At 37.0% G+C, this 133,615-nt stretch overlaps 9 protein-coding genes across 24 annotated transcripts; 5 read left to right on the top strand and 4 right to left on the bottom strand.

The window, feature by feature from the left end:
- Nucleotides 1–9,339: 9,339 nt before the first annotated feature.
- LOC121798751 (transcription initiation factor IIB-2-like) lies at nt 9,340–12,661 on the bottom strand. Its single transcript, XM_042197915.1, has 7 exons — nt 12,151–12,661; nt 11,407–11,431; nt 10,831–10,960; nt 10,609–10,739; nt 10,419–10,507; nt 9,799–9,875; nt 9,340–9,663 (listed from the first exon to the last, which is right to left on the bottom strand). The coding sequence occupies exons 1-7, from the start codon at nt 12,498–12,500 to the stop codon at nt 9,524–9,526; spliced, it is 942 nt and encodes a 313-aa protein (XP_042053849.1). The 5' UTR covers nt 12,501–12,661; the 3' UTR covers nt 9,340–9,523.
- Nucleotides 12,662–27,699: 15,038 nt separating this feature from the next.
- LOC121798936 (xylan glycosyltransferase MUCI21-like) lies at nt 27,700–29,847 on the top strand. The gene is made up of 3 exons (XM_042198209.1): nt 27,700–28,087; nt 28,169–28,219; nt 28,489–29,847. The coding sequence occupies exons 1-3, from the start codon at nt 27,862–27,864 to the stop codon at nt 29,715–29,717; spliced, it is 1,506 nt and encodes a 501-aa protein (XP_042054143.1). The 5' UTR covers nt 27,700–27,861; the 3' UTR covers nt 29,718–29,847.
- Nucleotides 29,848–37,484: 7,637 nt separating this feature from the next.
- LOC121799071 (MADS-box transcription factor 23-like) lies at nt 37,485–41,336 on the top strand. Of its 2 annotated transcripts, XM_042198396.1 has the most exons (8): nt 37,487–37,730; nt 38,815–38,905; nt 39,139–39,206; nt 39,337–39,436; nt 40,425–40,466; nt 40,620–40,661; nt 40,862–41,004; nt 41,080–41,336. In XM_042198396.1, exons 1-8 carry the CDS (start codon nt 37,549–37,551, stop codon nt 41,162–41,164), a joined length of 753 nt encoding a protein of 250 aa, XP_042054330.1. In that variant the 5' UTR covers nt 37,487–37,548; the 3' UTR covers nt 41,165–41,336. The 2 variants fall into 2 exon arrangements, with proteins under 2 accessions (XP_042054331.1, XP_042054330.1); XM_042198397.1 differs by lacking the exon at nt 40,620–40,661 and having other exon boundaries at nt 37,485–37,730.
- A 4,068-nt stretch (nt 41,337–45,404) lies between these two features.
- On the top strand, nt 45,405–46,644 carry LOC121799927 (protein MIZU-KUSSEI 1-like). The gene has a single exon (XM_042199449.1). The coding sequence runs from the start codon at nt 45,723–45,725 to the stop codon at nt 46,485–46,487; it is 765 nt and encodes a 254-aa protein (XP_042055383.1). The 5' UTR covers nt 45,405–45,722; the 3' UTR covers nt 46,488–46,644.
- Nucleotides 46,645–53,080: 6,436 nt separating this feature from the next.
- LOC121801273 (thioredoxin reductase NTRC-like) lies at nt 53,081–58,514 on the bottom strand. Its single transcript, XM_042200727.1, has 10 exons — nt 58,152–58,514; nt 57,493–57,700; nt 57,277–57,382; nt 56,516–56,781; nt 55,391–55,670; nt 54,594–54,701; nt 54,310–54,396; nt 54,115–54,219; nt 53,731–53,861; nt 53,081–53,376 (listed from the first exon to the last, which is right to left on the bottom strand). The coding sequence occupies exons 1-10, from the start codon at nt 58,459–58,461 to the stop codon at nt 53,316–53,318; spliced, it is 1,662 nt and encodes a 553-aa protein (XP_042056661.1). The 5' UTR covers nt 58,462–58,514; the 3' UTR covers nt 53,081–53,315.
- Nucleotides 58,515–79,802: 21,288 nt separating this feature from the next.
- On the top strand, nt 79,803–81,784 carry LOC121798610 (heat stress transcription factor B-3-like). The gene is made up of 2 exons (XM_042197687.1): nt 79,803–80,386; nt 81,076–81,784. The coding sequence occupies exons 1-2, from the start codon at nt 80,144–80,146 to the stop codon at nt 81,514–81,516; spliced, it is 684 nt and encodes a 227-aa protein (XP_042053621.1). The 5' UTR covers nt 79,803–80,143; the 3' UTR covers nt 81,517–81,784.
- Nucleotides 81,785–90,660: 8,876 nt separating this feature from the next.
- LOC121798750 (ABC transporter A family member 1-like) lies at nt 90,661–105,817 on the bottom strand. 4 transcript variants are annotated; one of them, XM_042197911.1, is made up of 40 exons: nt 105,547–105,817; nt 105,062–105,141; nt 104,338–104,509; nt 103,965–104,047; nt 102,854–103,070; nt 102,496–102,725; nt 102,299–102,359; nt 102,118–102,204; nt 101,709–101,941; nt 101,511–101,625; nt 101,356–101,445; nt 100,949–101,169; nt 100,742–100,854; nt 99,957–100,084; nt 99,801–99,863; nt 99,382–99,468; nt 98,967–99,065; nt 98,708–98,892; nt 98,445–98,499; nt 98,294–98,365; nt 97,384–98,091; nt 97,106–97,284; nt 96,495–96,705; nt 96,062–96,145; nt 95,796–95,837; nt 95,616–95,712; nt 95,203–95,330; nt 95,027–95,131; nt 94,486–94,632; nt 93,901–94,158; nt 93,688–93,823; nt 93,448–93,527; nt 93,225–93,332; nt 92,755–92,905; nt 92,357–92,493; nt 92,189–92,263; nt 91,819–92,116; nt 91,561–91,694; nt 91,072–91,130; nt 90,661–90,989 (listed from the first exon to the last, which is right to left on the bottom strand). In XM_042197911.1, exons 1-40 carry the CDS (start codon nt 105,664–105,666, stop codon nt 90,908–90,910), a joined length of 5,730 nt encoding a protein of 1,909 aa, XP_042053845.1. In that variant the 5' UTR covers nt 105,667–105,817; the 3' UTR covers nt 90,661–90,907. The 4 variants fall into 4 exon arrangements, with proteins under 4 accessions (XP_042053845.1, XP_042053846.1, XP_042053847.1 ...); XM_042197912.1 differs by having other exon boundaries at nt 99,978–100,084; XM_042197913.1 differs by lacking the exons at nt 104,338–104,509; nt 105,547–105,817 and having other exon boundaries at nt 105,062–105,140.
- Nucleotides 105,818–108,224: 2,407 nt separating this feature from the next.
- LOC121798748 (pentatricopeptide repeat-containing protein At1g79540-like) lies at nt 108,225–114,370 on the top strand. 11 transcript variants are annotated; one of them, XM_042197905.1, is made up of 8 exons: nt 108,227–111,345; nt 111,748–111,956; nt 112,416–112,506; nt 112,748–112,862; nt 112,984–113,015; nt 113,508–113,643; nt 113,743–113,817; nt 113,887–114,370. In XM_042197905.1, exon 1 carries the CDS (start codon nt 108,330–108,332, stop codon nt 110,745–110,747), a length of 2,418 nt encoding a protein of 805 aa, XP_042053839.1. In that variant the 5' UTR covers nt 108,227–108,329; the 3' UTR covers nt 110,748–111,345; nt 111,748–111,956; nt 112,416–112,506; nt 112,748–112,862; nt 112,984–113,015; nt 113,508–113,643; nt 113,743–113,817; nt 113,887–114,370. The 11 variants fall into 11 exon arrangements, with proteins under 11 accessions (XP_042053844.1, XP_042053839.1, XP_042053837.1 ...); XM_042197903.1 differs by having other exon boundaries at nt 113,171–113,643; XM_042197906.1 differs by adding an exon at nt 113,171–113,270 and having other exon boundaries at nt 112,748–113,015.
- A 148-nt stretch (nt 114,371–114,518) lies between these two features.
- LOC121798747 (RRP12-like protein) lies at nt 114,519–123,191 on the bottom strand. 2 transcript variants are annotated; one of them, XM_042197897.1, is made up of 18 exons: nt 122,575–123,191; nt 121,913–122,459; nt 121,183–121,437; nt 120,573–120,664; nt 119,614–119,824; nt 118,859–119,040; nt 118,564–118,782; nt 118,229–118,401; nt 117,972–118,065; nt 117,840–117,896; nt 117,640–117,774; nt 117,454–117,522; nt 116,733–116,846; nt 115,952–116,110; nt 115,741–115,869; nt 115,502–115,603; nt 115,282–115,331; nt 114,519–115,181 (listed from the first exon to the last, which is right to left on the bottom strand). In XM_042197897.1, exons 1-18 carry the CDS (start codon nt 123,070–123,072, stop codon nt 114,866–114,868), a joined length of 3,402 nt encoding a protein of 1,133 aa, XP_042053831.1. In that variant the 5' UTR covers nt 123,073–123,191; the 3' UTR covers nt 114,519–114,865. The 2 variants fall into 2 exon arrangements, with proteins under 2 accessions (XP_042053831.1, XP_042053832.1); XM_042197898.1 differs by lacking the exon at nt 117,640–117,774.
- Nucleotides 123,192–133,615: the final 10,424 nt, after the last annotated feature.

Raw genomic sequence — 133,615 nt, 5'->3', positions numbered from 1 at the left:
CTCTATGTGCGTTTTGTCTCTTATAAATATTACTGAGGTATATTGATCTTTAAAGGCTGATCCCCTTTTTAGATCATGTATTAAAGACAATTGTGAGTCCAAGCTTCTAAGGAAGATACAAGACCACAATTCAGCTTAAGAAACAAGCAGTTCGTCTGAAACGGACTGCAATAAGCCGAAAACCACTTCGGTCAACCAGGGAAAGTCCAATCCAAGCGATAAAACTCGCCAAATTAGGACACAAAAGGAAAGTCCAATCCAAGCGATAAAACTCGCCAAATTAGGACACAAAGGGAAAGTCCAATCCAAGCGATAAAACTCGCCAAATAAGGACACAAACTAAGTCCGGTCAAAGAAGAGTTTACTTCATAAGACCAAGGACGAGTCCAGTCAAAGAAGAATTTACTTCATAAGACCGAAGACGAGTCCGGTCAAAGAAGAGTTTTCTTCATAAGACCGAAGACGAGTCCGGTCAAAGAAGAGTTTTCTTCATAAGACTGAGGACGAGTCCGGCCAAAGAAGAGTTTTCTTCATAAGACCGCGGACGAGTACAATAAATGAAATAAAAAATCGCTGAACTGTAAATACGCAGTGATAGAAGCGAAATGAAAAAATTTCATTTATTAAGTCTTGTTCGGCATACAATTTCGCTGCACTACGAGAAGGCGTTACACCATTACAAAGGACTATTCTACTGTCCACGGTTGCTAAAGTTGAGCCACCTATCCAAAAAATCCTCATGATGCTGAGTTCGGGTGTTCCGAACAGTTGAAGAATAAGTAGGTCGACGAGATGCTCTGATCGACCTACCGCCCCTTCCCTGAGTCCGGGAAGTTCTAGCACCTCGGCAGCGAAGAGTCTCTTCACGAAGCATCCGCTGATCTTGCTCACTCATAATCACAACTCCTCTACGAACTTCAGGGCGTTCTCGTCTTGACATTTCCGGTTGCTCCGGAGTCCGTTGCTGACTTGGAGTACGTTCTCGTCTTGACGTTTCCGGTTCATCCTGAGTCCGTTGTTGGTTTGGAGTAGAATCTTGAGCAAGTGGATTAGAGGTTTGAGTTGGAGTGTGAGCATCTGTTGGCGGGAAACGCCTAAGGAATCTCTCGATTGAGGGACGCCGGGAAAGAATGATGTCGTACCGAGAAGCCAAGCGCCGCAATGACTTCACAACTTGTTGGCAAGCCGAGCTCTCCAGCGCATTGTTCTTCCGGAGTACATGAAGCTCCTCCCACAGTTCATCAACTTGATTCTGAACTTCAGATATGGTCATTCCCCCGCGCCCGCAGATGAAATCCTCATATGCAGTCCTCTCAGCGATGACAGTGTTCAGCTCGGCCTCCAGATCTTTCTTTATGGACTTTAAGTCCTTATTGTTGGACTCCAGCTCCACTAACCGAGCCAAGAGTTCGTCATACTTCACCTGGTCATCTATGGCTTTTTTCTCAGCTTCGTTTAAAGCCGAAGAGTATAGCCGCTTCCAGTGAAGTACCTCCAGCTCCTTAGAGTTAAGAATACAAAGCAGCTATGTCAGTTCGGCATTTCAGTTTACCGAGCAGGCAGTAAACCACAACAGGAGTAAAAGAGATTACGAAAAGCTATAAAGAAGACACGAGTGTAGAAAGAAGAATTTTTTCATTCACAAGAAAATTTTTTACACAAGGAGGGCTTCAAGGCCATTTTACAAGGAGAGAAAGAAACTAAACTAAGAGAAGGGAGACGAAATCATACTCCGCCAGTTTCGTCTCCGGCTCCTCTGTGGGTTTCAGCCTCCTTCTCCTTGTCTACTTCGGCTTCAGCCTCGGCCTCCCTACTCCCTCCAGCCTGCTCGGTGCCCCCATCGCCGATCTGCTGCACCTCCTGCTCGGCATGCCCGTCGCCGGCCTGCTGATCCGTCTGCTCGGTCTCCTTGCCGGCCTCGTTTTCCTGCCCACCCTCTTCGTTAAAGATTGAAGCGGGTGAAACAGGTCCCAAGGAGGCAAAGATGGCCTCCATGTTCTCGTCCCGGTCAGCGCGGCAGTTACGGACTCTTTCAGCAGAGAGCAGGACCGAGGAAGAAGCAAGCTCCTCAAGGAGCGGCAGACTCTGGAGACGAGCTGAAATCTCTCGGCCATACAGCGGCAGGACGACTTCGGGTCCCTGCTCAGCGTTATCGGTCATCAATTTCAGCAGATCACCGATAAAGGCCGAAAATTGATTGCTCAAAAAGAGTTTCTCCGCGAAAACACGGAGAGCCTCCCCCTGAGCAACCACGGCGGCAGCCTCCCTCTGTTTAGATTGCTCTCTCTGGATGATGAGCTGGTTTTTGGCACGCTGAGCTTCATCCTGAGCCGAGATCCTAGCGGCCCTTGCCTTCTCAAAGTCTGCCCGAGCCTGTTCGGCCTGGTGACGAGCAGCATTCAACTTCCTCTGCATCTCAGCATAATCGTTGGACGCTTTGGAGAGTTCAACGGCGACGAGCTTGGAGAGCATATTGGTCCTCTGAAAATGGAAAAAGGAAAAAGTCAACAGAGGGGCCACAAAAAATATAGGAAAAAAGCAAGGCCAGAAAATCAAGAAGAGAATTCACCTCTACAAAGTCCGTTGGCCATGCAAAAGGCTCACAGACATGTTCCGAAGGGGCCGCCAAGACAATGTCTTTCTCCGGCGCTCTTGGGGGTTTCTGAATCTTCCCCTTCCCCTTTGCCGAAGTCGACTCCGGCTTTTTTGGATCCGAAGAAGAGGTCTTCTGCCTTTTCGGATTCTTCCCGGCATCAGACGCCGAGCCGGTGGCTTTCTGTCTCTCCGGCTCATTAGATTCGGAGGATTTGCGACCGAGCTTGTTTAGCATGTTCACTGCCAAAAAGCAAGAAAACAAGGTTAGTCTTCGTCGTTAAAGCAGTAAAGCATAAAAAAGAAATCCTCACCCTCAGTCTCTTCGTCCGAAGACGAGATATCGAACACGAAGTCACCCTTGACGAGCTCAGATTCCGAGTACTGTTTCCTAATCATAGGAATCTTATTGAGCTCGCCCTCGAGCTCGTTCAACGGTTCTAACCGAGGATGAGGAATTACGGACTTCGGCCCTCTCCAGGGAAAGCCCGGAGCCGCTGTCCTATTGTAAAAAAAGAAACGATTTTGCCATTTCGGCCATTTGGTTTTACAGAATGCTCTGAAGGGCTGTAAAGGGATCAAGTAAAACCAGGAACCCTTTCTCTTAAACTGAAAGAAATTAAGGATTGCCCTCAGAGACAGATCCTTTTCTAGTCTACGCAGCTCGGCAGCAAAGGCCGATAAGTGCCTCCAAGAATTTGGAGTCACCTGACCTAAAGGAAGTTGAAAAAAATCAAGAAGCTCTACAAAGGCAGGGGGAAGAGGGAAACGAAGCCCGCATTCTAAGCAGGCTTCGTAAACGGTGGCATAACCCTCCGGCGGCGAGTTAGCCCTATGAATGTCGTCGGGAATCACCACTAACCCCCCAGGAAGAAAATATTTTCCGTGTAAGGATATCACAGTATCCTTACTCAAAATGCTGTGAAAATATTCTACCGTCTTCTCCCCGGACCTTTTCCGGCCAGAAGACCCCTCACCCCCCTTCCTACCACTACCTGATTCAGAAACAGATTCAGAAGAAGAAGACATGATTCTTACTCTTTGATGGTCGAAAGTCTCTGAAGAAATTCTTGAAGAAGCGGAAGAAAATTTTACGAAAAAGAGAGAGAATACAGAAGAAATAATCGCAAAAGTATTCCAATGATGAAGAGAGGAAATATTTATCAGATTCGCAAAGGCATTTCAAATTCGTCGCACCGTTTCAAATCCCACTTTTTCTGGATTCTCTGGCCGGATTTGCTGTCGCATTTAATGCAGACACGTGCAGAGCACGTCCCCTGACGTCGGCTCCCCCTTACACTTATCCAAAACGCCGAAGTGATTCACTTCGCTTTTCGGGGGGGGTGGTGATGGGATACGGACTAAGCAACTAAACAATAATTGCGAGCCCAATAGCAGTGACGGCCCATCAGCCCAAAACCCAAGAAAGAGTATCAGTTCGGCACAACCAAAGAGTTCGGTCATAGCCTATAGCTCGGTAAAAGTCGACCAATCGAGCTCAACTCTCAGATCGGCAAAAGCTGATATCAGTTCGGCACAACCAAAGAGTCCGGTCACAGCCTATAGCTCGGTAAAAGCCGACCAATCGAGCTCAACTCTCAGATCGGCAAAAGCTGATCGGCAAAGTTCAGCAGTTCGGTCTCAGTATTCGACCGAACAAGGAGATAGTGGACCCATGCAGGATCTCCACGACCTCCATTACACCCACGATCTATTTAGTGGTATTAAGCAGTTATCAACCCCACTACCAGGGCTGCAAACCACGATCTTAGTTCGAATGTATAAATAGAACTTAGATCAGATAGACCAGGGTTAAGCTCTCTAGATCCTGAATCTTATAGCAAATCAGTATTGTAATCTGTAAGCGAGACCAAGCAATACAAATTTGCCCTCTCTTCTTCCCGTGGACGTAGATTTACCTCAGTAAATCGAACCATGTAATTTCCCGTGTTGTGATCATTTATTACTTGCATTTATTCCCATCAAAAATTCGCCACATCATCAGAAAACAACACAGGTTTTGAGTTGGTAAAGCCCCCTGCAGTCAAGACATCCCAATTTATACGCTCATTATTCTTGTTTCTCAGAAAAACAAAAAAAATACGCACAACTCAATCTCGGAACCGGTGCTTCCGAAGACCAAATTCTGGAAATAGCCATCAAAACTCATCAAGAAGTGTATTGGATGATCAAACCTTATCGCCGAGATGCGGCAATCCCGTCCGATATTGACATCGGCTTCAACTCCATCAATCCTCGCAACAGAAACCCTACTGCTGCTGCTGCTGCTTTGACGACAAAATCACAGCCGATCGATATGAATTTGTGAATCGCTGTGAAATTATGAATTGAATTCTTAGATTTTTGGGGTTCTTCATTATTTTTTGTTTCTTGTTGTTTTGATATTTTAATTAATTGCAGTATAATCAGTATTGCTGTACATTAATGAATTTTTACGAAATCAAAGTTTTTTTTATTTTCTATTTCATATCAGTGTATCAACTTCGAAAAAAATAAAAATAAAATAACCCTAAAATTCTTCTTTGCTGTTTCTCTCTCAAGAAACCAACTTCTCTCACTCTCCCTTGAACCGCCGTACTTTATCATCTTCTTGCTATAGTTTTTAAGAAAGGAATTTAGATCAAAATTTGCTATATATCCCCATTATTTGTGGGGTTTGTAATGCCGATTTAGCAGTGTTCGTCTAATATTAGACAGTGCATAATTATGGAACAATTTGTTACCTGCCAACAGGCAAATTAACTAAGCTGTTGTTGAGTAGATGCAATTTTGGACTAGTCATTGATGCATGACAAAAGGTAGCGTTAATAAGTTGTTGACTCTAAATAAACATCACATATAATTAGACACCCAATCAATTTGCAAGTCATTATTAGGATTGCATTCATCCATGGCTCTCAATCCTTCCTTCCATTTAATTAAACTACATATACAATGAAAGTGGGATTACACTAGCAGCTTTCAAAGTTTGTATATTTCAAAGTTTATGTATTTTTTTACAACATTATAACTTCGCCCTATAAACTACATCTCTTAAGGGAATCGCTGGTCAAATGACGTAGACACCCGGTACGCCACGTAGGATTATATTTGTGCGGAATCGAATTGTGGGAAATGTACAAGTTAAAAGTTGGTGTATTTTTTCACCGCTGATAAAATCTGAACTGACCAATAATTAGTGTAATTTTTAGCTAAACTGATTTTTTTACGATGATATTTTATCTTCAGCAAAGTTATAGATTGGATAAATTTATAACTAAACTACGCTAGCACAAACTATTATGGTCATTACCTTACCTAGTCTACCAAACTGTGACTCTGAGTATATGAAAGCCAAACAAAACCTCAAAATATTTAAAACAAATATTATTATAATGAGGATCTCATGCAAACAATATTTGAAGCTATCTATACTGTACTACACTATCAAAAATTTCATTCGTACTCAATAAAAACATCCATAATATTACCCACCAAAACAATACTAATAGTAGTAAAAAAATTAACCAGAATTCTGTACATGACCTGATTTTTTTATATAATTCCATACACGCGATGAGACTGGAGTTGTGATGAATCCTCCAAAAAGATTTAGGTCTGTAATTTTGTTTATAATAATGTACATTTTGTATTTTTTAGAATTTGAATAACTATATAATTTTTTGGGTTTGTTAGGATGTTAGTACGTAATTTCTAATTTTTAATAAATCTCATATTTAAATTAATTAAAATTAAAAATTAATTTAATCAGAAAACATAATAAAAATTTTAATACAAAAAGAATAAAAAGTCATGAATAGTTAAAAAATAAAATAGATGGATGATGAATGGAGTACTAATAATTAAGAAAAAGCAACTATTAAACTAAATTAGGAAAAGCTATCTATATAAATCTTAGGTCTTGCCCTAATGTTGGGCTGCTGCTCTTAGCCCACTGCACATGCTGCTCTGGGCTGCTGCTCTTAACACTAAGGCTACGCCCTTTTAACCATATTTTATTCTTTTTAATAGTAATATACAACCAAACAAACTAATCAAATCAGTCACATTATATGATATAGATCCACAATTATCGAATTTAATATGGCAATCCGTATCCACCAGGTATAAGGAAATCTGCAAATATGGAGTAGTCCTTCTTGTATTAAGATATTATCTGCGGATCTATAAATTAAACAGATGCAGAAGCATTAACAAGTTGCGATTCCAAATTTCCAAACACACTGATCAAATTAGAAAGCCATGGCTCCTAAGCTTTTGAATATTTTGTCCATCGTCTTTCTTCTTCTTCTTGTGTTCCTACTTTCTGTCTCTTCTTCCGCAGGCAAGGGAAACAACACGGGTTTTGAGTCGGAAAAATCCCCTATAGTCAATACAACCCAATTATTTGATTCGGAATTTCATCTTCGAAGATATGGTTATTACGAATACGCACAACTCAATCTTGAAACCGGTGCTTCTGAAGACCAAATCCTAGAATTAGCCATCAAAATGTATCAAGGAAATTTTGGCATCAAACCCACCGGTGTATTGGATGATCAAACCTTATCGTCGATGATGGCGCCGAGATGCGGCAATCCCGATATTGACAGCGGCCTCAACTCCATGAATCCTCGCAACCGATCGATGTGAATTCAAATTGTAGATCACTTTCTCATTATTTTTCGTTTTCTTGTTCCTTTTGTTTTAGGTAATTAATTTCAGTATTGTTAGACATTAATGAATTTTTTTTAATGAAATTGGAGTTTCTTTTTCTAGTTTTGTAGAGAGATTCATTCTACTAGTAATATAATACTTCCGCAATAATAACAATAATAAGAAAAGAAAAAAAAAGATAGTACTAGTCAACAAATTCCTAAAAATTCTCTAACACTCTTTTCATATCTACTACTCCTAGCTAGTAAATCAACTATTAAACCACTTACTACTAGTAAATCAACTATTAAATCAAGTGATTCCTAAAATCTTGAACAAATAACAAACAAAATAAATCAATCACCAAGTATGTAAACGTGATTCCTATCTCGAACAAAATAATAACAATAACAAACTAAACAAATCAACCACTTTGTCTATCATCTTTCTTGTTAAACAGAAACAGAAAGATTTTTATTTATTTTTTCTAAATATTCAGTTTGTTGATCATTTTTATATAGATTGTTTGAGAAATTATACTTTGTTAATATTCAATTTTTTTATATATATTAAAAAAATTAAAGGTTTAAGAAGTACTAGTAGATGATGAGACGATATGATTTTTGTCGTACGAGAGAATTAAGATGGGGCGTTCATGAATGTTGTGATCAAGATTCAAGTCTTAAATGTTATTTATTAATTATTTGTAATAATTAACTACTGATTAATTATCTGTAAATTAATAAAGCTTGGTTGAATTGTTTGTTTCCCATCATTCGAAACTTGAACAACAAATCATTCTGCTTCCTTGGGGATAAATATATGTTGGGGTCTAATCTGCTTCTGCACAGATTTTGTCCCTCTCTACTACGTATCCTAACTAAATGGAAAACTACAAATATGATACTAATAATAAATAGACGCAGAAGTATGTATTATTCCAAACACACAAAACAAATCAGCCATGGCTCCTAAGCTCTTGAACCAAGGGAAACAAGACGGTGGGTTTTGAGTTGGTAAAACTCCCTGCAACCAAGACAACCCATCAAATTGTATCAACCAAAATTCGGCATCAAACCTACCGCTCAATTGCATGATCAAACCTTATCGTCGATGTGAATTCAATTAGTAGATTCTTGACTTTTTCATTATTTTTTTGTTTTCTCCTTCCTTTTATTTTATTTTGACTTTCTGTATTGTTAGACATTAATGTTTTAATGAAGTTAGAGTTTTTCACTATTCTATTTTATTTTACTGCATTCAACTTTCAGCAACAACAAAATAACTCAATGATCGAATAATTTTTTTATTAACTTAAAAAAATAACATTAGCGCATATTGATTATTCTATTCTTTTTCTAATACCTTAATTATACATGTCGCATCCCACGTGTATCAGCCTTGTTAGATTAAAACTATATTGGAGTTTGATTGTTTTATGTTACTGTCGTGTAGATGTAATGCCTAAGTTTCAAGCATTATCATGTTGTTATTATTTTGGGCTGACAAGAATAGGATTGTGCTATACTAATTTGGTAGGTTCGTGCCAGTTGCAAATTATGTTCTAGTTTGAATATACTCCCCCGTCCATAATTAAAATATTGTGAACCTACTTTCTTATATTGGTTTAATAATAAAATGTGAGTATGGTAAGTTAGTGGGATGTGAGGACCACTTGCCAAAAGTGATAAAAAGCGAAATAGAACATTCATTGGTGAACGGATCAAAAAGGAAAAATGAAATATTTAATAGCAGAAAGAAAGGAGGGGGTATAAAAAAATCAGGTTAATAAATATTCAGATCGAGAGTTATCAACCTTAGATAATGACTTGGTAATGACTCTACCGGCATGATTAGTGAGCTCATTAGATGACATTGACGCCAGTCTCATTCCAAATACCAAATCCAACTAGAATTCGGTGTTTTAGTTGTCACATAAACGTTTAACCAAAATCATAAATTCCAGCCACAACACAGTCGCGCCACCCAATAAAATAGGTTTGTGGTGTGGATCGCAGCTGCATCACCTTGCTGGTCTGCAACACAAACCCGGCCTCGCACCCCAAATGCGGTCCAAACCGCGTTGAAATCTTAATCAACTTTAATGGAAAACCTATAATAATCTTGCACATTACAGTATTTCACAATATAACATGACAATCAAATACTATCACATCTGGGATGCAATAGAGTAGAGTTGATCAACTAACTATCAAGTAAAACTGATGTGGGACTGCAGCACCGTAGCCCGTTTGGGGATGCAAAAGACGTTTACTTATGCTTTGGGACTGCTGAGATTCTTCAAGTCCCGTTCCTTAGCGTACCATTCCGGTATGATCCTAGCGGCATGCGGGTACAGATCTCTGTAAGCATTCTTGATCGTCCCTTCTGCCACCGTAGTTGCAATCGAGATGTCTGCAACCATACAATCTCCCTTTTCATTTCGATGCCCATATATCAAAAATCAACAGCGTTTACCAAGGCTCAAATCAAGAAATTTGTAAGCAAGATTTGTATAGTAAACACAAATAAGGTGGTTAGAATACGAACCTCGCAGGGGTTTCTTTGATTCCGACAGCTGTGTTACCATAAAAATTATTGCTGCTGCAATTGATATGGGGCTCCTCCTGCAATGGAAGCAAAATCATGTTCATAAATCAATTAAATCTTCAAATGTACATCACTAATGCATGATGAGCTCGACTCAACAAATATATTAGATCAGAGTGTCCAGTGATTTCATCTTCTGAAGAGGTACTTAAACAACCTTTTCATTCATCTCTCTCAGATTTATGCTCCTTCTGTCCCACAACTAGAGTTTTTTTTTTGCCATTTTGGTCTGTCACGCAATAAGAGTCCATTTTAACTTTTACTATAAATGATAAGTATGTCCCACATTCCACGAATTCATTTCACTCGCATATTATTATGATACTAATACTAATATATTATATAAAGTGGGACTAATATTCCACCCACTTTTCTTCATATTCTTAACACCCGTGTCAAGTCAAAAGGGGACCCCTATTTCTAGGACAGAGGGAGTATCTTACATTACACTCTGACAAGAAAATTTGAGCTCCACAACCCACAAGTAGTTTATGCCTCAAGAATACGCAAAAGACAATCAGTTCTTGAAACTGAGTCTGAGATAGGTAATGGAAGCATACCTAATGTCAAAGTCCCCTGCCTTTTGGACAGTTTCTTGGACAGCTTTGACCTCTTCGTTGCTCATACCAAGATTGGAGCAGAAACGTCTCTACAGGCCAGAGCAAAATAGAAACACAAGATGTTACTTAAGTGATAGTATAAAATTAAGAAAATACATATGTAGTCTGACATGGCCTAATGTGACCTCACCAAATAGTCTCCTGCATGAATGGTACCCATCTCCATTGATTCACCCATCTCGACCTTCAACTGTTTGACGATAAATTCTTTAGCTCGACCGATTTCCTTTTTTGTGGCTCCAGCAACAATGGAGCATATTTCTAGTTGATACCCACAGATTTTAGAGCACTTCTAAAAGAGGCGAATATGTACACAACAAATTCTAGTGTGCAAGTTATTTAATGGCGGCACCTTTCACAGTTCGTGGCTTGCCTTCCTGACGGCAAGCAATATAAATGCAGGCAGCCACAAGAGCCTCCAAGTTTCTTCCCCTCGTACACTTCTGATCTTCTAACCTCTTATATATTTCACTCGCTCGATCCTTTAAACAAAAGCGCCATCAGAAACCAAAGTTCGAATCCGATATTTGTAATGTTAATTAGAAATTATATTAATACACTTCTGATGACTGTGTATTAAGGACATTGCGTATTGCCTTTAAGTCACTGACACATAACAGTCAGTCTATTAAAGTCGGGAGAGCACGGAGACAAATATTACGAATATTCTTTTAATCAAAAGTCGAAACCACATTGCATACTGAAGCAATTTTAAGATATCTACAGAACCCCAAACAAACTTTCAGCCTCAAAAAGATCAAGATTCAGAGGAGAAAATAGGCGAGAGGGAGGGAAGAAGAATGAAACAAGCCAAACAAAATTGGCAGCATTCAGACAAGTATGTGTGTGAAGACTTGATGAGGTAATTTATAATGCAGTCGGTGTGAATTCCCGCAATTATGGAGAATCAATCAGTAGAAATGCTTACCTTGATGGTAGTTACAAGGCTCAACCTAGAAGAGGCAAGAAACGACACAAGTCAGTTCTATTATTATGCTTATTACCAAATATACCAAAAGCGGCAAATCGCTTCATAAGAAAGATTTGTGTCATCTCTAGATTATCACATCATCCATTCATTCAATTATGACAATAATAAAGCAAAACAACAATCAATAACATTCATCCTTTACAACTATGAGCAACAGCTCAGCATAGAACTTGTGTATATATAGTATACTACTGGATTGCAAACGGATGAATAACTCTGATGTGTCATTAGAAAAGACGAGACAAACTAGATAATACATGACACATACACGAGCAATAATCAAGAAGAAACATACAAGCAACTCTATATTTCAAAACAAATTGCTCCAAAATAACAATACATCCAAGAAGGAATACAAAATTAGAAATCCCACCTTAAAAGCTGCCTTTTTTAACAGCTTATAACTATTAGTGGTAAAATCAATGTAACATCTTTGCACCATCCACTCAAACTTTTCCATAAGAAGCTACTGAAACCCTTCATGCTTCGCGAATGAACTAAAACCATTCAGAACCCATAATCATTTTTAACCACAGAAACACCAGTTAACATCAATTTTCCAGAATCCCACTAAAAATCAAAACTTTTCCAACAGACCAGAAAGTAAATAAATAAAAACACGAATTCAACAGAAGCAGTCAACAAATGGGAAATTGAGGAACAAGATAAAGAGGCAGAGACCTATCGGCCATATTGGAAATAGCCTTGAAAGCCAAGACGATGGCCCGGTCCGGGTCGCCTCCACGGTTCTGCAAGCGGGCCAAGGAGGAATCGGCATTGGAGCCGTTGGCGGCCCGGGAGATGACGGTGGTGAGCGCCCCGTCTCCTAAAAGGGGGTTAACGGGGCCACCCACACGATTGGGGTCGTGATCGCCGGAATCGTCGGCGAAGGTTCTCCACTCGGAGGTCTCGTCGATGGAGCGGGCCTCCAGCACGAGCCCGCACTCCGAGCACACGGTGTCGCCCGCCGCGTGATCGAATACCACCTCCGTGTTGCGCTTGCAGTCTGGACAGTACGAGTCCGACATCATATCTTTTCAATTATTCGAATTGGGGACGCGGAGATTATCCAATTCGGGATGGGAAGATTGTATTTTGGGGTGTGAATTTTTTGGGTTTTGAGGGAAGAGATAAGAGAGAAATTTTGGGTTGTTTCAATTTTCTGTCCCCTTTCAATTAATTTGTCAAACGCAACAAGTCAGTTACATGTATGACCATTTTCGTCTTCCCAAGTTTTACTGTTTCGATGAATATGAAGAAGAAACAAACGAGTCATTTTTTTATAAATACTCTCTCCGTCCCAATAAATATGAAATATTTGGTTTCCGACTCGAAATTTTATACAGTATTGTTTTATGAGTTAATCAAGAGAGAGTAAAGAAAGAAAGAAGAAAAAGTAGAGAGAGTGTTGTTTCTATTTTAGGAAACGTTTCATTTTTAATGGGAACGAGAGAATAATTTATTTACTAGTATTATTTTATTTTATCCAGAAAAAACTAATCAGACATACAGATGTGTAAGATTGCTAATGGTGGCAAGACATATTTTTTCGCCATTGTGCTCATGTTATTAAGACATGGAGTAATCCACAAAACAAAGTTAAATGAAGAGAGATTTATTAACCGGTTATAATTACACATTCATTCCTCTTATTTTCTCTCAAGCCAAAGCATTCATAGCTAGTAAAAGATCTCCACCAATATCCCCTTCCCAAGTAAAAAGGCTTCTCCATTTAAAAATCCATTTCCAATTATCGTTTTCCCAAACTTCTATCTCATCCATGAGTTTGTTCTTTTGGGTTGACAGTAAGACAAGCCTTGGAAAAATAGTTTTGAGGCTTTCTATTCCCCCTCCATTTGTCATACCAGAATCTTGTTTGTGTGTGCTCTTTTCTCGATTATCATCTGAATTATTGTTCTGATCGCTTCTTGGATTTTCACCCTGAAGCTCTTGAAATTAGCAATTTGCCCCCAAATGCTTGTTTGGGAATTCTCAATCATTATTTTAGGATCTCCAATATCTTTGGCCTCGTAGAGTGGACTGATTATTTCTTACCATATCGGATTGTTATCAAATGAGTACGCGACGGAATTGCTTTAGGGACTATATTTTAAGTAATCTCATAAAATCTTCTGCCAAAAAATATGTAGTCCTTTGGTGCAAGACTGAGGTCTCCGATAATCGGAACGGTGACCGATATCGCACCCCTATACGTAGAGAGCTACTAGGAGAAGACGAGAGAAATGAGGGGGAAGTAAATTTCATGAATGATGGGGAAAATACAATGATTGAAGCAGCTATATACATGCTGCTGCAGTAGGAAATAATAATCACAATAACAATCTAACTAACTTCATGACCCAACGCATGATCCTCTACTTCTCACACGTTGCATGCACCCATGCAACTATTATTTAGCTCCCATCTGATCGCCCTTATTCAAAAGGCTTTTCTCATACCATCCTTGAATGCCAAATTCAAAAGCAAAGCCATAAAATATAAGACCAAAATTTCTGAAACACCACATACTTCTAAATCAAAGCAAAATAAGAACAAGAATTTGAGAATCAACTTCATAATGTTTTATAGCAAAGCCAATCTAGAATATTAATTTATGAATTTGATTTCAGAGGCTACAAGGGTAAAATACTCCGTATGTTATTCTAATCTATCAAGTCTTGATTTTATCACTTATATAGGCAAATCATATTAAACCTCACGTTTGCAATTCACGAATTCAAAATCACTTGAATTGGTTAGAATTCTACGGAATTGAATTTTAAAAAGTTGAAATTTAATTCAATTCCAAATTTTTTTTCAGTAAAATGATACATGGAATTGAATTTTAAAAAATTGATATGAAGTGTATATAGTGTTTGTATGTGTGTGAGGGTGCCTAATTTTATAACTATTTGGAATGTCAGTTATCTATTTTTTATATTGAATTCAAAGTATAGAATTAAGAGAATTTGATATATACTGTACAATTCAATACCAAATATTTTATGGTACCAAACATTAAATTTAAAATTAAAGGTTTTAATTTCGATTCCGTGGGCTCAATTCCATCATCACAAACAGAACCCAAAAAAATGGCATACAAACAATATGTAACTTGAGTCTGTTATCTAATGACCCTTGAGTTTTGGGTTTCAGGTTTGAACCTAAAACTTGAGGTTTTAACCACTTTAGTCGTCTAATTGGTTATACCCTTTAAGTCTCGTCAAATGAGGTAAGATTGACTATTGTAACGTACTAGCTAAATATAGATTCATTCATTATTGGTTATCGTTATATAAAAATATTTCAAAATAAGATTTACTGTATATGAAATAAATTTTAAATTATTTAACTCAATTAATAACAACCTTGCAACCCCTCCAAGAAGAGGAAAGACAAAAAAAAAAAGAAGAAAAAAGAAGATAGCTCTCACATGAATCACTTATTATTATTGTTATTAAATTACTTTTATTGAACTTTAATTATAAGACTCCCATTAGCATGGAGTTGTCAATTAACGAAACTTATTTGGGCCATCTAAATCTAGGTACAAGTAGATTTGTCAACTAAGGTGGACCGATCCAGTCCAGGATAGCCCAAGTTCATTGCAAAAATTTTGTGATACGTATACTTAAAAAATGATGTAAATTTTGAATTTGGTGTAAATGATTAAAGTAAAATTACTTTTTGATTTGATTTCGGCATTAAAATTGAGACTGATATATAATTATGGATAGTATAGGTAACTTAATTACTTATTTATTTAAAGTAAAAATATACGCCTACTGTAGAATACTAGTGAAAATAACATATTTGACTCTCGGGTGACTGGGTCTGATAATTTAGCTTTTGATATGGATTTGATGAATTTTGACATGAATAATACTCCTTCAATGTCACCATACTTAGTTGGTTTTTTTCATTTTAGAATGTTCTATTATAATTGAGTCATATGAATACATGACAATGACTTATATATTTTCTCTCTTATTTAATTCTTTAACACATTTTATTCTCTTTTTTATTTTATTATCTCTTTACTTAATACAATAAATATATTTTTCTAAATTGCATTAGATATACATCTATAAATCAATTTTAAAATTAACAACTGAGTTTTGAGTTTGACACTCTAGCCACTTGCATTTATTTAAACAGTCAAGATTCCAACCTATTTCCTAGAGCGCTCTTGCATTGAATTTATACATTTATTGCTTTAGTCCATGTTACTTCCATTAGTGAGGGGAGATCTAAATATGTGCAACACACATGGAAATATTTTACTAAAACTCTTTTTTCCATGTTGTGTTCTTAGGCATGACGCGGCGGATTTCTCTCGTGTTCACATAATTTATAAACTAATTTTCTTAAATTTGATTGGGATGAAATAATTTGGTAGCCAGATATTTCATCTCAATTTCAAGATATTTGTTTATGTAAACTAATATCTAATTATATTTGTTGAGATGTCTGCACCGGCATTAGTTAATAATATCTTAACTTTGTGTATAAAGAAATTAATTGTCACGTGTTACTTTTTAAGTAGTTTTAAAAAATTATAGATCTATTGCAAAAGTGACTTTTATGCATCATAAGTATTATTCGTATATAATTGTAGAGTCGATATTAGATTAATGCACTTAACATTATGTAGATTAAATATCACAGTACAATTTATTTAAAATAATTTCGTCACATGTGTAGTCGGTTTTCTGATTTTAAATCAGAAAAAAACACATTCTGGATAATTTATGTAAATATTATCTGATTATTCAATAACACCCTTTTTGTTTACAGTATTAACGAGAATTTTTCTTATCTGATTAATCAATAACATCCTTTTCTAATGTTTAATTTCCTAATGTATTACGTACTTATTTTTATTTAATTGATTAAACTACTGATTTCAGTAATATTATACTAATGTTTTGCTAAAGTCTAACGATTTAATTAGCCATTTTCTTTTTTCCAGTTAGGGAGTTACCGATAGGGGAGAAGAGTCTAATTTCAATTAAAAAAGTGTCATTGTTATTTATGCAAAAATTGTCATTTAACATTTGGCAACGGTATTTGAAATCATAAAACGTGCGTGACGCCGCCAACGTTGGCTTTTAACCTTGCTTCTTCCATCTCTTTTGCATTTCCCTTCAATCTTAAATTCGTATTGTATATTCTATAATATATAAAGAGTTGTACCAAAACAGAACAATAAATCAGAAGAGGCCATAATTTTTAATAAAAAGAATAACAAGTATACATACATATCTCATCTCAGTACCACAAATATGTCAAAGTTGCTAATTTGAGATTGTCAGATTGTATTAAAAATTTAGGTAGTAGTATGATATTAAAATAGAACTTTGATTTGTGGACTATGTTACAAATCTCGTATAAGTAATATCATACGTTTGCAAGGAGTAAAAGTTTTCATTTATCTAATTTGAAAAAGGGTAAAGCTATGTGGCTAATGTGGCTGCCCATAAATGGCATTTCAGTAAATATAGGTATATTTGGATATTAATAATTTAATTGTCTCATTTAATGCTTAATTCAGTTGACAATACTTTGTTTTTAGGACTTTGTTTTTATTTTTATTATAGTATAGCATATTTAGGAATAAAGAGGGAGAAATTAGTGAGTAGGCTGTGATGACTATGTGGAATTATATTTTCTTATTAGTGAGTAGTATGTGATATAGTAATACCAAGGTTAAATGTATATATATTATATTTAAAATTAATTATAAATTTTAAAATATAGTAAATAATTATATTTGAATTATTTTGACAAATTATTATTATTATTATTATTATTATAGTATCAATTTCACTATAAATTAACAGTAAATTAATCTATAGTATAACTATTTGAATTGCTTTTATATCAATACACTGTTGTATTTATACGTAGTACTAGTTTTACCACCCGTGCTATGCACGGGACAGAAAATTTTTAAATAATAAAGATATATTAATAGCTAAATATATTAAAATAATGTATATAAAGAAAATAATCACTAATAAAGTATATAGAGTAAATATTTCGACTGCCATATAGAGTAAATAATATATAGTATAATTAAATTGTTTTATTAAACAAGTGAATTTAAACATAAATACTCACTAATAATAGAATTAAAAATATCAGGAATATATTTATTATGATTCAAATTTAATTATTCAGTACATACTATTAAATAATCTGAATAATTTTTGTTATCTCATTTTGTATAATCAAAATATATACGTGTTTGATTACAAATAAGTGCATGTTGATTACTAAATACATTCTATAATAATTAAAGATTAGAATAGTTAAAATTGATAAAAAATAATTAAATTACGTAACTAAAGTGTATTGTTAAATACTCCATATTCTACTACATACGTAAATAAATACTCCATATTCTACTACATAAAGTATTTAATATTTGAGGATAGATTAGTCTTTAAAAAATTGTTACTCTCTAGATGCATCAATTTCAACTATTAAGCATTAATTGCATAAAAGTTTAATAATATTTTAAGATTATGGCTGGCCATAATATGACCATTTAACATCACCCTTTGAAAAAAACATTAAATTAAGAGTGATGCTAAATGGCCATAATGTGGCCGGCCATAAAGAGTTAATTTAGTCCATTTACATGTATAAAAAAATTAGAATTACCGATATAAACTTATATGTGTGTGAATGGACTTGTGAGTTGATACTTATCTTTGAATTCCATTACGTAAAACACATTAATATCACGAATTACTGTATACGTTGAGCAACAATCAAGAAATGACAGTAGTAATAAGTTGAGCAAAAACTACGAAAGAGCAACACTAACATTTTGAGCAATATATAATGAAGATGATATAAAAGTAAAATCAAGTAGTATTAAACCAAAAATTTGAAAAAAAATCAATTTTTTTTGTTATTTAATTAATTTATGGCTGGCCATAATGTGGCCGCATAGTATTATTCTTAAATTAATATGTCCCATAACTTTATGTCTGCAAATATGTTACGGACGTTCTCCGTAACGAGGTCGGATGGCTAACTTCTCGGAGAGATAAGGTGATCGAACCTTCGACGTGCTCGAAGGAAAGCTCACGAATTGCTGATTTTCGGACGTTCTCCGATGAACAACAATTTGGAAACGAAATATGATATTCTTGTTACTCAAGACAAGTTTGTGGAAAATAATATATTCATTGAATGAATAAAATGATAACAAGCTCTCCTATTTATAATACTAGAATACTACTACCCTAACTTAATGAACAAGAAACAAATATCTAAATAAATATGGGAAAGATATGGTGAATAAGGGAAAACTAAATAATTAGAAGATCCTAAGAGATATGATAGATATGATCGTAACAACTCCCCCACGGTTGAAATCCACCTTGTCCTCAAGGTGGGAACCACGAAGCAATAAAGAGAGTTGAAAGCCGACTTTGGCGAGACATCTCCTCCTGGATCAAACAAACACCGAACAGCTGAGCGTCCCTCTTCTTGACCTCCGTAAAAAATCAACAAAGGCGGACTGATGTGGTCATCCAAATTCAATGCTAAAATGGAAAGCTTTGCCACACATCCCTGAATGCGCAAACACGGCTTGTTATTTCACGGAGAAATCAACCTAGCATCGGTGTCGAGCAATGTTGGTCGATGAATCATACTTGTAGCATCACCTACATTCAAAACCCCATAGATACAGGCAATCTCCTTCCCATGTATTGGAAAGGACGATGCAACTTTATTTCCAACTAATGCACATAGATAAGCACCACCATTTTCACTAAAACAATTCTCAACAACATCGGGAGATGTCATTAGAGCAGCATCGAGAGATGCGATGACGTTCTTCACTTCCTCAATGGAATCAACCTCCTCGTTGCCATCTAACAATGTTTCTTCCTCTCCAGGGCGGCACGACGGAGAGATCATAGCTGGTGGAGGCAGTTCATCTATCAATCCGCTCTCCTCTTCGCTGTCGTCGTCGGGGCTGCAAGACGGGACTATTGGGGGCAGATTCAAAGATGGGACAGCAGCTATAGCAGACAGTGACGCTGCTGAACGGCAGTGGCTTGTCATGCTCAAGCAAGATGACGAGCGTTGTGGTGGTGGTGGCGGGACAACAATGACAGTTAGTTGTGAGTTGCTAGATGGGTCGCGGTGGACATCAGCGTCCTCATCATATCCATCAGAGTCACCATCATAATCAGGGTAATATATGGATGAGATCTCTTCATAATCCAGGTTACCCATCGACACCCAAGCGCCCGGCGGGTCCCAACAGGATGGTTGGAGAGAAGGCTCGTACTGCAGCTGCAGAAATTGATGAAGCGGGAACCCCCTGTACGTGGATGGCGGTCCATAGTCGAAGGGTTGATAGTGCTCGGGCAGTTGATAACGAGTTTGGTGGAGGTGGTACGGACGGAGTCTATCCGGCTGATATGGAGGAGGAGGTGGGTACCTATCCGACTGGTGGTGTTGTGGCCGCCGGTACGTAGGCTGGGTGTAACGTCGGTGCTGCTTGTCCCAATCAGCGCCGCCATGATCAGGAAGACCGTAAGGTGGTTCCGGATCAGGCCGTTGGGGCGGTCGAAGTTTCCCCAGTCGCCAGTCGTTCGCGTTCATACGCGACTCCAATTTGGCCACCCGTCGATCCATACTGTCGAGGCGTGCATTTAATTTATCAAACCCTAATGTGATTGGGTCGACCGAAGCCTTCCCCGATTGGTCGGGACGACGCAGCGGGCCTATATGCAGCGCCGGCGTCGCTTCCCTCGTCGGCCGTTCCGACGTAGATGGGCCATGGTATGTTGACGTCATGAGTACGGGATGAAAGCACCAGTTGTTACGGACGTTCTCCGTAACGAGGCCGGATGGCTAACTTCTCGGAGAGATAAAGTGATCGAACCTTCGACGTGCTCGAAGGAAAGCTCACGAATTGCTGATTTTCGGACGTTCTCCGATGAACAACAATTTGGAAACGAAATATGATATTCTTGTTACTCAAGACAAGTTTGTGGAAAATAATATATTCATTGAATGAATAAAATGATAACAAGCTCTCCTATTTATAATACTAGAATACTACTATCCTAACTTAATGAACAAGAAACAAATATCTAAATAAATATGGGAAAGATATGGTGAATAAGGGAAAACTAAATAATTAGAAGATTCTAAGAGATATGATAGATATGATCGTATCAAAATAGTGGCATTGGAGTGCTAAAACTCACTTTTTCAATATTATTATGCTTTATCCTTCGCATTTATAATTATCCTATGTTTGTATCGAGATCAGATTCCCATGTAGATTGGGGAGTAGTAATTAATTAAGACAATAGCTTGCTGAAATAATTTATCTACCATTTAAAAACCAATTGATTTTCAGAGCAGGAAAAAGAAAAAAGAAAAAAGAAAGGCCTTGGGAGTTTAAGTGGCATGTAAATAATTAAGATTTACAACTAATTAACTATCAATTTCCATTTCCATTTGTAGTGCATGATTAATTAGCGCAAAATCATTTAGCTCATAAGTGAGTGACAAATGTAACGAGTTTGGATAATGTCGTTCGAGATAGATCTAAATTCTTATAATACTGTATTAGGAGTATTAATAATGTGCAAAATAGAAGGTTAAAAAATGTGTGCCTTTGAAAGGTTGGAGTGTATACTTAAAAAAAATATTTTATAGTTGCACTTCAGTTTCTACTCTGGTTGACTAATGTGATCCCCTTTGATTTTCACAAGAATATTCATTTAGTATAATCGTTTAATTCAAGATACGTAATTCGAGTAAATATTTCACATGTAAAGTTATTCAAGATTGAATCTTTGGGGAGTTTTGGATTGGCTTAACTAATTACCTTCAAAATGAAGAAAGCTCTCTTTATATGCTATACTTTGAAGCATTTTAGAGGCCTCTTCTACATATTTATCTACCTAAATTGTAGTAGTAGTAATTAAATGATGACCATGTCATCCTTTACAAAAAAAGTCAAAAAGACAATTTCATTTTAGTAGAGCCGCCGCCATAAGACTGAGGAACAAGAATTATCACACAATCATCTATATTGCAATAATAAGCATAAAATGGCTGTATAATTTGAAAAGGATATATACGTGCAAAACCTAGAAACCATAATTTAAAATAAATTAATATGGGGGAGGAGAGGATGACAACCTATTAGTTAATAGATCGAACCACGCGGTTTTTCTTAATCACATTTCGATCCATTAAAGACTAATTATTTATTATCCTGTAATGAAATTAGCTGTCCCTTTGTCACTATTTATAACTTAAAAGCTAAAACAAATCTTTTCAGTTTTCCGGTGACAAGTTGAACAACACTAATCATCATTCTAATTACAGCTGAAATACAACTCGTATTAATATATAAAATTGTCACGCATTCCAAATAAATAAATACTATGTTTCAATTTATATTTTTTCATGCCTTCCAATTAGCACATCCCCCTCACCTAGGCATGCACACGGTTCAAAAACCGCCGGTTCCGAATTGCGGGCCGGTTCAGGTTCAAAGAACCGGCGGTTCATGGGGCGATTCAAAACCGCCGGTTCCGGGCTGGTGCGGCGGTTCAATTTATTTTTATTTTTTTTCGTTTTAGTCTTTATTTGACCGAGACTATAAGTCACAACTTATAACGTTGGACTTGAGCCTTTGAGTTGAAAGATAGTGTATTGGATTATTCTTTTTTATAGCTACATTTTCTTGGATGTGTTGCTCTTTCTTTCAATGTGAGATAAAAGTCATTATTTGTAACTACATGATAGATTTTCATCATCTTTGTTTATATCTTGACTATTTTCTATTATTATAATTATAATTTAACAACAAATATTATTACATAAAGTATTATTCTTTAATCCTTTATCTTTATCGATTCGTTTGTGTATAGGTTTATGTAGTATATGTTAACTAATAAATATCATTATACACATTAAGAGAATAATTATTATAAATTGTATTAATATAGCAATAACTATTATATGAATGATTATTTATCTATATACAAATCATATTACTCAATAATTGTTATTCTTATCATCAAGAATATATTCATAAATAATAATTTTATTTGTATAAATTATACTACATCTATTAGAATAATAGCTATTATACAAAATCATACTATTAGTCTACTATTAATATATAAATATATAAACTATATTATATCGCTATACAAATCATTCTTTAGTTATCTATTTTTATCATTATGATACAAATTATATTAATTGTTGTTCTTTTCACATTTTAATCAATATATTGAGAAAAATTAGCAACATGCTTACATTTAAATCCAATTATTTGAACACGTCCACATTCTATAAATATACAAATTATGAGCTACATGCAACATTCAAATTTAATTAAACAATTCAAACTAAACTATTCTAGTTGATTCTATTATTATCTATAAATTTGTCTTAGAAAAAAAATCATACAAAAATAAAGATAATGTTAGTGAATAATAAAATGTAGTATAAAATAAAGAAAAGTAGAAAACAAAAGAAAGTTTTGTATCACACATTGAAAAAAGATGAATGAATGATCTAAACATATAGTTATAAAAGAAAATACTTCAACATATTTTGTCACACATTGAAGTGAAACACAAAATATTCAAGGATATCTCTATAAAAGTGAAACAACCAAGAATGATTTCTTAGAATTATTAAAAGTGAGCATATTTAAATCCAAATATTATTTGAACACATCCACATTATATAAATATACAAATTATGAGCAGCATGCAACATTCAAATTTAATTAAACTATTCTATTTGATGCTATTATTATCTATAAATTTGTCTTAGAAAAAGAATCATGACTAGGGGTGAGCATCCGGGTTTCGGTTCGGTTTTTTGCCCAAACAGAACCGAACCCGAAAAACTGAATTTAGGCTAAAATTGAAACCGAACCGAACCGAAAAACTGAAAAACCGAACAAAACCGAAAAACCTGAAATTATACGAAAAACCGAAAAATCTAAAACCGAAAAACAAGAGGAAAAAAAAGGCATACAAAATTACAACTTTTAAAGCAATATAAACTCACGATTAAACCGAAAAAACAGGAAAAACATATATAAATTTACAACAAAAAAGCAATAAAAACTCACGATTAAACTGAAATCTAACTAAATTTTGTTGTCTATTTGGAGAAACTAAATTTAATCCATATACGTATAAAGGTTGAAGAATTAGCTATTTTAAGAACATCCACGATAGTAATAGGTCAGTCATATGCTAGCCACAAACTCCTCATGTCATATCATGTGGACTAAAACTCCTACTGCCACATCATCAGGACAAGCAATTGGACAAGCAATAGGCTAGCCACAATAAACAAAATTATAAAAATAAATAATTAAAAATCACACAAAATACGGAATTAAATTTACGGCACAGATACGGGAAAATTCAATAATAATATTTAAATTTAAAAAAAAGTACATTAATTAAAAAAATACATTAATTAAGAAAAATCTAACGGCGTACAGTCCCCCGCGCCCACAACTCTTCAATTAAATCTTTTTGGAGTCGAATACGAGCATCCACTTGGCGCATGTCGGCATGTGCCTGAGGCGGCCGCCTTCATCGTGAGGTACCCCCTTCGTACGTTGGGGACGACCACGCCGTGGCTTGGGCCGGCTTCATTAGCATCGTCATTGGCCCAACTAGTCAGTTGTACACCTTCATCTTTGACAATCATGTTGTGCAGGATAATGCATGCTACATTATATCAGCAATGCAGTCGACATGCCACAAACGGGTTGGACCCCTAATTGCCACCCATCGAGACTGGAGCACACCAAATGCGCGTTCCACGTCCTTGCGCGCCGACTCCTGCCGTTCCGCAAAGTAGGCCTTCCTCTCATCTGATGCGCATCTGATCGTCTTCACAAAGACGGACCACCTAGGGTATATCCCATCCGCCAAGTAGTAGCCCATATCATGCTGGTTCCCGTTTGCGATAAAACTAATGGCCGGACCGAAGCACTGGCACTGCTCGTTGAAAAGGGACGACGAGTTGAGGACGTTGAGGTCGTTGTTCGACCCGACTACCCCAAAATATGCATGCCAAATCCACGACCGGTAATCAGCTACGACCTCGAGCCGGTCGTGTAGAACCCTTTACAGGCAGCGGGGCAGTTCTTCCACTCCCAATGCATACAATCTATGCTGCCCAACATCTCGGGGAACCCATGCTTCTCCCCGTGCATCTGCATCAGATCCTGGCACTCTTCAGGGGTAGGGCTTCGAAGATACTGATCACGGAATATTTCAATGACGCCCAGACAGAAATACTTTAGACAGTCCAGGGCAGTCGTCGCACCGATGTAGAGGTACTCGTCCCACATGTCTGCCGCGCCTCCGTAGGCCAACTGCCTGATTGCCGCAATGCACTTTTGTATAGGTGTGTGGCCGGGTCTGCCAGCCTCATCGTACCTGAACCGGAAACACAAATATTGACGCTCCAAAGCATCAACGATACGCATAAACACTGCCCTATGCATCCTAAAACGCAGCCTGAAAAGAGGCACCCCAAATCGCGGCTCCTCCGCAAAGTAGTCTTCATATAGCCGCTGATGTGCAGCTACGTGATCCCGATCAATCACTGCTCGTCGGTGGACAACGGGTGGAGGTCGAGGTACCGCCGGCTGCAAGGTCCTTTGTATCAATCGGTTTATCTCACGGGACATATTGGCCTCCAACTCTTCGTTCATTTGCCGTTCGTACTCCTCAGCATCCCCACCACTACCACCACTACTACCACCCACATTACTTATTTCACGTTGTTGCTCTTGTACAGAAATTAAGATGGAGAGAAAACTCGTTAAAACAAGTGGTGCGAATGAAAATGACGTGCAAATCGAGTATATAGAGTGTTTCGAAAAATAAAAAAAAATTGAGCTGGCCGATCGCTCGCCGATCTAGAGCCTGCAATGGCGGCCAGCCGACCAGCGAGCGGATCGGCCAGCGCCCGAAAATCGGCGTCGGGTCGCCGATTTTTTTGCCGAAATGGTTCTCGCAGGTTCCAATGGTTCGGCGAGCGGACCGGCCAGCGGCGGGAATCGGCTAGCCTGTTCGCTTGCCGCCATTAGAGATGCTCTACGTGATGGATAGGGAGTTGGAAATGCATCTGTGTCAAAGTAGAGAGAGGCAGATTGGTCACACTATTGTGCAATTGAAGGTTTGGGTAGTGTTTTACTTGGAGTTGGAGCCGGAGCCGTGAAGACGAAGGCATGAAGTTGTGGGGGGCGACGGCGTGAAGCGTGAGGACTGAGGGGCGACGGGCGGGGAGCTCTCTCTCTCTCTCTGATAGCGTGGAGGGGCGTCGGGCCGGAGCTGGCCGCTGGAGGGGAGACGACTTGGTGATGGAGAGGTATAGAGATTTGGGGTTTGAGAGAAGGAGGAGGCGGAGCAACGGAGTTTCACAGAAACACAAACACGATTGTTGATTTGTTAGTTTTAGGGTTTTATTTTAAAGTATATTTAAATAATAGTACATATATATATATTAAAATAAAATTCGGTTATTCGGTTATTTTTTTCGTCCGAACCGAACCGAACCGAAAAACTGAAATTTTCAAAATTCTAAAACCGAACCGAACCGAATTTTATATTTTCGGTTTGGATCGGTTCGAATATTCGGTTTTTAGGTTTTTTGCTCACCCCTAATCATGACAAAAATAAAGATAAAATTAGTGAATAATAAAATATAGTAAAAAAATAAAGAAAAGTAGATGACAAGAGAAAGTTTTGTATCTCAGATTGGAAAAAGATGAATGAATGAGCTAAACATGTAGTTATAAGAGAAAATACTTCAACATATTTGTCCCACATTGAAAGTGAAATACAAAATATTCAAGGATGTTTCTATAAAATAGAAATAACCAAGAATGGTTTTTAGAATTCAGAGATCCAACAAATAAATATCGGCTATTATGAAATTCTTGTATTTATTTATTTATTTGTTAAAATTGATCGATTTTTAAATATAAAAATTAGTTTGTATAAATAATAAATAATAAATATATTTTTAAAAAATTTCATTTGAACCGCTGGTTCCGGTTCCTGAAATTCTTGAACCTGAACCGGCCGGCATGAACCGCCGAACCGTATGCCGGTTCGGAACCGCCGCGCCGGTTTCAGTTCCGGTTTGTGAACTGACGGTTCGGTTCGGTTTGTGGATGCCTACCTTCACCGATCAATCCCTGCTCAGTGTGAGGGTCATTCGTGTTACATGCAAGTAGCTGAGAAATTGTCAAAAAAAATTGAAAATTGATTTTAATATTGACAAAAAAATTAAAAATTGATTTAAATAATTAAAATCAATTTTAATAACAAATTTTTTTTTATTTATTGATAAACTCATTTTTTAAGACAAATTCATGCTAAAATTTCACATTGACTTATATTTATTGCTGGGTTTTGTGAATTAATAAAAGATTATACTCCTTAAAATCAGAGAAGTGAATTTTTTATAGATAATTTTGTTGCTTGTGACTTTGATGTGTCAGATTGTTCATTAAAATGGCAATAGAAATTTAATTTCCTAATGCTTTAAAGAGAAATTAAGTTATACTCCACATCACATTTAATTATAATGAATGTTGAAACTTAATCTCCAAAATTCAAGATATAAAACTGTGATAATATTTTCCCTTTTCACACTAGAAATAAGAAGATATAACACTATGATAATACTATAAAAAAATCATGATAAAAAATACAGTAAGGTAAAAGCTAGTATAATTTTAAAATTTTATACTAGTAATTAATACTCCGTATTTAAGAATTTCATATTTTTACTATTTTTTATTTTAATCCTCTTGGTCTAACTTTAATTTGGTGAACGAATTTTAAAAAATGTGAAGAAAAGTAAGTTAAAAAATTAGTGAAACGAGGATCACACATTTATATAGTAAGTAGTACTATTAGTTTTATAATAAAATGTGAGCGTAAAAAATTTGTTTAAAGTGAGGTCTATTCAACAAAAATAGTAGAAAAATAAAGTGGATAACTTTTTTATCGGATAAATCAAAATAATATAGCTGGACAATATTTTGCGAATGGAGAAAATACTAAAATACTGAAAAATATTATCCCGGAAGTAGTTAACGTTAGATTCTGCCAAAGACGACTTTTCTCTCTCCTATCTGTCTATCTCACTCAATCCAAGAATATACAGAGAGCCAGCCACCCCAGCAGGAACCCAGCACCACCTTCTTTCCCACAACCAAATCCGACAGCACCATATGCCATATTCCTCTTCTCTCCCCTACACTATATAACTACCCTCCTTTACAACTCTTCTTCTCCAATCTCTTCTTTCTTCTACTCACACCTACCTAAAATGGTCAAGTACCACAAAGATTTTCTGCATACCCACTGGAGAAAAGGCAAAGAATACATCTTCGCTGTAGATGAAGTTTCGGCCTTAAACCCCCTTGGATTAATCTCTTCTTTCCACAGCCCCACCAAAACATTCAAGCCCAAGTTTCTGTATTTCGCTTTTTTTGCCCTCGTTTCTTGCATCTTGCTCTTATTTCCTATGCTCTTCTCCCTCACCTCTAGCTTCTGTAAGTTTTCTTTTTCTCCTTGGATTTTGTGTTCCTTCATTCATTTTTTTGCTTACCTTATTCACTTGTTTTGTTTTGCAGATGAATCTGAAACAGGTGTGAAACCTTTCCTTTGCTTGTCTGTTCCTAACGGTTAGTTACCTCTTCCCCTGCTTTTCTCTCTGTTTCCATTTTCATGTTTTTCGTTTTAGATAATGGAAAAAATATATTATGATTCTAGTTCAGTGATTGTTTTCTTTGATTCAATGTTAATTACCCTAACAACATCATCAATTACCTACTTTTTTTAAATCTTTTCTTCCGATTTATTCAATCTATGTTAATCCAACAAAGCAAAGATGGATTGTTTATCATACTAGTTTAGAGTTGTGAGTGATGCACATATATCTCACAAACTGCAGAGACTCTTTGTTGTGATAGAAGTAGCAGAAGGTCAGATACATGTATAATGAAAGGGGATATAAGAACTGACCCTGCCACCTCCTCCATCACTCTCTACCGTTCCAACCACACCGCCTATGGCGGCGGGCGGGAGGCCATCCAACACGAAAAGATTAGGCCATACACAAGAAAATGGGAAACCCATGTCATGGACACCATTGATGAACTAGACCTCCTTGTCAAGACAGGCTCATGGCCACGCCACACCTGTGACGTCGTCCACGACGTCCCGGCTGTGTTCTTCTCCACCGGAGGCTTCACGGGCAACCTCTACCACGAGTTCAACGATGGGATCACCCCCCTCTACATAACCTCCCAAGAATTCAACAGGAAGGTTGTGTTTGTGATTCTTGAATATCACTACTGGTGGATCACAAAGTATGGTGACATACTGTCCCAGCTCTCAGATTACCCGCCTATCGATTTCAGCAACGACACGAGGGTCCACTGCTTCCCCGAGACCATCGTGGGGCTGAGAATCCACGATGAGCTCAGCGTTGATCCTGCCTTGATGCCAGGCCATAATAGGACCATATCCGACTTTCATGACCTCTTGGACCGCTCCTACCAGCCTCGTATCAGCAGCATCATTGAAGACGAGGAGCGTGAGGCAGGAACGGAAATACACGCGGATCAGATAACCAGACCTAAACTGGTCATAGTAGCCAGGAATGGCTCCAGAGCTATAACCAATCAAGATGCATTGGTGAAGCTTGCAGAGGAGATTGGATTCTTTGTGGAAGTTCTCAAGCCCGAGAGGAGCACTGAGCTCGCTAAAATATACCGCGTTCTCAACTCAAGTGACGTCGTGGTTGGGGTCCACGGGGCTGCCATGACTCACTTCCTCTTCATGAAGCCAGGTTCAGTATTCATTCAAGTCATACCACTAGGCACAGACTGGGCTGCAGCTACTTACTACGGGGAGCCTGCGATGAAGCTTGGGTTGAACTACATTGGCTACAAGATTCTTGCTAAAGAGAGCTCATTGTATCAAGATTACAGCAAGGATGATCCTATTCTGATGGATCCAGACAGTGTGAACAAAAAGGGATGGGAATTCACCAAGAAAATCTATCTCGACTCCCAAAATGTGAGGTTGGATCTTGGGAGGTTTCAAAAGCACTTGCTTCGCGCCTACTACTTCACCAGAGCTCGGAAAAATAGGCGTTCGCGCCGGCTATCTGTGTAAGTCCTATCCCATGTCTTTAACACATTCTTTTGTTTAGTGTAGTGTAGTCTTACTTTTGTAAATCAGTATACACACAGAGGGTTGTAAAGATTGTTATGTCTAAATCACAAAAAAAATTCATTTGTCCTTATTTGATTTCAAGCATCTACTTCTGTTTTGAAAGTGGCTGTACAAAACTTCAATACAACTCGAAACTTGCTGGTTGAAACAACTAGTGTAACACTTTGATAAAATTAAGATTGAAATTTAAAGCCTGAAAAATATTCACAATCCATTCAACTTCAACCCGAGATTAGTAAAATATTTGTTTTTCCAAATACTACATGTGAAAATATATTTATCATCAAAAATTGTATTCTCGTCTCTCTGTAATACTACATATTTTTGCATTAAATTAACAATCATTTATATGTGTATTCAATTATTATACATATAAAATTATCAATAGAATTATATTAGTACTTGTTGAAAAAAAATTCGATTCGACTGGCTTGACCTGAAACCTGAAGTTATATTCGTGATAAATAAATCCGTAACCGATTATCTAAAAAGTTAGATTGGTTTCGCCTGAATTAGAATCGATTGGCCCAATTAACATTCTTATATCTTTGGTGCATAATAAATTCATAAATTATCTATAGACTAATTATAAGATGGGCTTGCAACTTCCAAGCTGATAAAAAGAATCAATTCTCATTTTAAAAAGAATCAATTATTTGACTGAAGTTTGCTTATTCTGCAGCAGCCAGTTTAGTTAATTGATTTGTGGGGATGTCCCATAAGAACATGATATGGATAAAATATTTGTGATTTACATTAAACTCTACTAAATTTACATATTTGGGCATATGCATAAAATTCATTTGTACGATTAGGTCTGACGGAATGGAGATTGAATACTAAACCAATTTCTGTATTTTGTTCAGTATATCAACTTCTTTTATGCCATTAAGGTTATTTTACTTTTTTATTCAACTTGTTTTCTGCTACTAAAGTATTTTTGCTTTCATTTTTGTTTTCAATTAGAAGATAAATTCCTACCATTAAGGTATTCAAATTTTGTTTTCTATTCAACTCTAATCACTCATTTTCTAATTAGTTATTTCTCACTACGCATCTCTCATCGGCTCACCCCTATTCTGAATGCTACAGTTGTTTCCAACAACACAAACACCGAAAAATACCTTACAATTATTAACATTAGTTTGAGGTCCAATGTCAAAATCTTGGCTTCGCAACTGACATATTTAATACACATCACAACCATCTTCTTAAAAATCCAAAAGAGCAAGAAAAAAATGATTTCTAATATTCCAGAAATAATTAAAAAAAATCAAGTCATATTCCAGATTGATCACACAATAGAAACACATTTAACAGACACAGATAGGTATAAATAGATCATACTTAAATTATTAATGAATACATATCCATGAACGTAGTTCAATAGTGAGTCGTTGATGTTTCTTTTGAGTTTTTAGCTTATTCATGGGCTCCGATTTGGGCCTTTATATTATTTCCATATCAATTGTTTTGACTAGAGTGAAATAATATCAAAATTAGCAGCATGTATTAAAATAGATTAGATTTATTAACTAGTTTGTGTTAATTTTTTATATGCTATTTCACTATTTCCTAACTTGGGTAGTAATTTAAATTTTATGTTTTTGTATATTTTTAATAAATTCAAAGTAATGAAATGCTAATATTACAACATGTAAGGAAAAAAAAATACTCTTTTCTTATTTTATTTTGAATTATGCTAAATTATTTGAGTTATTTTCCTTTATAGTAAAAAGTAAAATATCTCATTTTATTTAAACTCTTTTCTACTTTATTCTCTTTTCTCTGTCACATCTTGCTATTATTTTTCTCTTATATTTTATTATTATTTAACTCATAAGATATAACTTCTTAAAATCTCATGCCTAACAAAAAAAATCAAATAACATGAAAAGAATGGAAATAACAAATACTCCTATTATAGTGTTAATATTATACCAAAAATTGTGGTATGACAGAATATCATACCGATATCATACTAAATTTTTGGTATACCGGTATACCAAAAATTCAGTATGGTTGATTTTTAATACCGTTATCTTAGTGTTTTTGCGATATACCGCACTTTTACGATATATCGTAATATCGTTATACTGAAAAAAAACCTATTTTATACCCAAATATTTAAAAGTAGGGTATTGGGAGGGTTTTTTCTTTTCAATTCTATTTTGTACATATATTAAATATGGAGTATAACTATATAGTACTCCATCCGTCCCAACTAAAATGACACACATATATTTTTAGTTAGTCCCAACTAAGATGACACATTTATATTTTTGGTAACTTTCTCTCTCCAATTAATACATCCAACCAATTAAATATTTAACTCTAGTTCTCTCTCCATTTAATACTTTTACTCTCACTCTTTATCCCTTCAATTAATTACATCAACCAACAACTCCTAAAATCCCGTGCCGACTAAGAAATGTGACATCTTAGTCGTGACGGAGGGAGTATAATATTTCAATATATGTCGGTTTTCGGTATGTATCGAGGATTCAGTATACCGCGTTATATTGAAAATACGATAACTGCGGTATAGGAAAATTGATACTGTTATCGTACCAAAAGATTTCGGTACGGTATCAATTACGATATACCAAATAATGGTATTTTCGATATTTTTTCTAGTACGATAAGTGCGGTATTTCAGTATTTTCCTCACCCTAATTAATATGAAGGATTGTAATTAATACGAAGGATCCAAAGTTGCTGCTAGTAATTGCAATGTTTTAAATATAAGCATCTTTAGTTTTTTATGTATTTGTCTAATCAATGCTAAATTTAAGAGTTTGAATTATATGGAGTGTTTGATGTTTGCAAAATTGATTAATCTGATACTTTGAAGCTATAGTTTGTTTTCATTTTTAGTGATAGTGGTAATTAAAGATCTATGTGCAGCATGTAATTCATGGGCTAATCCGAATACTTTGTTAAATTTAAAGTGTTATGATTGAAAATTTCTAGCCTATAAAAATAAATCGGATCAGTCCGCACCTGATTAGACTGCAACTCAAGTAGTTTTGACCCAGAACCTAATAGACTGGTCAAGTGGGTTGGACCTTAGTACAACTATTGTCTATTTCTTTGACATCTAATTCGACATTTCATTGATTATTTTTATAATATAATTAACTAAACAAAAAATAACCTTCAATTTTATATTAAATATAATATATATAATTTTTTTATTATATATAGTACATAGTAGCGTTTAATAGACAAATAAATTAGAAAGTTTAATTCACTATAACTTAGTAAAGCATAGTTTTAAAATATCTCAAAATATATATTTTTATTTTATTTTCTTTATACAAATATATTTAATCATGTTTGAGTTTAAACATATATCTCAAAATTATCATAATTAAATTTTTTACATCCTAAAAATATGTCCATATTTCATCATTATGCATTGGATTGATTACATGATAAATTTATCGGTAGCAACCTGATTAGTACATTAGGCTAGCCCGAAACCCGAACCTTTAGGTAATTGAATTTATATAACCCGATAAAAATCCGAACTCAGTTATCCCGCATCCAATTAATTTGCAATCTGAATAGGATTGACTTAAACTATTTTACTGGGCTGACCCGATTGATATCCCACTAGTGATGCCAGATTATACATGGAAAAATGACTGTAATATTATATATCTATGCGGTTAATAACTAAAATCTGCTATGAACAAAAAGTCGAAACAAATTCTACTATTTATGCCAACCTATATCAAACAAGTGGGAGTGACATAAAATTGGGGCAATTCATTTTTCTTTAAATACACTAGTAGTAACAATTATGTAATTATAGCCAATACAAGTAGATAAGTATAAATAGCAAAATATGTTATCACAAGTACCTGAAAAAAGCTCACACACCGGACTCTTTTCGCTTTATATTTGGTCACTTTTACTCTTTTTAGTTATTTGGAGAAAAAAATTCCAAAATAAATTGTGCAAGTTATTGTAGATAGCCTCTATAAGAAAAGTTGTATAATTGCATTACAGCACTAATGTAAACATTATTTCATTGGGATATTATTTTTCAACGTATTGATGCTCATAATACGTATTCTCAGTAATATTACAAAACTATACACGTATTTCACAATTTACCGTTAATCATATCTACATCACAATATTAGATTGTTGTATTAGTATCAAATTCATCTCAAAATACAAAATTAAGGGCTCGTTTGGTAGACTATCCTTATTATAATTAGTTGAGATAATATTTGTATAACATGGTTTGTGCTGATTACAATTTTAAGTGATGTGTTTAATACTTTAATAAAAAATTTAAGTTGTCTTTAATTTATGTTTGGTGCAAAGATAAAATACTATTTTAAATTTTGTGTTGACTAAAATAACCTCAATAATATGGATGTATAAATTGAATGTGAGAAAGATGGAGGACAACTTAATAATATACTACTATTATCTTAGTTCAATTTCCAAAGATGTAAGTGTAACCCACCAAAATTTATGATTAAACTTTCAAGGTTGAAATATAGGTTTCAAGGCAGACTTCTCCGGGCTATAAAGATAACTTGGGCGATTAACTAAGACAAATATAATCATCAAACACACAATTAAAACAAGATAAGAGCTTGTAACTTGCTAGTAAATAGTTTGGTTTAAATAAGAAAATATGCGGAATCAATTGTTTCACGTGAGATAAACAAATAAGGGTCTATCCAAGTTTGAAAAATTATATCTTATGATTGAATACGTATTATGTTTGGTGCATTAGATTTAATCTCACAACTTAATCGTAAATGAATAATTATATAATAATGAGTCATAGCAACCGAACAACACTCAAATAAATGTTATACAAGATCGAAGACAGTCTGAAATTCGTAACTAATAATCATGATCGGAATTTACTACTCCTCCCATTCCATTCCAAGTCTGGCATTTCCTCTTCCACCGTTTTATTTTGTTTTCCTTTTGAGATTTGTGTAAAGTAAGATAAAAAAAGAACTAGCATACCCTGTGTATCAAAATAACCGTGATCCTAGTCCCTAATTGTGAACTGTGTGTTCATTAATTAATTAATACTAGTAGTTAATGGTGCTAATTTATATAATTAATCATATAACTAATTAATGTGTGATAATTTTAGTATCTATACTCTTATAAGCTAGAATATTTAAAAATTATGCCATTCTAAACTAGTGAGCTAGAGAAGCTCAAAGCCGTAAAGGTATAACAATCACTTCACACACAACGTGCCTCACATTTGTCGGGTGTGCGCGCACACTACTTTACACAACTTCTTCGGTTAATATGCACACGCGTACATTACTTGCCGAGGGAGGAGAGTGGCTGTCACTCACCTGTTGCGTCCGATAAGAGGCACGTGTGCGTCGCTCTCTAGGGCCAAAACTCGACCAGCTTAAAAATGTGGACTTTATTAAATTTTTTTTCTTTAATTTTTTTTAGATTAGTATTTTGTTTTTTATTTGATTTTTATTTTGAATTTTGTTTTCAGATTTAAATGTTTTGGATTATTTTTAATCATTATGTCTTATTTTGAATAAAATTGTGTAAGATTTTTTAATATTAAAATATTTTTAAAAATTATTCATATTTAAACTTTTTTATTTATTTTAGATTTATATATTTTAAAGTTAGTGAAATTAGATTTGTTTATTTTATTTTATTTTATTTAGTAATCTATGATTTCAATTATATGATTTTTTAAATTTTTATGAAAATTGTATTTTTATTCAACTGCTATAGTATTATAAATTAAAGGGAAGAGAAATAAAAAAGAAAATAAATGTAATGTAATTATGCTAATTTTGCTTCATTGTTCATAGCGCTCCATTATATTTGATAGGCAAATAGACATAAATTTAAAACGCGTTGCCTTGTGGACTAATATGAGATTTTTATTCTCGAGCATTAACTACTATTACAACAAAAAAAATCTGTTAATGACATTTTTCAATTAAGGATGCTAATTTATGTTTCTATACATACCATTAATGCTTTAAAAATCATTTTTATTGTTTGTATCCCAACTAAAATTAAAGGACTCAAATGGAAGCGTACTAAAAAAATAAAAGATTAAACTAATTTATCCTTATTTAAGGAACGCAATTTTTTGTCCAATGCAAGAAATTGCGTCTTAATTTTTTATCTCTAAAAAAACCCAAGTTCCTTTTTAGTGTTATTTACCTTTGTAGTGAAATTTACCACTAAATCAACTGAAATGTACAAACTACAAAGTATAATGGCTAGCACAAATGACGTGTGATTTCCAAATACAGCCTTCCACTCTGTTTTTAATTCTTTTTTATCTAACCTATGCTTGGTCTTAAATTCATATGCCCTAAGAAAGGAAAGGGTATTCACAAAGGATTCTTTACATATGAAATAAATACAATATTAAACGTAGTAATTTGAAATATACCAAATTACCGAGTTAGGAATGTTCCATTCCCATCATTTATTTTATTTTCCATTTTTAAGTTTCTAAATCTAGTCATTCTCTTTCCATTATCTTTTTCCTTCATTAGAGCACAAGTGGGAAAATGAGTTACTTGCCAAAAGCATATCACTTCCCAATTATATTTATAACTTATTTGTGTCAATTTTCAACTATAGACATTATTAAAAATTGAATTTTTACTAGATACATTTTTATGATGGAAAATTAATTGGGTGAATATTTTATTTTTTTAATTATCTAATATTTTCTGCTTATGCCAACTATATATGAAGATGTAACTTACTTAGTTACACCTTAATTCTGCTTCGATAAAAAAAATCTTTTATTCCGCAGACACAAAGCTCTTTGGTTTATCATTCACACATGCAACGCAGGCATACATCAGTTATGAGTCCTACTCACTTTTTTAACTTTGCTTCTTCATTGTTTTTGGGTTAATTTTTTAAAAAATAAAATTAATAAAATTTTATTTTAAAATTACGATATTGTTGTAGCCTCAAAAGCTAAATAAAAACTAATTTTGTATATTTGCAAGCAGTTAAAAAGAATGACGTTATAATATAACGTTATTAAATCGTTTAAAAAGTGTTACTAGTATAAATTTAAGTGGCAATTGTGTTTTAAAACAATTCACCTCCTTTAGAAAAGTGACTTAGGCCCCCTTATTTCGAACAAATACCGAACTCGAAAATTTAATTTAAAATTTATATACTCGGATTTTGAGCATAGTCTCTCAAACAACAAAAAAAGTATTAAAAGAAAGAAAGACAAGTTGATGTATATCACTAACCCTTTTTTAATCAATACCTTAAGCAAATCAGAATATAAATTCTCAAAAGATTGTTAAAAATATATTTCCCATCTCAATTACACTTTTTTTTAATATAAATTTGGCGTTACCATATAAGGTATAATTTCCCCTCATAGTAATCCAGTCACAGCCTTTTTTATATATCTCATGAGAATTGTGATATATTAATATCTAATACACATTGAATTCATGACATATATTGGAGTAAGCCCAACCAAGAAGTAATTCCTAATAACAATTATATTTATACCTATCGCATCTATTTCCATATCTGGGAAAACTGCATTGTTAATTATTATACCCCACTTTTTTATATTTTTACCCTAACTTATCTATTTCCATATTTAGGAAAAATGCATTGTTATTTATTGTACCCCACTTATTTATGTGTATATATATATCTACACACGCCCACACACAGATATACATACATCTATATATAAATCTGTAGAAGGAGAAGAAGGATTGGAGGCATTAAGGAATCAAAAATGGGGAGAGGAAAAATAGAGATTAAGAAGATCGAAAACGTGAATAGCCGTCAAGTAACGTTCTCGAAACGGCGCGGCGGACTGCTGAAGAAGGCGAAAGAGTTGGCCGTTCTCTGCGACGCTCAGGTCGCCGTTATCATCTTCTCCGGCACCGGAAAACTCTATGACTTCGCCAGTTCTTGGTATCTTCTTCATTTTTTCCCTCCGGTTGAATTTATTTATTTTATTTTTTATTTTTTTTTTGAGGAAGTTTTTAGATGGAAAATTTCTAGAATGGGAAAGGATGGATACAGCTGTTGATACGAATTGGGATTGGTTGATTTCTCTTGATCTTGTTGCAGATTAATATTTTTACATAAGTCTAATATTTATCAAATTATTTATTAATTAGACTATTTTCTTGATGTAGTATAGTAGTAACTGAATTTATGCAAGGCAGTTGTTAGTGGTTACTTCAAGTAACTTACTTGGATATCCCGATTTAATTTGATTGGGCTATTTAGGTTTGGGCTTCTCTCACTTTTTTTTGTTGGGTGGAGGCGAAACAACCTGCAACGAATTGTATCGTTTTTCGATTTAAATTTATCTATAATCAATAGTTTTGTTATTTTTTAGGAGAGCAATACTTGTCTAGGCGCGCGATGCCATTAACTAAGCATTAGCTACAGAATTAAATTATTAATTAAGATTTAATTAGACTGATGAAGTGTTAATCAAGGTTATTGAATGTAATTTGGGGTATGCATAAAGGAAGCGCGTAAAAGAGTATAAACCCTTTTCTGATGTTTCCTTTTGGTGAAAAAAGAGTGGAAAACATATTTTTCTTCTTTTCTAATAGCTTTTCTATTAGTTACTCTTTTACTATAGTTTATAGTGGTAATGCTATTTTTAATTTAAAATTGGCAAAGTAGGCGAGATGGTGAGAAAAAGTAAGTACTAATTGTGATATATTGACAGTGAACAATAAAATCTATATAAAGAGAACTTTTTATAAAAGAATAGAATAACAAATTTTATAGTTGATGAAATATGAGTATTAATTGTGGATAGAGGGAGTAGTAAAGTATTGATGTGATAATACTTTTCTTTTTGCAACCAAGATTAATGCCATGTTTAAATTATGCATTAAATTTTGGGAATTATAAAGTGATAAAAAAAAGAGTATTAAATGATTGATTAATCCCAAGATCCAAATGTTATGTAGTCCAATATATTATTTTGAGTTTTAATGGGTGATGAATAATTAGTAATGTTATTTGATTGAAGCATGGAGCAAATTCTGGCGAGGTACCACCAAACCCGTGGACGCCTACAACTTGCAGCAGCTGATGAGCATGCAGATAATCAGGTTATTTTGGTAAGAATTTGCATTAATGGTTCAACTTTTATTAATAAATAGTAGTAAGCTAAATGCATGAAAATAATATGTGTATCTATAAAAGACGATTAGGAGTAATATAATGGAATATCTTGATCGATATTTTGGGCCTGGGTTGGATTAAATTTTTTGAACGGATCAAATACAGAGCCCTTCTAAATTAATAGAGTTGGTCTAACATTTATTTTGGTCCGATTTCAAATTATTTTTAGCATGAACAACCGACGGTTGAGATCGAAGCCCTCAAACATGAGATCGAAGAGCTTCATTTGATGAACAGGTACATTTTAATCTAATTATTTTTTTTGTAATATGGGGGATATTATATGCTTGTGCAATTTTGTAAATCGAATTTAATAGAGTGTTATACTAGTATTTATATGTCATTGATAATTAATTGCATGTTGAAGACGATTGATGGGAAAAGAGCTCGATGAATTGACCTACAACGATTTGCACAAATTAGAACATCAGCTTACAGAAGGACTTCTCTCTATTAAAGATAGAAAAGTATGCATCCACTCCTATTATTTATTTATTTATTTTATTATTATTATTATTATTATTATTATTATTATTATTATTATTATTATTATCTCATATGTATATAATATGAGTTCATATCTATTACTCCCTCCGACCCTTATAATTTTTCACCATTTAATCCGGCATGAGTTTTAAGAAATGTAATAGAAAGTAGCTTGAAAAGGTTAGTGGCATGTGGGTCTACTTTTATAAATTAGTTTTATACTAGTAATAAAATTTGAGTGAGAATGAGTTAGTGGATAGTGAGAGTGTCCACAGTGGGAGAGCCGCGGCCCGTGGCTCGGGTGCGCGGCCCCCACTGTAGAGAGCCGAGAACGGTGGCTGAGGGCCGAGAGCCGAGAAGGAGCCGTGGCCGCGGTCTTCACGCGGCTGAGCCGTGGGGTGCGCGGCCCACCACTGCAGCGGGCCGTGTTTCGTGGCTCAGCCACCAAATTTTAAATTTTTTTTTTGCTTCTTTTTTTTTTATTAAATACACCCCATTTTTCTACCCCAATTCAAACACCACTCTCTCCAATCTTTCCAATCTATTTTAATTCAACTTCTGAAATATGGATTCCGACGATAAACGGTACCAAGAAACGGTAGATCTGGAGTTCCAAAATTATAAATATCATAAAGTATAGTCTAATAAAATTTATTGTACTTAAATTAAAAAATTTCATTAAAAAAAGCAAACAAAATTAATTTTAATTTTGGAGAGGGCCACATTTTGTGGCCCTTGTTATTTTTGGGTTTTACCATTTTGGAGAGTCACATTTGGTGGCCGGGCCAACTTTGGTGGCCTTCAAGGGCCACCATTGTGGACACTCTGAGGTCCACTACAAAAAATGATAAAAGTGAAAGGTGACAAATTTTTAGGGACATTCGAAAATGGAAATAAGTGACAAATTTTCAAGGGACATACGGAGTAAAATAATGCTAGACTAATAGTTCAACTTATTTCCAACATCAGGAGAAGTTAATCTTGGAGCAGATGGAAAGATCAAATCAACAGGTATTTAATTATTGTTCATCTTTTTCATTGTTCATAGCGTAAAATAATATTTTATTTTTAATTTAATCACAAGACTAAATAAGTACTAGTACAACTCTATCTCCATAGTTATGAACTTATTGATACCCTTTTTCATTTTTTTAATATATATAGGAAAAGAAAATTGCGCTGCAAAATGAGGCCCTGCTAGAAAAGGTATGAGAAAAAAAAAGGCAAGAGAGAAAGCACTCTGTTTCTATAGATAGTTATATAGTCCGAATCATGATTAGAGTCTAATGATTATTTCCATCATGCTAATCAACGATCCAATTGATATATTATAATAATGAACTAATTGATTAATCGGTCAATCATATTAATTATAAATTAATTATTCTTTTGGGAAAAAAATGCAGATTGAGGAGCTTAGACAGCAAGCAAGGGTAAGCAACAATATTGAAAATCATTTGAGTTGGAGCAAAGATTGTTGCCTTAGTTCGAGTTCAATGCATGAATGGAGATCCAAGGAAGTTGCTTCAGATACTTCACTGCGTTTAGGGTACGTATAATTATAGTATTAATCAATGTTACTCTTATTCAATAAATTCAATTGAATCTTCATATTATTTTGCAGAATTTCACCTATTTCTGCTATTGCTTCGGAGCCTACGAAAATGCCTAAGCTGGAAAAATCCAATGATGTCATGCATCTGGATTAATGGTCATCATTAGTATTTATTTTGTTTTATTTTTGCTGGTCAATCATCAAAACCTGTGGTTACAATCCTTTTTTTTCCTTTTCCCTTTTCAGATTTCACTTGTGAGAAAAAGATGTATATGCATGCATGCTATGATCATAATGTTTAAATTTGTTTTTCATGCTTTAAACAATATTTTGTGTATATTTCTTTTATTCTTTCATGGAACCCAGTCACATATATGAAAATTCTTCCATATCCAACTTTCAAGATTTGATTTGAGGAACAAATTTAGAGAGAATGGCTTTTGAATGGTTTGGGTCATATTCAATTTTGACTTATTTTTCCAGTTACATTTCTTATGTTTTCATGAGCACATCATGCAAATTGCATGCATATATTATGCTCAATCAGTATTGGAAAAGTAAATAAAAAAATTAAAGAATAGTAAAAAGAATCAAGTTGCAGAAATGGTCAACCAAGACTTCCTTCTTCGACTGCTCCATTCTTCAAGAGGGCAAAATGTGTAAATATTAATTAATTATATTTGCCATAAAAATTCGTATGCATGTACATAGTATATCCCTAAAAACTGCCAAAAGAAAAAATATATAATATCGTAATTAATTTTGTATATGTCTCTAAATAAATATATTTAGTAATTATTCATAAAAATTTCCTTCTATCTCTATTTCAAAACTTCGATTTGTTTTTCTAATATAAACTTCGTTATATGACGCTACTTATATTAAGTTGAAGCTAGCTAATACTACTAATAAGAATTTATATTAATTAGGATTTCATAAACAAAATGAAGTGCATAGCAATTTATAAAGATAAATACAGTATGATGTTAATAGAAGAATTTTTGTTGCAACACTTCTTTTCTTGTTTTGTTCAACATTTTTGTAAACATGCCAGAAGCAATATCGAAACCTATGCACCCACCAAAATGTTCTAGGTGCTTTTATTCGACATGCGTCCCATAATTTTTAATTCCTAATAATCATGAATTATTAATGCAATATATTCATGAAAATTCTAATCTTGGTCATATTTACGTGCGTGTGTGTTTGTATAATTGAATTAGCCCAAGTTATGATTAATTATATTAACAATTGTACTCTATAAATTCAATCATATTTAAAATAATAATCAATGCAACAAAAAAAATATCTGAAGTGGTCCATCCAATCTACTTTAAGATTATACAAAAGTCGATTTCTCTTTCCCAAAAAAATATAATTTAGATACGAGGATCCTCATGATGAGAGCTCATCAACATGGTTTTAGAATAGAATTATGAATATATGGTGATAGTGGTTTTGTGGTCCTAATTCAATAATGATGATATGGTAATAAAAAAAAATTGTTATACGCTTCAATTGAAGTTTTCTTTTAACCAAAAGAAGTATAGAAAAAGGGATTTGGTATAATTGGTATAATATCTCTGAAGTTGTATTTCTTCTCCTAAAGGAATATTATGCAGTATGTTGTACATTTATTGCTACTTTATACTTTTAAAAAACCAAAAGGGATTTGATATACCCAATTTTGGAAATGTTTCAATTTTGAAATTAAGGGAGTATAACATTGAGATTTGAAAAGCTATTATTATTAGCAAGTGACAGTGAAAGTGATTTAAAAAACATAAAAAAAAATAGAATAAAAAAATTTTAAAAAAAACGGTGACGAACATGTAAAAGTTGACCATAAAAAGGATAATTGTGGTAATAAAGAGCCCACGCGTCTAAACATGCAACTAATCTGAGCCGTAAAAATAGTAGGCCAACCAATAGGGAAATAGCCCAAAATAAATTAATATGTTTGGAACCGGCCCAATATTTTATTTAATAAATCATCTACACTAATCAAGAACCTTTTATTATAATATTTTGTTATCTTTTTTTAGCTTAATCCAAATGGACAGTGACAAACTGACCTCTCAGTCTTAAGATAATTTTTTTATATGAAAAATGACTTTAATCTTTTTTATGGATGATATGGAGTAATTCATTGTATTATCACCACCATCCAATTCAGAAACATTACGAGAAATTCATATACTAGGAGTAATTATATATCAAGGAAAAGACATATTTATAAATAATTGATGAATGTTTTTATGAATAGATTGATTTAGGCCGTTGTCGATCTTTAACTACCGCCCACCATGGTGATCGTAAACAAATTAATGGTCAGCGGGAAATAATAATATTGCAAATTTTGATTAGCTAAAATATTCATTTTTTAATTATAACTATTACGTAAGAGTGTCTCTTGATTTATAATATCCCTTTGGAGTTGTTCTATGTTCTGGGCCCCTTTCTTGAATTTGGAAAGTCTAAACTCAATTATTGGAAAAGGATTTGCTATTTTCAAAATTGCAATGGCTCTTAATCATATTCCCCTATCTTAGTATAATCTACCAATTAATGTCATTAGTTTATAGTATTATAATTGTGTGTAATATTGTAACTATCTGTATCGATTGACTAAAGAACGTTAAATATTAGGAGTAATAGCAGGAGCTAGCAGTACTATTATTAACTAGCTAAGAAGAAGGACGTATGAATGTTTTATATCCTTTTAAAATCTCGATGAAATAGTATGTACTGCATTTATAGAAAATGATATTGTCACGTACTCAATTTTCATCGGTTATGAGAACAACTGATGTGGGGTATATAGACTAAATGAGCTCTCTCTCCTAACAGGCTAGTCTTTTGGGATAAGTTTTCTTGTTTGGTCTGTATCAATTGGTGGTTTCATTGAGAGCTCAAACGGCTCGGAGTGGTGGCCAGGCAACGAACTCGCCGTGACCAACGAGTGCGTTTGGGACCGCTCGGAGTGGTGACCGGGCAAAGAATCCGCCGTGACCAACGAGAACTCGGAGTGGTGGCCCGACAAAGAACTAGCCGTGACCAACGAGGACGTTGGCCCTTAAAGGAGGGTTGAATGTTACGGACTCAATTCCCACATCGGTTGTGAGAAGAACTGATGTGGGGTATATAGACTAAATAAGCTATCTCTCCTAACATGCTAGTCTTTTGGGATGAATTCTCATGTTGTATTCGTATCAGATACGAATACATCTTTATATACTTATTATTAGATATACTTTTTTTTTGGATCGGATCTTTTTTACTTGAAGAAACACATGAAGGTTCAAACAAAGATAAAAATGATCTTTTCATTGCAAACTCATAATATATGTCTTCACTCAAATTAATGAAGTTCCAATATATCAAACTTTATTTTACAATCGAATTCGATATTTGAAGTGATGATATATAAAGCTAGTAATTAAGAATGGCTCAAGTCATAAGAGCATCCTCAATGGCGGACTTCCGCGCGGAATTCCCACGGATGTCCCGGAATTCCGTCGCGAACGTCCGCCATTAGGCATGCCGCCACGGATACGGAATTGGGCTAAGCCGTCGCAGGTCCGCAGCGTTAAGCGGAATTCCGCGGGGACGTCCGTCATTGCGTCGACTCCCGCGGAATTCAGCTTTATTTCATTTTTTTTAGTTTATTCCGCCAAAAACAAGCCCACGTTCGACTCCAGAACGATATTATTGAAGAAGTGTGGCAGCGTATCGGTCGTCGTTGATGTAGTTTTTAATTATTGAAATGTATTTTTTTATTTGGTGAAATGTAATTTTCTTATTTTAATAGAATTTTTTCCTCATTTTCGTCGAAATTTTAATTACGTAAATTGTTTACTTCCGGAAATTGTTTAATTTGTGAATTTGTGGTTTTTTTAATGTGGGAATTCTGTCGGGAATTCCGAAGGGGAATTCCGCCACTGTGCAGTGGGAAGTCCATATGATGTGGCAGTGCAGTGGGAAGTCCTTATGACGTGGCAGGAGGTGTTTTTTGGAATTCCGCCGGGACATCCGCACCACTGCGGATGCCCTAATAAGAGGTGAAGATATATATATTTGAAGTGATAGATACATAAAGCTAGTAATTAAGAACGGCTCATAGTCATAATAAGAGGTAAGAGGTGAGGATAGTTATCTGAAGCTAAAGATCTCGGAGTTTGAATAGATCTGAAAGCCTCTTATTCATTAATTTAGCAAAATCCCAAAGAAGAGAGGGGAGATGAGCGAATTGCCGCGCACGTGTTTCATAGTTAATGGGCAGAAAGGGTCCAAATGTGATTATTAAAATATAGATATGAAAGACAATTATGGATTTCGCATATAAATAAGCACCATTGATGAAACTATTATCACAAACCTCCACACTCCCCCTTTATATTTAAAACCATCATCATGCCTGTCCCCTCCCTCCATTAATCCCCATTTCTTCTTCTCTCCTCTCAAACCTTGTTCAAAATATAAACTCCCATTTTCAACATTCTCCAAAAGAAACCTGCCCTTCATTGGTACTATATATTTCTTGATCAATACTAAGAAAACACACACACACACACACACACACACACACCACAATATTCAATAGTCACTTGTTGATTTTCTTAATCACACCTGTACAACACTATCCTTGATCACTCATAGAATTTCTTGATATTTAGTGAGAAAACACACACACACACACACACACAAAGTCCATGATGAAGCATGAGCAAATAGTAGTGGCAAGTCTTCCTAGAAGCAGCAGCTGCAAGAGCACCAGCAAGATCATCCCTGCCAACTACACCCGCTCCTCCGGCGGCGGCGATGGATTTTACCAAAAAGCCCTCGTCCGCCGCCCCACCCACCAAACCCGCAGCAGCGGCGTGTCCACCTTCCTCCGGTCCCTCATCTCCATCTTCACCATCCCATCCTTCCTCCCAGCCTGCAGGTGGCTCCACATGCCAACCCACCTCACCGTCCCACCCTCCCTGGGGCGCAAGGTCACGGGGACCCTCTTCGGGTACCGCCGCGGCCACGTCAGCTTCGCCGTGCAAGACGACCCCCGCTCGGAGCCCGTCCTCCTCATCGAGCTCGCCCTCTCCACCTCCACTCTGGTCAAGGAGATGTCGTCGGGGCTCGTCAGGATCGCGCTCGAGTGCGAGAAGGCGCGAGCGAGCTCGCAGCGCCTCTTCGCAGAGGCCGCGTGGACCATGTACTGCAACGGGAAGAAGTGCGGCTACGCGGCGGCCAGGGACTGGACCGACTCCGACCGCCACGTGCTGCGGACGGTGCAGAGCGTCTCGGTCGGAGCCGGGGTGATTCCGGTGGTGGACGACGGGAGAGCGGCGGAGGGGGAGCTGCTCTATATGAGGGCCCGCTTCGAGAGGGTGGTCGGCAGCCGTGACTCCGAAGCTTTCTACATGTTGAATCCAGATGGAAATGGTGGCCCCGAGCTCAGTATTTTTTTGCTCAGAATTTGATTTTCTTTATTTTTTTATCCTTCAAATATATGGTTTGCTTGTTGGGATTATGAAATAATTTGAGGTGTACTATGTATTATAAAAATAGAAAGAACATGTTGCACTTAGGGAGGTTGTACTTTGCTCTTTGTGATTTGTACTTGGATGTGGGCGATGGATTTTTATTCAACCAGTGCATATTTGATCTCACGCAAATTTATTACTCCGGCTCGGCCTATAGAGGAAGTTATATAGTAAAAGTTGGAAATACTACTATTACTTGCATAGTGTTGATGATTATATGGTCGGGGAAGCACTAGCAATATGTATGAGAGTCTCACTACACTAATTAGTGTTTGATCAACTTTCCCCCAAAACACGGGGCACTACTAGAAAATTGGCCTTTAATGACACCTAAAATTGCCACTAGAAAACTATTGTTGTGGCACTTTGCCTGTAATGGCACTTTTGGAAGTGCAGCACCGGGTACCTGTAGTAAGAGGTAGTGCATAGATAGTACATCTATGATGTCACTTTTTATGTTGAAGTGCAGTAACAATATATTATAAAGTGCAGTGAAAAGTTAGTGTGTAGATAGTACATCTATGCTGACACTTTTTATAAAGTGTGATAAAAAAAGTGTAGTGAGAAGCAATTTTTCTAGTAGTGAATTATTATAAAACTTAAAATCATCCACAGAAAAACTCTATTATTAGAACTAGGAATCCTAATTCATGACGAGCCAAGATAATAGTAATTTTTGATAAGATCCCATTCCCCACCCATATATATATAATGTACTATCACTTGATTTGTAATCCTAATTATTGCACTTAATAATAGGCTTTTCTTATCTGAGTTAGTAACTTTAAAATTTTAATCTTATTATTTCTTTTAGAACAGTAGAAATAGACATGCCCACGGTTCACGAACCGGCGGTTCCGGTTCGGAACCGCCGGTTTTCCGGCGGTTTTGGCGGTTCCGGTTTTCGAACCGGCGGTTTCGCCGGTTCAATTATTATTTTTTTTAAAAAAAAAATTTGAAATTTGGCTTTATACAATTAATCGGAACAAGACAATGCATAATTCAAGCACAAATAAGACGAATATGGAGAAAATGAAATAAATTTTATTGATTTTGAGTTGTAACGGACAACGAGTCAACGATACATTACAATTTACAATACATAAGTATACAATACAACAACATACAACAATATAATATAATTTACAAGTGTCGTCGCCTCGTGGGACTCGGAAGGTAAATAAAAAAACATGAAATGGGGGGAAAAAGGAAAAATTGAAAAGGGCTTGGGATCAACTTAAACTTTCAAAGTTAAACTTTTCAAATTTAAGTTGAGTTGCCTACGTATCCACAATTTTATTGAGGAATCAAAGCCCACGTAGTTCTCTTACCTTATGATCAACCATTTTTTCTTGCAAAATGTTGCCCATTTTCTAAGCAAACACATATCAGCACGCCATATACACATTGCTGCATTTCTAATAGGGGCAATTTGATCTTCCAATGCAGCAATGTGTATATGGCGTGCTGATACGTGTTTGCTTAGAAAATGGGCAACATTTTGCAAGAAAAAATGGTTGATTCCGAGAAGAATTGTACTTGAAGATCATTAAAATATATTCCCCATTTGATAAATATCTTATTGGTGAAAAAGTGGGTATCTTTGAGGCAGATGGTACTGGAACACAAATTTATATATGGAATCTGGATGATACTTCAAGATCATATATAAATTTGTGTTCCAGTACCATTTGCCCTAAAGATACCCACTTTTTCACCAATAAGATACTTATCAAATGGGGAATATATTTTAATGATCTTCAAGTACAACTTAGCCGCAACAACGATACATTATAATTATAGATAAAAAAACATGAAATGGGGGGGAAAAAAATAATTGAAAAGGGCTTGAGCTCAACTTAAACTTTCGAAGTTAAACTTTTCAAATTTAAGTTGAGGTGCCTACGTATCCACAATTTTATTGAGGAATCAAAGCCCACGTAGTTCTCTTACCTTGCTTACCTTTTTGGTCGGCTGTGCTCGCCGTTCACCGCCCCCCGTCGACTCATTGCTAATGTTGAGTGCTCTCGCTTCTGACCTCGTCATCGCCATCGGAAGAAAATTCTTCACCATCACTCTCTACACGGAAGTCGAAATCCGGCTCTTGTGCTCTCATGTCCGCCTTTGCCCAATCGTCAAGTAACATAGTGGCTTCCATGTTCTTGGCGGAGAGATTGCTCCTTTTGTCGTCTAGGACACAACCGCCGACACTAAAAGCTTGTTCAACGGCGACGGTGGAAGCGGGAACGGCGAATATCTCCTTAGCCATGATGGAGAGTATCGGAAACTCTTTGTCATGTGTTCCCCACCAATTAAGGACGTCAATTTGTTGAGTAGGAGGACCTGCATCTTGAAAAATAGAGCGCGATTCCAAATATATATCTAATTCACTAGTCGATCTAGTCCTATTGGTTGTAGTACCGTATAGATCTTGCAATTGTGATACTACGTCGGGATCAATCATGATATTGGTAAAATCCCCTCCACCAAAATCAAATGTAGACGGACTAGGAGGAGCACGTACCTGGTGAGCGGTGTTATACCCCATTTCATATTCCGCGTAGAGAGAACGAAGTGTACTATCTAACCTTAGTTTGATTTCATCAACATCCGGAATACTTAGTTCGAAGCATTCTCCTCTTGTCAAGCCCATTTCGCGGAGTTGAGAAAAATCCAAAGCGTGCAAACAACCATAGTACATGTCTAAAATTTTATAAACACCATGCAACTTCCACTTTGGATCCAAGCATTTTGCAATCAAAAACACATTTGGAATACGTGAAAAATATTTTAACCATTTTTCAACCATGTAAAACAAAATAGCCTTCAACTCAATGAATTGAGTATTTTTCACACAAGTTTTAAAACCAATTGCCACATACATGCAATGCTCCAAAACGCGCACAGAAGTAGGATAATAAACACCGGATAACTCAACAGTGGCATTTTTGAAAGCGCGGAATAATCGAAATAAATCCATGTTGTGGTCCCAACAAGCAGGTATCAAAATCAAATCAGAAGGAACATGAGAACAACTTCTAAAAAAATCACATAAATACTCAATGTGGTTCAAAGTCGACTCCAACATATCATATGTCGAGTTCCAACGAGTTGAAACATCCAAGCGAAAGTTGGTGTACCTGCATTGCTTACTATGACAATATCTCTTCCAAGCTCTACCAATAGGAGCTTTGTTATGAATCAACTTCACAGCAGTTCTAATAGGATCAACATACTTTTGCCACAAATCGATCTCATCTTGAACACACAAATTCAAAATATGGGCAATACATCGCACATGAAAATATTTGCCATCAATAACAGGAGAACATGCACTGATTAGTTCATCTATGCTAGCAGTGTTAGCGCTAGCATTGTCAAAACCAATTGAAAAAATTTTATTGATCAATTGAAATTCATTCAAAACTTGAATGATCAATTGAGCAATTGCTTGTGCAGTGTGTGGTGCGGGAAATTCCCGAAATGCAATCAAACGTTTGTTTAAAGTCCAACTGTGATCAACGAAATGCACAGTGATGCCCATATACGAATTTTTACAAAAACAATCAGTCCACACATCAGAACAAATAGAAACTTTATGCCCTAAGTTAATAATAAACGTACCTAATTGCGTCTTCTTTTCCATGCATTGTCGAACAACGGCCCGAGTCATTGAAGTTCGACTCAATTTTCTTGCAGCGGCATTATAAACTTGCTGCATACTCGACTCAAAAGCATCGTTATCAAAAGCATTGAATGGAAAATGTTTCATAACGGCAAATCTAGACATCACATTAAGAGCATTTTTATGATCATATTTCAAAAGAGTATTGCTACACGTACCTGATGTTTGGGATGAACCCGTCCCACTCCCGGTCCCGACTCCATGTTGAAAGTTGAGTTGAGTTTGGGTTGGAGCGATACCAAACTCGACCGGATGCGCTTTCTCCATGTGACGGGTAAATGTACCGTATCCTCCACCCCTTCGGAATGTGTATACGTTTTCGCAATAGTTGCAATACACATTATAAGTGTTAGGATCGTTACTATCTTGTACCTTCTTGAAATGTTTCACCATGATGTTTGAGGTTAAAGACCTTTCAGCTGGTCTAGGAGGTTGAGGAGGTTGTCCACGACCACGCCGACTCCTTGGTGGTGGTGGGCGTGGCATTTCTTGAACCTCTTCTACCTCCTCCCCCTCCTCCTCGTCGTCATCATCATCATCGTCTTCATCAACATTCACAGGGGTTGGACTTTGTTGGGAATAGGCACCGCGACCGGGAGCACCACTACCGGTACCAACATAAGCATCGCCTTGGGATTGAGAGCGAGAGAGAGCAATAGCATGTGCCACATCTTGCTCTTCTCGAGCCTACAAAATAATATTTGTATTGTAAATACAAAATAAAATTATGAACAATAATGTAATGTAATTCAAAATTAATTAAATTAGTAGATAATAAATATTAACCTGCCACTCATCCATGTTCATTTGAGAAATTTCATCAATAACGGATCTCCGAGATGGCCTCTTGGCCTTTCCTTTCCCTTATCAACACGACCTTCTCGGGATGAAGACATATTGCTATGTAGAAATGTAGAAATATGGAATAATATTTTTTTTATTTTAGCAATTGAGAAAGGAAGACAACTTATAGAACTACGGGAACAAGTATAAGTGTATAACAATGCGTAAAGCGTAATAAGAGTAGCACTTGCGTAATTAAATGGAAGCACAATAGCACAAATGAGAAATTGGAGACAAAGAGAGAGAATTGGGAGATTGAAGAGAGAAACTCTTATTAACACAAGAGTGGGGTGAATGTAAATGAGGATAGAGGGGGGTATTTATAGATAAAAATGGGGGGAAAAATGGAAGAATTCGAATTTGAAATTTGAAAAAAAAAAAAATTTTGAAAAATCGGCAAAACCGGCGGTTTTTGGCGGAAAACCGCCGGAACCGCCGGTTTCCGAGCAAAACCGCCGGTTTCCGGGACGAAACCGCCGGTTCGGTCAACGAAACCGTCTGCAAAAGCTGCGTCATGTCGCCTCGTTTCTCGCGCCGCATCCGGAACCCCCTGAACCGGCGGTTAACCGCCGGTTTTCACGGTTAACCGCCGGTTAACCGGCGGTTCACGACCCAAAAACCGCCTGAACCGGCCGGTTTTTCAGCTGAAAAGCTGCCGCCGGTCTGCCCCATCCACATGCCTTGAAAAACGCGCCCGAACCGGCGGTTCGGCCGGTTAACCGCCGGTTCCGAACCGTCCGGAACCGCCGGTTCGGTTACGGTTCCCGTTCGAAATATCTTGAACCGGAACCGGACCGCGACCCGAATTCCGACGGTTCCGGTTCAGGAATAAGGCCACGGTTCCGGTTCGGAACCGGAACCGGCGGTTCCGGTTCGGTGGTTAACCGCCGGAACCGGAACCGGTGGGCATGTCTAAGTAGAAAGTGCTTTCAATTCCTAACACATTTATCTTTAGGTAAGAGAATTTATTTTAAATGGTGGAAGGTAATAATACCAATAAGTAACTCATTTTTGCATACGATAAATAATTTTAATAAAAAATGATATAGATTATGGTTGGAAAAAAACTATTAGAAAGAATATAAAAGATTCGTACCCTCAAACTTAAAATTCTGGATCCGCCACTAAGTATGAGTAACGGGCTATAAACTGCACCTATTTGTCATCCCATAGGCCATAACCTTAGAAACTATTCCCTTGTTAGGTTGCATTATCTGTAGAGTATTCAATTTATGATAGATATTACAAGGACCACGATTTTGTGGTTACTAAAATGTTGTATAGTGATTGCATGTATCTTTAAAACTACTCAATTGTAAACTATTGCTGTGATACATTTACAAGAACTTATAATTTATTAGAAAGCGCTACTTTTGCACATGGTAAGAATAATTTGGATCTAGAAAGATACTATTCACCTAAAAGTAGTAATAAAATAAAGAGAAAATTCGAAGAGAAATGACAAACGAGCTGTGTTGTGATTCAGAGTTAGAGGTGTGGACAACATTTGTTTAGGGATTAAATAATTTTGGTTTGGTTTGGTTTGGTTTGGTTTTTTGTGTGGATAAATTTCTCGTAGCTTATATCCATGCGTGTTATTTTTTTAGTTTTAAATCTGTTTGTATACTCCAATTGTAATGATTAAATAGTAGTCTATGGTTTACATAGAAGACGTGGCCTAACCTTGATCAATACATCATTAACAAGCAACGTGGATAAATTTTAATCATCATATATAATCATAAATGACTACTTGAGTAGAATCAGTTATTTCTGTAAATATTGTGGTGCACTCGAAAGTTAATTTAAGTAGCTTTTCTAACATTCAAATACTTGACTTAATAAATTTCCGCAAGTTAGCTCAAAAAGTCGAAAATTTTGTTCTAGCAAATCTTATTGTTTCTAGGAAATTAAATCGAGTTCAAGTTGTAATATCATATGGATTTAAAGCAATCGATATATCCAAAAAATTCAATGAATTTTACAAAAGAGAAGCAATACAAGCCAAAGAATAACAAGATTGAAGCTCGAAAAATAGAAAGAGCGGTTATGTTTGTACACTTGAATTTCGAAATATACAATCGCAATGGCAAAAGAAATGGCATACTATCTTTTTTCTTCTGCAAGTAAATGGTATATTTGAATAGCCAATTCTTACACATCAAAATTGAGTCACACATAGCTAATGATAAAACAACGTACCTACTGACTGCAGACAAAGCTCAGCTTGTTCTTCCTTATTTATTTGCTTCAATGAATTCTCTGTACTCTTTCTTCATCTTCACACCCGATACAGTCCTGCAGATTCAATAAAAATCAAGATCAACAGAAACATAAACATAAACATAAACATAAACATAAACATAAACATAAACATAAACATAAACATAAACATAAACATATGTTTTTCTCAACTTCCTCAGAGTCGTTATGGTGGTGGCCTCATCAACGACAACATTTTAGGTTCTAATAACATATGATAGTTTGCTAAGGCGCTCATTTTCCATGTGCGAAGAAGCTATTTAGATAGATATGAAAAATGTTGTTGGTGCTATGACTGAGGTGTATGCAATAGGTTATGTACAGAGAGGAGTCGAAATATTGATGGTCATGGCAAAAAATGCCATCTTTGAGCCTTCAAATTTAACCAACCTGATCATTTCCTTGTCCTTGAAAAATTGTACACAAGGTGTGCCCATGATTCCTGCGGCCTCAGCTATCTCTGGATCTTCCTCGATGTCAATCTCGACCAAATGGACATGCTGGTTGAATTCATCTATGACCTGCCATATCAAGGCAATAGCATTTGTAATTTGATATGAAACGATTAAAAAACGTCCATCATCACGATATACACTCATCTTCTTTATTAGATTAAAACTAGTTGTTCTCTGTCTCCATCTATTTTATTTAATTTTAAATCTTTTTATGTATATTATGCATTTGGAATCATTTTTCTATTAAACCAAATACATCAAGAGAGTCTGAACCCAAAACATGTGCACTGTAGATTATAGACTAGAATGAGAAATATACCTTGCTAAGAATTGGTTTCAATGTTCTACAAGGACCACATGTTGGTGATGTGTAAAGCACACATACAAGTCTTGGGCTTTCATGGTACAGCTTCCGTAGAGCATACTGGAAGGCGAAGGAAAAATCATAAAACTATATTATTGACTGAACACGCAGACAAATAAATGAGCTTCTCTTGAATTTGAAAATTCATACCTGACCCTTGTGCTTTGTTATTGTCATATCAAAACCTTCTTGAACATCTCTGTCAGTGAATTCTTTCTTAACCTCTTCAGTAACAGGCTGTACACAGCAGAAATATAAGATAATTTTCACCAGCAGTAAAGTGTACCAACTAGACTAAACGTTACTAGCTGAGATTGTTTACAAGAACTCAATTAGAGACACAAATTAACTCAAAAGACAACTTTTTCAATTGTTAGTTTTCGCTTAATCAATATTAATGAAAGTGAAAGTCTGATGTAACAATGGTAGCTTGCCTGGTGAAATTCAATCAGCAGATTTTCGCTTGTGAGATATCTTTCAACAGAGAGAGCAGCAATGCATCCCGATCCAGCTGCAGTTACTGCTTGCCTCCACTCATGATCCTATTTATAGATAACATATAAAATCAAGTCAGAGAGATTTTTACAAGGCCATACTTCAGAAGCAAGAAATATACAATAACATGATGGATGAAACTGTACAGCATTTAAGTAGCATACCATAAAGCATGAAAACATAGCCGTGAGAAATTAGAGATGAATGCAACTGTACAAATTTATAAGTGTGTACTCATGCATTCAGCCTAGAAGATATTTCATAGAGATATATGTCTGATCAAAGAGAAAAAAAATTCAAAATAACGTTGAAAGCAGGATCATACAATACATTATAAAAGCACAAATACAATGACACTCTTAATAATACAAACTGTAGGTTTCTGAAACATTTCAAGACTTCAAGAAGTGTTTATTTCAGCCATAGTAATAACTAGGCTGCTGGTTAAGTTTTATCCAATGGGACCAAAAAAATGTTCATGACATCAACAGACAGAGGAGAATGGTGATTAAGGTTTTGCAATAAAATCAGTTGGTGTGCGGCTTGTTAATTATCTGAGGTACACAGGTCACACAACTGACAAACTTGAAAAGTCATAGAGTACAATCCAGAAAGACCAGGGTACTCAATCTAGAATAGCTTTATTTAGGATTTCGTTGCAGAAAGCATATCTTTAGTCAAGTGCAATAAAGATATCAAGGTAATGCGTCAGAGAAGGACCTATGCAATACTATACCTGCACATCACCAGCGGCAAATAAACCCTCTACTGAAGTTTTAGCAGAACCTTCCTGGACCAAAACATAGCCAGTGGAGTCGAGATCAACCTGACCTTCCAATAACTGGCTATTCGGTGAATGACCTATCCCATAAAACAAGCCCTTCACTTCCAAAACAGACTCCTCACTGGTGTCAATCTTTCTGACCAATATGCCTGACATCTGCCCTTTGTTGTTGCTCACAACATCCAGGGCTTCTGTATTGAAGTGGACGGTGACATTTGGATTGTTAAGTACTCTGAAACATTCGCCATAATCAACCTGTTAAACAAACATTCAGGTAGTTGAAACTTAAAAAACATTGCTGATTAGTAATTGAATAGGCCCAAAAAAAACAGTCAGTTATATACATTTATAGAAGCCATAAGTAGAATCACAGCATTCTTTTTTTTCATAAATATGTCCTGATGGTAATATAGGCAGTTGTACACCTACAAATGCTATTTTCAGTTCTAAAATGCTATACTAATTTATACAGTGAGGTAAGTATAGCATATTCTCAAAACACTTTGTAGGGGCTTGGTAAGATGAAATGGAATGAGGGGTGGATGGAATGGAATGACAAACCTTGGGAGTTTTTATGCTTGGTATGCACAAGGAATACGAAAGGAAAGGAATCATGATTCCTTGATTGATTACATTCCCTATGATTGCTAGGCCAAAATAAAAACTCCGTATTTTGTATTACTGAATTACCCTTTTATCTTTTTTTTTCTTATATAACCCAGAGAAAATATAGAGAGTGTTCGCAGAGGTGTGATTCAATTATAGAAGAGATGTCCTAAATCTTCAAAGGCTGTACTTGTCAAGTTATAAAATGTATGAGGGTCTTTTTGTCATAACATAAATTAAGAAGGATTAGGAATGGCTAATAGCATGGGCTGAGGAAGGAATTAGTATTCCTAATCTAGTACTAGGGATTGATATTCATAAGAAAAAAATAAAAATAAAAATACTAAACAAAGATATCAAATGGAAGTAAGAATGACCATTCCATTCCCTCCTTAACACACTTGTTGAAGCAAAAAGTCCACAAAACTTCAAAAGATACGTTGCAGAGGTACATATGTGTTCAGTGCTTACCTATCTTGCATTGCTTTCGATGCCCTAAGATGGTCCTTACGAACAAGTAAGTGAACATGACGAGCATACTTAGTCAAGTACAGAGCTTCCTCAGTAGCTGTATCACCTCCACCAACCACAGCAAGGACCTGGCCTTTAAACAATGGGGATGCTCCATCACAAATAGCACATGCACTAATTCCTCTACACCAGAATTCTTCTTCTCGAGGCAATCCCAGTCTCCTTGCAGTAGCTCCAGTAGCATAGATAATACTGTGGCAATTTACCTGGATAGACAAGAAAGGACTCTATAATAGGCTCAAGGTTCTTTGAAAATTTGAGCTGGAGATACACCCAATCAAAGAATGTAGTAAATGCTGAACTGAATTCATATATGAAATGCAGAGTAGACAGATGAGGAAAGATATGAATCAATATATCCTAGATCATTGTGTCTAGATACGTTAGACATCGAAAGCCTTAACACACATGCAAAAAAATGTGGAATTAATGATATAGAAATGCTGTATGATGTAAATCACTAACTAAAAATGGTAAAAAATGTAAAAAAAATCATTATGATTTTACTTACATTTTACTGCAACAATAACACCGGACACTTCATGCAATTATTTTAAGTAAACTACATTAGTAACCAATTAAGATATAACATTGAATTCATAACAAAACTGCAGGCCACGTAAAACAAATATTGAAAGCTTAGTTTTCAAAATTGGAGGTTTGGATTTTAAAGAAATGAAAACCACCAAAACAAGCATCACCTTGCGTTCACTACTTTTCACAGTAAAGGGTCTATTTTTCAAATCAATGAATTCCACATCTTCTTGATGTAATTCTGCTCCCCAGCGCTCAGCTTGTTTTCGCATCCTGGTCAAATAAACACAGTCAACATCTGGACTATTTTCTGTCAGAAAAAGGATCATTAAGAATCGTTTCATGGCATGATCAGGCCAGAAGCAGTTCTTGATTTCAGTTACCTATCCATCAAGTCCGGACCCGTTATTCCCTCTGGAAAGCCGGGGAAGTTTTCCACTTCAGTTGTGGTCATCAATTGTCCTCCCGGAACACCACCTACCTGAAATCCCTCAAACACAACTGGCTTCAGGTTGGCTCTAGCCGCATATATTGCTGCCGTGTATCCTGCTGGACCTGATCCTATTATTACCACATTCTCAATTCCCCCAGCTGCAACAGAGAGATATTGGCTGCATTAAGAATCATGCAAAAAAAACTGATAGGCATTTCTGTTTTAGGAAAAGTGGAACAGAACCCCGCTCAAATTTAAGATAGACGAATCTAAGCACAATAACCTCTATCTCTCTCTCTCTCTCTGAACATAGAAGAATCGAAGCACGTGAACATGAACATCAAACATAATGAGTAGCATGCCCTAACTTGAAGGATTTCTACAATCTATAGTCACTCATGATAATACACACGATTGCCTTCAATCAAACTCAACAATGCTTACATAATATCGAATCTCTCAATCAAGGTCTTCAGAACTCTAACACCACACGCAATCATAAATAGAAGCTCATAAGCGCAAATTAAGCATGCAAATAATCACTAATTAACTCAGCCAAAAACAGTCAAAATCGCACAAATTCCAATCTCTCCAACAATATAAACGCACCTGAAGAAGTAGGCTGCTCCTCCCCCGAACTCGCCGCCGCGACGGCGAGGCGGAACGGAGAGCTGCGAATCCGGAGTTGACTCGAACGGCCCGAGAATCCGGCGGGTCGGCGGCGGGTGCCCTTGAGGAAGATTAAATTGCTCCGAGAAGGAAGAGGAAGGAGGGCGCTGGAGAGAGTTGAAGGAGAGGTCGCCATTGCTGAGAGATACGAAGAAGTGGTAACTGGCCGAGCTCGGAATCGGAATTGAGGTCCGGCACCGGAAACGATGGCGTTTGTTATCTTGGGGTGGAGGCAGGGACTCACTGCCATTGGTTACGAATATATACCATATCTCCTAAACAAATACACACATTTTCATACTCACTACTCACTCCATTCCAAATCTTTAGTCTTTTCCGTCCAAAACCATTATTCTTTTTTTATCACAAAAATTACTTTGTTTTTCATTTATGATAAATCACTATAATAATATTTGTCCTATTTCTCTCATCTAGTAAACACTATTGATAGTGAACACATCATATTTCTATAGCTTTTTTGGATTGCGTAATTCGATATACGGAGTATAATTTTTTCGATACATGCTACATTATTTTACATTCTTGTCAATTTTTGGAATTACATAATTTAGCTCAATAAAATTGGATAAAATTATTTTTTTTAACAGAATTATACAGTGTTCAGAGCATCCACATTTGTGCTCTTGCCAACGAGCACGGATGTGGACCCGGATCCACTTTTTCTGTCTGCTCTTAAGCAAGAGCACAACACTCACATCTGTGCTCTTCTGCAAGGACAAGCTCAAGGGTCCCACCATTCTATTATTCAATTTAAATAAAAACATTTCCACAAAATTAAAATGCATTAAAAATATCCGGAATAATACTACAAATTACAAAAAAATTAAAAATTAAATAATTAAAATCATAAAAATTAAAAAGTACATATTTAAAATCCTAAAATTTAAAAAGTACATATTTAAAATCCTAAAAACTAAAAATTACATAATTAAATTCATAAGTGGCCGAATTTCGTCCAAATGGATGAATAATGTGTGTATTTATAGATGATTTTGGGATTAATTTTTTAAAAAAATTTCAAAAAAAATTCAAAAAAATGGTAATAAAACGGCTTTTGGGAATCCGAAAAAATATATGTTTTTTAATTTTTGGTATTATTTTCAATTTTTTTTTTTAAAAATGTCAATTGCCAATAGAAACGCGTCACGTCGCCCTGCTCGCTGGCGCGGAGCATGTCCGTGCCAGCGGCAAGAGCGCAGCGGCAGATAGGGGTGTCCTTAACAGCGGCAAGGACGGACGGACGTCGGTTTTCAACCGGTGTGGATGCTCTTATTTGAGAATTGAATGACATTGTTCATGCATTGTGTTTAATAATTGATCAATGTAAACGTGTAATGATCACTTGGTAATTGCTATAAATAAATAGCCGATTTTGAAAGTATTCACATCACAATACAGACTGTAATGATTAATTGGTAATTGCTTTATATAAATAGGCCAAGGGGTGAGCAAAAAAACCGGAAACCGAATATCCGAATCGAACCAAACCGAAATTTTGAAATTCGGTTCGGTTTTTTCGGTTTTTCGGTTCGGTTTTAAAAATAAAAAAATTTCGGGTTTTCGGTTCGGTTCGGTTCGGGCGAAGAAAAAAACCGAAAAACCGAATTATATATATATTCTATTAATTTAATATATTATATTATATATAATATATATTCTTATAATATATTCTACTATATAATATATATTATATGTATTATTAATTTTATATTATATATAAATATTCTATTAGTATATATAAAATAAAATACACATATATAAATATATATTTATATTATATTTATTTTTTTCAAGTTTTTCGGTTTTTTTTCGGGTTTTTCGGTTTTGTTCGGGCTTTTCGGTTTTTTAAGTTCGGTTTCCGGTTTTTCGGTTTCGATTTTTCAGTTTTTCGGGTTCGGTTCGGTTTGGATTTTGAACTAAATTCGGGTTTTCGGTTTTGATTCGGTTTTGGCAAAAAACCTAACCGAAACCCGAATGCACACCCCTATAAATAGCTGATTTTGAAGGTGAATATACAACGCATCATCGGTTGTCCAACATTTATGCGTTTTAGCTGGTAATTAACAAGTACTCCAACGGCCCATGCCTGTAAGAGAACAAATGCTATTTATGATAGACTAAAGTCCAATTTTGGTCTCTTACATTTACCCTAAAATTCTTTTTGGTCTCATATATTAAGTTTGTGACCTTTTGGTCCCTAACATATTGTTTTGGTACATTTTGGTCCCAAACAAGGTCACAAACTTAATGTATGGGACCCGAAAAGAATTTTATGGAAAATGTAGGGTCTAAAATTAGACTTTAGTCCTAGATTATAATTAAGTTATTTAATTGATCAAACATTTTGACTGTTAATTTTAACAGAAAATGATTAGTTTGGACCAAAACAATATGTTTGAAATCAAAAGGTACCAAAATAATATGTTTGGGACCAAAAGGTCACAAACTTAATGTATGAGACCAAAAAGAATTTTATAGCAAATGTAAATGTAAGAGACCAATATTGAACTTTAGTCTTTATGATATATAAAAAAACATTAAAATAGACAATTTATTTATTGATATAACAACAGACTGATTATACAATTTAGGATGGTTCATATATTTCCCCACTCCAACCCATACTTGTAAGAGGCCAAAAACTGATTAGTTGCAAAGGTCTGGTTTTGTTTATTACTACTATGCTTTTTGCATAATTGTCAGCGTTTTGTTTTTTTTATAGTACTTTATAACTGTTTTTGCTAATTTAAATTAATTGTAGTTTACAATCTGAACTTTCAGCAATTTTCAAGTTAAAGTCGCGACTCTGATTTATTCTTTTACATAGCTTGAACCTTCAAAATTTCGAATTTATACTCAATTTTAACTTGTTATTATGTAGGTTACAACTTTCAATCTTTTAACTGTTACTGGCTTAATTTTGAGTAAGTTTTCAATTATAGTCAAGTAAACAAGTTCTAACTTCGAAAATATAACTTTGAATATAAGTAATATTGGTTAAATTTATAAGAGGTGGCCTCCTCCTTTTTTATGGTAAAATGAATATAAATTTAAAGGTCACAAACGGAAGACTCGAACCTGAAACCTTTGACCTCAGACATTATTAACATCTCTATCACTTGGCCAACTCATACATATAAAAGGGTTTCCTTTGCTCTATCTCATGTTGTGAACACAAGAGACAAGGCATTGATCATCTCAATTAAACTCTTATCATGTAATTAAAAAAATTAATATTTGTTAATAATTTTTAAATATCTACGCATTTAATGTCCGCTTATGCAAACGGTATTTGTCATTTTATTATGATTATGCACGTCGAAAATTCGTACTAGTGTTTTCACCGGTGGTGTGGTAATGACCATTATTGTCCATATATAATTACTAAATATAAGTGCTTTAATTTTTATTTATTACAAGTTTATTATATAAATTTATTCTTTTAAACTAAATCGAAAATTGGTTTGTCAAATTTGTGATAGCTTCACCCAAGCTACATTTCTCAATTTGCTCTACATTTGCTTATTATGTTTTTTTTCACTGTTTATTTTTATATAAAAATTAATAATCTTTCTGTTCTACAAGAATATACACTCTTTTCTTTTTAGTCCACCATACAAAAATATGCATTTTCTAATTTTTTAAACTCTTTTATCTTTAATGAAGTGAGACTATTCTCCATTAATAATACTTTAATTATTTTTTTCTCTCCTTCTGTGTTACTTTATCAATTTTGCATTAAACTCGTGACAAACCTTGATTGAATATTCTTTTGAGATTAAAAGAGTACATTTTTTTACTATTTAATGTTAGTTAGTGGAGTATATAATTTATAGTATGAACTTTCAGCATTTTATCATCTATAACCACAAGTACACAACTCTGATTTAAAACTTTAGTGTCAAAAGTGTTACTTAGATGATAAGCAAAACTTAATTTTCATTCGGGCGGTGCAAACAAATTAATATTATTTGTACTAACATACTCCATTAGTCTTTATTTGTCAATTAAGTTTTTTTTTTCTTTTCTGAAAGAGAGGATATAAATTTTCATTTTTGTATATGGATAATCGAATTTCTAATATATTACTGAATTGCAATTCGTTGTTAAATTGGAATTAAAGAATTTTTAAGGTGATATCAAATTTTATATCGTGCAAAATTTGTAGTTGTATATATAAATCAAATCTAGGTTGGTGAAATTTGTGATGGTTTCACAAATGATAGATACCTTTAATGTCTAATGAAATATTGAAATTTATTGCTATGTTATTCGATTCGCTCTAATTAATTAGTAATTAAGAACTACTACTATCAATTATACAATAAGCACATTTTATTAGACATCATATAAAAAAATATTAATACAGTCCCTTGATTAGACATAGTTGAAGGATATTAACTTAAATTAATTTACACTTAATCATGATACACTTGATAAAACTTAAACAAAATAGTGATAGACCCATCACCCATCCAATTACCAAACTGTCGGAAGATTATAGTAGTTCAAACAATTATTACATTGGATATGTAATTTGACTATGCTCAATGTCAGTCTCATATCAAATAAAGTAATTGTACTTTCCGACAGTGAGAGTATACATGTACAATGAATCAATAAACTAAATAACAAAAATCCAAAACTTCGACGAAGTATATAGTTATTTCAACTCAGTTGTCTAAAAGTGACGCTGAATCTTCCGACTTACTTTACTTAGGGTTGGGTTTCAATCTTTTTGTATGAATTTTATTTAAAGATAAACGTAATGCTTCGCCATCAATAAGTCAATTATAATTTTACCTTTGATAATAAACGAATAATAATTTTTTGCTGAAGTTTTATTGTAACTGTTGATATTTATTTTATTTGAAGTAAAAAAAGAAAGAGTCATTTAATGAAGTAAAAAAAGAAAGACTCAGTTAACATAGTGGTACTATCTTTTTACCCGCGTGTGTGATTTATCAAAGTGAATATTGGTATCAATATTACCGATTAAAGTAATATTCAAGCACTAAGGGGTATCGAATAAGTTTTCAATTATTAGAGCATCCACAGTGGGGCGGACGTCCGCCTGATGCATCGGGCGGGCTATCGTCCGCCACTGTAGCCCTGCGGACGATGCCCGATGCATTGTCCGTGCCCTATACATCGTCCGCGGACGATGGCGTCGCAACACGCATCGTCCGCCCCACTGCGAGTCACGCGGACGATGCAACGCGTTTTCCTTTTTTTTGAATTTCTTATCTATTTAAATCTCATTTCTCATTCCATTTTCCACACCAAATTTTCTCTCCCATCTCTCACTTTCCCCACACACTAATATTTCTCTCCCAATCTTTCTCACTAAAAATAATGAGATCCGGCGACGACTGGAGTACCTCGGAGGGAATTACTCGAGCCGTGACTCGGGCCTTATTCGATTGCGTTCATAAGGCTGCGGCGGAATGCTTGGCCGAAATGGAGCGCGAGCGTGAAGCGGCGAAGCAGATCCCGAGGCCGATTCGACGTCGGACGTTTGTTCGCCGCGAGCACGACGTAGCTCACCAACGTCTGTTCGTAGACTATTTTGCCGAGGAACCACAGTGTGGCCCGACGGTTTTTCACCGCCGTTTTAGAATACGACAAGATCTTTTTCTTAGCATCGTCCAAACGTTGGAGGCACGTGATGAATACTTCCAGTATCAGGAAGATGGCATCGGCAGACCCAGACTTACGCCGTTGCAGAAGTGCACGGTTGCGCTCCGGCAGTTGGCCTACGGCACCACGGCGGACATGTTCGACGAGTACCTTCACGTCGGGGAGACAACTAGCCGCGAATGCCTGAAGAATTTTTGTAGGGGAGTTGTGGAGGCTTATAGCAGCACATATTTGTGAAAGCCGACTGTTGTGGATTGCCAGACCCTGATGAAGATGCACAAGACGGCGCACAACTTTCCTGGAATGCTAGGAAGAATTGCCCGACGGCGTGGAGAGGTCAATTTACAGTGGATACAAGGGCAGCCACCTGATGATGATCCTCGAAGCCGTCGCTGACCATCGGCTCTGGATTTGGCATGCCTACTTCAGTGTAGCGAGGTCGAACAACGACATCAACGTCCTCAACTCATCTAACCTCTTCACCGAGCAATGCAATGGCAACGGCCCGACCATCGAGTTCACTGCCAACGGACGCCAATATCATATGGGGTACTACTTGGCTGATGGCATATACCCAAGATGGCCTGTTTTTGTGAAGACGATCAGCTGCCCAATGGGTGACAAGAGAGTTTTATTTGCGCAAAAGCAAGAGGCTGCGCGAAAGGATGTGGAGCGGGCATTTGGTGTGCCCCAAGCGCGGTGGGCAATAGTGAAAGGTCCGACGCGTTTCTGGTACAAGGAAGTCATAGCCGATGTCATGTATGCGCGCATCATCTTGCATAACATGATAGTCGAACATGAAGGTGGAACAGTCACCGATTGGGGCGATGATGAAGCTGGATCTAGCTCCAGCACGGCGACCCCGCCCCACGTTCGAGGATTATCTATGGGCTACAATGAGGTTCTATCTAGACAGGCATCAATGCGCAACCAACAAGACCATGCTCAGCTCATGAACGACATGATTGAAGAAGTTTGTGACCGTAACCGCCGTTGAGAATTTATAGTTTTTTTTATTTCGTACTGTAATGTTTGAATTTTCAATGAAATCAAGTTTTTTTTCCAATTTTTGTAGTGTTTTAATATTCAAATACATAAAATGCTTAGGACGGACTAGAGGGCATCACACTGCAGGTGAATTGGTAAGAGGATAAAATGTTGATGTGACAGAGCATAAGGCACATTATAGGGCAGACTATAGGGCGCCCCATTGTGGATGCTATTACTCCATACTCGTCTAGTTTGGATACCCTATCGGATAGTATAGTTGTTGAAATATAATTAGGTATTGGGTGTATCTATTCTAGTATCAGGTATATCAACTAATGGCGAATTACACGATTAATTAGAAATTTACCCACATGACATAAATGTTTAACATTTTAGATTTCAATTTCCAAATTTTCCTATAGCATACAGTCAAACTATAATTTTGTAACTTATATGTTCTCACTCATTCTGATTTTGAATTCCCATATTTCTGGTCATTTGCTTCAACTTCAACTTCAAACTTCAAACTTCAAACTTCAAACTTCAAACTTCAAACTTCATCTTGCGGCAGTCCTCACCTCGCTTGGCGCTAGACCACTAATCGGTAAAGCTTCAGTGTGAGACTCTCATCTCAATATAAATTTTTGAAAGCGGAAGGAAATTTTTCACGCAAAAGATAGAGAGTGCAGAAGAAGCCAATAGCAAAGGTGTTCAAATGATGAAGAAAGGCGGTATTTATCAGATTTGGAAAAGATTTCAAATCATCGCACCGTTTCATATCCCACCTTTTCAGGATTCGACGGCCGGATTTTACTGTCGCATTTAATGCCGCATTTAATGCAGTCACGCGCAGGGCACGTCCCCTGACTTCAGCCTCCCCCGTCCCCTTTTTCAGAATGCCGAAGTGACTCGCTTCGCCGAAGTGATTCACTTCGCTTTTCGGGGGGGGTAGTGATGGGGTGCGTACTAAACAAGCCCAACAGCAATGACGGCCCATCAGCCCAAAGCCCAAGGAAGAGTATGAGTTCGGCATTACCAAAGAGTTCGGCCTCAGCCTACAGCTCGGTAAAAGCCAACCTATCAAGCTCTGCTCTCAGATCGGCAACCAAAGCAGGAGTATGAGTTCGGCCTTACCAAAGAGTTCGGCCTCAGCCTACAGCTCGGTAAAAGCCATCCAATCAAGCTCTGCTCTCAGGTCGGCATCAAGCTCTACTCTCAGATCGGCAACCAAAGCAGTTCGGTCTCAGTATTCGACCGAACAAGGAGTTAGTGGACCCATACAGGATGTCCAACACACCCACTACCACGTGGTGTCAACTCAGGCCACGATCGTAGGCCATGACCTACGCTACATCCACGATCTTAGGCCATGACCTACACGACATCCACGACTTAGGGTGGTGATGCAAGCCACGATCTTAGTTCAAGATATAAATAGAACTTAGATCAGATAGAAGAGGGTTAAGCTCTCTAGAGATAAAATCATATAGCAAGTCTGTGTTGTAAGCTGTAATCCCAGATCAAGCAATACAATCTTGCCCTCCCTTCTTCCCGTGGACGTAGATTTACTTCAGTAAATCGAACCACGTAAATTCTGTGTGTTGTAGTTTCATTCTCTACCAGCTTTTACTAACATCAGAAATTCGCGGATCCATCACTGGCGCCGTCTGTGGGAACATAGAGAACAAAATTTGTGATAAAGCGAATTTTTGATCCATTTTTTCCACCCAAAAAAATGCATACCAGATCGCAGAGTACCCGTATTCCTGCCCGTGAGAACCAGGAGGAAGCCAATCCATCCCATAGGTCTGGAAAACAGCCTAGGGATAAATCCACCACCAGTTCTCATGGCGAAGGAACAGGCCGCTCCAAAAATCGTCCCACTGAGTCTTCCCAGCAGCCTGATTTGAATGAGGCTGTCAAGCTGTTCTTGGCTGAGAAGCAGGATGAGTTCTTAGCCTTCCTGCAAAAGAGCCAAGAGCCGAAGACGAAAACGGAGGATTCTCCTTCCTCATCCAGACATGAAAGTCACTACCGCAGTAGTGCCGTGTCCTCCAGGAAGAAGAATCCTCAACCCCGACACATTCCTGTTCTTCCTCGGTACCGGAATCACAGGAGAACTCAATCTCCTCCATACCGACGAGATATCGGATTCGCCGTCTACGGAGCACTGAAGACTCCGTTCTCGGACGACATCACCCGAACTCCCCTACCACAGAACTACCGAACTCCGTCGATGACTTACGACGGGCTCGTGGACCCTCACGATTTCTTGGGGCGCTATCAGTATAACATGGCGAACCAGGGTCTCAACGAGGTCCACATGTGCAAGCTGTTTCCCGAGCTGCTCATCGGGAACGCGAGAAGGTGGTTCGATAGCCTCCCCCAGGGCAGCATCAGATCTTACCGAGATCTAATGGATGCCTTCCACAGGAGGTTCTTTCAGAAAGCGGAAGCCCGAATCACTTCGGCTCAGCTGCTTTCCATTCGTCAAGGTCGCGACGAAAAAATCAGCGACTTTATGACAAGATTCCACAAGGAATGCCTGCAAGTAGACGATCTCAACGATCTGCTTGTCATCTCGGCATTCCAAAATGGAATCCTGCCCGGAGCTCTCTACGGGAAGCTCGTTGAGTGCGGTCCGCAGACAGCTCAGGAAATGTGGGACATTGCGGACCAGTACTCCCGGGCCGATGAGGCAGACCGTCGCAAACGGTCGTTAGACAGCTCATCGTCCCGAGGAGACAGGAGGAAGCCCGATCAAAGCGATCAGGGACATCCTCGCCGAACTCCTTTTGGCGATCAGGGACATCCTCGCCGAACTCCTTTTGAAAGGATTCAAAGGACTCCGGTGCAAGACAGATTGGGACCCCGTCTCAATCCCGAGAAGCCGCCCGCTCAGTTCGTACCGCTGAACAAGCCGAGAGCGGAAATTTTCGAACTACACTCTGACCTGTTCGAAAAGCCAAAGCGGATGACGAAATCTGCCGCGCGCCGACCCCAGGATAACTACTGCTCCTACCATCAAGACCACGGTCACGATACCGAGGAGTGCAGAAACTTGGCTGCAGGTATCGATGTTCTTGTGAGGGCAGGGACATTGAAAAAATACCAAAGCAAGCAGTCAAAGAAGAATAAGAAGCAGAGAGGTGCGAACTGCGCTCCTCAGGATCCGAAAAGGCAGCCGGATCCCGAAGACGATGACGAGCCGCAATATGATGGAGTAATCCTGACTATTGACGCTCTCCCTGCCGGGAAGACCAAGTCGTCCCTGAAGTCAGAGCGCAGAGGCTCCAATCGAGAAGAGCCAACGCATAAAAGGCTGAAGCAGGACGAAGTGATTACGTTCTCGGATGCTGATCCCGTCCCGGCCATCTCTCCTCACCAAGACGCCATTGTCATCCAAGCCGGAGTGGCAAACAAACTGATCCACAGGGTGTTTGTGGATACAGGAGCGTCGGTTAGCATTCTTTTTAAAGAGTGCTTCGACAAACTAGAAGTGGACCCAGCTCGGCTCAGTCCGGCTCCGCTTCCCCTGAAGAGCTTCGCCCAGGAGGACACCCGCCCTGAAGGTATTATCAGCCTTCCGATCACGGTGGGGAAAGCGCCTACTAGCTCCAGTACGATGATTGAGTTTTTCGTGGTGAAAGCTCGGTCCCCGTACAACGTCATCCTGGGAAGAGACTGGCTCAACACAGTTCGGGCCATTTGCTCCACTTATCACCTCACCATCAAGATCCCTACTAAGGGAGGGATAGCGGTCATCCGAGGTGACCAAAAGAGAGCAAAGGAATGTCTGCAAATTGCGCTTAGAAGTGCCGAGCAGTCAGATCGGCACCACCAAGCATAGCAATCACAGCAGCCGGAGTCAGAGGCAATGACCGAAGTCATACCGGAGCCGAATTCGATGACAGTTCAGCTGTACGAAGACGATCCATCCAGAACGGTTAAGATCGGCTTCGCGGGAACGCCTCTACTTCGGGAAAAAACCATCCAGCTCCTCAAGGAGTACAAAGACGTCTTTGCATGGTCTCCGTTGGACATGACCGGAGTGCCCCCCGAGGTAATCACTCATCGTTTAAATATTGATCCTTCGGTCCGGCCGATAAAACAGAAGCAAAGACTCTTTGCGGCAGAACGAAGTCAAGTCATCCATGACGAAGTCCGTCAATTATTGAAGGCGGATGTGTTATTCGAAGTGAAGTATCCTTCGTGGGTGGCCAATCCTGTCATGATCAAGAAAAAGGAAGGAGGATGGCGGATGTGCATAGATTTCACCGATCTAAATAAGCACTGTCCCAAAGATTGCTATCCCCTTCCGAACATAGATAAAAAAGTAGAAGCTCTGATAGGCTTTGAAATTTTTTGTTTTCTTGATCTATACAAAGGATACCATCAGGTTTTAATGGATGAGATTGACGCTTCAAAAACGGCCTTCATTACTGATTTCGGCATTTTCGCTTATAAAAAGATGCCATTCGGTTTAAAGAATGCCGGAGCCACTTATCAAAGGATGGTAGACAAGCTTTTTCGGCACCTGATTGGAAAGGAGGTCGAAGTATATGTTGACGATATAGTCGTCAAAAGCAAAAGCACTTCGGAGTACGAGCACAACCTCTAGTCCACTCTCAACGTGCTCAAGAAAGCCAACCTCAAACTTAATCCCCAAAAGTGTACCTTTTTGGTAGATTCGGGAAAGTTTCTGGGTTGTTGGGTTTCAAAGGACGGACTCAAGGCAAACCCCTCAAAAGTTCAAGTCGTTCAGAACATGGCAATGCCGAAGTCCATACATGACGTGCAAAGGCTAACCGGATGTCTAGCCGCACTGAATCGATTCTTTTCCCAAGCAGCCGAAAAGCAACTGCCGTTCTTCAAGGTGTTGAAAAAGGCACCAAAGTTCGAGTGGGGAGCCGAGCAGAAAAGGGCCTTTGACGAGCTCAAAAGTTATCTAGCCGAGCTTCCTATTCTCTCTGCTCCAACCGAAGCCGAAGTAATATTCTTATACTTAGCGGCATCGGATCAAACCATCAGCGCGGTGCTCGTACGAGAAGAAGGCCTAAAGCAGCTTCCCATCTATTTTACAAGCCGAGCATTAAGAGGTCCAGAAACCAGGTATCAACCTCTGGAAAAGATTGCTCTAGCATTAGTAAATGCAGCAAGGAGACTGCGGCCATACTTCTATGCTCACAAGGTATGCGTCTTAACTGATCTGCCACTTCGGCAAGTGTTGACCAAACCAGAAGCATCAGGCAGAATCGCCAAGTGGGCTATAGAGTTGGGAGAGCACACAATTGAATATCTACCTCGGAAAGCCATCAAGGGACAAGCCTTGGCGGATTTTCTTGCAGAAGCGAAGTTCGATCAAGCAATTCCCGTTATTGCCGAACAGAAGAATTCTGCCAATGCCGAACTAGCACAGCCCTTGGAATCCGAAGTAGAGCCGCCGGACTGCTGGAGCGGATTCGTAGATGGAGCTTCAAACAAGATGGGAAGTGGAGCTGGTATTTTACTTGTCGCTCCCGACGGACACGAGGTAACCTACTCACTTCGTTTCCTATTCCCCACTACTAATAATGAAGCCGAGTACGAAGCCCTCCTGGCCGGACTCCAGTTAGCGCAAAGTCTGCTCGTCAAATCTCTCAAAGTCCATTGTGATTCACAAGTCATAGTAAATCACATGTTGGGTACAAGTGAAGCTCGTGACGAGAGAATGAAGAAGTATTTGGACAAAGCGCAAAGCATCAGCCGAAGTTTCTCCTATTTTCGGATAATCCGCATTCCCAGAGCGGAAAATAGCCGAGCAGATGCCTTAAGTAAGTTGGCCTCAGATCCGAGCTCAAAGGCGGAAGAATTAATGCATCGAAGCATTGATGAAGCCGAGGTACATTCAGTATCTAGCTCGCCGAACTGGATGACGCCGATCTTGCAGTATCTGGATCAAGGACAATTGCCCGAGGATAAGAGAGAAGCTCGGAAGATCACGTGCCGAGCACTTCGGTACGAACTTCATGAAGGAGTCCTCTTTAGAAAGTCTTACCTCCAGCCGTTATTGCGGTGCGTAGGACCAGAAGAGACGGACTACATCCTCAGAGAAGTTCATGAAGGATCGTGCGGTAGCCACATCGGAGCCAGAGCTTTAGCTAAAAAAGTTCTGAGATGGGGATATTATTGGCCAACCATGGTACAAGAGGCAGTGCAGCTCGTCAAGAAGTGTACGAAGTGCCAAATTCATGCAAATGTCCCAAGGATGCCGCAGACCGATCTATACACTATGCAAAGCCCTTGGCCTTTCATGCAATGGGGCATAGACATAGTGGGACCACTTCCTCAAGCTCCTCGGCAAATGAAATTCCTTATCGTTGCCGTGGACTACTTCACGAAGTGGGTGGAGGCGGAACCATTAGCTACGATAACGAGCTCAAAGGCATTGGACTTCGTCTGGAAGAACATAGTGTGCCGATTTGGCATACCCCACATCCTCATCTCGGATAATGGGACCCAGTTCACCGACAAGACGTTCAAGAATTAGTGCCAAGAGCTGAACATTCAACAGCGGTTCACTTCGGTCTCCCATCCCCAAGCAAACGGACAAACGGAAGTAACGAACCGGATTCTGGTGAAAGGGTTAAAAGCCCGGTTAGAACAAGCCAAAGGACAATGGGTAGAAAATCTCCCTCAAGTCCTATGGTCCTACCGAACTACGCCCAAAACCTCCAACGGTGAAACTCCGTATAGTCTGGTGTACGGCACTGAAGCCGTAATTCCGGTGGAGATCGGCGTACCCAGTCCCCGAACTCTAAATTTCTCCTCAGAAATGAATGACGACGGACTGAGAGCAGAACTAGATCTCGCCGAAGAAAGAAGAGAATTGGCGTGCATAAAAGCAGCCAAGTATAAGGAGCAAGTAGCCCGGTATTATAACCAAAGGGTGAAAAAGCTTCAATTTCAAGTGGGAGATCTCGTCTTGAGAAACAACGAAGTAAGCCGAGCAGAAAAGCTGGGCAAACTCGAACCCACATGGGAGGGTCCATATCGGGTGTCAGAAGTCCTCGGCAAAGGGTCTTATAAATTGACTCACATGTCAGGAGAACAAGTACCCCGAACATGGCACGTCTCCAACCTCAAGAAGTTCCACTTATAAGAGACAAGTCCGGTCAGTCCGTCTCGTGTCTAGTTCGGTCATAGGGGTATGTGTTTTTATTTGTTTGTTTTTTACTTGTACCTTTTACTTGTCGTTTTTTTAAAAAAAGTTAAGTTTTTTCTTTCGTCTTTTTCATTTTTTCTCTATGTGTTTTGTCTCTATGTGCTTGTCGTCTCTTACAAATGGTACCAAGGTATATCGTTCTTTAAAGACTGATCCCCTTTTTAGATCGATTATTAAAGACTATTGTGAGTCCAAGCTTCTAAGGAGGATATAAGACCACAATTCAGCTTAACAAGCAGTCCGTCTGAAACGAACTGCAATAAGCAAACGATTGTGAGTCCAAGCTTCCAAGGAGGATACAAGACCGCAATTCAGCTTAACAAGCACTTCGTCTGAAACGAACTGCAATAAGGGAAAGTCCGATCCACGCGATAAACCTCGCCGAATTAGGACGACCAAGTTCGGTCAAAGAAGTTTACCTCATAAGACCGGGGACGACCACGTCTAGTCAAAGAGGTTTACTGCATAAGACCACTTCGGTTAACTGGGAAAGTCCGATCCACGCGATAAAACTCGCCGAATTAGGACAAGGGAAAGTTCGATCCCGGCGACAAATCGCCAAATTAGAACACAAACCAAGTCCGGTCAAAGATGTTTATTTCATCAGACCAAAGACGAGTCCGGTCAAAGATGTTTATTTCATCAGACCAAAGACGAGTCCGGTCAAAGAAGTTTACTTCATAAGACCAAGGACCAAGTCCGGTCAAAGAAGTTTACTTCATAAGACCGAGGACAAGTACGATGAAATTTTTTCGCTAAGCTGTAAATACAGTGTTAGAAGCGAAAACAAAATTTCATTTTTCAAATCTTGTTCGGCATACAACTCCGCTACCCTACAAAATGGCGTTACGCTATTACAAAGGACTATTCTACTGTCCAGGGTTGCTGAAGTTAAGCCACCTATCTGCAAAATCCTCTGGAAGCCGAGTTCGGTTGTTCCGAGCAGATGAAGAATAAGCAGGTCGACGAGATGCTATCCTCGACCCAACGCCTCTTCCCCGAGCCCGAGAAGTCCTAACACCTCGGCGATGAAGAGTCTCTGCAATAAGCATCTGCTGATCTTGCTCGCTCATAGTCACAACTCCTCGGCGAATTTCAGTCCGTCCCTGTCTTGACGATTCCGGTTGCTCCTGAGCCCGTTCTCGTCTTGACGTTTCCGGCTGTTCCGGAGTTCGTTGTTGGCTGGGAGTAGGATTTTGAACAAGGGAACCAGAGGTTTGATCTGGAGTGCGAGCATCTGTTGGCGCGATATGCCGAAGGAATCTTTCTATGGAGGGGCGCCGAGAAAGAACAATGTTGTACCGAGAAGCCCAACGCCGCAGTGATGTCACAACTTGTTGGCAAGCCGGGCTCTCCAGCACATTGTTCATACGGAGTACATGATATTCCTCCCACAGTTCGTCAACTCGACTCTGAACATCTGATATGGTCATTCCCCCGCGCACACGGATGTAATCCTCATACGCAGTCCTCTCAGCAATGGCCGTATTCAGCTCGGCCTCCAGATCTTTCTTATCGGACTCTAAGTCCTTGATATCGGCCTCCAGCTTCACTAAACGAGCCAGAAGCTCGTCATTCTTCGTCTGATCGGCTATAGCTCTTCTCTCAGCTTCGTCCAAAGCCGAAGAGTACAGCCGTTTCCAGTGAAGTATCTCCATCTCCTTGGGTACAAAGCAGCTATATTAGTTCGGCAGCTGTACCGAGCAGATAGTAAAATACAACAGGAATAAAGGCGAGTACGAAAAGCTATACGAAGACAGGTGTAGAGAATTTTTCATTCACAAGGAAAATTTTTTACACTAGGGCTTCAAGGCCATTTTACAAGGAAGAAACTAGACTAAGAGAAGGGAGACGAAATCATACTCCGCCAGCTTCGTCTCCGGCTCCTCGGTCTGGTACAGCTTCTTTCTCCTGGGCTACCTCAGCCTCAGCCTCGCCTCCTGCCGGCCTCGCCTCCGCCTCCTGATCGGCTTCCTTCTCCGGATGCCCGGCCTGATCGACTTCGGCCTCCCGCTCCAGCGGCTCGGCCTCACCCTCTCCGTTGTAAGTCGAAGCGGGTGAAACGGGTCCCACGGAGGCAAAGATAGCCTCCAGGTTCTCGTCCCGATCAGCTCGACAACTCCGGACTCGGTCTGCAGAAAGCAGGACCGAAGATGAAGCGAGCTCCTCAAGGAGCGGCAGATTCTGAAGCCGAGCCGCTATCTCTCGGCTGTACAGAGGCAGCACGACGTCGGCCCCCTGCTCGCCCTTATCGGCAATTAGCCTTACCAGACTACCGACAAAGGCCGAGAACTGGCTGCTCAAAAAGAGTTTCTCCGTGTAAACACGGAGAGCCTCCCCTTGGGCAACCACGGCAGCAGCATCCAGACGTTTCGTCTGCTCCCGCTGGATGACGAGCTGGTTTTTGGCAAACTGAGCTTCATCCTGGGCCGAAATCCTAGCAGCTCTGGCCTTCTCAAAGTTAGCCTCAGCCTGTTCGGCCCGATGACAAGCAGCCGCCAACTTCCTCTGCATCTCAGCATAGTCATTGGACGCTTTGGAGAGTTCGACGGCGACGAGCTTGGAGAGCATATCGTTCCTCTGAAAATGAATAAAGAAAAAAGTCAACAAAGGGACCACAAAAAATACAGGAAAAAAGCAAGGCCAGAAAATCAAGAAGAGAATTCACCTCGGCGAAGTCCGTGGGCCATAAAAACGGCTCACAGATATGTTCCGAAGGAGGCGCCAAGACCACGTCTTTCTCTGGCGCTCTCGGGGGCTTCTGGGCCTTCCCCCTCCCCTTTGCCGAAGTTGACTCCGGCTTCTTCGGATCCGAAGAGGTTTTTTGCCTTTTCGGAGTCCTCTCGGCATCAGACGCCGAGCTGGTGGTTTTCGGCCTCTCCGGCTCCTTGGACTCCGAAGATTTTCGGGTAGCCTTGTTCAGCATGTACACTGCCAAAAAGCAAGAAAGCAAGGTTAGTTTTCTTCGTTAAAGCAGTAGAACATAAAGGTAAAGAAAAATCCTCACCCTCGGCCTCTTCGTCCGAAGACGAGATGTCGAACACGACGTCGCCCTTGACGAGCTCAGACTCCGTGTATTGTTTCCTAACTACGGGAATCTTGTTGAGCTCGCCATCGAGCTCGGCCAATGGTTCTAACCGAGGATGAGGAATCACGGACTTCGGCCCTCTCCAGGGGAAGCCCGGAGCCGCTGTCCTATTATAAAAAAAGAAGCGGTTTTGCCATTTCGGCCACTTGGTTTTGCAGAATGCCCTAAAAGGCTGTAAGGGGATCAAGTAAAACCAAGATCCCTTCCTTTTAAATTGGAAAAAATTAAGGATTGCCCGCAGAGACAGATCCTTATCTAGCCTACGGAGTTCGGCAGCAAAAGCCGACAAGTGCCTCCAAGAGTTCGGAGTCACCTGACCTAAAGGGAGTTGAAAAAAATCAAGAAGCTCTACAAAAGGTGGGGGAAGAGGGAAACGAAGCCCGCATTCTAAGCAGGCTTCGTAAACGGTGGCATAACCCTCCGGCGGGTCGTTAGCCCTATGATCATCGTCGGGAACCACCGCCTTCCCCCCAGGAAAAGAGTATTTTTCGTAAAGGGATATCACAGTATCCTTACTCAAGATACTGTGAAAATACTCTACGGTCTTCTCCCCGGATTCTTTCCGGCTAGAAGACCCCTTACCCCCTTTTCTACCGCTACCAGACTCAGACGAAGAAGAAGCAGACATGGTTCTTACTCTTTGAAAGTTTGAAGAAATCCTGAGGAAATTTTTGAAAGCGGAAGGAAATTTTTCACGCAAAAGATAGAGAGTGCAGAAGAAGCCAATAGCAAAGGTGTTCAAATGATGAAGAAAGGCGGTATTTATCAGATTTGGAAAAGATTTCAAATCATCGCACCGTTTCATATCCCACCTTTTCAGGATTCGACGGCCGGATTTTACTGTCGCATTTAATGCCGCATTTAATGCAGTCACGCGCAGGGCACGTCCCCTGACTTCAGCCTCCCCCGTCCCCTTTTTCAGAATGCCGAAGTGACTCGCTTCGCCGAAGTGATTCACTTCGCTTTTCGGGGGGGGTAGTGATGGGGTGCGTACTAAACAAGCCCAACAGCAATGACGGCCCATCAGCCCAAAGCCCAAGGAAGAGTATGAGTTCGGCATTACCAAAGAGTTCGGCCTCAGCCTACAGCTCGGTAAAAGCCAACCTATCAAGCTCTGCTCTCAGATCGGCAACCAAAGCAGGAGTATGAGTTCGGCCTTACCAAAGAGTTCGGCCTCAGCCTACAGCTCGGTAAAAGCCATCCAATCAAGCTCTGCTCTCAGGTCGGCATCAAGCTCTACTCTCAGATCGGCAACCAAAGCAGTTCGGTCTCAGTATTCGACCGAACAAGGAGTTAGTGGACCCATACAGGATGTCCAACACACCCACTACCACGTGGTGTCAACTCAGGCCACGATCGTAGGCCATGACCTACGCTACATCCACGATCTTAGGCCATGACCTACACGACATCCACGACTTAGGGTGGTGATGCAAGCCACGATCTTAGTTCAAGATATAAATAGAACTTAGATCAGATAGAAGAGGGTTAAGCTCTCTAGAGATAAAATCATATAGCAAGTCTGTGTTGTAAGCTGTAATCCCAGATCAAGCAATACAATCTTGCCCTCCCTTCTTCCCGTGGACGTAGATTTACTTCAGTAAATCGAACCACGTAAATTCTGTGTGTTGTAGTTTCATTCTCTACCAGCTTTTACTAACATCAGAAATTCGCGGATCCATCACTTTTCAATTTCATGATGAATTAGGCGACTCAAAATAAGATACTACACATAAAAGCATGCAACGGATTGGAATTCAAAGTTCATGTTCATGAATAGTGAATATATATATGTTCTTAAATTTTAAATTTTGATATTCCTAAATCCAATTAATAACTAATTGATTTACAATTAATCTTTTACTATGTTCCTAAATTTACAGCCTGCTATATAGTCTGACTCAAATTTGTGAATATTTTTGAAATTTGTGTTTTTTTTGGTTAATATATTTTATACTTACATAGGAATAAACTTGTCTAATATAATACAATTCAAAATACAGGTTGGGTGTGGGTAACCGGCATGTTCGATCGAGTAGGGAAAATCAACAAAAATGGGGTGCGGGTTTCCCCACTGCAGATGCATCTATTTTGCCTTGATTTTCCAATTTATGTGTGAATTATACATGCATTGTAAGAAAATAAGGTGCAACATTTTGAATTTTCAGGTTTTAATTTGTCTCATATAATTAATGTATTTATATACATAAAAAAAGAGGGAGAACATTGATGTCAAGAATGCACAGCTGCCCAACTAAATTAAGAACTTTCTAATACGTTCACATTTTTCTATTATTCCGTAGACAAAAAACAAATAATAAAAAAAAATGCGTTTATCATGTTGATTATTTTAGTGTAATTGGATTAACTTGATTGATCAATATTATCATAATGAGACATCATATAAGTTTGGAAATGCGGAGTGCACGCTTATTTGAATTCATTATGATTAGACGAGGGTACGGGGGCAGCGCCCCCGAGTTGCGGGGTCCAAGGGGCAGAGCCCCTGGCTGGGGTCGAGCTGTGTAGAAAATTTTCTATTTCCATTAAAGTTGCTGTGTAGAAAATTCATCCGGAAATATAATTTCTGATAGTCGAAGGACTGATTTGCAATTTTCGAAACTCCTTAAAACTGTTAAAATCAGTTAAGAAATGGAAGAGACACAATGCTTCGTGAAGAGACACGATTTTTCGTTTCAGGTCTCTTCTTATTGATCTTTTTTCGGTTCAAAGTGCTATCTGAGAATCAGCTTACGCAACTTCTAAAACTATATCCGATCAAATATTGGTAGAACCACTAAACTGATTTGATTTGAAAGTGTTATTCACGTCTTTTAGTATATCCGGTTGTTCACGTTTCCGTAAATCTTACTAACATATTGGCTTATTCCTTTTTTTTATTTATGTGATAAATTAATGATGTACTCCTCTGATTTGAATTAATAGTGATTCATATGGACATATGGTATTATATTAAAAAATGGGATTGGATAAGATAAATTGAATTTAAAGCTGAATACAGAGTCGTTCAACACGTAATTGACGTGGTTCGAAGATTCATCATTTTCCACTTACCAAATTCTACAAAATTTCGATTTTTTATCTCTATCCCTTGTTTCGTGAATTTTTATTAATCCTTATCTTGATTGCCATGATATGAAGAGTTGGACTGAACTCTTTGTTGTCCTGATTTTTAGGGTACCTATTTAAATTAATTAAACGTCACATTGTCGTACATATAGATTCGTTTTAACTTTCCCTTGCAGTCCACAAATATTGAACGAGGATCGGTTATTCTTTATTCACGAAGCAATAATTAACTCGTTTTTATACACTCGTATGTCCATATTACTAGTGCATAGAGGTTAATCTCGACTAGTCGAATGATGTGACTCGTCCGCGTTAAAAAAATTTCAATGCAGACAAATAATTGTGTCTCAATTTTGTGTTATACAGCTGTTATTGGAAATTCGGACCAAGAGGATCAGTTGTAGGGAATGAGTCAATTACTAATTAAGTACAATAATGGTCTCGTAGTCGCTAATTGTTCGGACATGTACCGAGCAGTTATGTTATGTTGTTCGACATTTGCACACCAAAATTGTGAGACCTAGTAATTTTCCTAAATTGCTGATCAAAATGTAGCTCACTAAATCTCGTTTTTGGATAACTAGATATTGTTTTTTGATAAATAAAAAATGCTCAGCCTGAAGTGGATAACTAGATATAAAAAGCGATTTCTTACAAAATAATCGATTTTTTTCAGGAAAAACACAATATCCCTCTTTTTTTCATTCATTATGATGTTGAATTGGATTAGTGGCCAAATGCAGTTAATGTCGTATCTTAATTAGGAAGAGATAATCTAGACATATGATTAAATGGGAGAAGAGAGAGAGAGGGTAATGTCTTAAAGTCAACAAAGGTCACCTGTAGCAAAGAATATGGAATCATAATCAAGTTTAAGTTGGAACAATTTAAATCAAGTATATCTATAGATTAATAAATTCTGTTTACCCCACCTTAGCTCCTTAATTACTAGGAATTCAAATGAATGATTATGTGCTTGATTACAGTCTGTGCAATTGTATGTAGAGAAAATAAAATTTACTCCTATATACATAATTTTTTTTACAAAAAACGTTGTGTTAATATTTTGATCATATAATATTTATTGTTTATCGACGTGTATTCTATGGTTTTGCGCATTAATTAGTTTTACACTTTATAATCTAATAAGAAGACCACGCCTTGCCTTCTAGAAGATTTTTTTTCCCTCTAATCAAGCTAGTTTAATAAACAATTACTACATCAGAAAAATCAAAATCCTCTCTGAAAGACTAATTAGATGGATTAACTAAAATAAATCCATTATTAACATAGTAATTGTGATGTAATCTGTTAGAAGTTGGAGGGGGTTGAGCATTTCCATGAATATTAAAAAAACTTGACTGGACTTTCAAAGTTGAAAATCATTGGCTACCAAAAGTCATCTGTCTGCTCCCAAAATTCACCAATCTATCTATCTTCTTTATTAAATTCCAACTTCAATTCGTCTATTTACTAATGGACGTGTACACGAAAGAAATACATACCACATTATAAAAGTTGTGTTTACACTTAACACGTTAATTTATCTTCAGAATTCTCTCTCACACAATTCACAAACAGTCATAAACACAATTAATTAAATAGGAGTATTACGTTCACACACAAATATATATAGATATAGGGCGATTTGGTTGTTTGTGTGATCAAAGGAGAGAGAAAATTAAAGTAGGTGTTGCATTTCTCATGAACTGTGGATCAGTCGTGTTGGGCTTCTATTGCTGGGGTTGGGAGTTTCTAACCGCCCTGCTTCTCTTCTCCGCCGCCCTCCGCCACCACCTCTCCGCCTAACTCTCTCTCTAGAACTAACTAATTAGTTAAAACACCTTGAAGTTGTAACTAACACATATATAATTAAACAGAAGTGTATATAGTATATTTATGATGGAGGCAGGAGAGCGGGAGAAGGCGGTGGTGGAGTACTTGAGGAAAGCGTCGCCGCCGCCGTTCCTGCTGAAGACGTACATGCTGGTGGAGGATCCGGAGACGGACGACGTCGTATCGTGGAACACCGACGGCACGGCTTTCGTGGTGTGGCAGCCGGCGGAGTTTGCTAGAGATTTGCTGCCAACCCTCTTCAAACACAGCAATTTCTCCAGCTTTGTTAGGCAGCTCAACACTTATGTAAGTTTTTTTTAAATTTGTTAATTATGCACTTTTCATTTTTTTGGTCTTGATTTCTTGATATTGGTTGCAATTGTTTTATTATCTAAGAAAATTAGTAGTACTATTATACTTCTCGTGATAGAGGTTATTTATATATTTATATATGATCATGGTATTTAATAAAACTTGCCCCTATTTCGTTTCAAAAAGTTGGGTGATTTTCTTTTGTTATATTAAACCAATGGTTCATAAATCATAATCGTTTGTCTTAATCATATTGTCGAGAAAAAATAATTTAATGGACCCCTTTTAAATAATTAAACTTAATTTCGTGTGATTATATATGAACACGATTTATTTTTAGAATAATACTACATATTAGATAATTTACATTATACTAAAGACGTGTACGTGTTTGTGATTTAATATAATCAGGAAATTAGGAGGAAGATTAAGCAGCTTTTAGGGACTACTTGCAAAAGTAATTAACCATATATATATAACAATATAACATGGTGGTTGTATATATATCCATCATTCAAATTAATCTAGTGGCATAACCACGTGCTTTGGAGAAGCCCTATCATCATCTACCTATAGATAATTTCATTACCCAATTATATAAATTACTAATATTGTTAATAATTTCATTTTATTTATCGATTAATTTTGAAATCATTAATCTATTTGGTAAATTATACCTATAGGGTTTTCACAAAGTTGCAACCAACCGATGGGAGTTCAGCAACGACATGTTCCGGAAAGGTGAAAGGGACCAACTCTGCGAGATCCGCCGGAGAAAGGCGTGGTACAACAAGCCACAGCAGAATGTACAAGCAGCACCGCCACAGTCGAAGGACGAGGAGCAGCGATCATCATCGACCTCATCCTCGTCGGAATTCACAAGCCTCATTGATGAGAACAAAAGGCTTAAGCAAGAGAATGGAGTCTTGAATTCGGAGTTGGCCTTCATGAAGAAGAAATGCAAACAACTTCTTGATTTGGTGGAGGAGGAGGAGGCGGAGGCGGAGGCGGAGGAAGGGCCAAAGCTCTTCGGAGTGAGATTGGGAGTGAAGAAGAGAAAGAGGGCTCATGAAATAAGTAAGGCTGCTGCTGCTGCTGGGATGCTCATTCATGCAAATAATTGATTTTTGTGTGCTAGGGTTTTCAACAAAATTTAACTTTAGGCTCATATTTGGGTGAAAATTCACCCAACTTGTGTAGATTGTGTAATTCAAAGATACTGTGTGAGAAAGAACTGTAAAGGATGCAGTTCATAAATAGCTACATTTGCCTATGTGATATATAATGCTCTAAGATTTGATTACATAACACTTAATTATCTCAATATAATTTGAAATATAGGAGTATATATATCAAATTGATGGTTGTTGAAGTTCTAATTTCTTCTCATAACATCAGGGTTAATTCTTTTTTGATTCTATGGTATTATTTACATTCTTATTATGTACTACGCTTTTTTTAAATTACAAGTTTGGGAGAGACGCATGAGTGTCATGCGCCTTTTGTTAATGAAACGCATGATGCTCTTGCGTTTTAGGCTACAACGCATGACAGTTATGAGTTTTTTTAAAAAAAATTAATTTAATTGAAAGACGCATGAGCGTCATGCGTCTCTACCCAACTATTCAATTTCCACTGGTTTTGTTATGGGCGAAGGGGCTGGAGTTTTTAAACAATCTTTATTATTATTCATGACATACTGTATCATTTTTTTAAACAATTAAGTGATGTTTCACGCCGTCAATCAAGTAAGTGTCAACTCGTCTTCTGTGTCATTTTAATAGTCCAAAATCTATCATTAGTGGGAAATTGACACTAAGAGCATCTCCAATGGCAGACGTCTGGTCGGACATCCGCGACGGGAGACCGGGACGTCCGCCATTGTAACGAAGCAACTCGGATACGGACGTCCAGTAAGGACGTCGGATGTCCTCGGACGTCCGGGCGACGGGCGGGTGGACGTCCGCCATTGTGGCGTGGGTCGGACGTCCGGTATTATTTTTTTTAAACTCTATATATACGGCTCGTTGAACTTCATTTCATTCGCACCACTTGACGTTGATGTGATTAATTTTTTTTGTTTTATTATAAAGTAATTTTTTTTTCGAATCATGTATGTTTTTTTAATGAAGTTGTTAATTTTTCCCGTTCGTATTCGTGTTGAAATTTTATTTCCGTAAACGTAAATTGCTTTATTTGTGAATTTGTGATTTTTTTTATTGCGGGAAGTCCTAGTGGGAAGGGCGATGGGAAGGGCGGATTGTGCTGGGGAAGTCCTAGTGACGTGGCAGTGGAATGGGAAGTCCTAGTGACGTGGCAGGAGGTGTTTTTGAGAAGTCCTAGTGGATGTCCGAGTGGGACATCCGTGCATTGGAGATGCTCTAAGGTCAAAATTTATGATATTATTAGCTAGGTTTGAAATTTGTGGAGAAAATTAAAATTTTCAAAAGTTGTGTGATGGAGTATTATACTTTAATAACCCTTATTTAAAAGTGATTCTTACAAACAAAATTTAATATTTTTATGAATAGTATTGAAATATTAATACGATTTCAATTTAAAAGTGTGATGTGTGATCTCAAGTAGTATTACAAAAGTGCCATGTGTGAGTGATTAGTTGAGTAGATCTGATTAGTTGGGTAGAGACGCATGTGTGTCATGCGTTTTAGGTAGAGACGCATGACGCTCATGCGTCTTTCAATTAAATTAATTTTTTTTAAAACGCAAACAGTCATACGTCTTAGCCTAAAATGCAAGAGCATCATGCGTTTCATTAACAAAAGACGCATGACACTCATGCGTCTCTCCCAAACTTGTAATTTAAAAAAAACACAGTACACAATAAGAACGTAAATAATGCCCTAGAATCAAAAAAGAATTAACCCCATAACATCTAATATAGTATATGATCTTTGATTTCTCGCATCGACTTCTTAAACAGTGAGAATTTTGTTTAGCCGCAATATTGGGAAGTAATATCAGTAATTAATTGCAATTTAACCTAAAATCTGAATAAAAATTTACTAGTCCGAATAATTGTCACGGAGTGTGTCCTATTAATCACAATTGCAGAAGTAGTTTCTTTCTTCTTCTTTTTTTTTTTCTTTCTGGAGTTGCGTTATTGGTTGAATACACGTGACAATATGTTCGGACCACTAAATTTTTACTCATAAAATCATGTGCGCTCATGAGGTTCAGTTACGCCTAATATAGTATGTAGATGCAATGTGAAAATATAGCAGAAGAATCAGACGAATTATAAGTGTGGCTGATGGGCAGTTGACATCCCATCGAAAATCTTTAATCCAATTTGGAAAACAAGCATCGTCTAAATTAACAAACCATTTGGTTAATATTCAAAGAAATTTGACATGCGAACCTAGCAATAAAAGAGTTTATGTGAAGCCGTTATAAAAGTCAAATAACTTTGAAGTATGTAAGCTTTATTTATTCAAGTATGTGAACAGTGTGATTGACTTTTGTTTAAATGGAAAATGATGGCATATGAAAGGCGACAAATCTTAAGACTCAAGAGAAACTTCCAATGGTCATATTGTGGAAACATATTTGGTTTTTCCTACAACTTTTACATAAAAAAAATCGTGGATATCAAGTGAATTCAATACAATACACGATGGTGTATAACTTCATTTGACAAAGTCATATGCTACTTATTACTATAAATTTGACTAAAACAAAGTACATGGACTTTGATGAGATTAAATGCATAATACGTGTTTAATTAACATGTTCCAACTACCTAAACCCACAAAAATAGTTATTCCTCGTAGTGTACATACGCTAATCGAATAATGCTCCATACTTCGTTTGCATTTAATAATAACTTCAGATGTTACCGTTTAGTTTAGTTTTCTAATTATCATTACCTCTTCTATAGACTATAGATATTCGTTTTCCCGTATTCTTCCAATGTTAATATGATTATTCTTCCATAGTTTAGCTACTCCATAACCATAGCTTGTATTTATAGAGAATATAAGACCTTTTATTTTCTATTTGGTGATTCTCTTTTATTTTCTATTTGGTGAGTCACTAAATAGAAAATCACATATGATATCTATACTTATTTTTATAACAAATTGAATATACTCCATCCTTTCCCTTATAGTTGAATCTTTCCATTTCGAAAAGTTCTCTCATAGTTGAGTCATTTTCATATAGAGTGACATTTTTCTCTTTCTTATTTTAGTCTATCTTACTTTATTCTCTCTACTTTTTTTCTCTTATTATTTTATCTATTTATTTAACACATTCAACATCTCTTTTTAAAAATCCGTGTTAAAAAAGTTTCGCCTCAACTATCAAGGAGCGAAAGAAGTACTATTTAATTCATACTTAATTTGAAATTGATCACTTTAATTGAGCGCCTAAATATAGGCATATACATTAAATTGGACAAGCCCAAAATTAAACGTCCAATCATTCTTTTTATTATTTAATTATCTCCATCCATTCATTGTTCTTCATATTCTTCGGCGATTAATACACATGGTCTAACAGTAAATTAGAGGCCTCCCACCTATCACAGCCTCCACGATAGATTGATCTCTCCTACCAAAACAGTTGGATAATATCACTAGGCCAACAAAGAGGATAATCTAAGCCTAGTCTCTCCTCCTAAACACACCTTTAATCGTCACATTGTTTGCCGTAAACTAGTCTACTTATTTCAACTAGGTAGGTTAGCACCTAAGTGATCATGGAATATAATTAGTAATCAAGTATACTTAAAGTTTTCACCTTTTGATGCTTCTAGACATAGTTTGAACCTTGGGTGGAAGAAAATACACGGTTACATAAATTACATAACTAGAGGCCGACCATAATGTTAATTTTAATTAAGAAATTTTATATGTCTAATAATAATTTATGATGTACTTATAAAGTATAAGGAAAATAATGCTAACGCATACAACTCGTGCGTAATTTTATAGTACAAGTTATAGTTCACCATTATCTGACCGAATTTAGTGTAAGGTAAAGATTGGTTAATTAAAATGCGGTGCCCACGTTTTTAATTTGTCAATAGTTGAATAAGACAAATTAGCACACTATACTTATGAAGAAATAGCAATTATACTTTATAATCCGACTCATCAGAGATCAATTACGCCAGTACCTAATTAATTAAAACATTAGCCATAATCGATGGAGTTCTAGAAAATACGAGAAGTGGAAAATGACACCAAAATTAGGGTTGAGCAAAAAAACCGGAAAGTGAATATCCGAACCGAACCAAACCAAAATTTTAAAATTCGGTTCGGTTTTTTCGGTTTTGAAATTACAAAAATTTCAGTTTTTTCGGGTTGGTTCGGGGGAAGAAAAAAATCGAAAAATCAAATTTTATATATATATACATATATATATAAGGGTGCATTATAATGACAACCACAATTTGTGTGATAACCCTATAACTAAATCTCCACCACACATTTTTAAAATATGTGGTCTAGATTTAATCTAACAAAACTATCATTTTATCAAATAAAACTATCATATTTCGGTTGTATAAGGGCAAAATTGTCATTTCGTTATAAAATTGGCGCATCGAAAGAAAACGTGAACTAGACGCTGAATTCAATTTCTCTCACACTCAAACCCTCTGAATCGCCATCAAACCCTCCGAATCGCATTTCAAACCCTTGATTCTTCAGCTTCGAAGGAAAAACCATGCAAATTCTGGAATATGATGACGGAAAACGCTCTAGCATTATCGAAGAGAGGTTGGATGAAGTTTATTACTTATTTCACTGTTGTTTTTTTTATCGATTTTATCATTTTGCCAGCGATTCACGTTTTTTTAGATTCTATAGTTTTTTAGTGTAAATTTAGAGTTACATATGATAGCATGATGAATTTACTTTGAATTTACTTCATACTTGGTTTTGTATAATCAATTCATACCTTATTCCATATCCTAACCTCCTGATCTTTTACACTTGAGAAACCATGATCTATTAGTAAAACGTTTTGGTTTAGAAAATTGTGTGCTGCAATAATGCAGATTCGAAGCAGTTTCTTTGAGTGTAGATTTTGTGAGTCGTGTTTTGTTCTACTTAAGTGACAAGTTAGGCTCTCTCTGCTGTTTTGAACTAATTGAAATTTAGCAAATGATAGTTTCAGAAGGTAAAATGATAGTTGCACTTGATAAAATGATGGTTTTAGATTATGAAATGATACTTTGAGTAGATAAAAAGATATTTGTGTAGATAAATGATAGTTTCAGTGGATAAAATGATGGTTTCAGGGGATAAAATGATGGTTTCAGACATTTGTTTCTGCTGTTTTGAACTAATTGAAATTTAGAAAATGATAGTTTCAGTGGATAAAATGATAGTTTCAGGGGATAAAATGATGGTTTCAGATTATGAAATGATACTTTTGCAAAATAAAATGATAGTGTAAGGGGATAAAATGATAGTTTCAAATGATAAAATGATACTTTTGCATAAAATGATAGTTTCAGTGAGTAAAATGATAGTTTCAGTGGGTAAAATGATAGGTTCAGTGATAAAATGACACTTTCGCATCATAAAATGATAGTTTTAAATGATAAAATGATAAAATGATAATTTCGGGGAATAAAATGATAGTTTCAGTGGGTAAAATGATAGGTTCAGTGATAAAATGATATTTTTGTTTCATAATGATAGTTTTAGATTTTTGGCTGATTAAATGATATTTTTGCATCATAAAATGATAGTTTCAAATGATAAAATGATAGTTTCAGTGGATAAAATAATAGTTTCAGGGGATAAAATGATACTTTAATTTTATATAATGACATAAACCGTTTAACACACTGAAATCTTTTGTGTATTAGGAAAGAACATTCGTGATGCTGATGCTGATGCTGATGATAGACTTTTAGTAGATGAAATAAAAAGTATAAGAAATAAGAAGAAAAGAAAGAATGATGATGCAACTAATAGTAAGGCACTTTCAAAGAAGGGCAAGAAAAAAGTTGTTCAAGATGATGCAACTATTAGAGATCCAATCGGCTAATAGTCTATCATCAGCATCAGCATCAACTATTAGAGAAGTTGCATCATCTTGAACAACTTTTTTCTTGCCCTTCTTTGAAAGTGCCTTACTATTAGTTGCATCATCATTCTTTCTTTTCTTCTTATTTCTTATACTTTCTATTTCATCTGCTAATAGTCTATCATCATCATCAGCATCAGCATCACGAATGTTCTTTCCTAATACACAAAAGATTTCAGTGTGTTAAACGGTTTATGTCATTATATAAAGTCAAAGTATCATATTATCCCCTGAAACTATTATTTTATCCACTCATTTATGCAAAAGTATCATTTTATCATTTGAAACTATCATTTTATGATGAAAAATATCATTTTATCAGCCAAAAATCTAAAACTATCATTATGAAATAAAAATATCATTTTATCACTGAACCTATCATTTTACCCACTGAAACTATCATTTTATTCCCCAAAATTATCATTTTATCATTTTATGCAAAAGTATCATTTTATCATTTGAAACTATCATTTTATGATGCAAAAATATCATTTTATCACTGAACCTATCATTTTACCCACTGAAACTATCATTTTACTCACTGAAACTATCATTTTATCATTTTATGCAAAAATATCATTTTATCATTCGAACTATCATTTTATCCCCTTACACTATCATTTTATGATGCAAAAGTATCATTTTTATCATTTGAACCTATCATTTCATAATCTGAAACCATCATTTTATCCCCATTTTATCTCCTGAAACTATCATTTTATCCACTGAAACTATCATTTTCTAAATTTCAATTAGTTCAAAACAGCAGAAACAAATGTCTGAAACCATCATTTTATCCCCTGAAACCATCATTTTATCCACTGAAACTATCATTTATCTACACAAATATCTTTTTATCTACTCAAAGTATCATTTCATAATCTGAAACCATCATTTTATCAAGTGCAACTATCATTTTACTATCTGAAACTATCATTTGCTAAATTTCAATTAGTTCAAAACAGCAGAGAGAGCCTAACTTGTCACTTAAGTAGAACAAAACACTACTCACAAAATCAGCACTCAAAGAAACTGCTTTGAATCTGCATTACTGTTGCACACAATTTTCTAAACCAAAGCGTTTTACTAATAGATCATGGCTTCTCAAGTGTAAAATGTCAGGAGGTTAGGATATGGAATAAGGTATGAATTGATGATACAAAACCAAGTATGAAGTAAATTCAAAGTAAATTCATCATGCTATCATATGTAACTCTAAATCTACACTAAAAACTATAGAATCTAAAAAAACGTGAATCGCTGGCAAAATGATAAAATCGATCAAAAACAACAGTGAAATAAGTAATAAACTTCATCCAACCTTTCTTCGATAACGCTAGAGCGTTTTCCGTCATCATATTCCAGAATTTGCATGGTTTTTCCTTCGAAGCTGAAGAATCAAGGGTTTGAAATGCGATTCGGAGGGTTTGATGGCGATTCAGAGGGTTTGAGTGTGAGAGAAATTGAATTCAGTGTCTAGTTCACGTTTTCTTTCGACGCACCAATTTTATAACGAAATGACAATTTTGCCCTTATACAACCGAAATATGATAGTTTTATTTGATAAAATGATAGTTTTGTTAGATTAAATCTAGACCACATATTTTAAAAATGTGTGGTGGAGATTTAGTTATAGGATTATCACACAAATTGAGGTTATCATTATAATGCACCCCTAAATATCGTAATAACCCTATAACTAATTCTGGACCACACATATTTCTAATCATGCGGTTGAGATTCAAACTTAGATTTACTTCATAAAAAAAACCGCGGGGTAAAACTGTCATTTCCCTCATTTAATTTCTGAATTTCGCCAAATATCACGTAAAATGATAAAATGATAAAATGATATGCTTATTGCATAGAATGATAGTTTTGCCGGATAGAATGATACTCTGAGTTGATAAAATGATACTTTTGACTGACTGATAAAATGATAGGTTTATTGCATAGAATGATAGTTTTGCCGGATAGAATGATACTCTGAGTTGATAAAATGATACTTTTGACTGACTGATAAAATGATAAAATGATAGGTTTATTGCATAGAATGATAGTTTTGCCGGATAGAATGATACTCTGAGTTGATAAAATGATACTTTTGACTGACTGATAAAATGATAAAATGATATATGTTAGGTTTATTGCATAGAATGATAGTTTTTCCGGATAGAATGATACTATGAGTTGATAAAATGATACTTTTAGCTTATAAATGTTAGGTTTACTGCATAAAATGATAGTTTTGCCGGATAGAATGATACTTTCAGCCGATAGAATGATAGTTTTGCCGGGTAGAATGATACTTTCAGCCGATAGAATGATAGGTATTTTTGGTGTATAAAATGACATTTTTGTTTAATAAAATGATACTTTTACCTGATAAAATGATAATCTAAGCGGATAAAATGACAGTAACCTTATAAAAATGATACTCTGAGTTGATAAAATGATACGTTTACTGCTTTGTAGGTTTGTATATTATGTATTGTGCCGATTATATTAGGTTTATTGCATAGAATGATAGAATGATACTCTGAGTTGATAAAATGATACTTTTGACTGACTGATAAAATGATATATGTTAGGTTTATTGCATAGAATGATAGTTGTGCCGGATAGTTATAGGGTTATTACGGAAATTGGGGTTATCATTATAATGCACCCCTATATATATATATTATTAATTTAATATATTATATTACATATAATATATATATTCTACTATATAATATATATTATATGTATTATTAATTTTATATTATATCTATAAATATTCTACTAGTATATATAAAATAAATTAAATTATATATATATATATTAATATTATATTTATTTTTTTTCAGTTTTTTCGTTTTTTTTCGGGTTTTTGGTTTTATTCGGGTTTTTCTATTTTTTAAGTTCGGTTTTTGGTTTTCGATTTTTTTGATTTTTCTGGTTCGGTTCGGTTTGGATTTTGAACTAAATTCGGTTTTTCAGTTTTGGTTCGGTTTTGGCAAAAAAACCGAACCAAAACCCGAATGCACACCCCTAACCAAAATCATGAACATACCAAGATTTCACATTCGTGTTCTCTTATTTTATTTCATCAATGCATATAAACTATATAGACATAAACATAAAAACCAGTATTATAATGGAGATGGTGGGCCCTATACCCTAAAGCGGATGTGGGCCTGTTTCAATCCCAATATAAGGCATTGTGACGAAATGATGAGCCCAATTCTAATAATAACATGTCTGAAACATTGTACATTTGTACTTGATGACTTAACCTCATAGTTGCCTCATTCCTTCATAACTCGGCCAAATTAAATGTTACAGATACTAAGTAGTGTTGTTCAGTCATGTTAAACTATCAAGTGCGCTATTATCTAAAACGGGTATAAGACAAACAAGTTGACAGAAACGTGATGGGTAGAGAAACGTGATATGTGATGGTTTACCTCATGGATTAGTCGCAAAATGGTTAAATATAGTCTCGAGTGTGGATTGGCTGACGCTATACTCGGATATGCCAAGCGCGTTTCTGCAGAAGGGGTGGAACATATAAGTGACGAATTAAGAAGAAAAGGACGAGTAAACATAGCTGTAAATTCTCCTCCTCTTACCTGTTCCTTTCCATGTGTCCGAAAACATCAGCAAGTGAGAGATCTTCATAGTATGGCAGCTGGAAATTGACAAAAGTAAGTTCATATGAACTCAACCAACTTCTATAAATCTTAGGTTACTAATTTTCTGAAAGGGTAAAGGTCAATTTTGGTCCTAAACGTATGACCAAAATATGAATTTGGTCCAAAACATTCACTTTTTGAAAAACATGTCCATAACAAATGAAAATGTCGCCCAAGTAGTCATTTTTTTACCGTTCCGTAAAAAAACTAACGGTCAACACTAATTGCACAGTGGCATGACCGTTAGTTTTTTATGGAACCATCAAAAAAGGACCACTCCGACAAGGATTTCATTTGTTATGAACCTGTTTTTCAAAAAGTGAATGTTTTGGACTAAATTCGTATTTTGGTCATATGTTTAGGACCAAAATCGACCTTTACTCTTAGATATAGAAACGAGCATTTTCGGATGCTCCTGAAGTTTACCTGGTATTTAACACTCAACCCGTCACAGCTTTGGTATGTCGCGCCGGGAAAGGAGGATTGGACGAGTGTATCAATTGCTGCAAATTTCTCTTTGGTCAACCACCACTCTGAAAATAACGGAACTTGGATCCCTCCTAGTAAGACAGACAAAGACAATGAGATATTGTGGGAAATGGTGGGCCGAATATGAATTCACTTAAGCATCAGTATGAATCTCGAGTTTGGAGACAAATTTATTCGACATGAGGGTCTCCATACCATCACGGAGCAACTGCTCTGACAACTGTTCCCCAAAAGCCCCACGAGAATCTCTATTTGCTGACACAAGTGTATGCACTCGTTCTTCATTGCCAAGCCACCGCGCAATTGCCACAATCGTCTCATTCGATAAGCTGATTTCTGCCACTGTTTCAGCAGCACTGCTGTCTGCACGTCCTATGCAGCCTTCAAGGTCATTGAGTATGCTTCGTGGCGGAGAATTCATGTTAAAGAACTTTTCTTGAATTGTTTGGCACATCATATCTAATTCCAAAGCGCTTACTTCAGTAGGTTTAACCTGATGACGAGAGAGGTAGGATCAAATGACAAAAACACATTGATAGAATTAATGAACTGTAGGAAAAGCTACCTCTAGCTCGAGATGATTGCCAAATCTATTTTTCAAATGCTGTGGACTCCCAATACATCTGAGCTTGCCTCCAACCTAAACATAAATGCAATTCAGGTGAATGAGAATTAATACATAAATATTTCACTTAGAGCCAGTCACATTTTGGGTAGATCTCTAGAACTGTACCATTATCCCAATCCTGGTGCAGAGAGCTTGAGCTTCATTCATGCTGTGGGTAGTGAGTATAACAGCCGTCTTTCCTCTTCTGGTTGATAAACGCGATAGAACTTCCCACATGAATCTTTTGGCGATTGGATCCATTCCTTAAGTAAGATAACAACAATGATTATGGAGCATTCAACTCAAAGCGTAATGTCCTTGAGAATAGAGAATTAACGGTTCAACATGAAGTTTCTAGATACAAGGATCAAGTGATAGGAATGAAATGAAAGGTTCTTAATATTAGGGCCACTCTCTCGATTTTTCTCTCTCTGTCTCTCACACACACATACAGAAACTAAGGTAAACTTGTTGTTGCATATGAACAACCATACTAGGAAAGGAGAATGAACAGATGTTAGTACCAGTAGATGGCTCATCAAGAATGACAATGGGAGGATTTCCAATCATCGCAATCGCAACTGATAATTTTCGTTTGTTCCCTCCACTTAATGCATATGATGGCTTATCGGCATGTTTCAACAAGTCAAATTCCACTAAATTTTCCATGACAACCTGTTGCCATTACAACCAGCAATCATCACATGATATTGCATCAATCACAAAGCAGGTGATGCAGATGCAGTTTGCTTTGAAACAGAACACACTAAGAGGCTAGAAACCTTTGTAATCACCAGATCGAGCATGGAAATTAATTTTTCGCTAAAGAAAAGTCACATGAAATTGCCGAAGTGACTCTGTACAGTGCCTACTTGTGGACACTAAACAATTCACGCACATGCTCACCAATAATACACCACGAATTAACATCCTGATTTCGACTACAAAGAATTCATAATTTCATAGATGTGAAATACGTTCAAAGACCACTTACTTTTTCAAGCTCATACTCTGGAACTCCTTTTATTCTAGCATAGAGTTCAAGGTGTTCCCGGGCAGTAACAAACTCAAGCAGAGCATCAAATTGAGGGCAATACCCAATCTGACAGGGGAAAGTAACAAGAAAGAATCAATCAGATCTCAACCCTTTTTAACACTAAATATATTATCCAAGCTAAGTATTTTATTCGATATGATTCAGGAACACCATGACATACATGCTGACGAGCAGCCTTCGGATTTGATCTTATATCTTTACCAAAAATATACGCAGTTCCATCACTGGGATATTCTTCACCTGACCTCGACAATTTGAAAAACAAAATATTTCATTTTTGTCAGATTTCATTATATGAAAGAAATATATTTTATTGGCATGCCTCGTGTTTTGGCTTAATGAATTTATATGTACTTCCCACGGAGGTGAGACATAGGAAAGAACTAGAAAACAGTTTTACCAGACAGCATTGACAAAGTTGTTGTTTTTCCCGCTCCGTTAGTTCCTAGGAACCCAAAACACTCTCCCTCTTGTACTGAGAAAGTCAATGAGTCAACAGCAATTTTAGGACCAAGCTGCTTCTCTCCTGGATACACCTGAAACAAGACATGTAACTTATTACGATTAAATGAAGTTCAACAAAATTGTTAATAGTTGTATGTGCTTAGGGTACCTTTCGAAGATTACGAAGATAGATAACTGCACTATCAACTCCACTGGAGAGTACTCTGTCTCTTTCTGCACGTACATCAATGTCCTCCTCAAGACTGGAACTTTCTCCCATTGTTGATGCAAGAAGTGGTTCTAGGGAGGAACTACGAGGAGTAAGAGATCTTCTGATTCTCATCCACAAGTTGGAAGCTGTTCCAAAATTTATCTTTAAAGGCAGCAGAACTTCAAGGCATAGTGTCATGACAAAGTAAACGATGCCCTACACCAGATAGAAAAGGGAAATATAGTAACATATCACGAAGGAGGAAGATAAAATGCAAGAGCGTGTTCTTGTGCAGAACATGTAGGAAAATTGTAGAAATAATTCAAAAGATGCGAGAATTAACAATAGAACAATCTTCAGAACACCAATCTAGGGTGCTAGTGCTACATTGAAAGTCCAAAAAAAAAATTCAGAACAATAAAGTAGCGATGCAGACAGAACTAAGGCCAAAGTCCAGCTGTTATATTGGTATATGATGTTTCAGTGTGACCCTATACAATAACAGCAGTAAAATGATTGGAGATAATGTGGCTAAAGTGGCACCTCAGCAGCCAAATAGCATATAGAGGCACCAGTGACATTCCAGTCAAAAACACTGTCGCCAGATCCCTCTTTCATCCCCTGTCGCATAAGAGCTAAAGATGCTAGCCCATCCGCAAAGCAGAACCCAGGAGACAATCTGAAGAAGTTCTGCAAAATCAAGATCCCTTTCTCAGATGACATATTACTTTCCACCCCGCATGTGCTTACAAACATTTAAAAAGTGAAAATACACACGCAACTCAGAGCAACAACCTTCTCGTGATGTTACCTCAATAAGACTAACAGTTCTAGTCCTACTAAAGGTACTATTTTTCAAATCCAAGTGAAGGAGCAGGCAGATATCAAAAATTTGAGCTAGCATATCTATATAATGGGGTATGTTTCAAGGCTGGTCATATGGATGCAAAGTTCAAGGATGGGAAATGAATACAGTTTCAGCAATAAAAGGAAAATCCATAAATATCTTGTCCGACTACTTTTTGTCTGTAATGCTGTACGTTTATGAAAGGATAAACCTAATGTTCAGACTAAATATTCCAACCTTGAGAAGAGAATTGGCTTGTGCTGTTGACGCTATAAGCCCCATTATGAAAGATATAACCATGAGAATAAGGCCAGTGAAAAAATGCACCAACAGGACAACATTCTGCAACATTCACAAATAGATTCAGCAACTGTAATCCCAACTACGTAAAACACAACTACAGAATCAAGTACCTGAGCCATGCTATGCTCAGAAAAGAAAAAAGTGAGACAATAAGTAGATGATGCTATTGATAATCCATATCCTAAGAACATGAGGACAGTCGAGAAGAAAGATTCCCTCCCAATGAATTGCTCTAGACCTGCATTACGATGAACTCAAGAAAGTTATGGAACCATGAAAGGAATGCTGAGCTAAAAGTTTCTTAATTGAGAAAACGACAGTGACCAAAGGAAAGTTTAGTAGCAGATTTTATGACAGCTACAAGCAAAATAAACTATTAGAGTTTGTCAAGCTTTTACTATCAAGCGATGTAGTTTTTGCAAACACCTAGAATATCTTGAGCCAATAAAAGCTTGCATTACTAGAAAATATACTGTGACAATAATGTAACTCAGAATGTGATGGCACAAAGTTTAAAGCATACCGAATATGTAGAAGAGGAGTATGGCAAAAGATGAAGGAAATAGGAAGCTGACAAAGTCCCAAAAGTATGTTGAAGCCCAATAAGACAGTATAGATACCTGAAAATATCAAGCATGAAGAGTGCCAGCTCAGATAGCCTTGAAATAACTAAAGCTAAAACCTCAAAGGAAAATAGTAATACCCCACTGATAAGTTGTTGATGCTTAGCTTTTACTTCACGTTCCTGCATCAAGAAAATATACTGCTGAACAAACAGACCACCTTAAGAAATAACATAAACATATGGCAAGGACATGCTATTGGAGTGCTGGTGAGCTTGCCTATAGATTCAAACATTGCAGACAAGATTTTGATAACGTGTGCATCCTAGTGGTACAGGGATTTGAATGAGCACAAAATCTACATAAAGGAATTTTCGCTGTCTAAAAAATATAACTAAAAGTTTACCTTAACAATAGCCACAGCAAATGAAGCAGGAATGAAGGAGAAGGCCATAGTAACAACCACGGCAACTTCAAATGCATCCAGATCCTAGAATTTCATAAAAATTAATAGATAAATTTAACTTGATCTCATCTCATCTTGCACATAGAAGCTCAAAAAATAATCACGATATACAATCAAAGAAATTGAGTGTACACCCCATGTAGTTACTAGAATGAATTTTCTGTAGTCAACAGATAATATATTGGAGAACTAGACCACTTCACTATTTTAGGACATTGGAATGATTAATAAATCTTGAATATGTGGAAACCATTTATGTCTCCTGAATGCAGACACTTGTAAATGAAAAAGTAGATTCTTGTGAAGAAATAATAATGATATTCAAAGACCATATCTCTTCAAAGTCAATTAACTAAAAAAATCCTAAACATACATGGTGTTGCTGAAGCTGACTCTCTGTCATGGGCAATGGGTGATTACGTGTTTGAATTGTCATATTCTCATTAAGAGTAGCGAGCCTCAGTATTGCTGAATTTATCAAGTTAATAAATGTCGGACTACCATGCTGACAAGTACTGTTGTGAAGAACAGTATATCCTAGACTCCCATCTTCACTCTGCTTATCCATCACAACTGCTCCATACCTGTGAGAAAACAAGTGTAAGAGTCTAAGAGATAACAACCCTCGAACTATTTATATGACCCAGAGGAAATATGACTTTTCAAGCAACTTGGTTAGACACTAAGCAGACAAGACATGATCATTTAAAACTGTCGCACATGATCGATGAGATCCAATGGTCCTACTAGGCAATTTAATTTGCATTCGTTTTCTTCAGAGGATCGGATTGGCCTGCATCGAAATCTAGATCAAATTTTACTAAGAATGTCTAGAATGCTATATAAAGATCCAGAACTTGTTCACAACACCTAATACTTCTTGTGTATGGGATCTTGTATTAGTTTAACAGCTGTCAAACAAATCTATTTGAAGATATAGAAAAGGTTTGAAACGAAAATTCAGAAGCACGAAAGTTAAATTACCTTGATTCATAGGTTTCATTAAAGCTAGACATGAGATATTCGCTCATTGAAAGTAAAATGGGGCCTAGGGTTGCCCCTGCAGCTTCAATAGCATCAGACAATGCCTTCTCTGAATCAGGAAACCTATAAGTAGTTTCTTTAAATTTTTGGATCCAAGCTCCATGTACATGCTCCGAAACCTATGCAGTGGATAAAATTTACATGTGGAATGGAAAATATTTGACAAGTAAAATCGTTCTTGGTATTTGACAGAACAAACATAAACAGAAAATAGAAACCTCTTTAGAAATGTGCAAGGATAGATCAAAAGGGATTGGACCGCCTCCACCTCCGCCAGTTAGTAAAGGATTGAAGTATGAGGTTGTGAATGTTATTGATTGCTGGTCAGGATGAGGCTTAAGCTTTATCATAAGAATACCCAAAAGCAAGAAGATTGCTGGAATTATAAGCTGAAAAACAATTGTCTTTTGATCCCTCCGAGAAGAAACAGCTCTCTTTATCAATAATGCTTTTGAGTGCCTCCAGAAAGTAGACGTTGAAAGTACACCGAAGCAACAGCATTGCATAGTCAGGAACTTTATAACATGTAGAGTAGTTTCCAGAAAAAGACTACAAGCTTTTCCCATTGCAGAGAACATGAAGCCAATAATATTGGCATAATTTTTTGAGACTTTGGTGTTAGACGTCCTTTCTGAAGCATTATTTTCGCTAAGTTGTCCTACATGTTTGTCAGGTGTATCATGAGGATTCTCATTAACCAGGCACTCTGTTTCATCAAAATCACCTCCAGCAACTCTTAGAAACACTTCCTCTAGAGTTGTGATAGAGATACCGTAGCTCTCAATGCCAAGAAAATCACTCCTTCCATAGTTGGGATTCTCAAGGTTCGGGCTTGATCTCTGCATGCAACTTTCTATTTCACGGAACATGCTTTCAAAGGATGACGAGGATGCAAGAGGGAGTTTGAATGAGATCTCGTTACCAACCTGCAAAAGAGAAGGCCAGTGTGTGTTTGGGAGAATAGCCATAACAACCTATTCTAGATAAATGCATTGTTCTCACAGTAGATTTTATCTTCAAAATGCATGTAATACAAATATTAAGAAAATGACAGAGAAGTCAACTCTAGTTGAAAAGGTGCTCCAACAGAGAGACGCCATATTTGAGCAGACAAAGTCAGAGGATTACATCGCTCACACATGTTGCTGATGGAATGTGACTGTAAACAATATCAGCAGCTGCAGAGGCAGTTGGTGTAGTCTGGAAATATAAACATGTAGGAAATCATTGGATGATCTATGAACTCTCTAACAGCATAAGTGGAGTGATTGCTCCATACCTTCACGAGGGTGAGAGTATAACCAACTCCATAGTGCTGCTTTAAGTAAAAGGAACTGTTGAAAGATGCATGAGATGTTATGCAGCCGTATAACATATAAACATAACAGCAAGCTATTAATTCTGCTAGGAAATTATCATATTCTCCTCAAGTTCTGCTGGTTCTCACTTTTCTTAATTTAATTGTGAATGCTATTTTTGGGTGTGTGCATATATGTGCTGTTGGGGGGTAGGGAGGGTGGGATCACATAATTAAGCAAAAACCTTCCGCAACACTTTAGAGAACCGTTAGCCATGATAGCTATCTGATCTCCTAATGCATCGGCCTCATCCATGGAGTGAGTAGTTAGTAGTATTATTCTCCCCTTCTTTTTTCTTTTGATCATCTGCCATGTCAACCGCATAGAGTACGGATCCATTCCACTTGTAGGCTCATCAAGGATAATAACCTGTATTACATAGGTAATTATTATAGTAGGAGTTATAGTCAGAATCAGAGGATATTCACAGAAGTTATTTGAACCTTGCTGTTTCCAATTAGTGCAATGCCAAGAGATAACTTCCTCCTCATGCCTCCAGAAAGAGCCCTTACATGAGTATTGATTTTGTCTGCCAAACCAACCTAATGAAAGATGATTGCACAAGCGTCTCCAGTCAGCGATAAGAAGACTCAGGTGCAGCAAAATTGTAGCTCTTCATTACAAAACTTATGCTATTAGGGCACTATGTGATGATATGTAAAAGCAAAAGTCACACTTCAATAGACACGACAATCATTCTTTTTTTACCCCTTGTGTTTTGTTGGATATAATTATAGTCAACTTAAATCACATGGAAAAACCCACGCAAAGTAACAATTACTCAATGATTTCACTACCGCTGTTGAAAACAAATTTGCATCAGAGGGTTAAGTTCCTAAAACTGTGAAAGAAACTTACTTCTTCAGCCATTTCAATCGCAACATTCTCCAGACAATCTTCATTAACTCCCTTTATATTAGCAAAAATTTCAAGGTGCTCCTTCACCTGCGGGAAGAAAATACAGGGAGAGAAGATATTGGTTCAAAAATGGGAAGAATAAACAAACATAATTAATTTCCACGATTGAAACACCGACATGTCGAAGCAATGAAGCATAAATAAAAAATCACTGAATTACTAAACAGCTATACTAGTTTCATTTGTGTGAGACACAACTAAATATGATAATAATTATTAACTTTTAATTAGTTTATAAAAAGAGAGATATTATGAAAATAATAGAAATACAACAAGTTGACAACAGGGAGATTAACAATAATTTTTTGGGGATGATAGTTAAAAACCAAATATGCAAGCTTGAGAGAGGGACTTCTTACAGTCAATTCTGGAAAAAGAATGTCATACTGAGGACATACACCCAAACTTTGCCGTATTTCGTCCTGCACAACCAACAGTGTAACTGCAGCTTAACCCATCGAAGAATATATACCACGAAAAAAAAATTGAAAGTTCACTGAACTGAATATACATACTTTATAAATCAATAAGTTTACCATGTCAGTTAAGATGCTCTTTCCAAAAACTAATGCATCTCCAGAGGTAGGTTGGATAAGGCCTACAAGCATCGACATTGTTGTGCTTTTACCAGCTCCATTATGTCCTGTAGAACATCTAATTGAGCTCAATCACCACAAGCGATAACCATACAAAGGATTCATTTGTAAAGAAGAAAATCCAATATCTATAAATGAACATCCCAATAGTAAGCGGGTGACTTCTTGAAAGCATATGGGCAATTATGGATGTGGATTAATTCACCTAAGGAGGATAAGTATTACTCTGTGAAAAATCCAAGGGTTGTAAAAGGGACTAGAATGCGTTCAGGGCCAGAAACTTATTGTCAAAAAGTTAAGTTGTATGCAAAGATAAAACCAATTTAATATACAGTGTACCCGTAAAGCAGTCCTACATGGCACTAATCGGACCATAGAAACTTCTAGCAAGGTAAAATTTTTGATAAACTATCGAATGTGATATCTTAACCAAACTTGTATTAATAAAAGAATGTCTAGTAGGTAATATGGTGCTGGTTGGCAATGTATTAAGATTACAGATAGTGCAATTAGAGTCAATAAAGTGATTGAGAGATCACTTATGCTTAAAAATTGGTTTCCCATGATAAAGGGGATCCATGCCTAGATAATCCTCGATATAATTCACCAAGAAAGCATGATCCAAATAAGCAACTCCAAACCTATAAATGAGTCATTTAAGATGCAATATATCCCCCCATACAAATATATTGATAATAAGTTACCTAAAAGAGCTAGTATTTGATTTTCATATAGTGTCATCTGTAAAGAATTGACAGCACAGCAGCTTGCCTTCTTAGAAGTGTACACCTTGTGCAAATTCCTTATCTGAATACATCTGGAGAAATACATTATACAAACTAACTGGGTATAAAAATACTTTTTGTTTATCGATTGGAACGCAAACTCAGGTATTGCTGCATTATATTTACCTCCCGTCAAGTTCTTGCTGCTTCATTTCGAGACTTACTGCTTCGACAGCTGGTTTATATGAATCATTTCCAGAAATACCAGCATCTTCAGTAGAGTTGCTATCAATTAATTTAACAAGTGAACTGGAAGAGAACTCTTCATTTGTATTCTTCTTCCTCGAAAAGTGCTTAAATAACATAGAACTCCAAGAACTGCGCATTTTATATTCCTTATGGAGAACCTGATATCATACACAAATATCAAGCTATCATGAATTACAAAAACCCTACTATTACCATAGGTCAAAGAAGTGAAGAACATGGATTTTTTCCTTGGAATATTGAAAAATAACAGGTGCAGTCAGATGATTACAAGTTTGTATAACTTAGGAATAAAAGACCATAAAACATCAGCAGGGAAGTTTTACCTTGTCTAAATATAGACCCACTGCACAATATAAGAAAGTGTCGAACATCATCATCAGAAGACAGACCAAAAAACAAACCCCAGAAGAGCTCTGCAGTTATGTTGAACTTGTTAAAACTGAATATAGAAGGCAAAAAATAATTATGAAGAACATACCCGCCAGATGTTATTCCAACGGAGTCCAACATGAGCACGTTCATAGTCAGCAAAGTTAACTGAGCCTAAGGCAAATGCGGTGGGTGAAAGAAAAGATGCCAAGACCTTAAAGAGCCTACAGACATACAGAATAAAATTTGTAATGCACCATAAGAGAATATTTAGCTTTTCATATATAACTTGAACATGCATACTTACATAGAAACTGACTCGTCATCCACAGAATAATAGGGAAAAAAAGCTGCAAGAAAAGCAAGTGTCCCAACAGCTATTGCAGTTTTTGCCCGTGTGAAGAATGTAGAGATTAGAAATGACAGTGTTATTGAGCTCAGTCCAAAACAGAAGAAGTATACAAACACCAGAGACTTATCACTGTACTTGAAAAGTGTCCCCATTGTGCAAAGAGTGATGATTCCGGAGGAGACAGCAAACTACAAAAAGGATAAATGTAACAGCTATCTTATACTTGTCTATGAAATATAAAAATAAAAAGCTGTTTTGCAAAGAGAGCTAATAGAAACCAACCCTTGCAACCGAAACTACAATGGGGGTAAAGGATCATGCAATAGCAGTAGTTTAATTGATAGTGAAATGCTAAAACTCAAACCTGCAGTGCATATGTAAGAAACCATGAGATATTAAACATATTTTCTCTGAGACCCATCATGTAGAGACCTTCCTTAATTTTATGCTCCTGGTGTAAGAGTAATTAACAGTGTTTAGTGTTTAATATGTGAAGATTCCAGGAAACATGCTTCCACTCAGAACCAAAGTAGCTGATTGAGTACCTTTTCATAAACAGAATAACCAATCAATCGGGATATTGGAAAGAGAAATCCCAATAGGTACCTGTTCAGGAATGCAGAGAAAAAGTTAGAGAGCACCAACCCATGGAAAGATGAACTACCTTCCAAATCGCATCGGATAACATAAAAGGCTGAAAGAGTGTGCTATGATTAAAAAAAAGTGTCCACAAGGTACATACAGTATTCCCATGACCCTCTTTACAATGGACTGAAATTCATCATCTGTGTACTCAGGAGTTGGAAATGGGACAAGTCTTATATTTGAAGGGCTAAACTGCGTCCAGAAAGTGCTGATTCGTGTGTCCAATAAAGTTGAGTTCAGAGATGATGATGATAGTTCTTCAATTTCCGAGTTATCCATTTGTTGTTGTCCAGCAAATATAATAAACGAATCCATGACTTGTTGAAGCTTCAATAATAGTGAAATACGAAGATAAGCAATTGAGATTGCACAACACAAGGAACTATGTACTAAGAGAATCACTGTAATGTGAACTGCCATTTGCCAAAAGCAAATGAAGGATTAAGAAACCATACAGTTAAAAATCCACTGATGCTGTACTGCATTATTGGTATTGGATTCACCCCTAATTCCAAGTCATTGAGATAAGGACCATTCACGTCCATAATGGATTTAACATCAGGAAATCCTGAAAAAGCCCATGTGTGGTTCAAGCGTATGCTATAGTCAAACACCTGAGGACCTTGAGTATGAAACACAACTGCTCCTCTGATTTTTGGATTTGTGTAATTTCTACAAGCAACAACGTTAATATAAGTTTCCTTCTTGCCATACTCCATGACTATTGATTAGAAAAAAAGGGTAACATGGACACTATAATAAGAGTTAAAACTTGACCATATGCAAAAAGATACCCCTCAAGTATGATAAATCTTAAATCCAGATACCCATAAACACAGTGATGCAAAAAAAATGAAAGAAATTAATCAATCTAATTCGTAGAAAAGAACCAAAACACTGATGAATTCATCAGGCTCTAGTTCTAACAGAAAATTCCAGATACCCCTACACACAGCATCTTCAGAAGAAGAACAATTATTCCCGTTTGTTTTGAAATCTGTCACATCACTAGGGTATACATTCCCCAATAACAAGACATTTATAAAACTATCCAAACATTTTATAAGCTTAACACAGACAGTTCGATAGCAGCACTAGTTCCTGCAAAATAAAGCAGTCTTTTGATTGTTTCCCTGTTTTGAGTGAGAGTAGCTTACAACCTAGTCAAAACCGGTTGCTCAATCATTGAGCCATTTCTTGGTACATCTAACAGTAGATTGCCCAACAATCCACAGGTTAAAAAAGGAGACGCAAAACCTGCCCCTTCCCATCTATCATGTGGCATTGTGAAGTTACTTATATAACATACTTCAGCTTCTCTGCACTGAGCACATCTCAGAACCTTCATTGCACATTATTGTGCATATAGTAACTTTAAGAACCAAAAACAGGGTTAGAATGTTGCTACAGGTAAACTACCTCTAAGCAACTATCTAAGACCAGTAGGGTGGCTATCAGAATGATGACTATAGATACTAGTAGCATTACAAATGTAATCTCTGCATCTTCTTGTTCCTCCCCGCTCAAAAAATATATATGAAAAGAATAAGAGAAACCATGACTGACCTCACTTTGTCAAAAACACCATATGAATCTGAACGTATATATGTCTCAAGCTCTTCTTCATCAATATAAACTTTGCTTGCCACCTACAACGAAGTAACATTACCAACACTGAAAACAATGGTACCATAAAAAATGCCATAGGGAATATGAGACAAGCAATATGCAGCATTACCATTAGATTGCTAATACAGAAATAAATAATACCAGAAAATCTAATGCTAATGAATGCATGCTAAGCATACGGAAGCCCAAAATACAGTAAACCACTTTGAGCAAATAAAGGAACACAGTCAAAAGGTAAAAGGTATCACAAAGGAGTGCTGGAAGCCTGGAACAGAAACGAATATTCAAAACAAAACGAAACAGTGTGTACCCTCAGCAAAGGAAATTTTATTGACAGCAGATTAATCATCATCCTAGTCTCCTTTGTGTCTGGTGCAAATGCCAAATACTCATCTTTGGCACATAATAATTCTAAAACTTGGGTGAAAGGTGCAGACATGTCACTCTTTCCCACTTCCACAAGCATGTCCTTACTAATATACCTACACCGGACATTCAATCAAAGTAAAATATGAATGTCAAATTACAGCAGTATTGAAAGTGCCAACAGACTGGGATATGTTCACTTTTAAAATCTATAATCCAACTCCGAATATGGTTAATAAAGTTAGTAACATAGATTGTAGCAAGAAGCCAAAGAGTCCATGATACATGGTGATGTTGCATGTCTTACCGACCATCTACCTGCTTGATGATTCAATTATTCTCTCTCCACAAGGCAGAAAAATATCAACTTGAATAAACTAGAGAAAATTATCCAACTTGAACAGACTGGGATATGTTCACTTTTAAAATCTATAATCCAACTCCGAATATGGTTAATAAAGTTAGTAACATAGATTGTAACAAGAAGCCAAAGAGTCCATGATACATGGTGATGTTGCATGTCTTACCGACCATCTACCTGCTTGATGATTCAATTATTCTCTCTCCACAAGGCAGAAAAATATCAACTTGAATAAACTAGAGAAAATCATCACATAAACCTGAAGCAGATAGAGAACAAGATAATTAAAAGAGTACTAGATACTTACGCCTGCGGAGGATGTAGTGTTGTATCAACTTTCGATCTTATAGCTACTAGCAACAACAACACAATGGTGGGAAGTAAAATCTGTCAATTCAAATAGAACAACATGAATTAACATCCACTCTGCACATATCTAAAACAAATAAAATAAAATAAAATAAATCATGAAATTGTAAAATTTGACTCTAAAAATACAATAATTCTTGATTTCCATATACTGGGATATCTCCAACAAGACAAAAGAGTTGTTCCCCCACTTCAGATTGAGCACTCACAACACCCCAATCCACGAAATCAGAGAATAGGATACTTTCAAAACTCATAGAAAAACCCAGATTCGCAAAATACGATTAATTAAGTATGCAAGAGCTCCATGGCCTACTTCAGTTCAGGAAACATATCTATACACCTGATCACAAAGACTGCAATTCTAGTACTACTATGTGTCTGAGTGAAAGAAAGAAAGAAAGAAGAAAAACAAGTGGAGACCTCTGCAAAGGTGACAAAAGGGTTGCGAATTTTGAGGAGCCAGTTCTTGCGCAACATGGCCTTCAATTGTCTCCTCCAACACCTCATATTCTCTTTCTCTCTCTCCTCCTTCCCTCCCATGGCGGAAATTCAGGCCTCGCACTCACACAAGACACCAGTCAATGGGGAAAGCAAACATTTTACCAACATATGATCTATATATGCACCCCACTCTCTCTAGTTATAGAGAGTGAGAGAATGAAATCTGGTTTGGACGAAGACATTTGGAAAGAAGCAAAGTATGTGTCAACATATATTTTACACAAATAAAGTACTACTACTACTACTACTACTTTGTATTTTCGATTATATTTTACCCAAGTATTTATCGGAGGGTATCTATTTTAAAACATAATGGCTTTATATATTTTTTTAATAATCATATTCTCTCCGTCTATAAAAAATTTTAATTAGATTTCAAAATTAATCCATTAATTTGATTAAATCACGAGGATTTGCTTATTTTTAAGTTATCCTACAGAACAAACCGTCTTTAATAAACCAAAACTTTACAAATATTAATACAAGTATGTGAAATTTTGCATACCATATTTAATACAAATCTTGATGCTAGTTATATTTAATTTGAAATGTGCTTTCTATAAAATAATAAAGTATTAATCCATGTTATATGTAGTTACGAATTCCTATACTAAATAGTAGTAATAGCTTACACTGTATTGAACTCAGAGGTGTATTAATTTGACCTGACTGGAAAGAAGAATTAATTTATATGTTAGGATTAATAAAGACATTGAGGCAGTCGGCGGCCATAGCTTAATTGTTACAATCACTACTCTCTAAAATTGCTCCAATACATTGTATTAGTATATTGGCATCCCACTCTTGGTTTTCTATGCCAAACCTCGTATCAAATTTCCAACTTGATTGTTAGTCTAATTCTGGATATTGTTTTTTAAGTCAATCCCCGTTAAATTATAATGGTGAGTACAAAATGATACTACAACACAAGTGGCTTTTTCTTTGCGCGTTGTTAGAAAATTAAATGATAAATATAATTACTACTAGTACTCCCTATTTATGATAATTAAAAGTATACTACTAATGTTCTAAACTACATGCTAAACTTTTCTCTCTTTTTATCACACAAATAATATTATATTTTCATTTTTATAATTTTTTCTTACGTTAATATATAAAAATATATTTTCTCCATTCACTTAACACATCAAATAACATATTCCAAAACTTCATATCTTCACTCAAATGTGATATCTATTACTATATGAGACAGATGAAGTACTATATTTTTCAAAACGAAGGTCCGAACTCCCCCCCAATATTCCTATTTTTTCCACCGAAAATTGACTCTTCCGTCTAACAGAATGAAGTGATATTTTTAATATACACGTAAATTTATAAATTTTCCAACGTGATTATTTGGCCAAACACTTCCGGTAAATTTATCGACTTTTTTACTTAATCAGGCATCGTGATAGTCCTTCAATAAACTAACGGTTAACGGTAATTGCGAAAACGCCATTGATGGGGATTTCAATCAAGATATCCGAGGGAGGTGTTAAGTCATTCTCACATTTTTGAATCGATTGGAGTGTCATGGCCGTCAGTTTTTTGAAGGAACCGTAAAAAAAATGGACTATTACGACAAAAATTTCATTTGTTATGAACTTATTTTTCAAAAAGTAAATGTTTTGGATCAAATTCGTGTTTTGGTCATATGTTTAGGATCGAAATTAACATTTACTTTAAATTTAATTAGTATATTATAAATTTATAATTAATTTAAAAATAATAAATAACTAGAATTATAATTATAATAAATACTATATTATTTATCATTTTTTATTTTATTAATAAAAAAATTAATTATGATTACGTCAATGATTAGTTCACTAGTTTTTTGCAAGTTTAACTTTTTCTATTGATCGTCATTGCCTATTTGTTGCTTATCTGTATATGTGTGTTTTGTTAAATGCAATTATAATTTTTAAGTAATACTCCTATGTACTACTATTATTTACTCCCTCCATATTTCTTTACTATTGAAACTTTTTCATTAAGAAATACATACTGTATTTAATAAGTTGATGAAGTGAGAATAAACTAGAAGAGATAAAAAGTAGAAGAAAAATAAAATAAGAGAAAAAATAAAATAAAAGAGAAAAGTGTGTGCCGTACTTAAAAAAAAATAAAAAAGAAGAAAGTAAGAGAATATTACCTTTTTAATTTATTAGATTATTTTAAATAAATAATATTAAAGAAATATAATAAAGTTATCATAATAGTAATAGTTAGTATACTGTCATTTAGAAGGGTGATAATTTATCTTTCAGTATTTATATATATTAAATATAATATTATATTTTTCACTTAGTGTTTAAATAAAAAATAAAATTCAAAATTTTAATAGAAGTAAATGGATTCATATTCATAGGATTAGTTTTGGTAAGAATAATATTTGGAATACTAAAGAATGATTAAAACTCTAATAATTTGAAGTTAAGAAAAGAAAGCCTCCACCAATATTACGTATATCTTGTTTCTCTGGCAGACATACTACAACTCAAACACACAATATTGTAATTGTACAGTAGTACTATATTGGTATGAGGCATTACTATAAAATTTTTCATCTTCTAAAATAAAGAAAATCAAAATTTTGTTAATTCAGCATTCATATTTCCGACTGAAAAGCTGCTAAACCCCAAATCAATTACATATGTGGCGATGAACATGAACATTCAACATTCTGCACCACCATTATGCATCAATTTCTCCATTCCCAAATCTTCCGTGCAATCCGCCCCCAACATTTAACTGCCAAATCAAAGTTCTCCTCATTTTCCGATCATGCTCTCGATGATTCCATCTCGGATAAAGTGCTCGCCCTCATCAACTCTGAACGTCCCATCGAACCCGCTCTCGCCGCGCTATCTCCGTCGCTCAATCGCGAACTCGTCATTTCAGTCCTCCAATCTCAGGCCCGATTGAAGAAGGAACCACTGATCAGCTTCCGATTCTTCATCTGGGCTTCTGATACGGCGCACTTGCGAAGTAGCTTCTCTCATAAACTGATGGTTGACATGCTTTTGAGCAGCGGGAATGTGAATTCTTTGGATTCGTGCTGGGGCCTTCTTGATGAGTTGAGGAATGAGAAGATGAGCGTTTCAGCAGATGCCTTTTCCGTCTTGATTTTGGGTTATTGGAGACTGAAAAACGCGGAGAAAGCGGTGGATGCATTCGGTAGGATGAAGGATTATGATTGTAAGCCGAATTTATTTGCTTGCAATGTTATTCTTCATGTTTTGGTTAAGGAAAATGCGATTTTATTAGCACTGGCAGTTTACAACATGATGATTAAGTTGAATATTGATATGGGATGCGATACGTTCAACGTTTTGATTGATGGGCTGTGCAAGAATGGGATGATTGAGGCTGCCCTCAATCTGTTTGAAGAAATGACTAACAGAGGGATTCTGCCAAATAGGATCACATATACAGTGGTAATATCAGGGTTGTGCAAAACAAAGCGGACTAGCGATGCATATAATCTGTTTAACGAGATGGTGAGTAGTGGATGCAAACCTGATTCTGCTACATACAACACTTTGATTGATGGTTTCTGCAAGCAAGGCCTGATCGATGAGGCCTGCGTGCTCTTGAAATCATTTCAAGACGACAAGGATGGTGTTGGGATAAAGGGGTTTAGCTGTCTGATTAATGGGTTGGTGAAAGCCAACAGGTTTAGTGACGCAGAGGTGTTGTTTCAGAAAGTTCTCCAGGTAGGGTTAGAGCCTGACATTGTCTTGTACACTATCATGATGCGTGGATTGAGTGATGCTGGAAGGATGAATGATGCAGTTAGTATGTTGAGGGATATGCTAGGGAGAGGCATAGTTCCCGACACTCAATGTTATAATGTATTGATCAAGGGGTTCTGCGACTTAGGATTGTTAGATGATGCTGAATCTCTCAAGCTAGAGATTTCTCGGAACAATCAGTTCCCTAACATGTGCACTTTCACTATTCTTATCCGAGCTTTCTGCAGAAATGGCCTGCTGGTGGAGGCTCAGCAGATTTTTAACAGCATGGAGAAGCTAGGATGTTCTCCTTCTGTTGTGACGTTCAATGCCCTGATTGACGGGTTGTGCAAGGGAGGAAAGCTTGAGGAGGCGCAGCTAATGCTGTATAAAATGGAAGTTGGGAGGAGCCCGTCATTGTTTCTTCGCCTCTCTCAAGGTGCTGATCGCATCCTTGATACTGCAAGCCTACAGAAGAAGGTTGAAGATATGATGGAGTCTGGCTCAGTTTTGAAAGCTTACAAGCTTCTGAAGAAGCTTGCTGCCAGCGGGGTCGTCCCAAATGTGGAGACGTACAACACTTTGATACACGGCATGTGCAGTGCAGGGCACATCAATATTGCTCTTAAACTCTTGGAGGAGCTCCAGCTCAAGGGCTTGTCCCCGGATTCTGTGACATATGCAACACTCATATATGCGCTCCTAAAGGTTGATAGAGATGGTGATGCGTATAAGCTCTTTGAACAGATGAATGCAAATGGATGCAAACCTAGCTCGTCCGTGTACAAAACATTCATGAGTTGGTCTAGCAGGAAGAAGCAGATGTCTGTCACCATTAGTTTCTGGTTAAAGTACTTGAAGAGCCGAGCTGGTGTGAAGGACGAAGTATTACAATCAGTTAAAGAATGTTTTGAGAAGGATGAATTTGAGCAAGCTGTGAGAAGCTTACTTGAGATGGACATCAAGTTGGCAGATTTTGATTCAACATTATATGACATTTGGCTGACTGGACTTTGCCTAGCTAAACAAGCAGAGGAGGCTCATAAGGTGTTCTACGTTCTTGAGGAGTTCAACGTGCCCGTTTCTCCCCCTTCATGTGTGCTGGTGATTCGTGCTCTATGCTTCAAAAGAGAACTCAATAAAGCAGTCGATGTCTTTCTCTACACCCTGCAGAAAGGCTACAGACTGAGACCACAGCTCTGTAACAGTCTAGTCGGAGCGCTTCTCAAATCTAAGGATAAAGTGATAGTTGCTTTGGAGCTTCTGGACAGAATGAAATCTGCTGGTTATGACCTAAACTCTCATCTTTATCCAAGAACAAAATCTCTTTTGCCCCACATTTATAGTTTGCTGAATGTGGACAATGCAGCAGCTACATAGTTTTATTGTACAATTTGAATCGTTCCGATAGATTTGGTGCTGTTTTTTCTCTTGGCTTTGCAATTTTTTGGGTGATGGAGGTTGTCAGATCTGTTTTAAATGCTGAGAAAAATGATAGGAGTGATGATTAGAAATTTCACATCCTCATTTTTGTAGCTTTGTATCTAATACTCTCTCATTCTGTTGTATGAAATAGGGGTAGAGATTGTTTTTTGACACTTGAAAATGGATTAAATCAGATGGTTCTATGCCTTTATCTTTCTTACACTTGCTACTATGGAACCAATAAAAAGGTGAGGTTAGGTAAATCACAAACTGCAAAAGAACATGTTTGAAACTAGAACCTTGTAAGAAATCACACCTTAAAGAAATGGAGCATAATTTCTCTGTTTGTCTTGGACAATGTCCTGGATCCCCTGTTAGATTGGCTATGTACATGGGGGTTGGATCCAAAAATTTAAAGAAGCTGCTTACAGATTTTATGATTCAGAGAAGGCATTGTCTGATGCTATTGAAGTTACAGGGGCAACTCTAGGCCCCGTTTTACTTTCAATGAGCGAATATCTCATGTCTAGCTCTAATGAAACCTACAGTTGAGGTAATTTAAATTTTTTGCTTCTGAATTTTCCTTTCACACCTTTTCTTTATCTTCAAATAGATTTATGAACTAATATATTTGACAGCTGTTAAACTAATACAAGATCCCATAACAAGAAGTAGTTGGTGTTGTGAACAAGTTCTGAATCTTTATATAACATTCTAGACATCTTCAGTAAAATTTGATCTAGATTTTGATGCAGGCCAACCAGATCCTTGGAGAAAACGAATGCAAATTAAATTCCCTAGTAGGACCATCTAATCTCATCGATCATGTGCAACAATTTTGAATGATTATGTCTCATCTGCTTAGTGTCTAACAAGTTGCTTGAAGAGTCTTTGGTGTCATATAAATAGTTTGAGGGTTGTTATCTCTTAGACTCTTACACTTGTTTGCTCACAGGTATGGAGCAGTTGTGATGGATGAACAGAGTGAAGATGGAAGTCTAGGATATACTGCTCTTCACAACAGACTTGTCAGCATGGTGGTCCGACATTTTTTAATTTGATAAATTCAGAAGTACTGAGGCTCACTACTCTTAATGAGAATATGACCATTCAACACGTAATCACCCATTGCCCATGACAGAGAGTCAGCTTCAGCAACGCCATGTATGTTTAGGAATTATTTTTTGTTAATGGTTTTCCATTTGGACTCTTTATATAACAGATAATCTGGACTGCCATCTATTTTTCGCATCTTCCTCATAATCACTGCTTTGGAAATAATAAACTATCAGTTTGACTTCGAAGAGATATGGTCTTTATATATCATCATTACTTCTTTACAAGAAATTAAGAATCTATTTTTATCGTTCTCAAGTGTCTGCATTCTGGAGGCATAAGTGGTTTCCACATAGGCATGCTCACCAGCACTCCAATAGCATGTTCTTGCTATATGTTTATGTTATTTCTTAAGGTGGTCTGTTTGTTCAGCATTATATTTTCTTGATGCATGAACGTGAAGTAAAAGCTAAGCATCAACAACTTATCAGTGGGGTAAAACCATTTTCCTTTGAAGTTTTAGCTTTAGTTATTTCTCTTCATGCTCTTCATCTTTGATATTTTCAGGTATCCATACTGTCATATTGGGCTTCAACATACTTTTTGGACTTTGTCAGCTTCTTATTTCCTTCATCTTTTGCCCTCTTCTACATATTTGGTACATTTTAAGCTTTGTGCCATCACTTTCTGAGTTACATTATTGTCACAGTATATTCTCTAGTAATATCAGCTTTTATTGTCTCAAGATATTCTAGGTGTTTACCAAAACTACATCGCATGATGGTAAAAGCTTGACAAACTCTAATAGTTTATTATGCTTGTAGCTGTCATAAACTCTGCTACTAAATTTTCCTTTGTCACTGTCATTCCATAACTTTCTTGAGTTCATGGTCATGCAGGTCTAGAGCAAGTCTTTCTTCTCCACCAGCCTCATGTTCTTGGGATATGGATTATCAATAGCATCATCTACTTATTGTCTCACTTTTTTTCTTTTCTGAGCATAGCATGGAACAGGTACTTGACTCTGAAGTTGTGCTTTACATAGTGGGGATTACAGTCAGTTACTAAATCTATTTGTGAATGTTGTCCTATTGCTGCATTTTTTCACTGGCTTTATTCTCAATGGGACTTATAGCGTCAACAGCACAAGCCAATTCTCTTCTCAAGGTTGGAATATTTATTCTGAACATTAGGTTTATCCTTTCATAAATGTACAGCATTAGAGATTAAAAGTAGTCGGACAAGATCTTTATTAATTTCCCTTTTATTGCTGAAACTGTATTCATTTCCCATCCTTGAACTTGTTGAAATTTGCCGATTAGCCATCATATGCATTAAGTGGAGGGAACAAACGAAAATTATCAGTTGCAATTGCAATGATTGGAAATCCTCCCATTGTCATTCCTGATGAGCCATCTACTGGTACTAAAATCTGTTCTTCTCTTTTCATAGTATGGCTGTGCATATTCAAAAACAAGTTGATCTTAGTTTGTGTGTGTGAGCGAGAGAGAAAGAGAGGCCCTAATATTAAGAACCTTTCATTTCATTCCAATCACTTGATCCTTGTATTGAGAAACTTCATTTAAATCCCTTAATTCTTTATTCTCAAAAGCATTATGTTTGAGTTCAAAGCTCCATAATCATTATCATGATCTTAAGGAATGGGTTGAATCGCCAAAAATTCATGTGGGAAGTTCTATTGTGTCTATCAACAAGAAGAGGAAAGACGGCTGTTATACTCACTACTCATAGAATGAATGAAGCTCAAGCTCCCTGCACCACGATTGGGATAATGGTACATTTCTAGAGATCTACCCAGAATGTGACTGGCTTCGAGTGAACTATATACTAGTATGTCTTTATTCTCATTCACTTGAATTGCATTTGTGTTTAGGTGGGAGGCAAGCTCAGATGTATTGAGAGTCCACAACATTTGAAAAACAGATTTCGCAATCATCTCGAGCTAGAGGTAGCATTCCTACAGTTCATTATTTATCAAAGTGTTTTCGTCATTTGATCCTACCTCTCTTGTCATCAGGTTAACCCTACTGAAGTGAGCTCTTTGGAATAAGATGTGATGTGCCAAACAGTTCAAGACAAGTTCTTTCACATCCACGAAGCATACTCAATGACCTTGAAGCCTGCATAGGACATGCCGGCAGCAGTGCTGCTGAACAGCGACAGAAATCAGCTTATCGAATGAGACTGTTGTGACAATTGTGTGGTGGCTTGACAATAAAGAACGAGTGATACACTTGTGTCAGCAAATAGAGATTCTCGTAGGACTTTTTCCAACCCACTTTCCTTTACAATTCTTAATACTTGTGCCAGAAACAAAGTGGAGAATTATTAGGGGATGGGGGGAATATTTCTCAAAATAAGTTTAACCAAGATTGGACTACAGTAGGTGTCAATTTCTAGAATGAATTCAATAAATTGGCTGTTATATTATTGTGATGAAGAAAGAAGCCTAGTCAACGAAGATAAATGGATGAAAAAGATTGTGATGAAGATTCTTCAAATAGCCAGAGTGGCACGAATCATGTCTTCCACGATATTCACGCCCCAGAAGAGCCCATCATGTGTATGAATCTTTTTCCTGCTGTTACTTAAATTCAAAATTGTTTCTTTTCCAGAATTTGGGTACATATAAAAAGCAAGAAGCGTGAATAAAATAAAATCATGTAGTATATTATGGTAAAGGTAACAACATAAGGAACTATGTAATGAGAGTGAGACTAATGAATGAATATCTATATATATCTGTACCGAACCTATTTTTCGCAACTACAGTCTACAGCCCCATTTAACTGCTGCAGAACCAAATGCTCTAAACAAAACCTCAACAAAACCTGTTGAAAAGATGCCATAGCTCTCTCACCTACATCGCACTCATAGCAGAATTTCCCCTGTCAACTCATCGCAGATTTTCTCCTGTCAACCCATTTTCCGTGCTTCGCTGTTGTTCTAGCCATGGCTAATTTTGCTCGTTCCCCCTCTCCGAGCACAGTTGGTCCTCAGTTCTTTGTTGCTGATTTTTTGTGTTTTGGATTCCTTGAAGCAGCAGCATGAAGGTTGCGTTCATTGCTCTTAAAGGCTGACCTCCCTTTTTGCTTCTTCTCTCCACCGGAGGGCTTCCCCGTGAAGCGTTTTGCATCACCACCTCGAGGTCTGTTCGACTCGCCTTTTCTGAAATTGGTGCGATCAGAGTGTCCAGTGCTCTGTGAGGTATTTCCAGTGTTCTTTTGGTTGTCCCTTTTCTTCCAAGGTCGTCCAGTGTTTCCTTCTTCCTTGGACGAGATGGCAGATTCATCTCGTTTCCTTTTCTCCTGCCTGGAAGAATAGGTAGTTTTATTATCTCAAGAATGGGTAATGGGAACGGAATTCCTGACCCATAAAAATGTAAGGTTTGAAGATGAAGGAAGAATCGAACCCCTTAAGAGACTTATCAGAAGGTTCCGGCCTTGTCTTGCCATGACGATTCTGCAGCATTTATAACATAACTAAGTGTGCGGCACAAGGCAACAAAACAATGTTTCTGAAATAACAAAAACTAAGGAACATTTTTGGCTTTGGACAACAGCAATTTATTCGTAAACTAAAATACTTGAGCACTATTGGGAAAAGACTCGTTCATGCGGAGGAGGAGGTACCTCTACAACACCCTGCACAAAGTCCTTGTATTTTTCAGGTGCAAGGGCCTTCACATTGGCACAACCACACTTCCTCATTAAAATCTCCAAGATCACAACTATCTGCAAGAAATAAAAGCAAGCATTACAACAGCATCTCTCAACAGAAAACAGCAGCAGTCCAACTAGTCAGCATAGAGCAATATTTTGCTACACTGTTCAAGCAACTAATGTTGGAGCAAAGGCCAATAATCACAAACCTTTTCTTTGAAATGATAGCGCGAGACAGATGACCAACGAAGAATTCCATCCATGATTTCAGAAAGAGAATGGTGCAGATCATTTGGAGTAAGCGATGAAACTACCACCTTTACGAAGCCTAAAACAGCCTGTTCAATTTAGATCTTGCATTCATTATCACAGAAAATACTAAATAGTTTATGTTCGTAACTTCAATCAGGGAAAACTCACTTTTATAACCTCAATTGCTTTGCTGTGTAACAATTCCATAACCGAGGGGAAAATATCAGGCATTGCAACACAGATATTAGGATCACTGTAAACTAAAACTGAGAGTGCAGATACCACTCCACTCTTTATATGAGAAGAACCTGAAAGATACCCTGTAATCTGCACATAGCAACATATTATTTAAAGTAGAGCCTATTTTTCCCAATTTAGGATAACCCAATAGCTTTGCTTTACATGGGAGTCCACAAAACAATTCAATATATAAAAATTATTCATATAGTATATCACAGTTCAAGCTTGTATGGCTTTCTTCCCAGACGTAAATTTCCAGTATATAGCTATATTAAGTATGCCTTTAATCCACCACAGGACAATTTTACCATCATAATTGGCAATGGGTTTTTGTAGTTGATGAATCATAGAAATTCCAGATCAATGGTAACATGACTGGAGCATAAGTTATGAGAACATAAGGATAGAAATCAAATACTTCCTCCGTTCTCAAAAAATGACAAAGTTGTAGATGACACGGGTTTTAATGTGCAATTGGTAAAGTACGAGAAAGATGTGAAAAAGTAAGAGAGAGAGGGGGGTAAAAGGTAGTTGAAGGAGTGTTAGTGGATTACGGGGTCCACATTATAAATGACGTGTAGGATTATTATTTGTTGAAAACTTTCCATATTTAGACTTGGTCTAATTTTGGGGGACGACCCAAAATGGTAAAACTAGTCTATTTTTGAGAATGGATGGAGTGTATAGTATATGATAAGGTTGCACGCACCATAGTTATAAGTATGTGATAGAGCTCTTTTGAAGAAGAATCAGCTGAACCTCTCAACTTGGAACTTAATCCATGTAAAGCATCATAAGCTGCCTTTCTGCCTTCTTCCCTGGACTGAGTATTATAAACTTATGCTTAGTTTAAGAAATATTGCAGCAAGGAAAAAGTATGATATTCAATAGAAACTCAAAAGTAAAAACATTCAAATAATCCCATACTAACAAAAATGAGAATTCTATAGAAAAATAGACAAAAAGGCAGTATATACACAGAACTCGGTAGATTCAAAGCATAGGCTTGCTTTGCATGGACTGTGACACTGTCCTCATTGGGCATACAAACTTTGTAGCCTTTAACTTGCAGACTCAATGGAAGTTTCGTAGACATAGTTAAATAGCTTATCATATTCCTATACCTATGAAAGTTTGCCACACATGCTAAAACAACACATATACATACTTCCAAAACTCCCTTATCCACCCCTCTTCTCTGGTTTTGAAGCTTTTTATGTTGGAAGAAAAGGCAAAACTGGGATACTTAAAGGGCAATAGACCAGCAACATGTGAAAGCTTGATTGCAATACCAGACACGAATTTTTACTTCAATATTTGATATTTCCTAAGTTCCAGTTCCATGAAAAAATGCTTTAAACAAATCTTAAACAATCTTAGAAAATCTGATCATAGAGAATAAAACATCAAATAGCAGAAGTAGCTCTTACATCTTTTAACATGAGAATGATCTCATTCAGGATAAGGAAAGCCTTTGTATTCTCCTCATCCGGGGTTTTCTGCAGAGTAGGAGTACATCTTATCTATCAAGTTTCAATCTAAAAGGAACCCAAAATAATAAATGGATCAGTAGATCCACTATATAAAATATAATAACAGCATAATAGCTAGCCTACCGATAATGCATGAATTAGCAATGTCTGCAAACAGGAAAAACGGCTTTTAACCAATTCAATGTTTTCTGAAGGCTTCATTCCAGCCAACAAATCTATCACAACATCAAATTCTGTAGAGCAGAATGAAGAATGTTTCTGCGCAGAGGATGGTTCAGTAACTGTTTCTTTAAAAAATATACAGCAATTATATAACAACAAACCTCAAGAATTTTGCTGAGAGTTTGATATGCTTCCATCTGACTGGCCACATCACTCGCCTAAAATAAAAAAATCTTATCATAATAGCATAATCAAATAAATGTAGATAATATAGTAAAAAGGAATCAACTAACCTGCAGATAATGCTTAATAAGAGAAAATAGTATATTAACTAGATCTGTATCACATCCTTCAACTATGCAAGATGCAAGGTCCAGTATTAAACACCTACAAAAAATAGACAAATCGACAACATGCAAAATATTAAATTCAATATCTTCATTCCCAGACATGTAGACATGGAAAAGTCAAGCCAGGAACAAGGACGAGAAGTTGAATAGCATATCCATAATCTCTCCCAGTTAAGACAAATTTGTTATTTTGTTATCACCTTTCCACATCAGTACCAGCACTCTCTTTTTCTTTGGATGAAACATCAGCAATGATTTCTAATTTTCCATGTTCACCAGCATCATCCAGTAGCTGTAACTTCTTAAGTGAAGCAATAAATATCTCTTTGGTTACTGAAGGATCACATATGGATACCAAGCAGCTGATTGCTTCCTAAAAGTCATTAAAGAATGAATGAATTACTGGTAAGATGCCACTAGAAACTTCTGAAGACCAGCATCAGAAACAGGAAGCATGAGAAAAGAGACATATATATAATACATGCATATAACTGTAGTAGTTAAGAAATCATATCAACTGATAGGCAATGTCAACCTGAAGATGTTCCCGAGTCTCTGAAGTGCACTCAAATAGCACATCAACTAAAGGCAGAAGCAACTCTTTGGCGCCCAAAGACAAGGCATTAATATTCTTTTTCGCCGTCTTTTTGGAGTAGACATGACTTATTTCATAATCTATTGCAGCATTATCAGTCAACTGTGCAGACCCAACATTATCAGAGGCAAGCACTCTTCTATTTTCCATCACTAGATCCTACAACAAAAATAATCTGTTAAAACATAAAGTCATTAAAATTGGCGAGCAGAGTGTTGGAATATCAGAACTGTACCTGCAAACTGATGGCAATAATCTCAATCATAAATGAGTCCTTCTTGAGAAAGGGGATTAAGAGTTCAGAAAGTGAGGGAAAACTCTGATATGTATCAATAGGCCAGTGGCAAAACACAGGCAACAATCCCCAACACCCATGGGCATAAGCCTGCAGATCTTGGCCAATTACTGGATTTTCAACTAGAAAGGAGCAGAAAATCATATTAAAGGGATCAGAGGAAAAAACCCAATTTATAAGGATTCATATCTAATGAAGGTATATAGATTAACAGAATAGCAAAAAATTGAATGAAGAGGTTTACATCTGCAGACAAATCAAACAAAGATAAATCTGTACACGAGACATTACTTTCTAAATTATGAAGCCAAACAATTCAAAAGAAGTATCACAAAAAGAGTAATGACTGCTACAACATTAGACATGCAGATCAACTACATACTAAATTGTGCCATTGTTGGGATCAAGAGGTGCATGCTATGATGGCTGTATGATGGAGCCTCAATACGATTGTTGGTTTATCTTATGCGACTCATGTGTTCAGTTCTTGAAAAAGAATAAGAAAAAGGTTGTTCAGTAATCATAACTAACATCACATGTGACAAGTATTTAGGGCAGTGATATTATTAGAATCTCTAGAAATACATATGCTTTGTATTAAGAGAAAATTGGTAAGTAGATTCAAATGTTATTATGCATCAAACTACTTTATTAGAGAATAAGAAAAACTTTAGAATCTCTTTGCAATATAGTACCTTTTTTAGATCCCTTCTCAAAGGATTCAGCAAGAGGTATGATGTGCTCTATAAAGAATTGTAGTGATGATCCAACAATATTTTTCTTTAAAATTGGTATCAGCCAAATATTTGAACAGGAAAAATCTTTTCCATTGAGGGAAATTGGTATAAGAGAAAGTAATATCTCAGGTCCCATGGCAGCAACAGCAGAGCCGATGCAGTCTTCAAGCTGCACCAATGAAGAAAATATGAAAAGCTTAACTGAAACAGCCAAACTATACTATGAAAGAATGAAATCAACTAGATAGCTACAAAAGAACATGCAAGCACTGCAAAAGAAAAAACAAAACAAAACTTATGTACACTCTTCCAAAGAAATAAAGACCAAGTTACTTAAATAGTGATATCAATAACATATAAATTACAAATGTTTCTCCAGGTCCCAGTTCAAGGTCTAAATAAATCTTAATGTAACCAGATATAAAATTGTCAGATTTCCAAGACAAAAAAAAAAATTTGTTTCTGTCAAACTAACAGGCTATGAAGAAAACTAGAAGAAAAAGTAACCAATTCAAATGCCATACCACCAAACAAACTTGTGGCGCTATAATGCATACACCACATAGTTATATAAGCAAATATAAAAAAGGTACTCCCTCCGTCCCATCTCAAGTGATTGACTGCTTCTTGGCACATGTTTGGGGAATATGATAATAAATAGTTAAAGTGGAGAGAAAGTAAAGTAAGTAAGAGAATAATGTAGATACGGCTCTCTTCTATACTATTCCATTTCTTATTTTACTTTCTCTTCACTTTAACTATGTATTATCATCTTCATAAACCAACGGCCAAAAAGAAATCAATCACTTGAGCTGAGACGGAGGAAGTATAATTTCACAAGGTACAACCAGCATATAACCAACTAGCATTGAGAACTTTCTGATTATAAACAAAGTTTGTGGGAAGAGGAGGCTCACATGTTTAACTTCTGAAGTACTAACGGAAGTAGCATTCATCAGATCAGCAAGTTTAAGAAGTATAGGCCTCATAAAGATATCTGACTTCTTACCTGGAGCACAAACATTTGAAGAATATTAAAGTACATGAAAAATTCATTATTCAGAAACAATGTATGAGATATTGAAGATTCAACATAAAGATTAGGAATTAATGGGTAGACCAAACACAACTAATGACTGATTAAAAGTAACCAAAACTTGGTGCAAATACAGTCAATTGAAATGTAAGTATGCTGCGGAATTTATCTGTTGTCTCACTGCAAGCAAAATAACACACGTAAATGGACAATTTCCAAAACTGTGTTTAAAGATTAAAAAAATATCCTCTTCCAAGACTATTTATAAGAACCAACTCGCACTTGAAGAATCACATCAAATTTATTTGGAGCTCAAACAAAGGCCAATATTACAGGTTCTATTAGATACAACCAACTGATTTATCTAAAACCCAAAAGTTTTTACACCTTGCATCAGCTAAGTAAATAAATAGACTAAGTAATCCAAATATAAAAATTACAGAATACATCAAAGTGATAATATTTTCTCTGTTGAAACTCAAGATACTTACCAAGTTTGAGGAACAGAGAAGAAACTACAGACAATAAGTGTTTATTTAGAATTGGAAATGAGGAACACAGCAAATTGTAGAATTTGGTGCATCCAACTCGTACTGATTTAAACTCTGCACTGTGAGTTGTATCATCCCCCTTTTCTTTGCTTTCCATTGTTAGCAAACGTTTTCCATCAATATGCTGATCCATTAGTTCTCTAAGAATGAGGGAAGCCTGTAAAGCCACATTATCTCTTGAGGAAGATAAAAGACCTGATAGGAATGTCTAAATAGTCATCTTCAAGAATATGTTCAAACAGAACAATAACCATTCACATATATACTGATTATTATTTCATCAATACAAACATATCAATCAGAACTTAGAACTTCCATGATACTACAATTTAAAGCGGCTGTAATTGTTTGGGACATCACCAAGAAGATAGAACGAAATACCCAAAAAGGAATCCTCTATCTCTTTGTCTCAGTACACAGGAATCTAAAGAGAAACTTGTCAAGTGTCAACTAATTAATCATAAAACTGGAACTCCTCTCCATTACTAACATTAAGGGGGCAGAAAAATTCTAACTTGACAAATATGTTCCTTCCATTTATCTACCACAACTTTCCTTTTGGATCAAGATGTATCACATGTCTTGAGAAAATTAGCACGGAATATACCTAACTCATAAATTCACAGGGAACTCAGAGCAGCATCGAATAAAAGATAACATCAAAACCTACCCGCTAATGATTCAATCAGCATAGGGAAAACGGACTCCCATTGATCTATATCACCATTATGAAGTCTTCCTAGAACAGTTTTTGCCAAATTTGCAGCAAACAACACGCTCTCAGCTGGGTTCATTTCACCCAGAGCTATGTAAGAGGTCAGTAGCCTAAAGATGTCTTCAGCATTCGAGATTATAACTTTAGTTTCTGAAGTTTCAAATATAGCCGCCATGACATCGAAGACATGCCTTGCCGCTACCATGGATTGGGAACCCGGGATCTTCAACAATATTGAAAGCACCTTCTCGCGGACCTTGGGTGAGAGATCTGGAATAACATGCTTCATTATGTTCAGTAAATGAAGAACTTCTTGGTGCTCAGACCTCGATATTAACTCATGCCTGCTTCCATCAACTATTTTTGAATTGCTAGTTTCTGCGGCCAATGGCATGTGACGTTTGAGCAACGAGTAAATTGAATTACTCGCCTTCTTGGAGATAGAAGAGTGCTCCAACAACTTGAAAACTTTCAAGAGACAATCCTGAGCAGATTTCCTTACCTGAAACCAAGATCAAAGATGCAATAAGAGAAAACACATTTCCTTCCTAGCTTTTATTGCATTACGCAACTGCGCAAAACTTTCTACACTGTACATAAACGTTATTCATACTAACCTTAGGCCGCTTATCGATCGAGAACCTCAAAAGCCACTCAAACCCTAGGCCAACCGAGCCCCACTCCTTCAAATTGCAGAATTCCGCAACCAAAACACCCACACACTTCACTACAGCCCTGAGACCAGAAGTTCCCAATTTACCACCACTCTCCTCAACTAATGTCACCAAAATCTCCACGGCCTCGCACGCTTTCTCCGGCTTGATTTCTCCTTTACCGACCAAAGGAAGCACGATTGAAATGAAAGAGGTGACCGCACCGAGAGCATCGGCGTCTAAGTTCTCATAATTGGAGAGAGAAGTGATTGCGGCAGCGAAATATGATATCGGAGTAAGGGGCATAGAGGCTGACTGAATGATGGAGCGGGTGGCGGCGGCGGTGGCGCAGAGGTGGCGGTGCTGCGCAGCTGAGGAGCGGGCGTAGCGGGTTAGAAGCTGTTGGCATATGTCAGCCTCCGCGACGAATGACTGTGGTGCTTCAAGGGCGTCGTCTTCCATTACGGCGGCGGAACCAAGTAATTTGAGTTGTGCTTTGGCAACTGCCTGAGGTAAAATGGGTTAGGGACTTAGGGTTTATTAGGGGTTTTGGAAGACGATCTTCAAATTGAAGTACTGAACCCAATATACCCCATTACATCATAATTTTAAAACGATTTTGAGACATTTTTCTAAATAAAAATGATAATAAATGAAGTATTGAAAAGTTATTAATCATATCCGTGCAAAAAAAGTTTATGAATACTATTATATTATAAACTTTTATAAAGGTACGTTAGGGTGACACCGACAATCTAGGCAATTAATGTGTGATACAAAGACAAACAACTCGGCATATGATTCAAGTAATTTGCAATACGAATTCATGGCACTATGGTGATACTATAGTTAAAATGACAACCTAGCCACCTAGAAAGCAATCTGTGATACATTGGCAAACAATACGACATATAGTTTCAAGCAATTTACGATATGAAATCAGAGATAACAAGCAATCTTCGATATATTGACAAACAAGTCGGTCACGTGGCAGATTAATGTTGAATCTGCTCCTAAATCTAAATGATATCATTAAAGATAAGTTCTCATTTTAATTTGGATTGTCACTTTAGTATAATTTTATGTACGTCTGCTACAATTTGTTATTATTTTAAATTTAGAGCGAATTTCAAATTTAGTACAGGGATTACTTGCACATCTCGTCCAAGATTTCTGAATTAGATAAAATATCATTTGAGATAGTTCTCTCTCACTCTTTATCTACTCTTTTTTCGTATGGAGTATATAACAATTAATTTTTTTAAGTTAGAAAAATAAAAGTTGATAATTTCTCCTTGATAGCATAAATCTTCCCGCTGTGTTTAAAAATTCAATATTTCAATATTTTAGTATTGGCAAGTGTAATTTAATTTTACATAATATCATTCGATAAGCTACAATGACATTAATTTTTTGGAACAAAATAACCTAATTTTTAGCTGAACAAGAATAATTTTAAGGTTTAATATTGTAGTATTAAATTATACTTTATTTGTTTCCTAAAAATAAAATTTTTAGAAATTGCACGGATTTTAATGCAAAATTAGTAAAGTGAGAAAAATGAAAAGAAAATAATAGATAAAGTAAGAAAGATAAAAAGAAAAATAGTAAAATTAGTGTTAATGGATTGTGGTGTCCATTTCTTAAAATGAAGAGTTTTTAGTTTTAATAAATGGATTAAAAATGAAATAATTTTTATTTATTTTTTAAATGGAGAGAGTATTGTTCAACCCAAAACGGGGGAGAGATGAGAGAGAGAGAAAAGATAAGTATAGTGTAAGAAGAGAAAATAGACGAGAAACAAGACAAAACGCATTACCGCCCATTGGGCTTTGAAGCTAGTGTATTTTAATAGAAGGCCCGATAATATTTAATATGCCTTTTTTTTGGTGTTTCAAATAATGGAATTAAAAGTGAAGATAAAAAATACAAGTATAACACGAGCATACCCGAGGATACAAACCAACTCGCCGAGGCTAGTTAGCTGATGGGGGGGGGGGGGATGTCAAGCAAATTACAGTCAAGCCAAGATGCTCGAGAATTATAAGACATATTGAGTCTAGAGCATACAATCAACAAAAATAACAAGTGATACACTCTTTGGAAACCTTTTGATGCCCAATAGCAACATAAATTGTTTGGTAAAAAAAAGTTACAACCGATTACGAATTAACAAACAAGCTCATTAACTTCGATACGATTGAATTCTTGAAATACTAGTTGGTCATTATTAAAAATAAAGTTGCAATCCCATAACTGAAATAGAAAATCGAACATTTTTATAATAAGGTATCTTAAATTATTTTCTATTTAATTTGGATTTAAACTACTACATATGTTTTTAATCTTAGTAGTTAGTATAGTATTGACGCAATTTCAAACTTCGCGAGTAAAGTTTCATTAAATATGTAACAAGTCTGGTACGACCGTACGAGTAATATACTTTTGAAAGAATGATTCGTTCCGACAAAAAATAATACTAGTACTATAATTATCCCTTCTATTTCTTATTGGAATTTATTCGATATAGAATGTGATATTCTTCTCAAAAGAAAATCACTTAATGGTATTGAAAATTGAAAAAAAAATATTGATACTAAAATTTATCATGCCATCAAGTAGCAGAAAAGTTGTAATTTTGAAATCTCAAAGTCAAACATGAGATTTGGCAAATATATTCTCCATACTCGATCGATTCGCATTGGGGCAACCTCTTACTTTTAAACTATCGTAATCAACAAATAAAGCTGTTATGGTATAAGTGCATTATACTTTATTTTATTATAAGATAACTATGTGGTTTATAACATTAGTGATAGCCTTATTTTGGGGAAATAGTTCAATTCGATGTGTTATAAAATTGGTAACAAAGCCGGTCACATGCTCCGGTCCATCCAGAGAATTATGGGTGGTTACTAATAAATACAGTACTAGTTTTATTTTTATCTTTTATAGGCATAATAAATAAGAATTTAATAATGTTATGTAGTTAACTAGGTCGATTTATGGAGAGACCATGTATTTTGGATTCATCAATCAGTGTAAGTTTTGCAATTCACATTTCATAATAAAACACATTTTACATACATCATCTATTTTTGGTGCTATCATTTACACATTACTCACATGATTCTTTCTATATGTTTCTCATTTTGACTAACATTCAATGAAAAAACATCTTTTTGTTATAAATGTGGAGGTATTCTAAAAGTAATACTATTGGGAAAAAATTAATCAAAATACAAAAAAATAATAGTAGAAATTAGAGATTTTGATTTAAACTCGTCACAATGTCATTAAATTGTGTAGGTATATCTGGACTGGATCGGACCATTAACTAGGAACCATTAACTTAGGGTGTCCACTATAGGGGCAGCCGGCAGGGTGTCCACTATAGGGGCGGCGTGCCGGCTGCCCCGGAGGCGGCTAAGCCGCGGTGGGCTATAGTGGGCGGGGCGTCCGCCCCGTAGCGGACAGAAATTTTGGGGCGGATGGGTGACAGACGCCTAGTCGCCGAGGACGCGCCTACCGCATTGCGAAGCGCCGGCCGACGCGCCGGTTATTAAATTGTATTTTTTTCGTTTTTTTTTAAATTCAATTTAATTTACCTATAAATACACCTCATTCCCCTCATTATTTTCACACCATTCCAACTCTTCACTCATACTTTCTCTCACTAAAATTTGTGGATTCTATTGGTATTAAAATGGATGATTTGTGGAATGACGCGTGGAATTCTCTGATTCGAACAACGACATCACGTTCTGCAGTCATCGCCTCTCTTCAATGATGAGTATCGAGGGGAGGGTCCAGAAGTCAGCTTCGTAGCCAACGGAACGCAGTACCGCAGGGGATACTATTTGGCAGATGGGATATACCCTCGTTGGCCCGTATTCGTCTAGACAGTTCGCCAACCGGTTGGACCGAAGAAACAATATTTTGCGCGAAAATAAGAGGCTGCTCGGAAGGATGTTGAGCGAGCTTTTGGTGTGCTCCAAGCGCGATGAGCCATTATACGGTGCCCGTCACGAGTTTGGCACGAAGATGATGTCGCGAATATTATGTTAACATGTATTATATTGCACAATATGATAATAGAAGATGAAGGCTTTGCTGCGGAGCGCTGGGCACCGAAAGATGGTGCAAGTTCAAGTCACGGTGTTGCCTCCGTGCCGATACAGATGGGTGTACCACGTAGTAATGAATATTTGCTCCAAAGTTTCACTGATATGCGCAGGAACACAACACATACTACACTCCAGACCGATTTGATTGAAGAGGTATGGGCACGCAGGGGAGGGGCGCAACGTGAAGAAGTGGTGTGATTTTCTGTCGATTAAATTTTCGTTGTTTAATTTTACCATTACTTTAATACGACGAAAATTTAGTAATCAATTTTAATTTATTGAATTATAGCCATTTTTTCTAATTATGTGTAGTCCGATAATTTTTATTATAATTGAATTAAAATATAAAGAAAATATTAAAGTGAAAAGTGGCTAAAAAAGTGTCTATTATAGTTGCGGATACTTTTGTTATGGGCACGGATAAATAAATTGGGAGTGTGGAAAAAAAAAGTGGTGGGGCTATTGGAAGACCAAGAAAGAATTAGAGTTTCTTTGTTTTGAAAAAGTAAATAATTAAAGCTACTCGAACTACGCAACAATATAGTAGTAGTATCATATAATGAATGTATGTGCAGGATAGCTTCAAATATTTTAATATCGTAGAATGCACACCTTTGATGTTAGACACATTTAATTTTTTCTTTATTTTGTGAAAGTAACAACGTTGTAATAATATTGTTGACAACGACAATTTTGAAAGTACTCATCCTAGTATATACAATAAATATGAACCTCAAATACATTAATTTACTGTTTCTAATAAATACACGGCCTATCAAATATTTATATAGTTGAGTTTTCTCAAACGAAATATCTATATAGTTGTGATCAACTTTATGTGTATGCCAAGAAGGCAAGAATGCCTCATAAGTACTACTAGTAGTATGATGATATTCTTAAAAATAATTGTTACTCCTAAAATTTGTTATACGTATATATTCACTCAAACATTTATCTCACTTATTTCTAATCAAAACTTCAATACGCGCAGAATGTATAATATGCGCAGCAGCTGCGGTCATACATATTAATTATTAATTAATTAGATAAATACATAGTATATTAATTTATTTTATTAAGGATTAATTATACTAAGTACATGTAGTGTGTACAAGAAACTCCCATTCTTCAAATCATAATCTCGGACGTATTGTTCATCAATTGGCATCCTTGTATCCGTATTTTCTCAAAGTACCATGATTTCTAATTAAATTAATCACAATTAAATAAGAACCCTTTTACAATGATTTGTAAGTGTCATGCTCAGTCCCATAATAACAAAAAATCTAAGAGCATGCACAACGGAGAGCAGACGCTCGTCCGTCCGTCTGTGCCAGCGGCGCGGCACCGCTGTCCGCCGCTGCGCTCTTGCTGCTGGCACGTCACTGCTCGATGCATTGAGCACTTCCGTGCCAGCGAGCAGGCGACGTGGCAGCGTGCCGCGAGCAGGCGACGTGGCAGCGTGTGATTGGCCAACGGCATATCCGTTGGAAAATTATTTTTTATTATTATTTTTAAATCGAAAATAATACCAAAAAATTAAAAAAATATATTTTCCCTATCCCAAAAAAATGGCTGTTTTTTTGCCCGTTTTCTGTATTTTTTTTTTATTTTTTATTTTCCCCCCCAAAATCATCTATAAATACACACATTCATCATCCATTTTTCACATCAAATCATCTCTCATTCATATTTTTCATACAACTTATCTACACCTTCATCTCTCACTCAAAACCTCATCACCCATCTCATTGCGGAAGCGGAGCGCGAAGAACAAGAATACTACGAACAACATCGTGCCGCATATGAAGCATATGTCGCAGCGAATACCCCCGCCCCTCCTCAACCAACTAGATCAACTCGCCGCTACATCCATCGTGACCGGGAGGGAGTCCACGAAAGGCTCGTTGCCGACTATTTTGCCGACCCACCGCCGTTTCCGGAAGATTACTTTAGGCGCCGTTTTTGCATGTTAAAACGCTTGTTTATGCGTATTGTCAACACATTATCCGCCCGTGTTGAATTCTTCCAAACAGGTCCAGATGCAGCCGGTCGGCAAAGTCTCTCGGCGTTGCAGAAGTGTACGTGTGCCATCCGACAATTCGCTACTGGGCAAACGGCCGACCTCTTCGATGAGTATTTGCATGCCGGTGAGTCCACTGGAATCCTTTGTCTTAAAATTTTTTGCGAGGTCGTTCGTACAGCTTTCGGTGATGAATTCCTTCGGGCACCCACCACCGATGATTGCCAACGGTTGCTTCATCTTCACGAATCAGTCCATGGCTTTCCCGGAATGCTTGGCAGCATTGACTGCATGCATTGGAGGTGGAAGAATTGCCCGACTGCTTGGAGGGGGCAACACTTAAGCGGCCACAAAGGTGGCGGCCCAACACTTATCCTTGAAGCGGTCGCCCACTACCGTCTAAGGATTTGACATGCATATTTCGGTGTTGTCGGATCCAACAACGACTTGAACGTGCTCTATTCTTCACCCATTTTCAATGATGTGTTGAATGGTGTAGCACCGGTGATCGACTTCACCGTCAACTAAAATGTATACCACATGGGTTACTATCTCGCCGATGATATCTACCCAAGGTGGTCGACTTTCGTGAAGACGCTCAGCAACCCGCAAGACCCGAGACGGGTTCTTTTTGCGCAACGTCAAGAGTATGCGAGGAAAGACGTCGAAAGAGTCTTTGGGGTCCTTCATGCCCGATTCAACATTGTGAAGGCCCCGGCTCGGCTGTGGTACGTGAAAAATATCGCCGACATCATGTACATGTGTATTATCTTACACGACATGATTATAGCTGACGAAGGACCGAGGGCGGCTAGCTTCTACGATGAGGATGAAGCCGGAAGCTCAAGCGCGAGGTCTCCCCCACGCCGAGGTGTGCATACGACGGTGGGTGAGAGGATCGAAACAAGGCACACAATGCACGATACCCGAACCCACGTTGAGCTACAAGAAGACCTAATCAAACACATGTGGGCGGAATTCGGCCACGAGTAGTGAGTTTTTTAATTTTATGAATTTAATTATGTAATTTTTAATTTTTAGGAGTTTAATTATGAAATTTTTTATTTTTAGGATTTTAATTATGTAATTTTTAATTTTTAGGATTTTAATTATGTAATTTTTATTTTTTAGGATTTTAATTATGTAATTTTTAATTTTTAATGTATTTTGTAATATTATTCCGGGTATGTGTAATGTATTTTAATTTTGTGGAAATGTTTTTATTTAAATTGAATAATGGAATGGTGGGACCCTTGTGCTCGTCCTTGCGGAAGAGCACAGTTGTGGGTGTTGTTCTCTTGCCTAAGAGCAGGAAGAAAAAGTGGAGTCGGGCCCACAATCGTGCTCGTTGGCAAGAGCACGGTTGTGGGTGCTCTAATGCTCACTTCATTCCTGAAAAATATGAATTTTATAATTTTGAAATAATTAAATTAACATATTATCTCTTTACATTAATATTTTATCTACAACTTATACTATTACACTACACTACTGATGATGTGGAGCTCCATTCTCTACTAACATTACTTACATTACTCTTTATCTGTCTCTTACTTTCTCAAATATACAAAACTCATGTCGAACCAAATGTTTATACTTTTCATGGATATATAACGAACGTCAAACCAAATATTTATACTTTTCAGGACGGAGATTATGTAGTATATCGTAATGAACTATCATGATGTAAACAGCTCACAAGGGACCTGTGCCCTGGGGACCTCATTATACAAGTTTTTTTTAATATAGGAGTAGTTTTTTTTATATAGAAGTAGTATAATTTGAACATGCCGATATATACAGCTCAAAAAGGATAGGTGATAGGTCCTAGGTTAAAATAATTAAGTGAATGAACATGGTTAGAATGTTGGCACATGTTTCGTGGATGATTTCAACTATTATTAGTCAAAAGGGATCATCCAACATAGCCTTTGCATACGCAATTAATTATAATAGTGATAATTAAGGTTCTTTCTTTAAACAACCGGAATAACCTACTAAAAACTAGCAGTTTGTTTTCCACGAAAATGATCATCAACCATCAATAAATTATCAATGTGTATGTTAAGGACTTGATTCCTCAACGGTGGTCGGCGGCAATCTGCTCGTCGATCCAAGAAGGCTTCCGGCGTCCAGTCGTAGGATCGTCGGAAATTCTAGCTTCTCGCTGTGCGCGGAATTCCTCCGTCGGGCAGCTGTGAACTAGATTTTAGAGTTATTCACGTGTTGTGGGCAAAATGCTAATTTTTATTCATAATAAAGTTTGATGAACATAGCCCTATTTATAGACTAAGGACCCTAGGGTTGGTTCGACGCCTAATCCTAATTTATCTCGGGAAAGAACCAACAAAGAAAACTCGAGACGCTAAATTACCAAAAATAAATAAAATAGAATATTAATGACTCAAAAACATATCAAAAATAAATAGCAAGGAAATAAATAACACGACTCCTACGTGGTGACGAAGTCACCAAACTTATCCGGTTGCTTCACTTTCCTCTTCGGCCTCGACATTGCAATAGATGGCTGCTGCAGACGTTCATCCTCCTGGACGGCCTCCTCTTCCGGCGATGCTTCTTCCTCTGTTCCCGGCGACGCTTCCCCGACTCTACTGGAGGCTGGAGCCGGCTGACTTGGGACCGTATCAACCCCTCCTCCGATAACAAAATCCTTGTCCTCAAGGAGAACGTTAGGAAACGTACGCTGGATCAATTCCAATGGCTCCCACATAGGCGACTCCGTTCCATCCGACCAACGAACCAGCACATGCTCCTTAGGCTCTCCCTCATGCCAAAGCACTCGCCTGGCCAATGCTCTAGTTGGATACACCACTGGTTTATTTCCACAAAATTCCGTCGGCAACGCTATCGGCTCGCTGACGCCCTCCCCCTCTACGAAGGCCCGTAAAAGGCTCACATGGAACACATTGTGGATCCTGCTCCCCTCCGGAAGGGCCAGACGATATGCTACCTGGCCCATACGTTCCAAAATTTTAAATGGTCCATAATAACGACGCGCCAACTTGGCCGACAGAGGACGCGCCACTGAATCCTGGCGGTACGGCTGCAAACGGAGAAGGACCATATCACCGACGTTAAACTCCACATGACGACGATGCTTATTAGCCGACTCACGCATCCTTTGCTGCGCCCTCTCCAAATTCCTACGTAACGCCACCAGAAGCTCCCCCCTCTGAGTAATTAGATCAGCAACCGAAGGTGGGGTACCCGCCGACGGTCTGGCGAAGATGAGGCTCGGCGGCTCGCGCCCATAAAGGGCTTTGAATGGGGACATCCCCAATCCCGCGTGATGGAAGCAATTTAACGCTAACTCGGCCCAGGGTAAGAAGTTAGCCCACTTGGACGGGCGATCCGCCGTGAAGGCCCTCAAATACTGTTCTAACCCCCGATTGCGGACCTCCGTCTGTCCGTCAGACTGCGGATGATAGGCCGTGGAGAAATTCAGCTTTGTGCCGCTTAGGCGCATTAACTCCTTCCAAACTTGGTTCAAGAAGACGGAATCACGATCTGACACCAAGGTTTTTGGAAATCCATGGTGGCGGACGACTGTATTAATGAATAGATGTGCCACCTTCAAGGCCTCAAAACGGGTCGGCAGGGGCGCGAAGTGCGCGTACTTAGATAAACGATCCACCACCACCATGATCGTTGTGTATCCTAGAGATTGTGGTAGGCCCGTGATGAAATCCATCGAGACGTCCTCCCAAACCTGAGACGGGACCGGCAAAGGTTGCAGCAACCCTGCAGGCTTTTGCGTTGAGTACTTCGTAGTTTGACAAACGACACAAGCCTCTACAAATTTCTTCACATCTTTCTTCATATTCCGCCAGTAAAACCCTGCTGCCACACGCCTCAAAGTTCGTTCGAAACCCGGGTGCCCCGCCGACGGAGAACAATGGTACTCTGTTAGAATAGGCATCCTGCCAGACGAGCGCGACCCCACATAAATCCTACGGTTGTAGTAAACCAGACCATCCACAAGAGATAAGTGAGGTGGCGCACGCCCCTCCGCAATATCCTTCATGATCTCGCGCATCTCGGGTGACGATCTCGTCTCGTTTCTCAACAATTCAATAAGTTGGGGGACCGGCTGAGCTGCAGCCGCCAGAAGATCGCAGCTGCGGTCTGCCTCCCTGTCCGCGGCAGCCACCTCCTCATCGTCTACCGTGATGTCTGCCGTCAACGACTCCTCTCGGCGAGACAGAGCATCTGCAGCCTTATTCGTGCTGCCTTTTTTATATTCAATCACGAACTTGTATCCCATTAGCTTGCGAACATACAACTGCTGGTCCGGGGTTTGGACTATTTGTTGAAGTAACTCTTTCAAACTCTTTTGATCGCTTCGTATGACAAACTCCCGGCCCAGTAGATATTGGCGCCATTTCTGAACAGCCTCCACGATAGCGTATAATTCTTTGTGATAGGTCGAGGCCACCCGCCGGCGAGGACCCAATTTTTTGCTGAAATAGGCAATGGGATGATTGTCCTGCAACAAAACCGCCCCGATGCCCAAGTCTGAGGCGTCGGTTTCTATGCAAAAAGGTCGATTGAAATCGGGCAGTCGAAGAACTGGCGCACGTGTCATGGCCAACTTCAAGTCCTCAAAACTCGTCGACGCTGCGGAGGACCATTCAAACGCGTCTTTCTTAAGCAAATCAGTGAGTGGGGCTGCAATTAAGGCATACTGAGCGACAAAGCGGCGGTAGTAGCCCGTTAAACCGAGAAAACCCCGAAGTTGCTTCACATTCTTTGGTTGGGGCCACGCTGTCATTGCGTCAATTTTTGATGGGTCCGCCTTGAGTGAACCGTCGCTGACCAGGTGACCGAGGTACTC

This window comes from Salvia splendens, chromosome 4 (genome assembly GCF_004379255.2).
Source record: "Salvia splendens isolate huo1 chromosome 4, SspV2, whole genome shotgun sequence".
NCBI lineage: Eukaryota > Viridiplantae > Streptophyta > Magnoliopsida > Lamiales > Lamiaceae > Salvia > Salvia splendens.
The sequence above is the reverse complement of the archived record's forward strand: the minus strand, read 5'-3'. Positions and strand labels throughout refer to the sequence as shown.

Coding starts and splice junctions, on each gene's coding strand:
- LOC121798751 (XM_042197915.1), bottom strand. CDS start 12,500: ATGATGTCGGACTCGTACTGTCCAGACTGCAAGCGCAACACGGAGGTG. Junction 11,432..12,150: donor ATTTCCAATATGGCCGATAG/GTCTCTGCCTCT, acceptor TGCCTCTTCTAG/GTTGAGCCTTGTAACTACCA. Junction 10,961..11,406: donor GCCTTGTAACTACCATCAAG/GTAAGCATTTCT, acceptor TTTTGTTTAAAG/GATCGAGCGAGTGAAATATA.
- LOC121798936 (XM_042198209.1), top strand. CDS start 27,862: ATGGTCAAGTACCACAAAGATTTTCTGCATACCCACTGGAGAAAAGGC. Junction 28,088..28,168: donor CTCCCTCACCTCTAGCTTCT/GTAAGTTTTCTT, acceptor TTTGTTTTGCAG/ATGAATCTGAAACAGGTGTG. Junction 28,220..28,488: donor TTGCTTGTCTGTTCCTAACG/GTTAGTTACCTC, acceptor CACAAACTGCAG/AGACTCTTTGTTGTGATAGA.
- LOC121799071 (XM_042198396.1), top strand. CDS start 37,549: ATGGGGAGAGGAAAAATAGAGATTAAGAAGATCGAAAACGTGAATAGC. Junction 40,467..40,619: donor TGGAAAGATCAAATCAACAG/GTATTTAATTAT, acceptor TAATATATATAG/GAAAAGAAAATTGCGCTGCA. Junction 41,005..41,079: donor GATACTTCACTGCGTTTAGG/GTACGTATAATT, acceptor ATTATTTTGCAG/AATTTCACCTATTTCTGCTA.
- LOC121799927 (XM_042199449.1), top strand. CDS start 45,723: ATGATGAAGCATGAGCAAATAGTAGTGGCAAGTCTTCCTAGAAGCAGC.
- LOC121801273 (XM_042200727.1), bottom strand. CDS start 58,461: ATGGCAGTGAGTCCCTGCCTCCACCCCAAGATAACAAACGCCATCGTT. Junction 54,397..54,593: donor TGCTGATTGAATTTCACCAG/GCAAGCTACCAT, acceptor TGCTGTGTACAG/CCTGTTACTGAAGAGGTTAA. Junction 53,862..54,114: donor TGAAACCAATTCTTAGCAAG/GTATATTTCTCA, acceptor TTGATATGGCAG/GTCATAGATGAATTCAACCA.
- LOC121798610 (XM_042197687.1), top strand. CDS start 80,144: ATGATGGAGGCAGGAGAGCGGGAGAAGGCGGTGGTGGAGTACTTGAGG. Junction 80,387..81,075: donor TTAGGCAGCTCAACACTTAT/GTAAGTTTTTTT, acceptor TTATACCTATAG/GGTTTTCACAAAGTTGCAAC.
- LOC121798750 (XM_042197911.1), bottom strand. CDS start 105,666: ATGGGAGGGAAGGAGGAGAGAGAGAAAGAGAATATGAGGTGTTGGAGG. Junction 105,142..105,546: donor CTTTTGTCACCTTTGCAGAG/GTCTCCACTTGT, acceptor TTGAATTGACAG/ATTTTACTTCCCACCATTGT. Junction 101,170..101,355: donor TGGGTCTATATTTAGACAAG/GTAAAACTTCCC, acceptor GTATGATATCAG/GTTCTCCATAAGGAATATAA.
- LOC121798748 (XM_042197909.1), top strand. CDS start 108,330: ATGCATCAATTTCTCCATTCCCAAATCTTCCGTGCAATCCGCCCCCAA.
- LOC121798747 (XM_042197897.1), bottom strand. CDS start 123,072: ATGGAAGACGACGCCCTTGAAGCACCACAGTCATTCGTCGCGGAGGCT. Junction 119,041..119,613: donor TGAGAAGGGATCTAAAAAAG/GTACTATATTGC, acceptor GCTCCTTTCTAG/TTGAAAATCCAGTAATTGGC. Junction 115,332..115,501: donor TTGTGCAGGGTGTTGTAGAG/GTACCTCCTCCT, acceptor TAAATGCTGCAG/AATCGTCATGGCAAGACAAG.